Genomic DNA, 144,179 nt, shown 5'->3' with positions numbered 1-144,179 from the left:
ACTTCGTATCGACCTTCTTCATGTACAAGTAGCTGATTACCTTCCTAGCCCAACGCTCCTCCCCCATTTCTCTCAGTCGCTTCTCAAATTTTATCTTTTTGCTAGCTGATTTGGTGTATTCCCGTGAGCTCCTAAGGCAAGCCTACCTATTCCACGTTGCTTGATTTCTAATCTTGCTTGAACTTCTGATCTCATGCACAAGACCACACTGCCGAACGTCAGACAAGGAACCATGACTCCTTTCCATATTCCTCTCACAACAGTATACCTATTGTAATTCCACAGTGCCCTGTTTTTATTACCGCTGCATTCCTCTTACCTTTAGTCGTCACGTATATTTTGTGTTCCCTTAGGTACTCGGCCTTATTGCTTATCCATACAACCAGATATTTGTATTTAACTGTAATCTCTAGTGCGACCTCCTGTATTCTAAGCTCACTACCTTAATTGTAATTAAATATCATGACTGCTGATTTTTCCTTACTGAATCTGAAATCTAACCTACCTCTCTGATTACCGCAGATGTCCACCAATCTCTGCAAATCTTCCTTTTTGTCGGCCATTAGCACTATATCATCTTCGTACATCAATGCTGGTAGTGCCTTTTCAATGAGTTTTCCTTGTTTGACGAAAGAGAGGTTAAAGCCCAGTCTAATTTCCTCTAATTTGGCCTCTAATCCTTGTAGGTACATCATGAATATTAAGGGTGACAGGGCACACCCCTTTCTAAGCCCCGGTTTTATCTCTGCAGGCTTGGATACCCGTTTTTCCAACTTTTTAATTACCTTGTTACCTTTAGAGATATCATTTATGAGATTAGTGACTACATCTTCCACCTCTAGTGTGTCCAGTATTTCCCACAGTTCCTCTTGAAGCACGCTATTGTACGCTCCCTTGATATCCGAAAATGCTAGCCACATGGCCCTGTGTTCCTTTTCTGCTATTTCGATGCACTGCGTCAGTGAAGACATATTGTCTTCCTACCTCCTGTGTTTCCGAAACCCGATCTGCAGTTCCCCCAGCACCCCTCATCCTCTATTCATGCCTGCAGTATTTCCTTTATCATCTGCATCGCCAGCCAGTATACCACTGATGTCACTGCTATAGAACGTTAGTTGTTTATGTCAGCTTTAACCCCCTTTTCTTTATAGATCCTGCTCATCCTGCTAAACTTACATGCATGGCGGACTTCACCATTGATTATTTTTTTGCTCACTGCCTCTTTCAAAGCCTGCTTACACTTCCGACCTAATGTCTTTATCAGCATAATTGGAATGTCATCTGGGCCTGTTGATGTACTACTAGGAACCCTCTTCTCGGCCCTTTCCCATTCTCATTGTGAAAATAGAGCAATTGCGCCACTCGATTTATCGTTGTATATTGTGGTGCCTAAAGCACTTCTTTGGTTGAAAATTTTCTGTCATTCTTGTTCTTATATATTCAATAGCTTCGTCCCCTTCTAGCCTAGCATCTTGAGCTGTAGTTATAAACCTCTGCTCTAGGCTCGTCTCATTTCTTAGGAAGTTAAGATGGTTCCGAAATTTCGCAGTTGCCTTTCAATCTTTTTTATGTACTTCTGCCAGCCACTGAGCTCCCTTTCTTCTTATCTTTTCATTGATCAGAAGGGGTGCATTCATTCTACAGCTTAGAAAGCTTTCCCATTTTCATTGAACAACATCTGTCGGTTCACCCCACTGCTTAGGTTGTCTGTGTTCCCTAGAGGCTTCCTGACGTTTTGCCACGGCTCTCTTAACTTCCTCATCCCACCAACTCATAGGTTTGTGTCTTCTTTTCCGGGGTGACTTGTCACCTACCTCAGCAAGCTCTAGCTCATACAGTCTAATTAAATTCGTGGATGTCCACACTGTTTCATTATCCTCAGTGATTACTCTCTGAATTTGTTTCGTAGTTAAGTCTATTTGCATTACCGAATAAAAATTTTCTTATAGTTGCTCATATTATCTCACTTCCCACTTTTACTGCTCTTCTAAAACTTAGTTTGATACGTTTGTGATTACTACCCAGACTTCTCGAGCCACCTTCATCTATGTGCATTCCCCTGAGCATATCATACATCCTATGTGACATCAGTACGTAATCTATCGTCGACTGCAGCCTTCCTACCTCCCGTGTTATTTGCCCTTCACACTTCTCGGTACTGTTGAAAATGATCAAATCATGCCTTTCACACATAGCCATGAATAATTTGCCTGTTGGGTCAGTATACCCATCTATATCTTCTTTGTGCGCATTTATATTACCTAGTGTAATTATCTCGCACTCTCCTGCTAACTCTTGAATGTCATTTGGTATACGCTCTACCATTGTCTGGTTTTCCTCTCTGAGAAAAGCCGGCTTCTACGCGACAAGGTGCCACCTCGCGTCGCGAAAAGAAAGCTAAAATAAGCAAATGTAAAGATTGTAATTTGTATCTTCATTCGTGTTCGAATTAAAAAAATAAACGTTACTCACATTGAGTATGTGGCGAAGTATCTATTTGTGTGCAGATGACCATTCCTGCGAGATCTGACATATCTGAGCGAATTCTTGAGTCGCCATCTTGTTTAGACAGCAAAGTAGCCTGCATCGTATTTGTCTACGATGCGGTCTTCTCGGAGCTGTGTATTTGCCTTCTACGAGAAAATAGGAATGGGACTCGAGATGGCTGCCATCCATTCAGCTGTATATTTAACTGTCTATGGGGAGTGTTAAAACATACCCAATGTTCTAATATTCAAGTACGAATCCCACGGGAGCCAACGCGCTGTCCGTTATTCTTTATAATATGGCTCAGCAACGACTACCACAGAGTGCCCTCTAATAGAAATAATTAGGAAATTTGTGTTTCTCTTACAATCGAAGCACTGAGAATTGCATTGCATTACGAATCATTTTGGCAGTAGATGTATGAGGAGACTTAGTCACCTATATGTGTTCAACTCTTTCTTTCTCACCTGTAATTCGAACTTTTGTTGGAGGCTGGTGTAAACATGTCATGCATTTTCCATTTCGTGAGTTCATCATCCTCATTTTACTTTCATAATTTTAGATTTACAGAAGCGAATTGTCGTTATGTTTCTTCTTTTTTTCAAGAACATTAAGTCAGATGGTGAAATAGTGCGAGTGAGTGCTCTGTTTTTACGCCATTTTGACCAACTGCTGTAAGCATCACTGACGAGACTAAGTATTCCTAAACAAAAAATATCAAACTGAGGTAATAGCACTCATGACCACATAAAAACATTATTTTATAACTCATTACGAATGAAGGAAAGATTTGATTAAAATATAGTGCGTTGTTTGATGTTCTTCTTGAGAAACTAAAGCATCCGTAAAGTGAATAGTGGAAAGAAACAAGTATTGGTAATGGGCTCTTGCCTCTATCAAGTTGCACGCATTATAGAAAAAGGCAAGGTCTTCATTCTGGGAAGGCCTCTACACTAGCCTTCCTTGGAATTATACACGCCAGGGAATATTTGGACAATTCTCTTATAATTGGCCAATCCCCTCCATTGGGTTCAAACCATGTGTAGAGACAAAAACAACAACAACAACAAGAATAAGAACAACTCCATAAGATTTAATAAGACCCCCCGATTCTTCGCCCATCTCCCACAGTGGGTATTAGCCACAAAAGAACGTGAACATGCAGAAGAAGGCGATCATTGGTTGGTGTAACTGGAAACTCTTGTTACGTGCAAGCGCTTTTTGAGCTGCAAAGCGGACATTCACCGACGTTCTCAGCCTCATGTCTGAACAATCCAAAGGTCGATTAAGTGAAGGCACCAGCTCGCTGAGACCGCCCGTGTCAGTGTGCAGCCTAGAGAAGGAGAAGACGGTCCTGCTTGACGTCAATTCAGCGGTGAGTTCATGTGATATACACAACCTGCTCATATTGCAAGCTTACGTACAAGGAGCTGCTGACGTTCAAAGATAAACATTGGTTAATGAGCGACCCATCATGCTGCTTATTCAGCAGCGCACCTATTTGCAAAGCAGTGTGTGCGTATTAGGAAGTGACAGAGCGTCTGCTTTATTGGCAGAGACGGAATCAATAGCATAGAAATTCTGAAATTTCCTTACAAGTATTTTCACACGCATTACGCATTGATATTGGGTACCTTCTACAATAACGCCCGTAAAATATTTCCTTTGAGAATTACGAAGAATATAAGGCACTGAAGAGTCAGAGTTTGTAGGTTTTAAGATTTATTGCTGGTGTCCGTGTTTTCCTACACTCCTATTCAGAATGAGTCGTAAGTGAGTACCAGAATGATGAATAAGCAGGAATGGCATAGTTTTTGTAATCACGGGAGCATGGGCTTTTTCACAAGCTGGGGTATGAGCACATGGATGGGAAAATGACGCAGAGAGAAGCCTGCGCTGGTATTTTAGCTTAATACTTTAGGAAGAGACAAACTTACAGCGGCTCTAATTATTTTGAAGTGCGCCAAATGACGTGCATTATATTGTGCATTTCTTACGTAAAACTAAGTATTTCTATGGTAATATGAATTTTAAGATCTTTATGACAGACGCCCAAGGTTTTTTGAAAATTAATACGAAAAATTGTTTTAAACACAAAGCGCTTTTAGTGAACTGTGGGCACATTCAGTCTATCTATCTATCTATCTATCTATCTATCTATCTATCTATCTATCTATCTATCTATCTATCATCTGTCTATCTATCTATCTAGCCGCCTTTGACTTTCAGCTCTCCTGGCCGTTTCGATAATGGTATCGATACCAATTTTGGTATGGCATACCATAATTGTATGAAGAACATATTTGACTAATTATAACAAGGGAAGCATGATATATATGTCATGAATATCATGATTCACATTTCAAGGTCCTGTAGCTCTTGCGGTGGTTTCGTTCACATGGCATGCTGGAAAACTAGTATGGTAAAGCATGATTGCATGGCGAACACAAGCGACAGATCCTAACATGAAAACCATGACATGCGTGTCATGTGACAACAAGACTACATGCCACACTCATGATGTGCTCGCGGCCGTTTCGCTAGCGTCAAATATATCAAGTTCTGTATTACAGTGCGTGCATGGATGAAGAAGGTATTTGACTAGTGCGAACTTGATAATCATAAGACGCGTGTCATGTAACAACATCACTACTTGCCACGCTCATGACGTGCTGGCGGCCGTTTCGCTAGCTTCAGCTATACCAAATCTGGTATTACGGCACGTGAATAAATGACGAAGATATGATACTGGTGCAAATCTGATAATCGTGAGATGCGTGTCATGTAAGAGCATGGCTACATTTTACGCTCATGATGTGCTCGTGGCCATTAAGCTAGCTTCACATGTACCAAATGTGGTATTACGTGGCGCGAACGGACGACATTGCTAAATGACACATCCAAACATGATAATCACGAGATGCGTGTCATGTAAGAACATGACTACATGCAACACTGATGATGCGCTCGCGGATGTTTCGCTAGCTTTACGTATGCCAAATTTGGTAATATGTGACCCAAATGATGACGAAGGTGACTGGTGCAAACATGATAGTCATGAGATGTGTGTCATGTGAGAACATGACGGCACGCTACAGTCAAGGCGCCAGTACATTTCGACATGACGTGGTGCGGGTGCTCGCCGGTGTTCATTCGTCGCGTCAAGCCGGCGTTGGTGCACGCCAGGCGCCGGTCCTGCCATATACTCGCAGGCACGCGCCACGTTGAGTTTCTTTGACGCATGCGCATTTCAGTGCATCCGGCGTCCCTCGGTAACAAAAATAGAGAGACGCAGTGTTGTCGTGCTGACGCATTGGCGCGAATTGCAGCATGTCGCATTCGCGCCAGTTGCCGTTGGGCCGCGCCGACGGACGCTGGTCGTGCCTGGCGTCAGACTATAGAGTGCTCGCGTTTTGCTAAGGTAGTGCTTTTGTTCCCAACGTGCGCATGCTTCAACGCTACTTTTGAGTATATTGAGCCCTTCCTGATGTGCTCGCAGTCGTTTTGATAGCTCCACACATACCAAATTGAGTGTTATGTGACGTCAGTGAATAACGAAATACACGACTGGTGCAAACATGGTAGTCCTGACACGCGTGTCATGTAAGAACCGCTGAAATAGGTTAGATTTCGTTGGTTGGTTTAAATTGCTAGCGGACACTTGCTCTGTATTCTAAAAAACGATCAGTTCAGTTTTAAATTACTGCAGCAAACTTTTGGCAGTGGCTACTTCATCTTTCCTTTGCCTCAAGTCTACTGCTATAGACTATAGTGGCAGTGGCACGATGGCTTACGACATCGCCCAACATCACATGTCTGCGAGTGCCGCCCCGAAGGATCTTCTTGAAGAAATAAAGCCACCATTTGCCTCCTGCAATTTCAGATAATTTAGGAGGCATTTCAAGAACCAACTTGTTAGAGGGAGCACGCTAGTCAGTGCAAAGTTGTTCTCGCTGTCGCACTTGCAGGTGCGATACCCGCTGCTGCTTCTCAACATTCTTCTGTGGTTTGTGGGCATATCCCTCATCTGGGCTGCATTGAGGATGTTCATGGATTCCTGGGACAAGGAAGAGGAGCACGTACTGGAACGCCTAGATATCTCGGGAATGCTGCTAACAAATATGGAGCTGCTGCTTTTCCTATTCGGGCTTGCGCTGTTCACCATCAGCTCGTGCGGCTGCGTCGGGGCACTGCGGGAGAACACCTTCCTGCTCAGAGTGTACTCCTTTGCACTTACCATCCTTATTGTCGTCAACTTTGTCCTCGGCGTTCTGGTTTACTTCGTGCCGGGTAAGAAAGGCGACCTTTAGAACTCACTAGAAATAAGCACCAAGACAGTGACGCTCAAAATGGAGCATAATGAAATAGCGTTCCAGAACAAAAAAAACATCAGGAACATTTCGCAATCTATATATATATATATATATATATATATATATATATATATATATATATATATATATATATATATATAATTAAACAATTAAGTGCTAACATAGGACCCGGATGTAAAAGTTCAAAAAAATCAAGCACGTAGGAAAAATTGTTTTGTAAAGGACTGACGTTTCGGCCGCTGGACCGGCCTTCGTCGGAGTGATGTGAACATGCGGCGGTAACGCAATATAAAAAGGCCAGTAACGTATCATAGCGCTGTTAATGGCTGACAAGCGGTTGTTAAAAGCACGTGGGAAACAGTGCGCGTGATAAGACACAAAAAAACGAGATTACAAGCGTGCTATGACGAAACGAATAAAAAATCATTAACAATGAGTAAGAAATTATCAAGCCACATAACGTGTGTATCACTGGCACAACATCAATACACGTCATAGGTACAACTGCGAGCAAATTATCGATAAACATAAACGCGGGTATAACATCTTGTCATGATCCGACAACAAAGCTGAAACAGGGAACTAATCTATCCGCGTGAAAGCATAGCGGCAATAATAGCGGTGGTAGTCAAGGGTGTTTAGGAAGCTAGATGGGTAAAAATGAAAGTTTGCCAGCGCTTTCATTCAAACCACAAGTGACGGCTTTAAACTTATAGATTAAATACGATTCTCGAAGCTCTTTTTCGTGGTGGGAACGGAAACCCGATTAAGGGATTGTAGCTGTGATACTATCAAATGAGTGGCCCGGAATTCGCACGTGTTTTGATAGCGGAAGGTTAGGAATGGTGGCAGCATGACACTTGTGGTTGTTAAATCGATATCTGAAGGGCGTTTCGGTTGGTCCAATGTACTGCAATTTGCAGACGGAACATTCGAGCAAATAGATGCAATTGTAAGTGTCACACGTAAAACTTCCTTTAATTTTATAGAAGAAATCAGAAGCAGTGCTTTTAGCAATGTGTGACGTCGTCATATGCGCGCAAACCTTGCATCGTGCTTTTTGCAAGGTCGACAACCAACATTATCGGGAACCCTTGTTTTAGATGAAGTTAGGATGTCATGCAGATTGCGTGACCGTCTGAAGACTACCCGAGGTGGCAATGGAAAGATTACTTTAAGATGAGCACTCTGCGCTAGTATGTTGAAATGTTTTTTTTTTTTTTGAGAATTGAGGAAACGTTTGGCACCGACGATGAGTGTGTTAGAACTAGATTACTTTGTGCATTAACGGATGGTTGCTTTTTAGCGCTGAACAAATCCTTGCGATTCAGCGCATCGGCTCTTTTGACGGCATCCTCAACAATGCGGGGTGGGTATTCCTGCTGGATCAAAGATTCGCGGAGTTCTACGCAGTTTGCATAAAAGTCTGACTGCTCAGAGCAAATTCTCTTAAAGCGGAGCGCCTGACTGTACGGTATACTGGTTTTCCAATGTTTTACATGTGAACTTTTGAAGTGAAGATAACGGTGCCTGCCTGTAGGTTTCCTGTAAAGCCTAGTGGTTAGTTTGTTATCAGAGATGCAAACTGTGACGTCCAGAAAGTTAACGGTAGAACGAGAGTATTCATGCGAAAACGAAATAGATTGGTGAACAGTGTTGAAATCAGCTATAAAAGATAAAAGTTCATTTTCACTATGGGGCCAAATAAAAAAAATGTCATCTATAAATTGCTTATAATAAAGAGGCTTTAACGCGCGGTTTCTCATAAAATCATTTTCCAGAACAGACATGAAAAGGCTAGCGTAATTAGGTCCAATACGAGTGCCCATTGATGTTCCACTTACTTGAAGGTAGTGGGAGCCATCAAATTCAAAATTATTAAGCTGTAAGATTAATTTCAGTAAGGTAGCTAATGTGTCACTTCCAATGGGCTTTTCATCAGATAATTCTTCGTACGCTTGAATTGCTGCCTGGATGCCATCGCTATGGGGTATATTGGTATACAGTGAAACCACATCAGTTGTCACGAGCACGGAATTATCTGGTATCACGAGTTCATAAATGTCCAACAAAAAATGATTTGTGTCTTTGAGATAGGACGAGAATTTACATGGAAGGCTACTGATTATTACGTCAACGTAGCGGGAAAGTTGCTCCGTAACAGTGCCAATGCCCGAAATAATGGGGCGTCCAGGACAGTTTTCTTTATGTATTTTGGGCAGCAAGCAGAACCTGCCAGGGACGGGACTGAGCGGGACGAGGGAGCGTACTGCCTTGTCGCCTAATTGATTAGCTTTTACGAGATCGTTGACGGTATCTTGGACAACTGCTTTAAACTCTTCAGTGGGATCATATTCTAGGTGCTTATAAAAAACCGGATTGTTAAGCTGTCTATGGGCTTCGCTTATATAATCCTTTTTATTCATTATAACAACGGCACCACCTTTGTCGGCTGGTTTAATCACGATATCACTGCGTTTAGCCAGTGATGAAATAGCTTTCGTTTCCTCAAATGAAATGTTTGATTTAAACGGCTTTTGCTTTTCGTAGGCTTTAAGCACGTCGCGTTGGACGGCTTCAATATACATATCTAGATATTTGTCACGTTGGGCCGGAGGGGTCCAACGGTTGTTGTTAAACCCAACTGGCTGCCTGTTGCTAGTGGACGGATGTTCATGGAAATATTCTCGTAGGCGCATGTTACGTGAAAAATTCTCTAAATCCTTAGCCAATTGAAAATCGTCATATCCACCAGTTGCAGGACAAAAGGTAAGGCCCCGTGACAAGATGCGGAGTTCGTCCCTATTTAGAATTACATGCGAAAGGTTCACTACGTTGGTGGACGGCGGCGTGCTATTATCCAGCTCAGGAAACGAGTTTGTCGAGACCGCCGTTATTACCTGTTTTGGGAACAACGAGCGGTCCACGCCGTCGCGGAGCAACTTTTTACATTTCTTGTCGTAAATCTCACTTAGTTTATACCTTTCCAATTCGGCAATTTCATGCATACTGAGGTCAGCACTCGCGTACAGTTGTCGTTCCGTGTTTAGAGAGTCTTTTACAGCATGCTGGTACTGGTCTTGAACAGTGCGGGTAAGATCCAAAGAGGCTTTTGTAAGGATTTCATGCCATTGAGCGATATTTTTAGCGGACATATGACTTGTGGCTGCTTTTATAGAAATACAAAGTCCCCTAGGTGCAACACGAGCCGCTAAATATGCACTGAGGGTTTAAACATGCAGTTCGTTTCGGATGCGCTTTTCCACGGTTTTTCTCAACTTTAAGAATGCATGGGAGGTATTCGCCTTTCTGGCACAAGGCTCACCTAGTCAGTTTGTCGCTTTGTTTTTCGGTCTCCGAGTCTTTCGGGGACTGGTCCGCGTAGTGTTTTGCGTTGCTGGTTGGGGCGGTCTAGGTCGTAGTCTGGTTCCTAGTGGACGCTGATCGGGTAGAGGGCCTGGTTGATTGGTTGGCGGGCTGGTTGGGGACACGGTAGCGGAAGCCAGCTGTTGCACTGAAGGGTTCAAGTCCGTTGTACCTTGCACGGGAGCAGGGAGGCTTAGGTGGTGGGTCGGTTGGTTCGATGACAGTCGAGTTCCTGGCGCAAGCGGCGCTGGTGGCGAAAGTTGTGATGCGGTTGCAGTTAGGGCAGGGAATTCACTGAGACTAGGAAAGTTTGAGCCATTGAGCGGCTGGCTTGCTGACTGCCGAGAGCGCATTGGCTCTATCGGCAGGCAAAAAGCCGTGTCTTTCTAAAAAGAAGAAAACGCATTTGTACTTCCAAAACACAGTCTCTGGAGATGCGTAGCCATTAACGTGACGCCCTCGAAGCTGGGATGGATGCCATCAGCAGCGAGAACGCGAGCGGAAGGCAACCATTCAAATCCATGGTCGATAAAGTACACGAAACTGGACCGCCGGCAGAAGTTTTGCGGTAGGCTATTGAAAGTGCAGGCCTCGCGATTGCAGTGACGAACAAGTCCATCATTTCGCTGGCCATAATGACAATTCGTAGCTCTCGGCAAGACCAGGCTGGCGTACACACGAGTGATACCTGGTCGTTCCTTGGCTATGATGTGAAGCAGGTCACGGTAGTTTTCGAGGTTACACGTCCGGTAGAAGAGGTTAAGTCGTTGGTACCCACATTGAGGATGAGGGTCGTAGTTGACGATGGGACAAAGTCTAAGAGCACACGCGCGTCAGTTATGCAGGCTCCAGACTGCCACACAAAAGCTGGAGTAGCGGTGCGGTTAGGGTCGAAGTGATGGAAAAGGTACTTGACTTGAAAGTCGCCCAATACCGTCGTATAAATTGGGGTTGACGGATACCTCCAGTTGATATTTTTCCTCGTGCTGTTACCGGGATCCATAGTAAATGAAAACAATGAAGTGCTAACATAGGACCCGGAAGTAAAAGTTCAAAAAAATCAAGCACGTAGGAAAAATTGTTTTGTAAAGGACTGACGTTTCGGCCGCGGGACCGGCCTTCGTCGGAGTGATGTGAACATGCGAAGGTAACGCAATATAAAAAGGCCAGTAACGTATCATAGCGCTGTTAATGGCTGACAAGCGGTTGTTAAAACCACGTGGAAAACAGTGCGCATGATAAGACACAAAAAAACGAGATTACAAGCTTGCGAAGACGAAACGAATAAAAAATCATTAACAATGAGTAAAAAATTATGAAGCCACATAACGTGTGTATCTTGGCACAAACATCAATACACGTCATAGGTACAACTGCGAGCAAGTTATCGATAAACATAAACGCGGGTATAACATCTTGTCATGATCCGACAACAAAGCTGAAACAGGGAACTAATCTATCCGCGTGAAAGCATAGCGGCAATAATAGCGGTGGTAGTCAAGGGTGTTTCAAGTGGACGGAGGGAAGCGGGCTGTGGTAGCTCAGTGGTTAGAGCATCCAACGCATCATTAGAAGGTCGTAGGGTCGATTCCTGCTCACGGCTGATTATTTTTCATCCACTTTTCTTTCTTCTTATTTACATTTCATTGGTTCTAATAACTTCCCCCGTACATTCCTTGGCATTACTGTCTGTTAGATCTCATTATTATTGTGTTAGAACACGAAAAAACGAGCCCTTAGGTATACACCTCTTTCCCTCATTTCAATGAACGAGGGTCTCGTACTGGCAGACTTGGTGTGTTTAGGTTGTATAAGAGGGACAATTAATCAGCTGCCCGCTCATAATAAGTTACCGTGCTACGTGACGCCAAACATGCGCATAAGAGTGTTTTCACACTCGTCGTTTGGCCTATAGATGGCACTGACTGTCACTCCTACTTCTAAATTCACATATAAAGCCAAAAAAGCGGATGGAGGGAAGGCCGCTGTGGAAGCTCAGTGGTTAGAGCATCGAACGCGTTATTCGAAGGTCGTAGGTTCGATTCCTACTCACGGCTGGTTATTTTTTCATCCACTTTTCTTTCTTCCTATTTACATTTCATTGGTTCTAATAACTTCCCCCGTCCATTCCTTGGCATTACTGTCTGTAAAATCTCATTAATATTGTGTTAAAACACGAAAAAACGAGCCCTTAGGTATACACCTCTTTCCCTCATTTCAATGAACGAGGGTCTCGTACTGGCAGACTTGGTGTGTTTAGGTTGTATAAGAGGGACAATTAATCAGCTGCCCGCTCATAATAAGATCCCGTACTACGTGACGCCAAACATGCGCATAAGAGTGTTTTCACACTCGTCGTTTGGCCTATAAATGGCGCTGACTGTCACTCCTACTTCTAAATTCACATATAAACCCAAAAAAGTGGATGGAGGGAAGGCCGCTGTGGTAGCTCAGTGGTTAGAGCATCGAACGCGTTATTCGAAGGTCGTAGGTTCGATTCCTACTCACGGCTGGTTATTTTTTCATCCACTTTTCTTTCTTCTTATTTACATTTCATTGGTTCTAATAACTTCCCCCGTCCATTCCTTGGCATTACTGTCTGTAAAATCTCATTATATTGTGTTAAAACACGGAAAAACTAGCCCTTAGGTATACACTTCTTTCCCTCATTTCAATGAACGAGGGTCTCGCACTGGCAGACTTGGTGTGTTTAGGTTGTATAAGAGGGACAATTATTCAGCTGCCCGCTCATAATAAGTTCCCGTGCTACGTGACACCAAACATGCCCATAAGAGTGTTTTCACACTCGTCGTTTGGCCTATAGATGGCGCTGACTGTCACTCCTACTTCTAAATTCACATATAAACCCAAAAAAGTGGATGGAGGGAAGGCCGCTGTGGTAGCTCAGTGGTTAGAGCATCGAACGCGTTATTCGAAGGTCGTAGGTTCGATTCCTGCTCACGGCTGATTATTTTTCATCCACTTTTCTTTCTTCTTATTTACATTTCAATGGTTCTAATAACTTCCCCCGTACATTCCTTGGCATTACTGTCTGTTAGATATCATTATTATTGTGTTAGAACACGAAAAAACGAGCCCTTAGGTATACACTTCTTTCCCTCATTTCAATGAACGAGGGTCTCGTACTGGCCGACTTGGTGTGTTTAGGTTGTATAAGAGGGACAATTAACCAGCTGCCCGCTCATAATAAGTTCACGTGCTACGTGACGCCAAACATGCGCATAAGAGTGTTTTCACACTCGTCGTTTGGTCTACGCGAAGTCCTGCAACAATCTTTGTGGGGCTTGTTCCTGGTTCGAGGCCGTAGATCACTCCGCGGCACACAATCGGTGTGTCTAATGTGCGGATTTACCTGATATATTACTCCACCAAGCTGTATAGAATTTATACTTTGCAGTTTGAAAGCTCGTTCAGTACTTGCTGTGCTTGCGATGATCACATTCTCTACTTTCTGCACCTGCACTCGCACATGGTCATAAAAGTCCTGCTGGCCAAGCCACTGGATCTTCCGATGGCGTGTGTAACCTCGATGAGTGTTCGTTTTGAAAGATATGGTCCTGGTTGTTGGCGGATACAATTTTGAAGTCATCAGTAGGGAATGGCCGCATCCTAGTGCTGCTTTGACGCAGTTGAGATTCGGCGTCTGGCTTCACAGGTTGCGTAGCTCGTTCTTCGGCTGACTTGTCTTCTTTGGCGGACCTGCCTTTACGGCCAGCTTGAAGCCACTCAATGTGTGCTTTGCCTGTCGTTTCGCCACCATTTTCATCAAACGTCCATTGTGATGCCGTTCTTGAGTTACCCTCCATGTTGTGCACTTGCATCATATTCGGGCTTTCTTGACGTGGGTTAGACGTCTGCGTTTCCATGAGAGCGTTAGCACTTTACCTCAGACGCTGCGTCTCTGTGTTGCGTGAGCAGCGTGATAGTGCACCTACGAGCCGCTGGTGTCCAGCTCGTTTCGCAGACCCGTCCTCGTGCCACAGCGGCGTTCGCGTGCAGCGCGGCCTCTGAATTCCTTGGCGATGTTGTGTCCCAGCAAACAGGCACAATATGTTTAGAGTTCAATATCTACTAAACAAGTACACTCCCTGTGATGAGTCTCGTGTCAAACGATGCCCTGCAACGTGAGGAATTCTAGGTCACGAAACGCAAGCAGTGTCCAGGCAAGGTTGCAAAGAAAATAGTAATAAGAGCAGGAGCCCATGTGAGGTGCGACTACAGACCTCAGCCCCCTGGCCACCGCATCAGTGGGAAAATTAAAAACAAAACTCCAACCTCAACCTTCTTCGCTAATAATGAGCTTATGATAGTCAAACAAATACCACCAGAGTTTTCAGAGTGCAGTTTGTCAATCTAGACCAAATCATTGTTTCACAACAGTGTTCCTTTAATGTCACGGAAGGTCAAAATGCATTGACCCGCACTTTCTTGTGCGTATGTGTTGAAAACAGCACTGTTCTTTTAGCTGTTAAAGATGCAAAAAGCAAAGCTAACACCCCAATATGGCGTATCCAAACCCACCCATAGGATAGTCTATAGTATCGATGATTGAACAGGTCAGCACAATAAGTGGATATTCGATGCATGAAAAAAAAAACTTCCCCTAACACAAGTATCGAATTTCTTAATTCGTCTTATCTTCATCTAACTTGTCTTTGCAGTTACTTCCACTGTGACGCATCGAACCCGAGCCAAGAACGGTGCTCGGTGCCGCCGTCGTGTTGCCGCCCCGAGTCGACCTTCACTGGAATCTTCTGCGGGCGCAGCGTACTGAACTTGTCCGATCACGAGGCTTGGTTCCGCGTTTATACGGGAAGCTGCCCTGACGCCACAAACCGCTACGTGAAGGAGCACGTCATGATCATCGGTGGTGTCTGCCTCGTCACGGTCATTGTGCTCGCCTTCATCGACATGGTCACGAACGCTGTAATTGACGAGATCGACATCATTCGCAAGATATATGACCATGTCAACGGTGCAGAGGCCGGAGTGTCATCCGCATTCACAACCTAAAATGCAATATTCATTAGAACGTTTCCTGTTTTTTGCTATTTACATTTACACATTCAATCCTTCCTGATAATCTTGTTCACTTTAAAAAAATTTTTAAATATCTTAACACCTCAGGCCACAAAAGCGAATAATCGCAACCTAAATAGTTGACCGAAGAATGTAAAAATTGTGGGGCTTAATTTTCTTTGTTATACATTATAATAATTAAACTTAACAGACAATGATGCAAGGAAAGTCTATGAAAAAAAGAAAAGTAGGCAAAAAAGTTACTTGCTGTAAGCGATAATCCATCCGTCCTCTTTAGGCAGGATTCCTGTTTAGGCAGACAAACTCAGAGTCAGGGCCGCTAGTAGCCCTAACTCTGAGTTTAGAACATCTTTCGGCCTGTTGGCGTCATACACCACGTGAATATATTACGAGCTGGCACCTGAATAATAATCACTTGCATACAGCCCAAATATTTAAAGTCTTTTAGAACCAAAGACTCGCTAGGAACAAAAAAAGAAATCGAAAATTTAAGGGTCATTCATCTTTACCTATTCCCCTCTGGGAATATGGATGAGGAATAAAGTGGTACAGTACATGAAGTACAGGTGACGCCGTCTTTGCATGAAAAAGCTGAAATCCACCTAGATAGAGGGATTTCGAAACCCAGAAAAGCATAGAAGCCTGCGTGTGTAAGTGTTCTCTTGCCTGCTTCTCTACACCAGGGTAGGGAAACGGGAAAGCAACCACACGATGGATAACGATGTCGATTTATGGTTGTGAGTATATACCGTTGCTTCAAGTTCACCAAGTGCTATATTCTACATCGAGTCGAATCATTTACAAGAAGGTTATAAGTGCTCTTACGACCACAGTTTTACTGTTGACCTCAAGTCAAGCGCAGAACACAACTTGATCACGTTGCGGCACATTACGATATCGACAAGTAAAATAAATAAAAATTTCTCGTTCGCGAGTTCATGCAGGATAGGTAAAGAACAGTGTTCATGTGTTTCTGGCACCTGATCGTCATTACCACAGGCGCCACTGCAACCGAGAATATGTGTATAACAGGCGCAAAAGTTTCGGGAAAGGAACATAAAAATGCAGAAAGCACAACTGCATTTTCTGCCATTATTATCAAAAATTTCAATTAAAAATCAAGCAATTTTTTCCCTCCGACGACCGCAGTCTTCCTCTTAATATTGTCAAATTTGCCGTGAGTGCTTAACGTTTCGTGTACGGTTTTCAAAAGCCATTTCAATTACATGCGCCTTATTGCTAAATTCCCCCTCGCTCAGCATTTTACTTGATCATAGGTGAGTAGTGAAGCAGAATCCTTCTAACTTTTGAAGTGTACCAGTGCTGAGTAGTGTGGTTTTCTTTATATGCAAGGTACATCAATGACTGGCAGCGCACAACTTTCTCTTTAGACTTTCAAACAAAATTCTGTGACACAGTCCCCCTTTTTTTTTAAGTTGGTAAGGAGCGTTCATTATGGTAACATTTCCCCTTGAGCGGGTAATTTTTTTCTCTGTGGCCAATGCCCTATTTATTTACAGATGTGCCCTAAAGGGTGTAATAGTTCTACAAGGCTTTGCGAATATTGGTGCGCCTTGATATTGTAACCCTTTAAAACATGTTAGAACAGTCTTTTTATATTTTAACCTTTCTTTAATATACAATATCAGCCACACTAATCATGCTGTAGAAAAAGAAGACGACGATCGGTTTCTTTTTTTTCAATTAGATTGTCAAATAAGTGAGGTGGTTTGATGATAATTGTATGAAGTAAATTATGCGATAGGGCGAAAATTTCCTTCAGAATGTTAGGCTTGGGCGTGAAATTGTAGCAATATCTTTGTGTCTCCTCGGATACCACGAGTTTTTCATTGGTTAATTGTCGTTTTCTTTCTGGTGTTTAACGTACTAGTCGCGTTGGCAGTGTTTTGGCAGCCTGTTGAAGAAAAACTGTATTCACAGGAGACTTTAATTCACTGCATTTGTCTTGGGAGCTGAGGACACAATCTTGTGGAAGGCAGCTGTGGGAATAGACCATTGACCACAGCCACTCGTGCCCGAATAAAGGCCACGTAACATTTGTCCCAAGTCAGACTTGCTCAGTATTGGATTGACCGTTTTCCTTCAATGCAATCAATCTTTTGTCATTGGCTGTTGTTGACTCAACAACTAACAGCGATCACCTTCCTATTGTTTTTTAAATTACTCGTTGAATTAAAAATTTAGATTGGCCTACACGCACATATGAAAACCATGGTAAGTTTCAACCCTGCCTGCATTCTGCCATCTCAAAATTTTGAAATGCGAGTGCTAATGAGATTGCATGTATGAATGGCTATAGATTAGAGAGATCTAGAAAAAAATTCTGAATTCACTATTTGATTGAGTAAATGATCTTCATCTTGTTGGTGGAAAGATCACTGTACGCGGAATTATAGAAGCCTAAATTCCGTTAAAAAAACTTCTCAATAATCAGTACTCAACAAACTGGAAATACTATCGCTCGTATTGAAGCGTACTATTGCTCTCGTATTGAAGCGTACTATTAAGCGTGTGAGAGAAAAATACGATAGTTCACATTACAATTACCGTTCCAAATTAAAAAAAAATTAGCGTGATTTGTTCCCATAGCTCGTGAGATGGAAATTTCTGCCAACGCCTTTAATCTTACAATCATGTGTCTTTATGCCAGAAGAAATAAACTACTAAGTTTAGAGCACTGCCTCATTGCTAAATTTTCGGCTATTCGCTTTGTGCTAGTAAATTCACTTGGATTTAAAGAAATTGTTAGCTGAAGTAAGTCACAAATTACTATGCCGAATAAAGACATCTTCACGACCAGATGAAAAAAAAGAATTTTTTGTTTACGGTCCTACTTCAGGAATTGCCTAATCCACTGCTGAAACTTGTGAATTATTTGTTAGGGAACGCATGGATCCCGCCAGAATTGAAACTTGCTAAAATTATATTGTTGCTCTGAATTCAAAATGAAGCATACATGTTGAATAACAGAACACCAATAACATTGCCATTAAACTTTAGTGGAATTGGTCTATAGGATAATCAAAATACAAACAAGGAACCTGTTGAAGAGAAGTCAGTTTATAGCCTCTGTCCGATTGGGTTAAGAACTGGTAGTTTATTTTTCAATATCAATTTGCATTTGAAAAGTCGTATGCAACTTGCTCGGCAACATAACAAATCTGCAGCTTTAATTACATTACACTTCGCTAAAGCATCTCACACTGTAGAGCACTGTATTTTTATAAATCGATTAGAATAGCTTGATTTCCGTCGTACCTAATAACGTAGGCTCGCACTTTTTTTGCAGACAGAAAATTTTACTGTTTTAAAGACGGGTATAGATCATCTACTCACTCACAATTGAGAGGGCTACCGCAAGACTCAGTGGTTTTTTCAGTGCTGTTTAATGCACTAAACAGCACCATTACACATCACCAGAACATAACAAATTATGTTTATGCTGACCATGTCGCGTTTTTCGCAATCGCACATAACATTCAGACTTTATCTAAACGGCTACAATTTTACCTTAACACTCTGGATAGCTGGCTCGATGGTAAGTGATTTATGCTTAATTCTAGTGAATGCGTGGTTCTTATTATCCCGCTGCAGTGCCTCGTGGACATCTCACTGTCTTATTATCATCAGGATATACGACAGGTAGAATCTATTAAGCAACTAGAAGTAATTCATCATACATTGCTTAACTGACGACCTCAAATTGAATATATCGCCGGAAAATGTGCGCGGGCCTGTGGCGTATTACGTAGGCTAAGCAAGTACCTCATAAGTATTAGAAGGGAGCCGCTGTTGAATATATATCCGATATACATTGGTCATATTTTCGAAGCTGGTTGTACAACTTTCTCTAAGGCTTCAGCTTGCAAATTAAGACCTCTTATTTGTTTTCGGAAAAAGAAGCCTTGCGCTTATGTCCTAGCCTGCATAAAATAGTTCCTAACAATATGTGATGTACCTAGAATAGAGAGTTCCTCCTTTTTCCAGCAAAATCTGCCTTTGACTGTACAAACATTCTTGACAATTTATGATTTACTATTACGACAATCAGAAACAGTCTTTTTTTCCAAACCGGTATGAATTTTCGAAGCTTCATGGCCACGATTTCACAGCTAACAAGTCATAAACGCACATATATGCGATATCATCCCGACTCGTCATAAGTCATACCCCGTGGAAATTCAATTTGATAATATTTTTTTCAAATAAAGCCCAATTACTTCCCTGTAATATCTTAGATGCTTTATTACAAGATCACCTGCGCAATAATACAACAAATTGTTATTGGTCTTGCAGACGCATCACCATCGGATGAAAACTGCTATGTTGGTATACTTAGACCAAAATCAGACTGTTCTTATACTTTTCCACTATCTGATTTATATCCGTTTTTGTGGCTGACAATTGTGGTCGCTTTGCGCCAGTTAGATATGGCAATTACACCAGCTGTCATGATAACATATTCTCTATCTTTCAGTGCGGCACTTTCTGTTGGTGCTGAATCTTAAGTAATATAGGCGTTCCATGCACCAGTACCTGCTTACCCGCAGGTCATGGGATCGAATTCTGAAGGCAGTGTCTGCATTTTCGCTGCAGGCGGAAATGCTGTAGACCCGTGTGCTCAGATTTGGGTGCACGTTAAAGAATCCCAAGTGGCGGAAATTTCCGGAGCCCTCCACTACGGCGTCTCTCATATTCAAAGGGTGGTTTTGAGACGTTAAACTTCACGTATCAACCAATCAATCAACCAACATTTATTATATACCTGGCAGTATGCCTTTGCTACACTTGTAAACTAGAAGTACATGTTATGAGGCTGCGCTGCCGATTCTAAGGCCCAAACAACGAAACGTTCCTTTCCTTCGACCGCGTCCTCTCCTTACGTGAGGCTTCCTTACAACCAAGTACCGACGGAGGAAGCAAGCGTACTCTGAAAGCTCCCTTAACCCGTCCTTGCGGGAGGAATGGTTGCCGCGCTCCTGCGTTCGAGATTATCGAATATAAGCTTTGCTCACAAGCGTTTATACTGCAAAAAAGAGTTGGGTCACCACATCACTTCCAAATTGAAGTGTTAATATAGAGACGCGTGTACGCTTTCTTCAAACTACGATTACTGAATGTGAAAAGCCACCGTAGTCGAGCGCAAAACGTGGTGCATTCTAGCAACACTGAAACGCCCCACGGAGGAAGGAAACAGGTTTTCTTTCCTTCCTGCGTGGTGCAGTGCACGCACGCTCGCCGCTCGCGTCTCCCCACAGGGGTGGGGTGAGAGGGTTGCCTCGAAAACGAAAACATCACGTGGGCTAGCTGCGAGGCGAAGCGCTCGTTCAGGGCAAGGAGCGGACCTAAGGGCGCACGAAGGTAGCCCCAAAGCAACCTTAAGCTGAGGAAGCGCCAAGGAAGCCTTCACCGAGGGCTCCTCAGTGAGGAAGCTTTCAGAGTGACATAAGGCGGCCTCACAAAAATGAAGGCTTCCTTACTGAGGAAAGGAACGTTTCGTTGTTTGGCCCTAAATTTCTACGAACACAGGTCTGGTTAGGCACCTTCGCCACTGTGCGCGTTCTGTGGTGAACTGAAAACAATAAATAATTTTTATGCCTGCGCTCGGTTTAGTACAGAGCGAAAATTGTTTTAGAAATACTTTTGCGTCGTATTAGAATGAATTTATTTCTGCTTGTCATGTCGTCATTAGGAGCCTCTATATCTGGGTTCTCCATTAAGAAGGTATGCGTGGCTGTCAAGGACTATAATAATGAAACTCATTCGTTGACTAGTTTATCAGTATTATTATTCTGACATAATTAAGACACTTATACGTTTAAAAATAAGGGTAATACTCTAACCTAAATAGATTTTCCTTTCCTTGTTTTCTTTTTATTTAAATGTAGGCAGGAAGAAGAAGCCGAAGTGTGCGAACGCTTCCACTACGGCTCCTGCTTTTTTCAACGTTTTTGCGACGCCACTTTGTGATTTCAGCGTCATATTAGTGCAACGACTTCCAGAAGACACAGGGACTCTGCCGACACAATTTGCGCGCAGTGAGTGCTTGCTTCTTGCATTTTATTTCGCCTCCGCCATCGTCGCTCGCCCGCCGCCAGCTAGCCCTGACGAGTATCTTCTTTGCTCTAACGTGGCGCGTGCTTGCTCGCGCGCCCCGTAGCCGCACTGTTTCGCTGAGCGATGGAGTACCAAGTGACAGGGGAAGACATTGACCCTGAAGAAATCACGCCAGACCAAGGCTGGCAGACCGCCTCGTGTCGCCGAGCAAAAAATGAAGGCTCCAAACGTGTGCCGTCATATAGCGCTCTGAAACGCAACGAGCACAAGCCCCGCAACAGAGAACATGTGAAGAACAAGATTATTCGAGAAAGCCGAATGCCTCACCTACCAAAGAATGACATCCGCATTATCATTAGACCCAGAGGGGGTCTTAACATCGCTAGGGTTGGCCCAACGACAATCGCTGAAGCCATTTCGACTTCGGCAGGTATCAGCCCATCGGAGCAGCAAGCAGACACGCTCTGCCCCAATATTAAACAGAATATCTTAGTAGCAAGCACGCCGAAGAGAGAAAATGCTAATCGCTACGTGCGCGTTAAAGAAATTCGCATCGCTGACAAGACCTATGAAGTTAGTGCCTACGAAGCGGCACCACATTCTACATGCAAAGGTGTCATTCGAGGGATTCCCGTGCAAGACGGTTCTGCGGACATTGATGCGAAGATTGTCAACGACCGCAATCCACTAGCTTTGGCTGCCAAGCGCATCGGAAGTACCACTGCAGTGATCGTGGCCTTCGATGGACATCGTGTGCCCAATTTTGTGCGATACGGATCGGTGCTACTTCAATGTACACTATACCGTAGACAGATAGATATTTGCTACACCTGTGGTCGGCTCGGCCATCGAGCGGACGTGTGCCCGAACCCTGGAGACGTTATCTGCAGAGGCTGCAGCGTGCCGAACCCCGAAAAGGAACACCGCTGCACACCAACATGCAAGCTTTGCGGAGGAACCCACCTCACTGCCGACAGGGAATGTAAAGAACGCTACCACATTCCATACGTGGTGCGCCGACGACGATGGGAGCGAGCACACTCGATGCGACACAACAGTTACGATGCAATGAACGAGTTCAATGCAACCACTGACGACGACCAGGCCTCGAAGCTTTTTACAGATGGTCGACCCAATGGCAGCCGATCCCGGTCCCGATCCCGGAGTCGTCCCAGGAACCGCACAATGCGTGTATCGAGGTCCCGGAGCCGCCCTCGGACCCACTCCCGCAGCGCGCGAAGTGGGACCCCAACCAGATCTATATCGCGAGGCTACTCCAGGTCTCGTTCTGGTTCACGTCACGGTTCCCGTTCAGGTTCCCGACACGGATCACGCTCCGGCTCCAACTCAGGTTCCGGGCCTCATGCCAGTTCCAGGCCTCACCCCAGTCTCACCGGGGTCTCGCGTCAACGATCGCCTAGCCCATCGGCACCACCATCGCCAGGCAACGTCAGCAAGAATAAGCGGGGACCTCTCACTTGGGCGGACGCCGTCCGGAGAAAAGGAAACACTACATCACAGGTAGGGTCGGGATCACTCCCAGAGCATGATACACACAACACCTCTGAGATAGCGATCTTAAAGCAGGAAAATGCGATGATGAAAGAAACAATACGCAAACTCACAGTCGCAATTGCCGAACTAAAAACTGACAGAAACGCACGCGCTGCTATGCCCCCAACCGACAACGACGACAATGCAGTCACTCCGTTGCAGCCGCAACCCGTAGGCGTTGGTAACGACGACGGCGAGAGCGCACCCAAGAAACGCGCGGTCGCCCACGACCAGCCAGCTTTAAAGGAAGAGTTAGACGACATTAAGAGCACGCTATCGGCGATTAAGGAAAGCCTTCGCTTTCTTGGCGAAAGCATGGCTCTCGTGCAGTCTACTCTCGCGGTACACGGTAATCGTTTGGGCCAAGTGGAGCAATATCTTGATCACGTCGTCGCCCCTGCCGTTGCCGCGGATAAGCCGTTGTCGCAACGTACAGCCGTGCCCAGTCCACCGCATCACGCGGCCCTTATGCACCCGCCGGGTGCTCAGGCCAACTCTTAATGCTTCAAGATGGCCAGGCCAATTGACGAGTTGCGAATCTGGCAATGGAACTGCAGGAGCTTCACCCACAAGAAAGCTTTCCTGCAGCAATACCTCCGTAGCCACGAAGCCAAACCTCACATCATGCTATTACAAGAGACTGTAGTACCAACCGCCACGTTTTCCGGATACCAGTGGTTGCCCGGCCCCTCGGGAGGACGCGGTATCGCCACCTTGGTCGCTAACAAGATTACCTGCACAGCGCACAGTCTCAATGTGCCCGAAATTGAGCACGTTATGGTCGAAATCCTCCCTGGAAACATATCACAACAAAGCGTATACATGCTCAATGTATACAGTAGTCCCAGCCACCATAGACAAAGATTCACACGCTTGTTCCAGAAAGCTGTCCGCCTCGCGGGGCCTAACCCGCTAGTGATTGCAGGCGATTTTAACGCTGCGCATAGCGCCTGGGGCTACACGTACGACACACCCAAAGGTAACGAGCTTTGGAAAAGTGCGAATGACATGGGCCTTATTCTCATTACGGACAAGGCCTTCCCCACTCGCACTGGTACGTCCACGCAAAGAGATACTACGCCGGATCTATGCTTTGTCAAGAATATCTCCGACGCCCACTGGTCCAACCTCGCGGTAGATCTCGGTAGTGACCACTTCATATTGGCTGTACACCTCCCCACAGTAAGCAGGAAGACCAAGTCGTACACGTGGGTCGACTGGGACCTCCTTCGTAAGACCCGCGCAGAACGACCTCCTCCCGATACCCCACCGAGCCTCGAGACGTGGACGGCCCAGCTCAAAGCTGATGTAAACAAGGCAACGAAAACTATCACCACAGACCTTCCAACCGAAAGGATGGACAGTCGTCTCGCCCACCTACTAGAGGCCAAACAGTCTCTATTGGCCCGGTGGAAGGGCCAGCGCCTTAATCGGAGGTTACGCAAACGCATATCTCAGCTGAACAAGACCATGATGGATCACTGCCGCATCCTTTCAAAACAGCAGTGGGACGAAATTTGTAATTCGATTGATGGTCAGGTTCGAAATGGCAAAACGTGGAACTTACTCAAACACCTCCTCAATGAAACCAACACCCGCACAAATCAGCGTCATTCGATCGTGAAGATACTTCATCAGGCTAAACAAACAGTGTCACCGGAAGATGTTGTCAAGAACCTCGTGGAAAAATATCTCCCGCTCCCCACGGGCCCTGCGACCCCTCACCCTGATTACTCTGGCAGCAACAACACTAACTTAGACGCCGAGTTTTCTATTGAAGATGTACGCCGAGCTCTCCATGAGCTCAATGGCCGCTCAGCCCCTGGCCCCGATGGCATCACCAACAAGCTCCTACGCAACCTGGACGATTCTTCCGTCACTTACCTCACTGACACTATCAACGAGATATGGAAAAAGGGTGAGATACCCGATGCTTGGAAACTAGCTCACACGGTTCTGATACCCAAACCGGGAAAGGCGCCGAGCCTAGATAACCTACGCCCCATATCTCTCACGTCGTGCGTGGGCAAAGTGGCTGAGCACGTCGTCCTCAACAGGGTTGGTCGGTACCTCGAAGATAACGACTACATCCCGCACCACATGATTGGCTTCCGACCAGGGTTATCCACTCAAGACGCCATGTTACTCCTAAAGCATCAAATTCTAGATGGCGGAAACACTCGGGACACTCGTGCAATACTCGGTCTCGATTTAGAAAAGGCCTTCGATACCATAACGCACTCGTCAATCTTGAAAGCGATCGCAGCCCTCGGCCTAGGTCATCGATTTTACTACTTTATCCGCTCTTTTCTCACTCGGCGCAGAGCCGTCCTCCGCGTAGGAGACCTAGTGTCGGAAGAAGTGGAGCTCGGACAGCGGGGCACTCCTCAGGGATCCGTCCTCTCACCCACGCTCTTCAACCTCGTGATGATCGGGCTTTCCGAACGACTTTCAAAAATAGACGGGCTAAATCACACTATCTATGCGGATGATGTAACCATATGGTGCTCCACAGGGTCGGATGGCTTCATTGAGTCCGCCCTGCAAGAGGCTATCGACACCACCGAGTCTTACCTCGACCACACCGGTCTCAGGTGCTCACCTGCGAAGTCGGAGCTGTTGATATATTTGCCCAAACGCCGGGGTGCCAAGCCCAAAGGGTGGAAACCTCCGGCGGAACGCAATATCACCCTCCACACCAGAGATGGTCGTACTATACCCAGGGTAGACACCATCAAGGTCCTCGGCATGATCATCGAGTCCCGCGGAACCAACACCCAAACAGTACACAAGCTCAGGACTAAGACCGAGAATGCCATACGACTCGTACGTAGAGTAGCCAACAGGCACCATGGCCTCAAAGAAGACAACCTGCTGCGTCTCGTACACGCGTTTGTTTTGTGCCATTTTACGTACGTTGCCGCTATACACAAGTGGCTACGTGCTGAGCGCGATCAACTCAATGCGCTTATTCGCAAGGTGGTCAAACGAGCCCTTGGCCTCCCTATCACCACTCCAACGTACAAACTCCTCGAGCTTGGCGTACATAACACGCTAGAAGAGATCGCCGAAGCTCAGGAACGTGTGCAATTGACCCGACTCACTACAACCAAGGCGGGCCGCCATATTCTGCGCGAGCTCGGCTTCTTCTCCTCGAGGGCCAGGGACCCCCCAGAGTTGACTCTAATTCCCCGTGAAATCCGCGACCTTATTACGATCGCTCCCATACCACGAAATGTACACCCCGAATACAACAGAGGCAGGCGCCTTGCGCAGGCGACCGCCATTCTCAAGCGCATAGACATGGAAGCGGACAACGTCTCGTTCGTGGACGCCGCTGCCTATCGCAAAAACCAAGCCTTCGCTGCGGTCGCGGTATCATCCGCGCAGCAGACTCTTACCTCAGCCACAATCCTCGCCCGAAACCCCGAAGTAGCGGAGCAAGTAGCTATAGCTATAGCTATGCTCGACAGCAAACGGGAATTCATCTACAGCGACTCCAGGCCGGCCATCAAAGCCTTCGAACGCGGAGTCATCTCCGACCAGGCGTTACGTATCCTGCGCAATGCGGACCCGAGTGCCCTGAAGCACCACACTGTCATCTGGTTCCCCGCCCATCTCGGCCAGGTGCCGGGTGCCCTACCCAACCTCAACGAGATCGCCCATGATGCAGCGCGCGCACTTACCGACCGCACTGCCACAGGGCAACCTCATCTTGCTGGGTTGGATACCAATCGGGATGCACCAATTACGTACAATGAAATTACAAAGCACTTTTACTTGGAACGCCGCATTTTTCCACCCCCACATCCGAAACTTAACCGACCGCAGGCATTAACCCTACGCCTATTACAGACACACACGTACCCAAACCTTGCCACGCTTCACGTTTATTATCCCGATGCATACCCCAGCGACACATGCCCATCATGTGGACACACAGCGACACTCGAACATATGCTCTGGGAGTGTAGAACAACTCCTCCCGACTCTACCTCAAGCAAGTGGGAGAGGTCCCTCAGGAGCTCACTTCTCGCCGACCAGCGATGGGCCGTCCAGCAGGCCCACGAAGCGGCCGCCAGGTACTCCCTGTCGGTCCCTACGTGGGAGACGCCCGCTACGCGCTAAGCGCGTCCTGCAGGACCGAAATAAAGTTTTTCCATTCCATTAAATGTAGGCATTAGGTCAAGCACCATAGTCTTCAAGGTAATCTGTATTCTTTCTATTATATGACCTGTTTTCTTCTGAAGCTTCATACTATTTCGTAAAATCACTCAATTCTTGGCCGATCCCCCACGGTGAGTATGCGCCACCGGCCATAGGTGAAAAGAAGATGCTGTTTTAAGATGGTTGCTTTGAGCATTCGGCGCCTCTACTCTGGGCTACAGTCACAGGGATGTTCACTACGGAATAGAGGAATTTATCAGTCAGACTAAAAGAATATAGAGGTAAATTATTCAGTCTTTTATACTTTCGAATAGTATTATTATTCAGTAATTATTTGTTTTTAAACCTATCCATACCATGTACAAGTAGTATTGCGAAGGAAAAAAAATTCACCTAACACTCGGCTTATTGTTGCTAAATGAAATAGCTGATTCTCTTGCGAAGGCATCGCTTTTGACACCCCTCATTCCTATTTTCCCTCCTACACTACACATTACGGTGGCGCGATTTCGCACGCTTAAAATCAGGCAAAAGTTATCAGACCCTGCACTGACGGTTTCTCCAGAGTACAACCACTTGTTATTTTCCTGGCGCAGTGAACTGTCTAATTCAAAGATGATGGAAGTTGTCATCACAATATTTCTTTGCCGCGTTAGCTCCTTCAAATTTTACTTGCATACACCAGGTTAATTGAAGTCTCCTATGTGCATTAACTGTAACGAAGAGGAAACGATCAGTCATTTTTTATTACCTTGTTGCCGTTCTGATTTATTCAGGCGAAGCATACTAGCACCACCTCTTCAAAAACTCGGCTTGCAATAATCACAACCTTATTTTCTTTCGTTTGAAGCCTCTATGCTGAGTTTCTGCCACAGGGATGTTTTATTCGCCGTTCAGGAATACATCACTGCGAATAAACGATTTTTTTGCTAAGCTATGGTCTCTCTATTTTTCTTTTAGTTCTTTTTCTGCAAATTCGCAATTGTCACTTCAGAATATAATCAAATAACAAAAGTTTTCAAGAATGAAGCAAGGCTGAAAGTATCGGGCAAATTCACCTTATAATCGGCCAATCTCCTCCTTTGGGTACGAGCCATTTGCAGAGGAAAACAACAACAACAATTCTCTGCATTGGGTGAGAGCCATGAGATGAGAAGAAGAAGAAGAAGAACATACACGAACATTGTTAAAATGATTACAGAAAAACTGCACTACGCTTTCTTGGCCAATCCCCCTGAGTGGGTATGAGCCAGCCTCCCAGGGAAACAAAACAAAACAAACGTGTTTATTGTGAACCACGAAGCAGAGTCCTTTCCAACTTCATCAGCTGCATGTCCCGGACATATAAGGATGAAGGTGGTGCAAGTTCACGTTCAAGCGGACCATCGGCTCCGGTCAGCAGCCCGCAGCCTGAGACAACAATCCTTCTTGATGTCAATCCAGTGGTGAGCTTACCACAATATCGATAGTGCATTATTAATATGATAGGTGAACGTGCGGGTCAATATTGTAATTTTTAACGTTCCGGGATTACCATCATAAGTTTCCTGCTTGTTTAAATAAATGAAAAGCCTGCTCCAAAGAATCAATCAAAGTAATAGAGCTCTCCGCAAATCTCTTCATCAGGTATATAAGCAATATTTTTGTTTATCCTATAACTTTCACATAATCCAGTGTACCTTCTTATAATCTACTTATCACGAAACTTCCAAGCCCATCACTCTATTGTTCTGCGCATGACATTATGTGTGTAAAGCGTACCCGTTAGGACACAATATCTAATGAACCAATAGTCGCAATTCAGGTCGTATTTTCTAGGCTATAAGCTCAGAGAGCGTGAACAGATTATCAATTACGGAACATATCCAAGGCGAGAAACTGTGTTTAAAAAAAGTACATAACAAATTACGGTACTCGGTATTGTACTATATATGAGAGAACTAAAAGCCGTCCTATGGATCTCACACTTGATGAGGCCGTATCGACGAAAAATTCAGGGATTACTGAATTCACTTATCACCACACCACTGTGTGTTTAGAAAAAAATTGGCAGCATATACACAGAGTGAATGAAGGAGAGTGAGGCGAAGCATTCGTCCGTCCATTCGTTCTTGCTTCCGTCCATCCATGCGTCCGTCTGTGTGACCGTCCATGCGTCCATACGCCCGTCCATGCGTGCGTCTGTTCGTGCGTCCGTCCCTGCGTTCGTCCATGCATCCGCCCCTGCGTCCGTTCATGCGTCCATCCATACATCTTTCTCTGTGTCCGTTCGTCCATCTTTTCAACACTCCAAGTACCACCATCTTGCATCTTTTCATCATATATTCCCCATATAGAAGCACCGCCATCCAGCGGACATTTCAAGCACTAAACGAGAGGTGGCACGCGCATACTTTCTTACGGCATGCGCTTCGGGTTTACTTACCTTTAACCACCTCGAGTTCATGGTATATACTAGTTCACTGTGTTGTAGCACTGCGGCCCAACGCTCGCTAAACCTTTCTAAAACGAAGGAGGTTACGCACAGCGAGTATAACGTAGCAACCTTCTCCTGTCAGATAGAGCTCAATATACATGCCAATGGCTGCTAATGGGAAATGACAGACAGGAGAATTCGACATTTACTTTCTTACGGCTTGCGCTTCGTATCTACTTCCCACCTATAACAACCTCGAGTTCATGATATATACTAGTTCATTGTATTCATTGCACTGCGGCTCAACGCTCGCTAAAGCTTTCTAAAGCTAAAAATGTTATACGCAGCAAGCATTACGTAGCAACCCTTTCTTGTCAGATATATTGCTCAATGTACATTCCAATGGCTGCTAATGTGGATCGCAGCGTGCGCGTTAACTAAAACCTGAATGCTCCTGGCTCTCATACCCCATTAGCAGCCATTGTCATGCACGATGAGCACTATTTTTTTATTGCTCAACAACGCACAGAAGAAATCTCTCACTGGCACCACCTTGGGGGTCAAAATGTTCTACTTGTTACACACTACAACGGCTACGAGGGACGAATGCTTGCCGCTATAAGGAGCTTCGCCCTAAAAAGAAAAAGAATGGCAGCATATGCACGGAGTGAATGGTGGAGAGTGGGGCGAAGCATTCGGCCGTCCATCAGTCCGTCTGTGTTACCGTCCATGCGTCTGTTCGTGCGCCCGTTCCTGCGTTCGTTCATGCATTCGCCCCTGCGTCCGTTCATGCGTCCATCCATGCACCTGTCTGTGTGTCCGTTCGTCCATCTATTCAACACTCCAAGTCACACCATCTCGCGTCTTTTTATCATATATTCCCCATATAGAAGCACCGCCATTCAGTGGACATTCCAAGGACTAAACGAGAGGTTGCACACGCACACTTTCTTACGGCTTGCGCTTGGGGTCTACTTCCCACCTTCAACCACCTTGAGTTCATGGTATATACTAGTTCAGTGTATTCATGGCACTGCGGCCCAATGCTCGCTAAAGCTTTCTAAAACCAAGGAGGTTACGCCCAGCGAGTATAACGTAGCAACCTTTTCCTGTCAGATAATGCTCAATGTACATGCCAGTGGCTGCTAATGTTAAATGAGAGACAGGAGGTTTCAGCTTTTAATTTCTTACGGCTTGCGCTTCGTATCTGCTTCCCCCCTTTAACCACCTCGAATTCATTCATGGTATATACTAGTTCATTTTATTCATGACCTTGCGGCTCAACGCTCGCTAAACCTTTCTAAAACTAAGGAGGTTACACCCAGCGAGTATAATGTAGCAACCCTTTCTTCTCCGATATTGCTCAATGTACATGCCAATGGCTGCTAATGGGGATTGCAGCGTGCGCGTTGACTAAAAGCCGAATGCTCCTGTCTCTCATTCCCCATTAGCAGCCATTGGCTGGTACATCGAGCACTATTTTTATTGTTAAACAACGCACAGAAGAAATCTCTCACCGGCACCACCTTGGAGGTAGAATGTTACACCTATTTCGGGTATGTGCCACTGGTGGTTACGTACTACGAGGGACGCACAAGCCACGCCATAAGAAGCTTCGCCCCTAAAAACTACTGCTCGTGCTGCACACCCGTTGACTAAACACGTGTTAAGAATTCAGTCAAAGGCGTCTAACCCACGGTGAAAGGTGAGAACTAGACACAAAGACCAGGTGTCTAGTCCGGTGGTGCCACCTCTTGTTCAGTCCTTGGAAGGTCCTCTGGATGACAGTACTTCAGTATGAAGAATATATGACGAAAAGTTACGAAATGGTGGTACTGACAGACAGAGAGATGCACAGACGGACGGAAGGATAGACGGACACAAGGACGAATGCATGGATGGCGCATGGACGAACGCAGGGACGAACTCACGAATGAACGCGTGGATGGACGCATGAATGGACGCATGAATGGACGCACGGATGGACGCATCAATAGACGCACGAATGGACGGACGCATGGACGTACGCACTGAAGGAAGGATGCATGGACGGACGGATTCACGGGCAGACAAACGGACGCGTGGACCGATGGACGGACGCATGAACAGATGCACGGACGGTCGCAAGGACGGTCGCACAGACGGACACACGGGTGGAAGGAAGCAAGCATGAATGGACGAACGCAAGCATGGATGGACTGACGGACTGACGGATGCTTCATCGCCCCACTTGCACTTCATGGATCTTGCCCTTCATGGATTTGCTGTGTATTTTTTTCAACAGCTCTTCACCACTAGTATACCCTATATCCCTTATATTCAAAGAAATAAATGTATTCTGTTGTATCGTATTGTAGTGTATCGTACTGCATCCAGCGGGAGTAGTTCGAAAAGAAAACGTCGCTTCAAGTTCCTCAATTTACGAATTCCTAAGATCGGCTAATATAATAGCTGCCTATAGAATGCTGACGTGAGCCACTCATTGAAATCCGGTTTCTTCTCTTTGAAGGTGCGATGCCCGCTGCTGCTTCTCAATCTTCTCCTGTGGTTCGTGGGGGCGTTCTTCATGTTGGCCGGGGCACTTTTTCTGGTGGAATCGTGGGAGTTTGAGGAGGACGAGCGCATCTTGGAAAACCTGGACTTTCCCGGCACGCTTCTGTCGCACCTGGAGGTGCTGCTCTTTTCATTCGGGCTCTCCCTGTTCACGGTCAGCTCATGTGGATGCGTTGGGGCTCTGCGCGAGAACACCTTCCTGCTCAATATGTACTCCCACGCACTCACTCTCCTGATTCTCATCAACTTCGTGCTGGGTGTTCTGGTATTTTTTGTTCCTGGTAAGGAAATGTAGCTGTCTGAGGCTTATCGGTGACACAGTGACAACGGGAAAATTGGGGAATCATTTCGTGTGTTCTTCTCCACAAATATATCTTGCAATTGAGAACTTGTCACATAGTTACCGCTTTCGGCTTTTTGCATGAAATATATGGGCTAAGTTTCATCTATTCAAAAACGGAAATGCGTTAACTACTCAATAATATACTTCAATTGCATCGATATTGCGTGAAGGACATCATAATATGAGATGACTTTTTTAATTCCAACTAATACCATCCACGTGCTAGCATTATTAAAAAATAAGCTACATGCAAATGCACTTTCCTACAAAACATAAGGCGGACCGTCCCTGTGCAGGGTAACAAAACTGGTACAAGAAGTGCCACACGAACTACGGAATCGGTGTGTCCGGCTTCAAGCTCCAACTTGGCTTGTAAAATTCCGTCGTAAATGGTTGTGTGTCAACGATCGTCTGTTCCTGAGTTAATACTTGAAGACCTTTGTCCAAAGCTACGAGGACCACTCTGAATATTCCTATTCATATTAAGTATTATTTTTTTAATAATTAGCATTTCGTTATAATACACATTCCATCCAAAAAGTGCCCTGTGACAATTGGGGCTCCTGCAGTGATAGGATGCTTCGGAAGTTTTGACCATCTGGTGTTTTTTATGTGCGCGGACATCGCAAAGTGCACAGACCCTTTGAAGTTCACCTGCATGGAAATGCGAACGCTGCGGTCGGAATTGAGTAATTCGGCCTCCATGCCATCAGCGGAGCACCGTAAACGCTACGCGAATGCGTTGGACTCACCCATTTGTTGTAAATGATACGCCTTGAACAAAGAAATACCAAGTCATTGTATTCAAGTTTCTCTTTAGTTATATAACAAGCCTATTTTGATACATCCTGCCAGTATGCTAAGCAATTACTGGTTTTAAGTGCGAAGCATTTTTAAGCCAATTTCGGCGACTTTGAGCGTATCTATCTATCTATCTATCTATCTATCTATCTATCTATCTATCTATCTATCTATCTATCTATCTATCTATCTATCTATCTATCTATGTATCTATCTATCTGTCTATCTATCTATCTATCTATCTATCTATCTATTTATCTATCTATCTATCTATCCATCTAGCCGCCTACGACGTTTAGCTCTCCTGGCCGTTTTGATAATGGTATTATTACCAAATTTGGTATGGCATAACAAGACCGTATAAAAAACACATTTGACTAGCTATAACGTGAAAATCTAAACGTATTTGTTATGAATGTCAAGATTTACCTTTCATGGTTCTGAAGCTCTTGCGGTGGTTTAGTTCACATAGCATGTAGCAAAACTGGCATGGTATGGGATGATCGCATGGCGAACACAAGCAGCAGGCCTTAACAAGAAAATCATGATATGCGTGTCATGTAACAACATGACTACATGCCACGCTCATGATGCGTTCGCGGCCGTTTCGTTAGCGTCACATATACCAAGTTTTGTATTACGGGACGTGATTGGATGATGAAGGTATTCTACTGGTGCAAACATGATAAACATGAAATACCTGTCATATAATAACATGACTACGTGCTACGCTCATGATGCGCTCGCAGCCGTTTCGCTAGCTTCACTTGTACCAAACACCGCATTACGCGACGCAAGTGGACGACATAGGTAAATGACACATCCAAACATGATAATTAGGAGATGCCCGTCTTGTGAATACATGACTACATGCCAAAGTCAAGGCGCCAGTACATTTCAAGCTGAAGTGGTCCGCGTGGTCGTCGGCGTTCATTTCATCGCGCCACGCCGGTGTTGCCACGCCAGGCGCCGGTCCTGCCTTATATTCGCAGGCGCGCGCCGCACTACGTTGCTTTGACGCATGCACGTTTGAGCGCGTCCGGCGTCCCTCTGTCACAAAAACAAGGAGACGCAGTGTCGTCTGGGTAACGCATCGACGCGAAATGCAGCGTGTCACATTTCTCGCCGGTTGCCGTCAAGCCGCGCTGATGGACGCTAGTCGCGCCGGTCGCGCCTAGCGTCGTACTGAAGAGTGCTCGTGTTTTGCTAACGTAGCGTCACTGTGCCCAGCGTGCGCGCTCTTCAACGCTACTTGGATTATAATGGACCCTTCAGGACGCACTCGCGGCTGTTTTACTAACTCCACATATACAAAATTTGGTGTTACGTGTTGTCATTGTATGGCGAAATACATGACTGGTGCAAACATGATAATCCTGACACACGTGTCATCTAAGAACATTGCAACATTCCATGCTCATAGCATTCTCACGGCTTTTAGATGCGGAGCATCTAATACTCGAGGCTTGTAGTGCGGCGCCGTCCGCAAGCTTCCTCCTCCTTCTTCCATCATCTGTACATCCCTTCCTCCTCTACACACCGCGCGCGCTTCACTCCTCCACCATCTGTGCACCCTTCCTCCTCTACACACCGCATGCGCTTCTCCTCTTCACGAACATTCGCTAGCTGTATAATGTAGCGGGCATGCGCCGTCACGCTTCGAGAACATCGGCAGCTGACGCGCGCGCATGCGCCGTCGCGCTTCGAGAACATCGGCAGCTGACGCGCGCGCATGCGCCGTTGCGCTTCTCCCACTTCTCGAACATTTGACAGCTGACAGTGCATGCGCCGTCGCGCTGTATATATACTCAAGGTCGGCGCTCGGTCGCTCAGTTGCCGCTCGTCGGTTGGTTTGTACGGCGCGTCGACGTCCAAGGTCGCGGTGAAATGAATTCCAACGAATCCACAAACACAATGATCGACGTCCCTTCGACCAGCGCCGCACTTTCGCATACGTGTGTACGTGTTCACTCATTTAACACCCCTCCTACAACCACGTTAACCAATTTAGCCATCGGCCCAAGTAAGTCGCAATTTAACACCCCATTTCACAACCACGTTAACCAATTTAGCCATCGACCCAAGTAAGTCGCACTTTAACACCCCGTTAACCAATTATATGCTCCGCATCCTCCTCAGTGTTCCCCCGAGGGAAGCTGCGGGCAATTTTTTCCCTATCTCTACACATAATAATTTTGGTATCACGTGACTTAAATATATGACGAAGGTAAACGACACATCCAAACATTATAATCATAACACGGAAGTCATGTACGGCATCATTCACCTCCACCTCGTAACTTTGTGCTGATTTTAAAATGACATATCAACATTTCTCATTCGTGCTTGAAATATTGTCGATTTCCACTGTACGTGGGGTCTGTCAATTTTTTGGCATAACAATATCCCAAAGAGCACCCTAACCACCCAAATGCCAACATTGATTTGGGGTGTTACAGCTGCGTGCGAATCTTCGCCGCACACGTACCCGACGGAATTTTTCGAAACGGGTTCGTATCAGTGACGTTACACGCGTATTATCTTCAAAAAAGGGACCTTGCTTGTTTCGCTATTTTCTATTGCTATGCTCCTTTCATAGGCTTGTCTGTTCCCGGCCGAGCAGTTCTCGGCAGGCGAGGAGGAAGAGTTGCGAGCTCACGTACCTCGAAACAGATAAAATAAATTCTATTTTAGGGACGAAGCTCCTTTGTGTGTGGGTTAGTATCGCTTCCGTCGTAGTAGCTACCTCTGCTTCTCCCAATCGCGAAGCAGAGCGGTGGGTGCGTCGAAAAAGCTTGCGCTCGGATTCTTTGGCTGCGTCTTGTCGGTGTTACCCGCGTGCCGTGTGCATTCTCGAACGCGATCCCATGCATGGACGCATGCACGGATGGATAGGCACAAGGATGGATGAAAGCACGCGCGGACAGACAGACAGACAGACAGACAGACAGACAGACAGACCGGTGAACAGACAGACATTCATCTATCCGTCCATGTGTCCGTTCGTGCGTGCGTCCGTTCACTCGTGCATCACTCCTTTCATGCGTCCATCCGTCCGTCTGTCCATGCGTCCGTTCACGCGTCTGTCTGTTCATGAGTGCATCCATTCGTCCGTTTTTGTGTCTACCCGTCAGTCCGTGCGTGCCTCCTTCCATCCGTGTGTTCGTCCGCTCATTCGTGAGTCCCACTCATCATCAGTCACCTTGTGGATATGCTGTGATTTTTTTCAATTTTGGGAGTGGCATCACCAGATGGAAACGTCGACCGCAAGCCGAAGTTAATGATTTTCTGAAACATTTCGAGAGGAGAACCTATTCATATATATATATATATATATATATATATATATATATATATATATATATATATATATAATTTTGAGTGCACCGCACCCACGGCTCGTACAGCTTCCGCGGCTGGAATGGTTAATCACGACGACATTTAGAACTCGAAGCGTGCAGATATGTCAAATGTGAAAATTATCGTAGCAGACTTCTCTTTCAGAGTAATAAACAATTAGTGCAAGAATGTATCTTGGGGCCATTGAATCTTAGGGCCAGCCCATATCTTAGGGCCAGGCGGTTGCAATTTATATTGCATCATATGTTTTTTTATTGGTGTACATGCTGTATCACATGTTTTGTTTTCTTAATTATGGCTGCCTCATTATTCATCACACACCCAGTGTTCCTGCAGCTTGTGTTCCTGCTGCTTTTACACGAACCATTTTTTGATGGGCTGAGCACTCGAATGCAAACTTAGTTAGAGTCAGAACCTCATGAGTGCTTCCTCACAAATTTTCCAATTGTCCTGCCAGACTACATGTGGATCTTCACTTGCTTTTATTATACCAATTTTTTCAGGCAGCATCACGGTCGTGATAAGGACCGCACTATCCGAAAGGCTGGTGGTTCAGTATCGCGATGCGCCAGACATTGAGAACTTGGTCGACGCAGTACAGCGCTACCTGAAGTGCTGCGGAATGACACACCGAAACTTTCGCGACTGGGAAAATAACATGTAAGTATCACATTTTCCAAACCCTAATTGATTGCCGTGCCTGCTGTTTCCAAACCGTAAAAAGTGCAAAGCTTATAACACAACGATGTCCTTGTTGCTTTATATTGGCGATAAGGGGTCGTGCACTCCACGAAAATCTCTGAGAAAGGCTGGAAAATGCCAGTACACGAAGAACATGGAGTGGTGGTTATTGTTCCTAAAAACAAAATACGGTGTGCTGGGTGCACCTTTTTTTATTATTGCTGGTGGACAATAGTGCGAACGCATTTGGTAAAACCTCTTTCTTATCGCAAGCCCATGCAATCGAGTTGTTTCTCATTTTACGGGGAACGTGTTAGAGCCAGGAACCTGTATAAGCTCCGAAACTTTACACAGATGAAAATGCGATGGGTAGAGTGACAGTGGGGCTGGTCTATGGGGAGAAGATGTACTAGTTATATATTTCTGTAAAACCTGGCGAATAGCAAGACCAGACATTATTTCCGACGATGTCGTAATTTTTCACACAGTTCCTAAACGGAAGCTCCTAAATCTACGAAAGAAAATTTAGTGTTCTTTCACCCGAATGAACGCGGAAAATGTAGACGGGGAAACAAACTACATCAACTTCGGTTCGTTTGGTGGAGCAACACTGCGCAGCAGCGGAAAATTACCGCCATTTACGTGCCCGGGGCTCAAAATTTCTAGACTATTAGAACGTAAGTAGGTGGGACCATCTTTTGGCCGCAAGAAGGCAATCCTGCCATAAATAAATAAAAAATAAGCAAGAGAAAATTATATCTAAAACATAAGTAAATGAAACGGTTCGGGTTATAAACAGAAAAAACTAATTAGAAAATTAGAAATTAATAATAAATTAGAAAGTATAGCAATAAAAAGTTTAAGGCTTTCCAGGACAATTGTTCTTCGCTTTTTAAAAACACATGGGCTTCATCGTAGATTATTACACACTCTGCGCAGCCACGCAGTTAATGGGATGACACTGTTATTTTACTATGATAGTCCACGGGATCTCTGCACCATATTACAATGAGTATTTTTAGGAAATAGCAGTTTTCGTCCAATATGATTATTTCCGTATATTTTCTGTTCAGTTACGGCAAGGCATTGCTGTTGCCGATGGCGCTTCATTCGCATGTCCTCATAATATGGTCATGAGTAGGCATGGAGCCTGTAAAAATTCTGCAGCTGTATAGCAAAATCATACGAGTTGTAAAACTACCCATATGCTCTGTATATCGAAATCTGAGCACGCCATTGGCTGAGATGGCTGTACTGCACACATTGTCGTATCACTTGTTGATCAGCAAGCCAACTATTAACCGCCATATTTTGTGTTTTACGTTGCCGCTACTAGATGACGCGACAGTCTGCTAGTTTACGTAGAATTGGCCAATTGCGTGTGCAGCTTTTGGAACGCAGTTTCGCAACTGGTGTGATTAACTCTGGCTGAATAGTACAATGTCTAATTTCGCACACAGATGGAGCCACTTGCCAGTTTCATGGACGCAACATTTGCGAAGGCGCAAAATTTCGTACTGTGCTCTCTCATGACTGGCTGAGGGCCCACGTACCTTATATAGCACGGTGAACAGCTTTTGAAACGGGATGTACCCGCCACCTCCGCAACACACGTGCTCATCATTTCCCCCTTCATACACACGTGTTTTGGCGGTAGCTCTGTCGTTAATTTTTTTCTTTTTTTTGTCGCCTGTGGAACTGATGGGGAAAAGTGACATCATTCAAAGGCAGGGTGCTATGACGACATTCAAAGCCCACCTCTGAAGGGCAAAGCAGCTACGACAACGAGAACGCATGGGAGGGGGTGTGTGTTCCCATTGTTTACAGGCACCTTGTTATCCAGTATGTGATTCTGATGATTTTCACATAGTTTTCTTCGTAAAAATGAAGAGTGAACAGTGCTGTATTTATTTTGCATAAATTAGTTCCAAATCTGCGTGTTACACCGCAAATGTAGTCGAAAGACGATAGTCTTTCGTCTGGAGAGAGTGAACAACACGTTTATTTGTTGTTCTGCGCAAAACACAGATGGTGGAGGGTATTCTGGAGGCGCTGCGTTAGAGTGCCTCGAGCGTGTAGCGGAGGCGAACCAGTGCATCGAGGCACGTTAAGGTCCCTAGATGAAACTAGTTTCCAAGGTAGCGACACCTTTCCCTTTCCTCTTCGCCTATGTTCCTGAAGCGCCCCCTTGAAGGTTTAAAACTTTCATTCAAAAGCCAATGTTTGGGTTCCGTTGCTACGGTGAATAGATGTAAATGAAACAAAATGGAACGAAATAAGACGTAGAATAAACAGTTATCTTTATGAACATAAACGGCACAACACAAGAGCAAGCGGGATGTGCGTTACTCAACCGGCAACGTTGTGCAGTTCTATACTTTACACCACTAGCCATGGCGTCTCGCGTAGTACATTTTTAGTTCCACAGCTGCGGTATTTCGTCCAGTTCTAACTAGTCTACTTCTCCTATTGTGTTTTGTTCGTGCTTTGACACAGTGAACGTGCTTCTTGCTGGATCCTGTAAGTGGCCACAGGGCGTGACGTTGTGACGATTGATTACAACCGGCTTGTGCACACGCAAGAAAAAAAACTACGACTAGACTGGTACGAACACTCGTCCAGCAGCACTGCGATGACGTTTTTTTTAAATGTGCCCATTCGGACAATCGTGATGCCAAGTGATTCTGATGCGGTGCTGTGAACTTCCTGAAAAGTGAGAGTTCTACTGGTGAGGTGTCTCGAAGCAGCGCGTTTCGGCTCAAGCGGGAACTGGTCAAGAGTGAAATGTTTCTGAAGGTGCGTTGATTACAACCTGCAGCTGCTCTGTATACGTGCATACCCACAAGTATTTGTACCAACTGGCATGCACTAGACACGTATTAGACGCGCGCCTGGTGTTTCAATCAAAACCGACAAGTGAACTCGCTTCGCAGATCCGCGTCGGCATACGTTGACGGAGTTGCACGAAAGCATTCGCATGAAATGGTTCATAGTTGCACTTCATGGTGCGCTTCATCTCGGAAAGCACGAGGTAAGCTGAAGAGAGCGAAACCATTTTCTGTTGTTTACGGCAACGCAGCACTGCTGAAAAACGCAGATGTTGCATTGAACGAGCATGGCGAAACAATCTTGGTCGACTTAGCGCACACCGAATAGCTCCTCCTCTTCGGTTTATGCTCTGGCTACAATTTTGTCTTTGGTTACGGTGAGAATCCGGCTGGAGCCATATGCGCATGCGTACTCGTTTTGAACCTTTTGCATAATAATAAATAACACCACCAGCCATTTGCAAGATCACGTGCAAGTAATGCACCAATTACAGACGCGGATGGCAGAGAAAAAGAGGAGTAATCGAGAGAGTGAGGAGGACGGCTCGAGAACAATGAGTGACGCTACCTTGTTTCATCTAGGGACCTTAAGGCACGTTAGACACGAGCGCCATCTGGCACAAGCGTCATCTTCAAAAACGAAGGCGTGCAGCCCGCGGAGAAAGGCGCGCGCCAGTCTCGGAGGTGATAAGGTGTTGAACGCAAAGCGACGGGCAGGTGCCACCAGCGTGACGTCGTAGCAAAGCGTTGGAAACACCTTTTTGAGCATCGTGTGGCACTGTTAGTGCAGCGCAAAAAACGCTAACTTTCTTAGTGTTTCTTGTGTGTGCCTCTTGTAGTATAAAGGCAGACATACAAAACTTCGAAGTGTTGTTATGGCGCCTCAGATGTGCACAATAATTGCTATTTAATTGACGATCACACAGCTATGAACGATAAACATTGAGCAATATTGGTGGGCGCTGCGAACGAGGTTAGCCGTTTGGTGCCGTTTGAAGTATCGTTAGGGCAGACAAACAGACAATTGTACAGACAGAAAGACCAAAATTTTTCTGTCGAAGGTCTTCAAGAAAGACTATCGTCTTCAAAAAAAGAAAATGCACCGTTTGTATTTAATGTTATTTATGCTGCCTGGCCCCTAAACCACCCACAGGATAAAACTTATTCATGACGCTGCAGTTGTACACGACACTAAAGCGAACGATTTCATCGACTCATCTATCCAGTTGTACAAATTATTTTGCTCCGCGTTCGAAGTGAAAATGCCACGAGCACGTGCATCTACTAACAGAAATTGACGCTAGCATGATCATTGGTGGTGATTTAGGGGCCCATCATTTAGTTTGTTTGTGTGTTTTTTGTTGTCTCTAAAGACAAAACTATTGTAGGGTTATAAGTACAGAGCTTAGCTGTAAAAATGGTTTGACGTGGTTGTGTTGTACTCAGTTTACTAGTTCTTCAAACACCTTGTTTTAGCAGCTACTTCCAATGTAACCTGTCCAACCCGAGCCACGAGCGCTGCTCGGTGCCACCATCGTGCTGCCGCGCGGACTCCAGTTACACGGGCATCTTCTGCGGACGCGATGTGCTGAACCTGTCCGACCACGAGGCTTGGTTCCGCGTGCACACGGGGAGCTGCCCGGACGCAGCTAATCGATTTCTGAAAGAGCACGTCATGATCATTGGCGGCGTCTGTCTCATCGCCGTCATCGTGTTGGCCTTCATCGATATGGTCACAAACGCTGTGATCGATGAGATCGACATCATCCGAAAGTTATACGACCACGTGAGGTCTGCTTATACTGGGACGCCGTATACCCAGGAATCTGATTTGCAAAATCGAGAATTTGTTTAAGATCCATTTTTCTTCTCGCAGCCTTCTAATACACTGACGTGGCGTTCTTCTGTGACCTCAAGGTTTAATTTGCTTATATATTTTTGATGAGATCACACTCGAACTTATATAAAGAAGGAAACCATACACTGTATAATGGCGCAGAGAACATATATACATCGTGATGTGTGCAGTATTTTTGTGTGTATGCTGTGTCTTAAAAAAAAATCCACAGATACCACGTACCTCGCTAAATGGTGTTATGCGAAGTAAGCCAGCGTAAGGTGAATATGTTTTATTTTTTGATGACCGAGATTTTATCAAGTGGCGGTAAATATATGTACAAATACACGCACACACATACGTTAAACAGCTGCAGAAGTTTCATATTAGCAGTTGAGTGCAGTAGTGTAACGATGCCAACAGTAACATGGATATTAGCAATACCAAAAAATGGTAAGCTGACATCAAGCGCTGGTGTTTGTGCTGGTGCGCGCGAGGATGATAGCTCTCAATACTGCTACACAAATCAAGTTCAGCGGATGGCGCCTAACTACAATTTACGTGAACGTGACATGACGGCTGTATTATAGAAGTACATATGTATAAAAGTGAATAGCCAGTACTGCACCCACAATTGACGGCACACGAACCTTAGGGTCCTATTTGAAAAGTATACTCGAGACCTGATGTGGCTCTGTGCAGGATACTTCGCTGCCACGCAGAATTCTAGAGTCCGATTGCAGCTGGGACACTGACATTTACTGTTCAAATTGATTCGGTGAACGCTGTCTATGGCAGGCTTTCCTAAAGCTCAAGCGTTAATGTTACCCATGTGTGTTCTCAGAGTTCCTGAGTAGATATAAAACGTCTATCATCATTCGCGCAAACCCGCATCCCAGTGCACATACGCGTCCCCCGGTATGTTCCACTGTTTTTCGGAAAGTGACGACGTACGTGACGAGATTGTGACGAGATTCTGTGTTGCCTGTGAAGCGCTAGCCAGTAGCAGCCTTCGTACTCAAGTGCGTGATCTTCGACGCCCACAGTCTGTGCTAGACGTTGTAGTTGTACTGTGAGTGCTGCTTGTAGTAAAGTGCAAGTGTTTGTACAATAAAATGCCACTTTCCTAAATTTACCTTTAGTTATATGTTTTTAGACACTGCAATTCGTATCATATTCTGGGTCTCTATTGATATTCTGCAGGAAAAAGCGCACAAGAAACGAAGACGAAGTTGGAGGGAAGGCACATAGCACTGTTTATATTTTTCTTTTTTTGTCATCTTTTTTTGTCTGATTCAGAAATGAATACGCACCAACTTACCATTTAACACAGTTAGGTGAGTGGCAGCAGTGTAGCCGTGGCACATTGAGCCCCTCAACACCCCCGCATCGCAATCAATTTATATTTGCCATGGCATCCCGAAATCACACGCGGCCACAAGTTCATGCCCCACTTCAAGTGGGGCTTGAACTTGTCCCCCTCCCCCCTTAAAAAAATATTCTGCCAACGCCCCCGGTAAGCGGTGCCATCGTTTCGGTAGGCTGGACAAGTGACAAGTTGTAAGCCTATAAAAATCAATGGAACGATGTACAGTTAAAAATGAGTGCGTGTGATATTACCGATACCATTTTGGTGTTGAAGCGAAGACAGCTTCTCTGCTATTTCGGCCACTACACGCACAAAATAATGTTCATCAGCAAAGTCCCTGTAGACGTGAACATGTATGGCGCAAGATAAGTTTAGTGATAAGCAACTTTAAGCGGCGCGATTACTGCGAAATGGGATTAAAGCTTCTGTGTGGTGCCTGAATGCTGTCGATCCATCAAGCACTACTCTAGAATATCGCAAGGGCGAAAATCGCCGCGTAGCGTATAGAGAGATAGAGGGAAAAATGACCCCACCTTTCTGAAGGGAATCTTCTATATGGCCTATACGGCCTTTTCTATACGACGCTTTGACACGTTGCTGCCCTTTCTCACTCAATATGCCGGTGAAGCCATCGCGCGAGCCGTCGACGCACGCCAGTTCACCTGCAACCGTCTAAAGGCCTCACAGCAGCACCAAAGGCAGCTCTACGATTCTCACCGTCAAAACGTGCACTTTTCGCCGTGTTCCCTTGTCCTTCTGTAATCACCCACTCGGCGCGTTGGCCTTTCTCAAAAACTGCTCGGTAAACTGGACCATACCGCGTCATTCGCCACGTGACTGACATCACATAAGACATCGTTCCAGCCGATCGAACGTTGTTATCGTCCGCTTCGAGCAACACCATGCACATAGCGCGACTCAAGCCTTATCAACATCTTTCGACCGCATGCATGTAGACCAAGCACTGAAACGGAGCTTATACCGTGGGGGGGAGGGGGAGGGTTGATACAGAACAGCTGTCGCAGCTTTGGTGCATGAAAGTGAAGGACAACGACAGTTGCTGGTTATTGTTAGGCTGGTGGCATCTCGTTCACCCATAACTCCGAATAATTAAATGATCTACCGGTAACATTATTATACAAATTCTCTAAACTTCATGTGGCTTTGAACAAAACCACATACTTTGTACGCTATAAAAATATGGCTTTTATATCATCCACTGTCCTCTCAGAGCTTTGTTAGCAAAATGCAATAATCCATGTAGTAGTTCCTGTTATAAGTTCCTTCTAAGGTTCCTTTCTAAGCGTCCGTCCCATTTATCGTGTTTTCAGTAGCAGAACAGCAACTTTGTTGACGTCTTAACACTTCACCTGTAGGCGGCCTTACCACGAGCATTGACATCGTTCATAGCATCCATTCATACCAAACAAAGCTGTGCAACCTCTGGAACGCTCTTCTTCCGCCAGGATATGGCTACACGTTACCCACTTTCGTTAGTCCTACGAATAATCGCGGCGGGCTAAAGGGAACACACGACGCATCTTGTGTTTACTTCTGGTCAGGCAGTAGGGTTTAATAACTGTAATATGCCACAACAGGGCGACCTTATGCCAAGTTCGGCTTCCAATGAGTCACGCTCTTCTGGCTGCCGCATCGCTTTCTCTGGTAACACACTCACTATGAGTATGCGCCTTACAGTCCTGCGGATGTCCGCTGGATACCGATCGGTGATTTGCGGACGAACAGTGGACGACCGAGACATCCGGAAGCAGTTGTCCAGTGGACGTCCATCGGTGTTTAAATGCCCATTGGGTAACTACTACAGCTGCCACACGCATCTGTGACCACAGAGGTTTTATTATTTCTTAATTATTGACGTTAGTCTGCGAGAGGTAGAAGAAAAACTAGGTGTTATTATGATTGCATCCACGTTAAGAAAAAAATCTAGCTGCCTAACAATATTGAACATTGCGCAAGCTCTTCTATATCATTTTACACTGAAATACTTTTGTAAAGACATGCTTTACTTTTGTGTTTTCTCGATTCCTTTAAGGGAGGCATAAATCATGTTTTTTTTCAGGTTCATACCATATATCACCTAACCCCTTTGTGGCGCCACTGATGAATAGCGGATGCATATTGTCTCGCTGACGAAGTGCGGCATCCATGGTCAGTTAAGTTCTCCAGCACGGTTATATCGATGAACGCGTCTTTTAAAGTAAACCTGAAAGTTCATTGTGTCAACGAAGAACGTACAATATCATCATCATAAGTGTCAGCACTGTTCACTTTTAAAAACGGGAGGAGAGGGGTGAATGCCAAGTGCAAATACCCCTTAATGCTGATGTATTAGGCCAACTTTGCGCCCCCTGCCCTCTCAAGTGACTTTGATAGACGCCCGTTCCTCTCCTGCTTCTCCACCCCATGCAGACACCTATGCGAATGCTCGTAAACTACATCGACTGCATGGCACCATTGTAAAGCACTTGCTTCATACGCCCACCACAACAATCGAAAAATATGCTGGAATGCAGCACGTTCGATGTGGTGCATCAGCCGCAGAGCCAAGCAAAGTTTGAATGTCGACTCATTCGAAAGATTTCTACGCTTTCGCTCGTAGTATACTTGCTTACTATAAAAATAATTTGCTTTCTTCTGAAGGTTAAAAGCGCCGCACAAGCTGTTTCGCCGAGAGCAGTCAATTGAGCTCATGACCTGCTGCTAGAGGAACCGCCTCAATATCGAAGATAAGTTTCAAAAGTATTGCTTCAGCCACAGCAAGTTAAAATGAACCCCTCTTCTCAGCTCCCATTACAATGTCTTTCACATATGCCAAATCAGGAGCTCACGCGACAACCGTAAATTTTTATCGGTGCAGCTCCTTAGGCCATGGATAGTTGCCTCGTCCATATGTAGTATGCATCCACCTGTAGATTATGCCGTCCTAAATTGTCGGCGTTGCGTGTATATGTCCCCTGCATTATAACTAGATGTCATTATAGTTTTCAGAGCATATTCACAGAGTGAATGATGATGAGTGGGGCGAAGCGTTCGTCCGTCAATCCGTCTTTCCGACCGTCCGTTCGCCCGTCCATCCGTGTTTTCTGTCAGCCCGTCCATGCGTACGTTCATCCGTCTGTCCGTGCATGATTACGTGCAAACGTCAGTCCATGTGTCCATGCTTCTGGCCCTCTGTCTGTCGGTTCGTTCTTGCTTCCGTCCGTCCGTGCGTCCGTGCATTCGGATGCACGGACAAACGAATGGATGGATGAACGCATGAATAGCAGTGACTGCACCATGAGCAGTCTTTTTTTAACGAGCATACGCTGCATGCATTGGCCTTGCGAGAAGAGAGAGAGAGAAGGGAGCGGCAGCTTTGCGGGTGTCTTCCTAGGCCGGCGCAAGACTAGAGCATGCGCAGTTTGGGTGTGGATGGCGCCCTGGCGTCGCCGCCCACGCCAAAGCGCGGCATCGTGCGAATAAGGCCCGTATTCACAAACGCTCCTCCACTCAACCCTTCACTCGAAACGCTCCTTAAGTGGCGTTTTCCCATTCACAAACCGCCCTTCACTTGAAACGCTTCCTTCACTTGAAAAAATCTTGAGCGTTTCTTCGAGATTGTCAAGGAAGCGATCGAGCTACCTTAAATCGTCCCTCGAGTGAAACATTTGCGCCAGCATCGCATCCATGGCGGAGCCCATCTCATTTTGACGGCGTTTCTCAATCAAGTAGGCTGCCACCGCCGCGTTCTTTCGACAATGACGGTGCGCGTTTACTAAGGAGCTGTCTTCGAACGGTTTAGCAACGGTTACTGTGGCGCCGGGACAAGCGGGCGTGGTGTCAAAAGGAGCACTCACCAGTGCCGTGATGTGTTGGGTTCCGTGCATGAGCCAGTGGATTACCTGCCTTCGGGTGTGCGTATACTCTTCGTGCGAGTGCTCCATGACTTACTGCGGATTCCAGTGCTTTGAAGTGTTTTGATGAAGCTCGCACACCGCATCAGTTCAAGCGTGGTGCGAAAGCTTGACAAGCAAGCGGCATAGCAAACATTTGATGCATTGGGTTCACCGTACTTTAGAGTGGCTTCCTCTCCGGCGAACCTTTGCTGCCCTAGCCGAAATTTACGACGAAGCACACCTCCGTTAGACGACCATCTGTACCAATGAGAAGGTAAGTTCTGTGTTTTTTTTATTTTTTCCTCCTTCGGTCAAATTACTAGTAAATACAGTTTAAGAAAAACACAACACAATACATTGGGCGAAATGAGTGTGCTGCTGTAGCTATTACGCGTGAAACATAGCTCCTTTATACAGTGTCTATGCAGCTCACAATACCAATGAACAACCAAGTACACATTTAGGGGATGAAGCAGATAATCATGCTCTGTGAAACCTGCATGCACGCAAAAGTGCGTCGAGTGTCGTATGAAAACGCAAACATATGAAATATAAATACAGCAGATACATAATGAGATTGTTTTTTTTTCATTTAACCCCATTTCTACCCCACGAAGAAGAATTCACAGACGCATCCACAAATGCAGGGCAAATAGAAGAAAAATTCAAAAACAATAACTTATTCCTTGGAAGTTTAAAATAATAAAGTTGACACACACACATATACCAGTCCCTGTTAACCGACTATATATGTTACTAAATGAAGAAAACAACTTTAAAATGTATTTTTCGCCAATAGTGAAAGAAAGGCCCACGATCGCTTTTCTTAACTTGCGTAGCAGTCTAATTCCAAAGCTCAGCCACGAGTATAACGTGCCTAGTTTTTAACGCTACCCTGGCATAACCTTGAATATCAGTTGCGAGCAATGTCTTTCAAATTTCCAATTATACGCAGAGGAACAATTACGAAAGCGCCACGGTGAAATTCGCAGTAAATGAGAAAAATAAACAATGCACAGGCCCCTGAATTTAGGAACTGTGCACGTACTCCTGTAGCGAGGACGAATATACGTACGAGTAATCCTTATACATAATGCGGTGATGAATGCTAAAAGCATGCCAACATACTGTGATATATAGTAAAAAATACTCATTCCACCGCGTTTTATATACATTCGGTGGCTACATTAGTGATTAGAAGGCTCTCAGTACAGCGAAAGTAAACAAAGCAACAAACCATCTATTGCGCTTCCTGTCATCACTCACGTAGTTCGTTAGTCACCACGGCGAAAGTAGGCTCTCAAACGACACACACGAAAACACTACCGTAAATATATACTGCAAATAATAGACACATACAAGACAAAATAAACTAAGCAGGTAGACACGTTCAGCAGCAGATGAAATGCCATCAGCTGTTCGTTCAGCTGCCTGGGTTCGACTGTTGCCAGACTTAAAGAAGGGTTTCGCGAACTCTATCAGCTCAAGGCTTAGGGAAACAACACTACCTCTCTAAATGCACGTATTTTGCTGTAATGTCAATTTAGAAAAAAGAATAACTAGAAAAAGGCATTCTCTTAATGTACATAGATAGGCAATTCTTAACCACAATTGCCAATACTCTCGTTATCAGGCGCTTTTCTCGGCGCATGCAGTTCACTCAAGTGAAGGGAGAATTTCCAAGGCCTCCCTTGGCGAAGGAAGTGTGGAGGAGAGTTATTGAAACGCAGCTGCCCCTTGAGTGGAGGAGCATGCTCCGCCTTGACTTCGTCAAGTCGAGGGGAGCCCTTGAGTGAAGGAGCGTTTGTGAATACGGTCCTAAGAAATGCTCCGCATTGAAAACACTTTGAACAGAGCTCAACCCATCGCAAGCAACGAGTCGCATCGCAAGCAACGCAAGCAACACAATTTTGTTGGAAGTAAGTCAAGAAGCTTCAGTCCTTGCAGCAAGCTCTCCCTCATGTTGAGCCAGTAAGACGTCAGAAGCTTGCCGTAGTGCCCTTATCTGCATAGAATCTCCCACAACTTGAAAAAGGTAGGGGAGCGGGCCAATGTAAAAGTGGTGTTTTCTGACCCGAAAAAGCTTTCGTACTTGTGTATGAAAGTTGTTTCACTTGCAAAACGGGGATGCGCTAAAAAGCACTTAACACTGTTTGTCACAAGCGCGCAATTTGTAATCTATCAGATACCTCTTTCATGCGGTAAATACTACATAGGACAAACTGGCATGTGCATTAACGACCGCCTCCGCGAACACGCTTGCAACGTAAGAAATGTTCGAGATGGTTTTTTGGCACTACATTGCAGCACGTGTGGCTGCAAACCACTTTTTCATGTAACGGTAATCATAGGAAAAACAGAAATGAAGTGTCAAGGGAGAATATTGAAGCAGAAAAAATTAGTAGATTAGTGCTGAACTGCGTCAGCACTCCTTCTCTCGGTCTTTGTGAAAAAGAATTGTCGTTTTTGAGATCATAAGTTTTTAGCGCATGGCAATAGAAGGTTTTGCATCTGTTTATCTGTTGTACTCGAGTTTCGTGAGCATATATATGTACGCTCCTCGAAATAAAATTTTGTTGGAAGTAAGCGCTCCCTTCTGTCCCTTCCCTTGTCCTATGTCTCTAAACGCGCTACGTCGATCAACTATGTCTTACCAACATGCCCTACTTTATACTCTAGACACCAATAAGTTAAGTCCACTACATGTCACGATTTGTCGTACGCGTAGCGCAGTGTGATTATTTTGGTCTTAGCGAGCGTGGTAAACCATAATATTTTCCTTCTACCTATGTGATAGTAATGACAGGAAAAGTGTCCCGAGGGCATCTGACAAATTGTTGAGGGACCAAGATATGCTGTTATCACTAAGTGTGTTTGCGACGCCGTCGTGGCGTAGTGGTTTTGTCTAAGCCTGACGACAACAGGCTTCGACACAACCTGGTGGCATCACCGGGCTGTTTTTTTAGAGTGGTAGAGCATGGCGGGAATCTCTAAGTTCTATATCGTTGTCCGCAATCAGCGTGGTTAAACGTATATAAATTTAGGTAATGTAGGGGGGCTTGACCGTGCCATGATCAATTCGACATGGTTACTGGAAATTGTTGTACGGAAATCAACGGCCAAACTTAACTCTCAACAACAATTTTACTGCATAAACTTGCCACAGTGTTGTAGTGGTTACAGCACTCGACGGCTGCTTCGCAGATTGTGGGATTTAATCCCGGACATGCGGGGCCCATTTAGATTAAGGCGAAATACTAGAGGCTTGTGCACTCCCATTCAGCTGCACTTCGGCATTTGGGTGCAGGCGGTCCATATTTACGGAGCCATCTATACGGCGTCTCTCATAATATTGGTACGAGAAAGAGACTGACTCAGAGGGATAGTCGTTGTTATTGTTGTTGTTGTTCTCCTATTGTAAGTGGCGCATACCCACTGTGGGGAATGGGCCAAGAATCGAGTGGTTTCAAAATTTACTGTTCAGATTTTGAATGATGGACGTTTAACAGAAAGATTACCGATAGCCTAGGAAAGTGTGTTGCTTAATGTAATGCATGCAAATATTTACATAAACAAATTTATTCTTAGAATAGAGCAATAATATGATTTTATACGTATATAATTATGTGGACTTGTTAGGATAATGAAACTGGTTAATTTCATAGTTTCACCGAGTTAAGCCTGCGCAGTTGATGTTTTATTTTTCGTTTGTAGGGTTTTTCGGAGGGCTGTTAAGTTTTTCTAAGTTTTCTTGGTTCCAGTTACTCATGCGCGTTTACCTGTTTATTTCCTGATAATACATTTCTTGTTTTTGTATGACAATGTATAAAAAAGAAGGCGTGAGATTTCTGAGATTTGAGTTCGTATATATTCATGTGTGTTTCCTAATAAACTTGGTTTGAAGTTAGCGCTCGTGTTGTCTACGTTTCTTTCTTTTGTCTCCGTTTTTTTGGCGCTAAGATTTCGTAGTCATGCTGGTTAATTAGTCAACCTATTAGTTTCATCAATATAGTCCCGGACGGCCGCGCATACTGTCGCATTAGAGAAACCAGAAATGGAAGCTCCAAAAGACAAAATGACAGGCAGAGATAAGTCCATACCAATACCACGTAAAGGTATTTCTAATAGGGTTTTTCGTAATGTGTTAAACCGCCTGCAAATCAAAAAGAAATGGTCTATTGTTTCCAGTTCATCACAGAATGCACACAGTGGCGAAGGTGCCTCAGCAGACTTGTGTTTATAAAAATTTAGATTTGGTACCCGGCAACGCAGCCTTGGGATAGCTACTTCTTGTTTTCGAGTGCAGCAAAGGTCTCTTCGCCAGGGATATAACAAATGGCGATATTCTGTAGAGTTTGTTAGTGCTGAACCTTTAAAGACTTGCATAAGCGTACGTCTGCGGAATCGAGCAGCAGTAACATAAGCGGATGATGGACAGAGTGGTAGAATCAGTTCGCTGATTGACGACTTAGCTAAGAAATCGGCTATTTCATTTAGAAACAAACCTTTATGTCCAGGCACCCAAACTAATCGTACTTTTCTCAAATGTGCAGATACTAGAGCACGGAACGCCTTTGTTACTTGATTATCAGCACCAACAGAAAGTGCCGCACAGAGAGATAGGGAATCTGTTATTATGACAGCTGATGTAATTGCTGTATCTAACTTGCGTAAGGCGAGCACCACTGCCAGAAACTCAGCCACAAAAACGGGATGAAATCGGGCAGTCGAAGGGAATAAATCCAATTTAAAATCGGGCTGAAAATACCAACCCCTGGCTTTTCTTCGTATTGCCGTGCGTCTGTAGCAATAATAACGTTCGTTGTAATATGGCGCAGGTGATCTTGTAGTAAACCATCCAAAATATTATGCGGAAGTAATTTGGCATTATTAGGAAAAATGTCGTCGAATTGAATTTCCACCGGGGCTAAATTATCACGACTCGGCATGATGTCATTTATACGTACGTTTAGAGGCTCCAGTAAATTTTGCACAAATATAATTTGTGGCGTCTGAAATCGGGGCCATCTAGCAGAAAAAAATGATTCCGGGGTGGAAATAAAGGCTGTTTCTGAATGCCGTAGTGGTGATTCATAAATTCTTAAGAATGTCTGAAGTCAGAAGGCGAATTCTACAAGAAAGCGGAGGGATCCTCGATTCGAGATACAACACATTGTTGGCAACTGTTTTGGGAAGGCCAAGGCATAAACGCAAAGCTTCTTTTTCCAGAAGAATCAGAGGCCGCAACTTGTAAGCTGGAACTCCAGAGAAAAGTACACATCCAAATTCCTAAATGGGACGAACGTACATGCGATATGTCATTACCAATGTGTCTCTTCTCATACCTATGCGGTAGTTGCTTAGCCTACGTAATATGCCAATGGCCTGCACTCCTTTTCCGGCGATATATTCGATATGAGGTCGCCAGCTAAGCGACGTGTGATAAATTACTCCAAGGTATTTAACAGATTCCAGCTGTTGTATGTCCTCATGGTGGTAAGACAGAGAGATGTTCACAGGGTATTGCAGCGGGAAAACAAGGAGGGCACATTTACTCGGATTAAGTAAAAAGCTGTTGCCACCGAGCCAGCTCTCCGATATATCAAGGTAAGTCTGCAGCCGTTCATATAAGGTCTGAATGTTATCTGCCATTGCAAAAAATGCGATATCGTCTGCATAAACATAAGTTGTTATATCCTGTTTACGTGGAATGGTGCTCATTAGTAAATTATATAGCACCGGGGGAAGCACCGAGCCTTGCGGTACTCCTCTCGTTTGGGTATGAGTACATGATAAAAATCCATCTTTAAAACAATAAAATTTTCTGTCTGCAAGAAAATTGGGAACCCACGCTACCATGTATGATGGAAAATCAAGGTATTCTAATCGATCTATCAAAATACAGTGCTCCACGGTATCATATGCTTTAGCGATGTCTAAAGTAACTAAAGCTGCATATTTTTTATGTAGCCGAGCTAATTGAAGTCGACTCTCTAAATCAACGTGGGCATCCCAAATTGAACAACCAGCCCTGAACCCAATTTGACAAGGACTAAGAATTCACCTCATAGAAATAAGTTCATTTATTCGTATATTGATGATTCTCTCAACCAATTTCACCAAGTTTGATGTCAGTGCGATCGGCCTTATGTTATCTAACGTGTATGCATCATTTTCTTTTTTTTTGCAACAATACAATTTTAGAAAGTTTCCATTCTGGAGGTATCCATGCATTCCCTAACGAATAATTCACTAGTTCTAGCAAAATATTAGGCGATTCCTGGAGTAAACATTTCAACATAGAGTTCGTAATCCCATCTGGTCCGGGAGCCGTCCTCGGTAAGCATAATACTGTCTGACTCAATTCAGCTAAAGAAACTTCTGGAAATTCATGCAAGTTTACCAGAACGGACTGAATATCCAAAAAATTAGCATTGAAGCGGCGTTCTAAACCTTGCGCTATGTCTTCTAGAGAGGTGTTCATTTCTTCCGGCGTCAAGACACATGGCTGCAACGTTAAAGGTGCTGGCAGTACTTTTCTTGTCCGAAGATAAGCGAACAAAGCACGCTTATTTTTAGATTTAATAGGATAATCAAAATGTCTACTGTCGTATTCTTCTTTCGCGCGGTTCACTGTACGCTTAAATACGCGAGCAAGGAATTGATAGCCCTTCAAGTTTGTTGGGCTCTGATTAAGAAGTTTTTCCCAAGCGGCTTTTCATCTTCTATAATCGCGCGTACACTCATCATTCCACCAACGAGAGGAGGATCGTTTATTGGATGGAATAGAAAATTCAGAATTTTTTCTAGATTCCTCCAGCATTGAACCAATCGTAGATGCAATCTCCTTAGTACTGGCATTTCCAAGCTTGGAAATGGCAGAACGAAGGCAGGTTTGAAATTTCCTATGGTGGATGTATGTGCGTTTTGGCTGATCTAAAGTTTTTGTTGGACAAGTAATGTCAAAAACTACAGGAAGATGGTCGCTCTTAGTTGCCGAATCCAGAACAGTCCATGAGAAAACCTTGATTGCATTGGAGCAAAACGTTAAATCTAATACTGAGTTAGTTTGACCTCGGACAAATGTTACGTGACCTTTATTCAGACAGGAGAGGTTGTGATCCATAGTCCATTCCCACAGTCGCCTACCACAAGAATCTGACCTTATACCCCAAGACAAATGATGTGAATTAAAGACTCCTGTGAGTACAACTTCCTTTCTACATGCTACCAAAACGCTATCAAGATAACGCGTACTTTGCACACCGGAGGGGAAGTAACAATTTACAATTGAAAAAGGATGGTATCCGGAGAGACAAAAGTCTAATGCTAATATTTCACAATCCAAGTCTAACATTCTGAAAGAAATTTTCGCCCTATGGCATAATTTACTTGATACAAGGATCATTAATACACCACCACGGGATGGACGATCTATTCGAAAAGAACGAAAACTTGCAAGATGGAAATATTTATCTGGTGTGAGGCAAGTTTCTTGGAGAATTATAATATCAATATTAAAATTATTGCTAAAGTAATGTAAGTCGGTAGAGGCGGAGAATATAGAACGGCAGTTCCACTGTAGTACCCTCAGCTGACCTATGGTGTTGAGCGCACCACGGAGGCGCATGTCGCACCCTTATTAGCATCTTCACGCGAAATAGCTGATTCAATCTGTTTAGATTTGGACTGGAGATTGGTGAAGATAGGGGATCTGGTACGTTTATTAGTTCGTATATCGAGTTCCATATCTGTAGCAGTACTTGTGCTTGGCTGAGGCGAATGTCGGTCCAAGTGCACCTGTGTTCCTGACTGCTTAGCCTTGCCTGCAGATGTAGAAAGTTCGTCCAACACTACATTGCGTAGCTGTGTGGCATCGCTGGTAATGTCTAATACTGCTGGTTTTTTACTAGTCTTCACTGTTTGTCCAATCTGACTTGAAAGAATTTGCACCAAACAGTCGGAAAGGTTAGGTATGAGTTTATCCATTGCCTTACTCACTGCTTTTTTCACAACAGTTTCAATAGCCTGCGATAGGTTGGAGTCCATACTGGAAGTGCAGTGCCCTGTAATACCAGAGTATCCAAAAGCCCTGTCTCTAACTATGTCAATGGCTTCCCTTCGAGAACAGCGGCGGCGGTCAATAACTTCAAGGATTTGAACCTCCCGGGAACGAGTGGAACAGTCAGAGTTGTCAGCGCAGTGACTGCCCCTACAGAGACAACACTTTTCTGCTGTTGCAGTACACTTGCTTGAAGGATGGCTCTCTCCGCAGGTGCTACAACGAACGTTAGATTTACATGCTCCCGCACTGTGGCCGAATCTCCAGCAGTTCTTGCATTGATTCGGACGAGAAGCGAGGGGTTCTACTCGAAAGATCGGTGGCCATAATTTTATTTCTCCACATTTTTGGGCATTTTGTGCCCACAAATGTCGCGATGACAAATTCGGTTGGTAGCCTCTCGTTGTCGACTAGGCGATTACACCGGTAAATTGAAATTACGCCTGTTCCAGAGAGCCTGTCTAGGGTCTCAGCTGGACTCAGCTTGCAGTCGACTCCCCGTACAAGGCCTTTGGTACATGCAAGGTGAGGTGGAATAAAAGCACTCACCGGGGTAGCAGCAAAGGAGGTGCATTTAAGAAGATCCTGCACGCAGGTCTGATCCGGCGACCTACACACGATACCTCCTCGCCCAAATGGGCGCACATCTGTGATGGTCTGGAAATTATTTAAAGTTGTCTTAAGTTCCTTTTGAACCGCCTGAGGGTTTCTTAGTCTGATGAAGCCTCCATTCGTAGGTACCAGTGCCACGGGAATACTGTCAATACCACTGCGGAAAAAGGAGTGTAGCGGTAATTCATTAGACGGCAGGGACGCTTACCAGGCGGATCGCGCCTGGCCAGGAGAAGTAGTCGACATGAGCGCTAGAGATACGGTTAGACTCACAAACAGATAAACTATAAAATCGCACTCTAAGAGAGAAAGTTAAAACCACTCAATCCTCAGCCAAGAACACCCCAGTAGGTTGAGCACGGGACACCATGTGCGCTACCTCGCTGCTCGGTGCTGCTTTCATAGATGTATTTTCTGCCGGTTAAGTGGGCTGCACCAGCCACAGAGATTAGCGCGCGACAGTCTGTATGCTTTGTCTTCTTCATCTTTATGCACTAGCACGTAGCAGGACCCCCGGTGGCGAAGGCACCGCCGTCCCGGTGCTTTAAATGTCATTAACTGACGCATTCTTGTTGGGCTTGATCCGCGAGACATGTACAATATCACTGGACCACACAGCAGATGATGATGGATAGATGGGGCCGATCTCGTAGGTGACAGGTCTTACTTGACGCAATATACGGTAGGGTACCGTGTAATGAGACAAAAGTTTTTCCGATAGGGCCAGCCGACAATGAGGAGACTGGAGTAAAACGAGAGTACCGGAAGCGAAATGTACGTCTCCATGTTCCGCGTCGTACTGATGGCATTGGTTGGTTTGTGACGCCATCAGCCGTGCACGAATGAGCTGACTGGCATGATCGGCTAGCGAAATCGCGTCACGGGCATACTCACTGGTGGACGAGGTGTGAGCTGAGGTGACTAAGTAATAAGTACAGCGACGAAAAGCCCGCTGTGTCGTGATGGGATGAATTATACGCAAAAGTTGCGTAGCGTAAGGCAAGGTCCCAGTCTCGGTGGTCGGGCAACACGCACATAGCGAGCATATATTTTTTAGAGTACGGGTAAATTGTTCCGTGAGGCCGTTTGTTTGAGGGTGGTAAGCGGTTGTCAGTGTGCGTTGCGTGAAACAAGAACGCAGAATGTCGGCGATATCTTGAGATAGATATGTGCTGCCACGGTCTGTGAGGAGTTGTCTCGGAGGACCATGAATCAATAAAACTTCCCGTAACAAGAAGTCAGTGACGTCGGTTGCACAGCTGTTCGGTAGAGCTCGCGTAATAGCATAGCGTGTAGGGTAGTCTGTAATCACGACTATCGATTTGTTTCCCATTGTTGATGTGAGAAAAGGACCATGCAGGTCTGACCCAACACGGCAAAATGGTTCCGCGGGTATGTCGATTGGTTGAAGATGGCCAGCGGGTAGCAGCCATGGTGTTTTATGACGTTGGTGTAGGACACATGTGGCGACGTATTGGCGTACTGAGCGAGCAAGGCCTGGCCAGAAGAAACGGTGCCGGACACGCTCGTACGTGCGGGATACTCAAAGGTGTCCTACCGTGGGAGCATCGTGAAGTTCGATGAGAATACAGCGGCGCAAATGCTTAGGCACTACCATCAGACAGTCAGACCCGTCTGGTCGGAAAGTGCGGCGGTACAGCACACCCTTTTAAATCACAAAATAGTGGACGGAAGCATCATTTCGGGAGTATTCCGTACGGCTGATGATGTCAAGCAGCACTGGATCGCGCTTCTGTTCTTCCCCAATGTCAAGGAAGTCGGACACTGACAAGATGGGGTTCTCGGTGGGCTTGTCAGTGTCCTCAGGATCGTCGACAGCGTACCGGGAGAGGCAATCGGCATCATGGTGTACGCGGCCAGATTTGTAGACCGCCCAATAGGAAAACTCTTGAAGGTGCAAAGTCCAGCGACCAAGGCGGCCCTATGGATCTTTCAGAGAGTTGAGCCAGCAGAGCGCGTGGTGGTTTGTAACTACCAAAAATAGGCGTCCATATAGATAAGGTCATCATTTCGCCACAGCCCATACAAGGGCCAAGCACTCACACTCTGTCATCGAATTGTTACGTTCTTCGGCGGATAGGAGGCGGCTGGCATATGCAGTAACACAATTATGGTCATGTTGTTTCTGAGCCAGCACTGCACCAATGCCATGTCCCCTTGCATCTGTACGAATTTCCGTAAAGGCAACAGGGTTGAAGTGTGCCAGAATTGGAGGAATAGTGAGAAGAGCGATAAGAGTCGAGAACGCAGTAGCCTCTTTGGAGCCCCATGAAAACGAGACATTATTCTTGAAGAGCTGCATAAGCGGCCTCGCTAAGTGTGCAAAATGTTTCACGAAGCGTCGGAAGTAGGAACAAAGTCCGATAAAACTGCGTACATTCTTCGCAGGTAGTGGTACAGGAAAGTTTTTGCTAGAACTGCTTTTTGCCGGGTTTGGTTGTACACCCTTGGCGTCTAATAAATGGCCAAGTACTGTGATTATGGCATCCAAAGTGACATTTGGACGAGTTGAGCTGCAGGCCAGTGAGACGGAAGATGCCTAAGATGGCTGAGAGGCGCTCTTTATAAGTTTCAAACGTTGGTGAAAAGACGATAACGTCGTCCGAGCAGCACAAACAGGTGGACCATCTTAATCCTTTGAGCAGGGAGTCCATCATTCGTTTGAAGGTAGCTGGAGCGTTACAAACGCCAAAGGGCATGACCTTGAACTGATATAGGCCATTCGAAGTGATGAATGCCGTCTTTTCGTGGTCCATTTTATCTACCTCTATCTGCCAGGAGCCGGAACGAAGGTCTATGGAGGAAAAATAGTAGTAACCATAGAGGCAATTAAGTGCATCATCTATTCATGGCAGAGGGTACACTTCTTTTTTGGTATTTTTTAGGTGTCAATAATTAACGCAGAAATGACATGCACCGTCTTTCTTGCGACCTAGCACTACAGGAGAAGGCCAAGGACTGAAGGATGGCTCAAATGATGTCCTTGGCGAGCATTTTGTCGACCTCACTTTGGATAATGTGACGCTCGGCTGCCCACACCCTATATGGACGCCTATGAATAAGATACTCATTAGCAGTGTTTATGCGATGGGTCATACCAGTAGCTTTCCCCAACAGACGGCCGCTGAGGTTAAAAACGTCGATGTAGGACAGCAGAACACAGAGAAGCTTGTCAGTATGCTGCGGCGTCAAGTAGGAAGCGACCATCGACGTAATAGCGCTGTCAGAGCAAGTGTCAGATTGATGTTGAGCGTAAGAGACAGAAGTAGCAGCCATCGTGAAAACATCTACCGCATTGCTTCTAAGGTGCAGAGCAACGCCAGAGAGATCCATTATGGCAGCACTTGAAATGTCAAGCTAAAGTTTTCAACTGGGAGCCAAGTAGAATTTCCTGCGACGCACAGAATGGTGTGCGGTAATGTAATGCCGTGGTTGATGGGAGCATCGGTGATAGGGGTCAGAACATAGTCACCGTCGGGAACTGGTGGAATTGAGACGAGCTCTACGTAGGTCAGTTTCTGTGGAGAGAGGTGAGCATATCCCGTTGTGCCGAGGTGACTCGGCCGTTATGCAAGAGGTTCTGTTGCAGAAAAGTGAAGACTGAGCGTACTGGTCGAACAGTCTATGAGGGCAGAATGCGTGGACAGGCACTTGATGCCTTAGATTACGTCGTGAGGCATTTATCTAGGACGCCGAAGAGGACAACTCTGTGTCGATCTGCAATGCTTACACGAGCGGAGCACATTCCAACGATAGATGCTATTCCGCCATCCGCAACACAGATGAACTGAGTGGTCGCAGGTGTGAGAACCTTCTTGAGCTTGCGGCGAAAATCACTCATTATCACGGAAAGTTGAGCGCCGGTATCGACAAGAGCAGCGACATGTACGCCTCGTGCTTGTAGGTATATAAGGTACCGTTTTGTCTGTATTGTCAAAGAAGATTTTGTGTCTGTGCTAGCTATACAGCGCCACCACTGGGAGCTGCAACACTTAGTTTTTTGTCGGGGAACCTCGCCGAAAGGTGGGAGAAGACAGTCGGTGGTGCTGTAGAGAACGAGACTGGCGACGTTGGGGGGATGGAGAGCAGGAGTAGCGGTATTCAGTAGGACGTTCCTGGGCAAAAGGGTGCGGCTGGTCTCATGGCGATAGGCAGGACGAGCATGGAAGGGACGAGAGGAGGCTTGTGCAGGAGAACCCCAGTGACTTCTGCAATGGCGAGAAATGTACCCGATTCAATAACACGAGAAGCAGATCAGCTTGTCATTGTGTGTTCGCCATGCGGAAAGATACGGAACGTTGAGGGAGAGCTGGTCGGGAAGTGACGTGCAGGCGTGTGTTGTGGCTGGAAGTTGGTGCGAGGAAGCGGTGAAATAAAATAAATTCCCAAGCTTGCGATTTCCTGCCGTAAGACTGCTTGAATGAGGGGCAACGTAATTGGAGGAGAGTGGCCAGGAGACGTTGGTCCTACCTTTGCAGAAGCAGCCACTTCAAGTTTCCACCTGACAAGACACGCCAAGTTGTCTCAGGTGTCTGGTGGATGATATCTGTCGAGACATGAGGACGTCGCAGTGGTGATCGGAAGGCGCTGGAACTGATGGCAGATGCGCCTAGTTTAGCTTGTTGGAACCAGCGGCATTCTTGAACAATCGCATCAACAGATGACACATTTTTGAATACCAACAGGTTGAACGCATTGTCGGAGATACCCTTTAGAATATGCGCAATTTCGTCAGGCTCGGACAAGTTTTCGTCAGCTTGGCACCATAGTGAGAGGACAGCCAGAATGTAACTGGTGTAGGACTCCGTGGAAGATTGTGCATGAATCGATAACTCATTCTTCGCAGCTTCACGACGACCAATGAGGTTGCCAAAAAGCTCGCGTATATATTCCTTAAAGCTGTCCCAGCTTTTCATTTCACGCTCGTGGTTGTCAAACCAAACACGTGGAGTTCCGTCGAGATAAAAGATGACGTTTGCGAACATAAATGTGGGATCCCAGGTGTAAGTGGCACTGACGCGTTCGTAGAGGCGTAGTCACTGGTCGACATTGGAACTCTCGGGCTGGAGAACACGCCAGGGTCTTTGAGGGCGGGAAGCGTCATGAAAGTTGTTGCGGGCGCTGGTTTGACATGCCGGGCAGAAGGGTGGGTGACCAGGGAGGATGTAGCCGAGTCTTGAGTGGTCATGTTGAAAGCCGCGAGGAAGCGTCCTGTTCAGAGTTCCGTGGCAAGGACGGGGATCACACAACCCCACCAAATATGTTACCAAAAGGGGACCGACTCAACGGGGTAGTCATAGGTGTATTTTCAGCCAGTTAAGCGAGCGGCGCCAGCCATAGAGATTATGATGATGGTGGTGAAACTTCAGCTCTGCTGGCACTCGCCCACAAAGGGGGATCGGCCAAGAACCGGGCGGCAGGATCATCAAGTGTGCTAAGTCAGGCATTCAGGTAGTCTCATAGCCGTAAATAATAACAATAGACTCACAAGCTCATCTTATTGTTGCCATTATGTACTCGCACACAGCAGAGAAAACCTCCCTGTGGCTATATCTTAATGTAATCCCAACGAAGGATTAAATTAGTTTCACGTTTATTTTTAAACCTAGCTTCTCAATTGCTTTGACCAGGAATCTTTTCCTTTGATAAGCATATCGTTGACAGGATAAAAAGAATTGATCTATTGATTCCGATTCCTTGCAAAAGAGACACAACGGAGATGCTGTTAGTGCAGCTTTATGTAGGTAGTAATTCAGATGCGGAATTCTGCATCGTAATCTGGTGATTGTAATTTCTAACTGCCGAGATACACACCAATGTTTGTTCCAGCAAAATCTTAGATGTACGAAGTCTCCGACTTTTTCCAATGATAATTTTTCCATTTCTTTGCGCAAACAAGCTATTCTACATCTGAGTGCTGTTACGTAGGCGAAATCAGGTAAAATAGGTTAGAGTGGTCCGCTTAACGATGCTTTGGCTAACGAGCGTGCCATCTCAATGGGATAAATCCCGCAAAGGCCAGGTGTCCATAGCAAGTGAAATTGTTTCAGGTTTGCTGGTAATAAGCTGCTAATCATACTCAATAATGGCAAATGTTTTGCTGTAGATAGTGCAGTGCATACTAAGAGAGAATCGGTAAGTATGACCGCTTCTGATTCGCTTGCAGGAAGTTTACAAAGTGCTAGAAATATAGAAAATAATTCTGCGATGAATATAGGCGTGTAATCTAGTAATTAAACTGAGAAATACCAGTCGAGAGAAGTACAGAAGATGCCTGCTCCTGCCTTTTCGTTCAATACGGATGCATCCGTCGCAATAATGTTGCTTATGGACACATGAGTCAAGTAATCTTTTGACCGAAAATTTAAATATTGAAGGGGCAGTTGTATCGCATTAAAGGGGAAAATATTATCAAATTTAATTTCAAGTTTTGAATTGGGTGTCTTCGTTATCCCACTCTGATAAATATTTACATTGAGAGGCTCTAGCAGCGCTTGGACGAACCTAATCTGAGTGGAGTGTAGTCTTGACCATTGTGTTCCAAAGAATGCGGTTGGTTCTTGAATAAAAACGTGAGAAGCTTGTCGCAGAGGTGAATTGTATATTTTTAGGAAAGTTTGAACTGTAAGTATTCTAAACCAAGTTAACAAAGGTGGAAGGAGCACTTCCACATACAAAACATTATTTGCCACAAATTTGGGGAGTCCAAAACACAAGCGCAAAGCTTCTCTTTTTAATAATAAAAATTGTCTCATCTAGTAAGCCACGCTGCCTGATAATATTACACACCCGAATTTCAAAATAGGCCGCACATACATCTTGTAAATCAATATCAATGAACTCCTACACAATCCTATTTTTTATTTCCCAATTCCCGTAACCACCCCAAGGCACGGGACGCTTTACAGCCAACCTCGTCTATATGGCTTTTGCAATTTAGCGTCCTATTATAAACGATGCCTAGGTATTTCAGGAAATCGACCTGGAAAATGAGCTCGGTACGATACATCAAGGAAATGTTGACACGATCCTTAAAATAGAATGGCAGAAGCGCACTTTTTTTGATGTTCAATGACATATGCATATTGTCAAGCCATCCTTCTAGTATGTTCATTTAATTCTGTAATGCCTGTTACAATGAGTGCAGATCACTGCTTGTTGCGAAGAAAGCAATATCATCTGCATATACGCAAATTTGGATATTCTGATGAGTTGAAATGGAACTTAGTAATATGTTTAATAACACTGGGGATAATACTGAGCCCTGAGGTACTTCTCGTGTTTGCTTATATCTTTTAGAAAAGCATCCATTCAAGAAGCAATAAAATTATCTGTCTTTCACAAACTCTGTAATCCACGCTGTTATATATTTTGGAAAGCGATAGTCTTGCATCTGCTGGATTAGGATAGGATACTCCACTTTGTCGTACGCTTTAGCTAAGTCTAGAGTGACTAGGGCACAGTATTCGCGGTGATGCCAAGCCAGCTGTATGCGACTTTCCAAATCCACATGTGCACACCAAATGAAGTATCCCGATCTAAAGCCAATTTGTCTGGGGTTTAATATTGTATGGTAATTGATGTAGTTTATTATACGGGCATTTAAGACTCTCTCTACAAGATTGACCAGGTTTGATGTCAATGAAATAGGCCTTATGGTATTCAGAGTAAACTCCATTCTCTGTTTCTTAAGTATCGAAAATATTTTTGAAAGCTTCCAATCTGCCAGAATTCAAGAATTTTTCAGATAATAATTAACTATATTAGGGATTTCCTGTGGGGATATCTAGTATAGCACTTTAATTATTGTAAAGGTCACCCCATCAGGTCCAGGAGCAGCGGGCGGTAAGCTCTTTATCTCATCTGCCAGTTCAGCTAAAGATACCTCCTGGAAATCACAATCCACCCTTAATTCCACCATGGACTTTGGCACAATTGTCGTAAGCCTGGTTTGCAAGCCTTTAGCAATATTTTCAAAGACATCAGAGAGTTCGAGAGGAGACATAACAATGGAATGACTGCTTTCAGCCTGTGGAATCATTTTTCTCGCACGAAAAAACCTGAAAAGAATTTTCCTATTTTTAGACTTAGCCAGATAATTTAATTTATTCCTGTCATAGTCTTCTTTGCTTTGCGCACTAGACGCCTAAAATCAGTAGCCATGAATTTAAAATCACTCTAATTTTTGGGGCATTGGTTAATTAACAGCTTTTTCCAAGCCGCTTTTTGCTTTCTATACCCCCTGACACATTCTAGATTCCACAACGGGCTAAAAGATCCCGCTCTGTTCGTGTTCACAGTAAACGTCGAATTTTTAATGATCGTTTCAACACCGCACATAGACTCATTGCCCTAAGGTCTTCCTGCGTTTGCTCGCGAAAAGTTAACGTATATTTCAAGTCTTTTTTGGAATTTAGCATAATTTACGATTGAGCCAACTTTCCCTGCCAAACTAAACCTCGCGAACTTAGTTTCAAAAGTAATGGGAAGGTGGTCGCTGTTCATAGCGCAATCTAATATATTCCACGAGGATATGCTTAAAGTGGAGCTGAAAAAGGTTAAATCAATAGTCGATTTAGAGTTACCTTTTATAAATGTAGCAACGTGTGAGTTCAAGCAGGAAAAGTTATTATCAAGCATCCATTCCCACAAACATCTTCCGCATACATCAGATTTGAAGCCCCAAGAAATCACCACACAGTACTATTTCTTTTCTCCATGAATCTACCATAATATCGAGGCATCTCGTGTTTTGAACTCCTGCAGGAAAGTATACCATTGCAAAAGAGTCTGGTAGTACTATGTCTAACACCAGAATTTCGTAATTCGTATCTATACACTGATACAATATCTTGGCTCTGTGACTAAATTTAGTTGATAATAAGAGAGTGAGACCGCCACCTCTACTCGGCCGATCCAGCCGATTTAATTATTGATTTTTCATGTAAAATCTTTTACCGTTAGCGAGCCAGGTTTCCTGAATGGCAAATATGTCGGGAGAAATTTGCGAAAAAATATATTGTAAATCTGTAGTTGCTGACCAAACAGACCGGCAGTTCCACTGCAGAATATTTAGGGAACCTATTTTGATGCTATACCGGCCGAAGAAACTGCCTGATCCAGAATATCTTTTTTCAAGAGATAATTTTTTGAAATGTTCTCAAAGAAGTCTTTCTTTGACAAGTATTTATTGGATTTTGGGTTCTGAGAAGACTTTTTAGAAGGGGAAGATCTGTTACGTTGCGAAGTTCTTAGAGATTCTGTGTCCATATCTGTAAAGTCTCCTGAATCATCTGTCACAGGTTCTGACTCAGCCTGAGCTGTATTTTTTTAAGGTGCTGCTTTAGGAGAGATAGATCTATGATTGACTGTCGGATTTTTCTCCTCTGTACCCCTTGAACTCAACAAAGCGTGCGAATCCCGATTCTGCACAGAAACTGTACCAATTATTTGTGTCAGCTGTTGTGTTAACATATCAGCCAAGGCTTCAAAAAGAGTAGCTGCCAGACGCTGCAGTGCCTTTTCAGTAGACTTTTCAATAGCCTCAGTTATAGACTTGGCGAGCGATGCATTCATTGCCGCTGTGTACCGGGACGTTATGCCTGCGTAACCTTTCGATCGTTCATGCATTTCTGCTACCGCCTCCCTCCTAGAGCAACGCCTGCGTTTTATGACTTCTAGAACACCCATTTCTTTTTTTGCACGCTATTCAGCAGAGTCTGCAAGGTGCGCTTCATTACACAAGCAGCACTTCTGGTCATCAGATTTGCAATCGCAGCTCTCATGACTCTCTCCGCAAAGACATCTAGCCTGTGATCTGCATCCTTTCATGCTGTAGCCGAATCGCCAACATTTTGAGCACAGCAGAGGTTTCGGGGAAAGTGGTTTCGGGAAAGATTATTAGACATGCCTTAATTTCTGTTGGTCTGACTCTTCCTCCAAAAGTTGCTATAACTGATTCAGTAGGCGATTTTGTTTTATCAGTCGTTCGGGTGCATCGATAGACTGAAACTGCCCCAGCTACAGCAAATAGGTCTAGAATTTCTTGAGCTGTCAGACTCGTATCCACCCCACGGACTATGCCCTTCGTACATGCAAGATGAGCTGGAATAAACGGGCTCACCGGCTGTGCAGCAAATTCAAAGCGATGCAGAAGCTCTCGCACGCAATTCTGATCTGCAGAGCAGCACAGGATACCCCCTAGGCCGAACATGCGGACCTCAGTGATCTTCTAGAAAGGCGACAAGGCTTTCTGAAGCTCCACTTGTATCACCTTCGGATTTTTCATTGGAATGGAACCCCCATTTGTAGGAACGAGAGCCACAGGGACGTAGCTATCTCCACTGCGTAGCAAGGTATCGAGAGGCCAATCCTTGACCGGTAGTGAGGCGAGCCATGGGGAGTGCCCTTGGCCAGGTGATGAAAAAGACATCAGAATAGTATGACTTGCCGACCTCCAAAGGGCTGCAACAACGTTTCAGTTGAGAGAAACTGACAAGAAATGTGAGGAATGAAAAGCCAACCAAATCTTAGCTAAAAGGCTCCTGCCGCTCGACGTTGAGTCGATCTCCTATGAGCCACATAGTGATCCTGCCCGTGCTGCGATGCTACGGAGGATTAGCGACACAGAGATTAGCTCGCGTCAGTCTAATGCTTCATCTTCTTCAACTCCATGCACTGGCACGTAGCGATATCTATAGTTACCACAACTAAAGTAATCAGAGAGCCTGATTTTAAATGTAAAATCTTTTATTTATATATTTAGTGAAGAAAACAGTATATCATGATTTGTGGTACTTGAAAAATTGCCACGCACACATGCAGATCTTCCAGCTCTTTCAGAGTTACCCAAGACGCCATACAGTGAATAACGTTCAACTCAACATGTCGGATTTTATGGCACCACCTTTTCTTGCATGCGCACGAATTATACATCTATCACTGCATTTGTACGTAGTTTTGGTAAGTATACCATCGCATCGTTGTTATCGGTTAAGAAAGAGTACAGTTATGCATCAACGGCAGCACTCAGTACGTCATTGCTAAACGAACTCTCAAGAGGAGAATATACGCTGCCTTCCCAGTTATTTGATTCTACACTCACATGTTCTAATTCAAGGAAGAAAGGCTTAGCCTTTAGCTTCTAATGACCTGACGCAACAACTCAAGCAGGCAGATTTTTTTCTACTGCTACCTCTTCGAAGCGGTTTAACGCTATTAGCCTTTGAGTTTCGGCAACTTCGGGAAATCTCCCCCTCCTTTTTGCACAAACAAACATACCGTTTTCTTCTGATATAAACTGTCTCGACGCGGCTAATAAACACCACACGCAGGGAGTCTCTTTGCAACTGCCTTTAATTAAAAGCGGAGTCTGATAGCGCCACAGTGGACGCCGCCCTGCCGAAAACAAGTTCCGGCAACCTGCTCTGGCCAAGTCATTGGCGGCACTTACTGTAGCAGGAGAGAATGCGACACCGGCACCGAAAGAGCCCTCGTTAATCGCTGTGGTCACTCAGTAGCAAAAAAGACGCGCCAGTCTGTGGCTCAATGCGACGGTGCGTACGCTGTCAAAAGTACTTGTCTCCCCCATGGAAGACAAGCACAGAATTCTCACAGCGAGCTCATTTGACGACGAAACTGCATGAAATGCACAAGAACTTCAACTCGCATGACGACTTGAGGCCTGCTTTCACGCTGAAACGATCCCCTACTCAGGGCTCATTGTTTACACGAAATCGCACCCGGATGGTAGAGTCGTTTTTCAAAGCAGAGCATATATCAAGTATTGAAACCGTGTTACAGACAATGAGGTGCGTTCGTAGAATGCCACGAAACCATGGTTGTAGCATGCGAAGCAAGCAGGAACCCCATTACACATTCGTACTTGAAATGTGGCGCAAAATTAAAAATGAGGCCAGAAAAACGTCATCGTTGTGGTAGGAAGACGGTGAGTTGAAGCAGTTGATTTGTGTTCATTGTCGAAAATTTTTGTTAAGTGCACCAGTTTGCGGACGAAAATCATCGGAAATAAGGCTCAATATGGTTTCAACAATGTATAGCTATGGCGGTGTGCACATGAATTACTTACCGTAAATTGGTCCATGGAATCAGATGATACCAGAACTTGTGCGGCGAATGACCTTCGCAGCGTGGACTGGAAGGTAAGATTTTTGTGCTGTAAAACAATACAGGCAATTTTTCTTGTTCTACTGTAGAGACATAAATTTCATACTTCATAGGGTGGAATTAAAAAGGCATGCTTCTCACTACGGAGAAAATGCAACTCTTAGTTGATGTAGAAATAGTAAGCAAAGTGCGAAACAATGCAACGCCATGTTACTAGACTGATTGTTGGCCTCGTTCGCACTTGCTTCATGACATAATTAGGCCGCAAATATCACAAACAAAGAGTAAAAGAACACACAACTTTTGTAAGTGATTCTTAAAACAGAGAAAAGAAGATAAAAGTGAGCCCCGTAACTGTCTGCATCATCTGCGAAACTTCAACAGTTGCTCACAAGGAAAGGGGGTAAGGAGAAATTAAAAAGATGAGATTAAGAGGTATAGAGATTGAGATAGGAGAAAGGAGTGAGCGTCGTGCAGGGAGAGCGACACCCAGAATCAAAAAGAAAATAAGAAAGATGGACGCTGTCGCAGAAGTCTGAGGACGGGGCACCACTCAGCGAGAGCCCTTGTCCGCGTCAGGAGATGACGTAGGGGAAGCCAGTCTGCCATAGCTGCGCTCTGGCCTACTGGCTCGCCCTACGCCACCGGTCGCACAACCACTCGGCGCGAAATTCAGTGAGCGAGTCCCCAAAACTTTTGCTTGCTTGTCATAATGTGTTCTGCGTTTGTGATACTTGCGGACAAAGTATGTCATTAACCCCGTTAATACTTCAAACACGACCATCATTAAGACAGCATGTATTGAATTTTATGGGCTAAGCTCCTCAGGCCATGGCTAAAAAACAGTGGGCCACCAATATTGCTTTTCCGATAGTTTTGATCGTCCCATACAAGAACGACTCACCCCCACCTCTCGCGATAAGGGCCGTAGATGCAGCCGTTGGCTTCTAGGAATCCTACGCTTTCTTCGATGAGGCAGGCAACATAGTTCTGAAATAAAACAACAAAGCTGTGGGGCCAACAATTTTCGAAGAGGTGGTCCTAAGCTATCTTAACAACCGCTTTCGACCTCAAGCGATATAATCTAAACTCGCAACCGTGAAGACCGAGGCTCACTGTAGGCTTCTCACACAATGCATTAACCTTGAAGTGCAACAGCTGCATTTAATTTTCCATTCAGAAATCCAGCCGCTATCAACAGCGTGGTCATACGCGCGGTGCTGCAGACGACAGAAGACGGTGGCGTGCCCAACTGATTCAACAGCCCCCCTGGAAACACACGTGACGGCCGCCCCACATTGAGCTGGGCAGCTCGCATTGCGAAGCTCTCCTTCGTTTTTCCTTTGTCTATGCGGCGCGGCACTAACTTGCACTACCCGGCTCCACACACTCCACTGCACACTCGGCGATTCATCACCCCAGAGGCAAATGAGCGTCACGGGTTTGCAAGCCAGCAGCAACGCCTGCTCGCCGCCAAGGCTCTGCGGAGAGGTCCCGGAAGGCTGAAGCGAAGAGAATTCATCAGCAAGTGAACCTGGCTCTGAGAGCCAGTAAAGCAGAAGCGCCATGTAAGTGGCAGGAAGCGGACCGGAGCTGAGAGCCCGCGAGGCCCATGACAGAGGAAAGCGGCGACAAGCAAACATGGAAGCGGAACAGGCGCGGGATGTAGCAGCCAAGCGCTTGAAGGGGTCATTACCACTCTGGAGGCGCCCAAGCGTGCTTAAAGGGCTACTTCCTAGACCACTTACTCTGCCTCATTTGCAAGGTATGCGAACGCTTGTGGTTTGATAATAACCACACCACAATCTCCTTCTATAGACTCGTCTTCTGTATATAAAGACATCGATGTTTAAACTTTTAAAGATTGTATACATATCGTCACCGTATTACAACGTGTCACGTCTTTAAATGATGTGTGGGGCGAATGTTGCACGATTTTATCGATAAGCGCTGGAGCTTCGCCTTACACACAAGCATTCACTTCGTGGAAATGACATGAATTTTTTTTCGTGAATATATTTCATGCAAAGTAAAGGATGGACATGTCTCAGATGACAGCGATGTTTTCGGTATATGCCGGTGATTGTGGCACATTCAGAAAGATAACTATGTATTTCGCCACCAACATTCTGTGTAGAAAGCAGGCTATGATCTCTCCGGAATAGTGCGTCGACAGAGAAAGCCGGAAAATGGAGCACGCCTTCGAGTGACTGACGAAAGCATTGCAGAGAGTACGAATTCTTTCTGTCCCACGTGAGAGGCCACACGTTACCACGCTTTTTCGGCGACGCCACTCGGTGCGCCAGCCCTCATATATCATGTTCCCTGTCATTTCTTTCTTCTATGCGTACCGCTGTTTTTTACTTCGTGCGAGTGAGCACGTACATCTTCATTATGATTTTCGAAATCCATTTGAACGTTCCACGCGGCGTAATTCTGAGAACCTTCTGAATATCTCTGAAACTGAGTTATTTACTTATTGAAATAAGAGAGCGTCGTTCAGCACAGTGCAACCGCATTATTACTTTTCATTTGTTCATGCAGACATTATTCGTTTTTAAGTGAGCTGAATAGATAACATGAATACAACTTTCATGAAAACCACTAAAGTTCCCGCCAAAAAATGTTTCACTTTTCAGCAAAAGATAATTGGCTATTTAAGATTGCGCACGTTTGAGCGCGGAATTCAGCACGCAGTTCGTTTAAAGGATATAGGCCCGAATTCACGAAACTCACTTACGAAAACATTTTTGCGCAAGAGAAATTTTGTTGCGTAAGTCGATTCACGAAACGAAAAAACGTCGTTATAGGCCATCGTTCTCACATCGGCCGCTGCAAATAAAGCGCGCTGTGACTGCCCGGGAACATGTCAGTGATGGTGATGCAGTTGCTATATTTGCTTACGTCACCGAAAAGTGCTCGTAAGTGGATTCACGAAGCGAAATTGTGCGTAAAAACAGCATGGCTGAGAGAAAATCCTAAGAGTGGTCCGGACCACTCTTAGGAACAATGGGGCTACTTAGAACCTGCTGCCGCGGCGGTATACTTTGGTGCCCTGGCTGGTTTTGAGTTAATTCACGCCCATTAAGGGCTGCCTGATGACTGCTGGTGCGTTTTTATTTCTTTCGGGGCTTTGAGCTTTGCGTGTTGTTTCCCTTGTACGCAGTGGATGGTGTGGACAACCACCATCGTCCAATAAGTTTGAAGTCGCAGTAATTGAAGAATTCTATTGGGCGTCAATTGCATAAAACTACGCGTGCAACGATTTTTGGTTGGATGAAAACCAATGTGATACGTGAATGGTCGGTGCATTCGAACGCGGAATGACATAGGATCAACCTTATTTGTTATTTTGGGCTGTTGCGCACCATCTCATCCAAATAAAAGTGCGACTCGAGATTCTTGCCTCATTGGCGGAAATTACCACCAAAGAGGTTAATGGGAGCACATTCTTTGCACGCTATTGGAAATGAAAATGAGAGGAAGTTTTCAGTGAGTGGTTCATAAAGTTTGTGCTCTAGTGTACTTTCATTGGCTCTAACTGTCCAATGGTTGCGATCTCTGAAATACAGCTGTCAATACACTTTGGGACGATCTGGAACAAAGCGTACTTTGTAAACCGAAGCGTATTAGGGGTGCGCGTGATTACGCGTGGAACTACAAACAAATCATGCATCTTCACCTTCACTGTTCAGACACCGATATGGACCGTGATATTATGGCAAGCAATCGGAATGAAATGACCCTAGTAACTTTGTATGACACCGAAAATATGCAAACTCTAACGATTCTGGAGCAAACCTTGGCTGAATTCATCCCTGCGTCAATTACCACCCATTTAACTTGGCGCAAGAAGATCATTCAAAGGTAGAGCGAGCCACTGACATGTATTTTGTGCGACGCAGCGACCACTTGACCTGAGAATAATAGCGTTGCGAAGGCGAATCCCCTGTCGCATGCTCTGATCGAAGCAGACGACAAACGAGAGCAGACGACGGCTTGGCCGACAGGCACAGCTTGTGATTGGTTGTGAAACAATACCCTCAACATCAGCTCACTCCGTGACGTTGCCAAAACACTTCTTTCATCTGGCACGCCTGTCCTGTTCGTCATATCACCCCCCTCGCACATAAGAGAAAATTTTGTCACGCCATGAAAATAGTGCAAGTACTTTCTAAGAGCTCTCTTATGTGCTGCGCAGTTGTCGAAAACAACATGGCGTCGTAAACAGCATATCGGTCGGTGCGTCTTTCAGCAAACGCTTCTTGCACGAGTTACTTCAGCGTTTGACCGGATGTGTTGTAATTACAGCAGCTCTTTCAATGCGTGTAAGCAGTGTGGAAAGCTGTGGCAGTGCAATGGTGTACAGTGAAGCGCAGCGAAGCCTGTGCGTCGGTGTGGTTATCAAGCGGAGATCGGCGTCGATGTATCGACGGCAACTAGCACTCGAGAAGCCTGCAATGTGTGTTTGTGTGCCGGTAACAGTTCATTCGCTTGACTTTACAGTCTCTCAGTTGTGTGCTGTGCGACATTTCGGATTGACAGCGTTTTGACACGTTACTTAATTGAGTGACCTCAAGTACGTAAGAAAACGTATGAACTACGCGCTCGGTTCTTGCTCCGCCACTAGTTAGCCCGTACGCTTCTACTTACTTGAGAGCAATGTACTGTTCGGGAGTGAAACGATGTTCGATGTGAACAGTGGTGCTGTGTTGACGTTCCAAGACTTGTGAACAAGCTGTGCTCGTGTGACCGAAAATTGAAAGACAGCGTTGATAACTGTTTTGCCCTGCGAAGTTGTGGTGGGGCAGCTTGGCGCTTTTGTTTGTTAAGTCGTCACTTCTCCTTTTTGTGATAACCATAGTCCTAGCGCTGTGACGTGATCAACCAAAACTGCGAGATGCTACATTCTGTTGTGGATCGTGTTACTTTGGAAGCGCGCTTAGACTGTTCTTCGGTAACAACTTGAGAGTTCTATGTGGCAGCGAGAGCCCGTGAACGTCAAGCTTCCCTCCGGCCCCCAGGAAAAGCAAAGATTTCACCGGTGCCTTGCTTTGGATGAAGTTGTAGGCCAATATCGCCTAACTACAGGTTTCCGAGTTTGTCTCGCCATCGTTTTGCACGACACTAGAGCCTTGACAACAGCCGGTTATGGCCAGTTTTTACACTTTATCAATGGACGTGCACGCCTGGCCAGCCCTTCATTGCTGTCATTGGCAGCTTCCAGTCTGCAGATGCCCTTTGCCTGTTGGCAGTACTTGGTTCCTCATGACACCTACGGCTACTAAATGCTGCGATCGGTGAGTTCACTTTGCAGAACTAAATTTCACCGGTACTATAATTCACGCAGTTCTATAACGTGTGCAAGTTTTTAAGCCCATGAGATGTAATGTTTCTCTATTGTAAGTTGAAGCATGAAAAGTTTTCTACTACTGTTATATACATACATATATTATGGAGCAACTACCAAAGAAGTTTTTTGTGATTTGATACAAGTGAGCTTTTGTTTGATTATGAGGTTAGGCCTGTCAATTTACCACGTTTGATAGTTGGAAAGTTCATGTGAATTTATTTTTCAGGAGCCAGGTCGCACTTAAAAAAATTTATGTTATTTTGGAAAATCAGTTCTATATACGATTACCACTGTGGTAGTACTATACTTCAGTAGGACATATATAATGCGGTACGTAAATTTTACATGAGGCTTCAGTTTATTTCAAAGTTATTATAGCAGATTTTGGTCACTTTAACGAAGTGATGCTTCCTCAAATAAGTATTAGAAGTGAGTGCTTTTAATGATTGTTTTTAAATATCTCGTTTTTGGCTCTTCACAGATTGCAGAGATTGGTTTGTTAAGGTCCTGTGATGCATCGGTTGCACATTCTGGCACATCAATCCTCATCATTACTTGGAGCACCTGTACAAAATAGGAAGGACACGTTTTCCCTAACTGTGCAAGCCTATGTCACTGCTGGGACTGTTATCATTCAGCGGATGTGGCGTGGAAACATGCATGGCAGCCTCATCTGGAAGGACTGCGATCTGCTTGGGGCACAAAACTGCCTAACGGCTGGCTGCAAGATAAGTTTTCCTTTAATACATACGATTACGTGAACACCACTTACTGTGCACAAATTGAAAACCCAAGCATATGGTTGCTTGCAGTGAATACCTGTAATATTCTTACACATTATTCTTATTCAACATTTATAGAACTAAATAGCAAGATAATTGAGAATGTTGAAAGTTGAAAGCCTGCAGCTTATGAATGAAACTCCAATAATCTGAGACTCAAAAGCTTGTGCTTTGAAACGAGCACAAATACTTTGATTCCTTATTGAGCTCCCGAGCTTGTGACTCCCTCTGTGGATCAACGGCTCTGGAAGGAAATAGCAAGTGGGTGATAATTGCCTGGCTGTTCACAACTTGCAAGGAGAAAGACCTATTGAAGAAGCCTCAGATGACATAGGGCAGGTACCGGAATCTTTTACCTAATGTAGCTTTTTCTCTCTCAGTGCTGTTGCTTGTGTTTCAGCCGAACGTGTTCACCACGATTGCATAGTGATATATATTTTTCTACAAATTGTACCTGACCTAAGTATGCATTGTTGATCTCTAATGGTGACGTTCAGTGTGTTTCAAAGCCATGGCATCTCATTTCTCTGTCTGTGGCTAGCCTATTTCAGCAGCAGAGCGATGCAGCTAGCACACATGCAATCCAAATCATGGAGCGCTCCTTTGGTGTTCTGTGCAGGACGCAGCATACCCATCCGGCAAGACACTGGTATCAACAATAATGGTGAGTGTTGGTGGCACCTGTAGGAGCCTGTTGTGTTTGTTGCGTATGATTATTTCCCCTGATGAAGTGCATTTTTGAAAGGTTTTCTTCATTTAGAATAATAGATGTCAGCAACAAGCACACTCATAATCCACAAGTTCTTTGTGTCTTTTAGACTGCCCATTTGGTCCTATATGCGGTATGCTGAGCTGGCTATGTTAGACAGCCTTAAAGTTATGAACATTGGCTGTTGTGTTGTAATGCAGTCTAACTTGTGTTTCTTGGTGAACTTATTTGTGGTCTACTTCTCGCACCTAGTGTAAAGTCGAAATAGAAGAAAGTCTATTATCTTTTTATGCCTGTCAGAAGTTTCATGCCTTCATCTATAACATTGTAGTTTTACTTTTGTATCATATTAAATATATTTTCAGTCTTCACTGTTTGTGTGTGTGTGTGTTGAGGCTTGTCATTGGCTTCTGAAAATACAATATCTGTAAATATGAGCACATAATTGACAACTATACAATCTTGCATGTAGCATGGTTGTAACAATGATCTGTATTTTTCTAAGTTCCAACAGTAACAAGGGGTTCGGGGCTCCACGGTCATGTACAGTGTATCAAGAACAGAGCACAGAAGACCAACAAGTATAAAGGGACTGCCAGTGACTGTTCTCCTGCTCAAAGTTTACAACAGCAGAAGGAGCACATTGTGATGTCAGGAGCAGCTGCTTCTTAACTTCTTAGCAGTGCATTAGTCAGCAGTTCCTTTGCTTGCATTCGAAATTATTTAAAATTTGCATGGAAGATACCAAACTATGACACTGATTTAAAGGCTGCTGTAGTGTTAGAGGGCAAATATTTTTGAGCTGAAGTTTTTAACATGTGTGTTAAGTGCCTGCGTGCCTCTACAGTTACATGTCAGAAATCACAGCATCCATGGTCGCCAATGGTAACTGTGTTTGCATTCTTTGTAGTACAAGAAGTAAAGCCATGGATGCAGTAATCTTGTACTTAGTCGATGTAATTCTTCAGTGTACACTCATTTGTATAGCACCAATAATGCCATGAGTGTATAAGCTTTGGGAAGTGAATATATGTGGATTATTTTATTTGGAAGGAAGAGGATCATCACTACTCCTAGTATATTTTAACAGTAGATTTTAGTGCTTGGGTATTATCCCACTGCCTGTCCGTCCTTCAACAGTCTACTTATCTACTGTGTAATTGTAACTTTTTGAATGTATACTTTGCTCGGATAGGTTTGTTCATAATGTAATGCAAGTGACTTATCATCTATACAGCTCTACTCAGACTAGAAATAAAAGTATTTATTTTTATTTATATGTAGCTATAGCATGCATTCACTTGTGTTTATCTAGGTGCCTGTACAATTGTTTAGCCCTTCAAAAGTACTGGTATACTCTAATATTGAATCTGGCATCTTAAAATAGTTTGTCAGTGGAAGTAAGAATGTGTTTACAACCAATATTACTATCCTCAGATGAACTGTGAAAACTCTGTGGAAATTTATTTACATTTTTCGAACTTTGTGAAGGCAAATGTTGTTATGTTCTTTTATTGTGGTTCCTGTTTCATGCAAATGACACATAATTACTTTGCAGTGGCATAGTATTAGTTGTTATTTTACACATATGTGCTGAGCAACATTGCAGTTGAGGCCAGCAGCAAGACATACATGCAGTGCACTGGAGCATCACCTCACATAGTGTACAGTCTTTGCCGACCAGTAAACTGAATATTTTTCAAGCAGACTAGTAGACAGCTGTGTGGGAACTGTGTTGATGTGCAAACTTTGAAGTCTTCTTGAGGAGTGTTTTTCATCATTTTCGTCCAAGTGAAGTAGCTACCCAAGGCCACAACTGGTGGGAATGTGGTGGTTTCCTCTCTCCAAAACTACTCCTACCAGCTGCCTCAATGTTAGCATGGGGTGAATTCTCGAACTGGAAAAATAATTGGTCTTTGTTTTCTTGGCCGACAGAGTCACTTTCACTGTTGAGCAACCACGATGCACCAGAATAGAAATTTTTAGCTAAATAAAGTTGATTCTACTTTTTAGAAGTCTTTTGGAGAAACGAAATGGCACCTATAGCTGTCAATATAAACACTGTTTGTACCAAGGAGCTTAGTAGCTTGTATTTGTATTATTCATGTATTGTCTAGAATTTACTCGCGCTGTCCCGATTTTCAGCCCAAGTGTCCTAACATGCTTTGTTAGTGGGTTGTGAATGAGCCATGCTATGTAAATAAACAGAGTGATATTGCAGACATATACAAAATATTGATGCACAGCCCTTTTCTTTAGCATGACATTGTCAAGGGCTTTATTCTTGTGTTTTTTATAAAAACTGCTTGTCACTGGGCAGCAGCGGAAACTATGCATCAAGCTTTTGCGAGATGGTTCGAAAAACACCGTGTTCAGACATAACAGTGCCGGTGGATTTCTCTCGTAAGTTGTTTTCTGTAGTATATTCAAAATGAGTGTATTAGAATTGTTGATTTATAGCCATTCATTTTAATATTTACACCTGAGTGTATGTATGTATGTATGGGTGTACATATGTATATGTGTGTGTGCGTATATGTATGTATGTATTTATTTATGTATGTATGTATGTATGTATATGTACGTATGTATGTATGTATGTATCTTTTAAATGAGAATCCGTTTATCATTAGTGAGTAAGTTTGGTAATGATTTGGCTGAATTTGTTTCTAGTTATTTCTCTTTTGAGCCATTATACATTTCAATTTGTTTTGTACTGCATAAAAATAAATGTAACCTTACACAGAATATGTGTGTTCGAAGAAGTTGTTTCATTTACCAACCTACAGTCATGGGCAAGAAATTGGGTAAAATGGAATGAACCTGCGAAGATTAGTTTAGAGCATAGCTACTCTACATGGCATATCTCGTACACATTGCGTTGGTTGAAATGTCGATTTCAACCTTTCAATTTTAATCAGAATAAGCAAGCTATCACCCGTGGTTGTATATGTGTGTGATATTACTGCATACTGTGATACCGGTTCGCAATTACAATTAAGGTCACAAACCTAGTCAAACTGAATACACGAATTTTGTACATGCACCTTTCATCTGCACTGGAACTGTTGTTAATAAAAAATAATTTTCAGTTTAGAAACTTCAGTTTAGTATCTCTTTATCACACAAATCAAATTGCCATTGTTCTGTTCCATTCTGGACAATAGGGGACCCTCTCAGCAGAACTCGATTAACTGCTATAGTTCATTTTAACCATTGACAGCGACATTACACTGAAGCGTGCAGCATGACAAATAGCGGGAGAGAAGACAAACTAATCACTCTGTTTGCGTCGGCTCTAACTGTCCGTGCTCTTTGGTCTTGCTGCATGTGATGATGCCCACCAAATTAGCACGAAAGCGTGTCCCTACAAAGGCAGTCAACTTGGCTGCAAGCAGTTAGCTCACTGCATGTGTAGATTTTCTTCAAAACACCGTGAAGACTGATTGCTGGTCCCCCGCAGGGGCGCCTGCGCAAGTAGGCATTTGGTGTGTAGCGACACCACGGACCCGAGCTAACGGGGGAGTTTTGACTCCCTCCCACGCCTAGCCGTGCGTGGCTTTGCCGTGTCCGGGGAAAAGGGGATCCTGGGGGTTGAGCCGACGCTGGGTGATTGGACCGTTAAGGCCCCCCGGCAGAGGCAACACAACCCTTTGGCCCCGGCTTCACGTAGACGGCACCCCTGGGCTGACCCACCCAGGGGAAATCGGCAGTCGCCTTTTCCTATCTCTCTCTCCTTACATCTTCGTCTTTATCTCTCACTATCTATCTGTCCTGTCTTCTACTATCTTCTCTTTACTTCCAATTTTCCTGGCGGCAAGGGTTAACCCTGTGCAAATAGCCTACCTTGGTCTAGGCGCATTGGGTTATAGTGGCGTTGTACGGCTGGCGTCTGCAGGTTTCAGCATCCGCAAACTTGTAGCGTCCCCTCGTTGGGCTCCGTGGTGGGTGGCCGCCAACGCTGCCGAACAAAAATAGGACAGGCATGCACAGAGCATTCCCCTTACTATCTGATCGTACCGGCTTAAAGCGGGTACGCACCGATGATATAAACTTTTTTAACCAGCCCAAAGAAATATATCCTCACTATGATGTTATCCACTGTGAAAAAATTGAAAAGCAAGCCAGAACCGTCTCTCCTTTCCTGGTTTCTAGATGTCTTACCGAAACCCTTGGCACAGGATACAAGGTAACCAAAATGGCTCGTGGAGACCTTCTCCTCGAAATCCGTGACAAAGAACAATTTGAAAAGCTAGGCCTTCTTTCAGATTTAGGTGGCATACCGATAACCATAACACCACATAGATCAATGAACACAACTCGCGGAGTGGTATCTGACATGGACTTACTTGACTTGGCTGAGACTGAGCTTTTGGAGGGGTGGAAGAGCCAAAATGTCACTAATGTACAGAGAATCATCATTAGAAGAGATAATAAGGAAACCCCGACGAAACACTTAATACTCACATTTGCATCCAGTAAACTACCGGAATCTATTCAAACAGGGTACACAAAGACATCTATCAGGCCGTACATACCAAACCCTCGTCGTTGCTTCCAATGCCAGAGGTATGGCCATGGCTCTAAAACCTGTCGCGGTCGCCAGACTTGTGCACAATGTGGAGTTCTAGGCCACGTGTCTGAGAACTGCAAACAACCACCACAGTGTGTAAACTGCGAAGGAAACCATGCCGCATATTCACGCTCCTGCATGTACTGGAAAAAAGAAAACGAAATAATTACGTTGAAGGTGAGAGAGAACATTACATTTAAGGAAGCATGGCGAAGAGTCGCTCCATTCTATGGAGCTACATACGCTGATGCGGCGCGTCAGGGGGCACCACCGCACCAGCCCTCGCCACTCCCTCGGCCCGCGCATACCGAGCCGGTGGTTGTGGCACCTGCCCCCAAGGCGGCTGTAGCCCAGGCTACACCGCCTACTCCCAAACAGAGACCGGAGACTCCAGAGTCCTCCGGTCTCAAGGCCTCACCTCACCAGGCGAGGCCCGAAATTCGAATTAACAGCCCGCACGTGCGGGCATCCAGTGCCTCCGAGAAGGCAATGGATACGTCGGCACCCTTGGTGCCGAAAGAGCAGCGTGGCTCCCTGGAGCGCGTTAAGAAAACCAAAAAGCAAATAACAGGGCCTGCTGACGGCCCTGTTAAATGAACTCAAATTCCCCGTCTAAACAGCCACTCGCTTTTCGTACACACAGCATTATTTTACATTCACCATGAACACTCAAATTATACAATGGAACGTCAGGGGCCTTCTCAGAAAACTTGACGACATCCAAGAACTCCTACACGAACACTCACCAAAAGTGCTGTGTGTACAAGAAACACACCTTAATTCAAAACACACAAATTTTCTTCGCAAATACGTTATTTTTCGAAAGGACCGTGATGATGTCATGACATCATCCGGAGGTGTTGTCATCATAGTGAATCAAGGAATTGCATGCACACACTTACAACTCCAAACATCCCTTGAAGCAGTGGCTGTTCGAGCGGTTCTTTTTGATAAACTAATCACAATCTGCACTACTTACATCCTTCGTAGCTATCGGCTGCAAAAACGTGATTTACACTCTTTAATTGATGAACTTCCGGAGCCTTATGTTCTCCTTGGAGACTTCAATGCGCATAGCAGGCTATGGGGAGACTCTCGTTGCGACGCGCGAGGTCGACTGATTGAACAATTCCTTCTCTCGTCGAACGCATGTCTCCTAAATAGAAAAGAACCAACCTATTATAATCTCGCACATAACACCTACTCCTCCATATACCTAAGCATAGTGTCTCCATCTCTTGTGCCTCTACTCCAGTGGAAAGTCGTCAGTAATCTGTACGGAAGTGACCACTTTCCCGTAGTTTTGAGCACAACTACAGCAACTGAGTGTACACCCCGTGTTCCCAAATGGCTCATAAACAGAGCCGACTGGGAACGGTTTCATACCATCGCTCGTATAGATTGGAGTGACATATGTACTTTAGGCATTGATGTTGCTGTCGACTACTTCACAGCTTTTTTGATTGATGCAGCAACAAAATGCATCCCACAAACAAATGGGCACCCTGGAAAACGGCGTGTCCCATGGTGGAACTCTGAATGCCGAAACGCGCGCAAACAGCAAAACAGAGCTTGGAGGCTGCTTCGGAACTCACCGACAGCCGAAAATCTTGACACCTTCAAGAAAATAAAGTCTCAAGGCAGGAGAACGCGTCGGCAGGCCAGAAGAGAAAGCTGGCAGAAGTTTTTGTCAGGGATCAATTCATACACACAGGAGGCTTAAGTCTGGAACATGGTCGGTAGGATAGCAGGAAAACAAGTACACACACTTCCACTCGTGGACACTCGGGGTGATACCTTGGAAGATCAGGCAAACTTCCTCGGTGCACACTTCAAACAGGTGTCCAGCTCATCCCACTATACTGACACTTTCCAAAAATACAGAACAAGAATAGAAAAGCAGAAACTTGAACACAAATGCACTAGATCCGAGGCATATAACCAAGCTTTCAGTCTAGCTGAGCTGCGAATGTCTCTAAGCTCCTGCAGTACTTCTGCCCCAGGTTCTGACCGTGTGGTGTATGAAATGTTAAAAAACCTACCAATCGAATCACGAAAAACCTTACTTTGTTTGTGCTATTCTATCTGGTTTTCTGGAGCTATCGCTACCTCCTGGAAAGAGGCTATTATTATTCCCATTTTGAAAGAGGGCAAAGACCCTTCTTTACCCTCTAGTTATAGGCCTATAGCACTAACAAGCTGCTTGTGCAAAGTCTTCGAAAAAATGATAAACTGCCGACTTGTACATTTCCTTGAAACAAATAACTTGCTCGACCCATTTCAGTGCGGGTTTCGAGAAGGAAGATCCACCACAGACCACCTTGTTCGTATCGAGGCACAGATCAGAGACGCCTTCGTCCATAAACAATATTTTCTCTCTGTGTTCCTCGATATCGAAAAGGCTTATGATACAACATGGCGTTTCGGAATTCTAACAGACCTTTCCCACCTTGGCGTGCGTGGAAGAATGTGTCACATAATCAAAAGTTACCTGTCAAACCGGACATTCCGTGTCCGAGTGGGCACGGTTTTTTCCCAAACATTTGTTCGGGAAACAGGCGTGCCACAAGGTGGTGTACTTAGCTGCACACTTTTTCTCATAAAAATGAATTCCTTGCGTTTTACCATCAATCGATATATGTTTTATTGTACATATGTCGATGACGTCCAGCTTGGCTTTAGGTCTTGCAATCTGGCATTGTGTGAGCGGCAGGTTCAGTTAGGTTTAAACAAGCTCTTCAAATGGGCAGAGGAAAACGGATTCCGACTGGACCCACAAAAAAGCATGTGTGTATTGTTCTCTCAAAAGAGAGGCATGCACTCGGAACCTGACATTCGACTGAACGGGCAACGTCTGTCCGTCAAAGCCGAGCATAAATTCTTAGGCTTAATCTTGGACAACTAGTTGACCTTCGTACCGTACATCAAGTATTTAAAAACAAAATGTTTAAAAGGCATGAATGTTATAAAAGTGTTGTCACGTACTACGTGGGGTAGTGATAGGCAATGCCTCATGAACCTCTATAAAAGCCTCATTCGCACCCGCTTAGATTATGGGGCCGTTGTCTATCAGTCTGCTACTCAAAGTGCCTTGAAGATGCTAGACCCCGTGCACCATTTGGGCATCCGCCTTTCTACGGGTGCTTTTCGCACCAGCCCCGTAGAAAGTCTTTATGTTGAGTCAAATGAGTGGTCACTTCATCTGCAGAGAACTTACATGTCCTTTGTTTATTTCCTTAAGGTGAAAGCAGACAAGGAGCACCCCTCATACTCTACAATTAATGATTTGTCGAGCTCAACTCTGTTTCAAAACAGGCCTTCGATGAGGCAGCCCTTCTCAGTTCGCCTGAAGTGTCTAGCTGAAGAAACTGCAGTGTCACTTGAACACAGTTTAATGGCTCCTGTAGCATACCCGCCACCGTGGCAGTGGCAGACTATAGACTGCGATGTGTCTTTCCTAGAAGTTACAAAACATGCACCTATTGCCCATATTTGAACATACTTTTTGGAACTTCAACACTAATACACACGTCCTGAGTTCTTCACAGATGCCTCCAAGACTAACTTCTCTGTGTCCTACGCTGCTGTCGGCCCATCCTTTTCGGATGCTGGCCTTCTACATCCACGCACAAGTATCTTCACAGCGGAAGCTTACGCGATACTTGTGGCAGCTAAACACATCAAACAATTACAAATACAAAAAGCAGTAATTTATACAGACTCTCTCAGTGTGGTAACGGCTCTGCACAGTCTTAAAAAACAAAAAAACCCGGTCCTTGTCTCACTTTACTCCATTTTGTGCACGCTCTACACACTCAAACAACATGTTGTAGTGTGCTGGGTGCCAGGGCACCGTGAGATCCAAGGCAACGTGAGGGCGGATCAGCTCGCTGCATCCGTCCATGAGAGCACCGCCATTACATCCATATCAATCCCGGCCCTTGATCTTAAGCCGTCTCTCAAACAAAACCTCCGGGACTACTGGCAGAGCAAGTGGGATGCACACACACAAAACAAACTACACATTAATAAGCCACACCTTGGTCATGCGCTGCCCGTATCGAAATGGCGTCATACAGAGGTAACACTAACGAGACTCAGGATAGGACACACATACACGACACACACATATCTCTTGTCTGGTGGCGATCCACCATTATGTGACAGATGTGGTGAATCCTTAACCGTCCTTCACATGTTAATTCAGTGTAAACACTTAGAAACTCTAAGAAAACAACATTTTCCAATACTCTACCGACAACATATACCTTTACACCCTGCAATGTTTGTCGGTAGGGAATCACTTTTTAGTCCTAATTCATTGTTAGCGTTTTTAAAAGAAATTCACAGCTTTCATGTCATATACCCGGGCATACCGTAGCAAGACCTCTCCAGAGAGGTTTTTTGCTGCGGTGGCTACACAATGAAGCACATGCCTCACGGCCCTTGGACGCAAGGGTTTGAACGAGTGAGGCACTTGTGCTAATGCCATACATATCCACCATCGTCTTTTATTATCACCAACTTTTTTGTCATCTGTTCACATCACACACACCTTTCACGGCATGGTCATGATTTTATTACTTGTATGTTTTTACCCGCCTTACTGCGAAGAATTTTATGGCCCTTATACAGCCGCTTATCACAATCATTGTCCATATTTTTAGTAAGATGAACTGGCGCTCTTTGGCCGTGAATCGGCCCTTGCGCCATAAAACATCAAACATCATCACTGATTGCTGGTCAAATATCCAAACACGTGGAAAGTAATATACCAGGTATGATATTGGTATTTCAGCACTGGACACTTTTGCGATAAGAGAGGATGGAGGAGAAAATTATGAACCCTGCATTGTTTAATTTTTGAAGGAGCAGAGTGCAGCGCTTTTGGGTCAAAAGGGGAGTGAAAGAAGCAAGTGCGAAAGCCTACTTCTCAAAAAATTAGTACCCGCCACAACGCATAATGTCAGGCCGGGCAACCTCTAGAAAAAAAAAAGTGCTCAGTGATTCTGCGAATCGAACCAAGTACCTCCTAGATTGTAGTTGAGCGCTGTAACCGCTCGTCCACTGCAGCAGTGCTTGCATTCGCCCTACTGCTTATATATCGTCATTCCTTCGAATGAAGCCAAATGCAAAAAAGTCCGGTGAAACTTTGTCAAAAATAGAAAAAATAGTTAGAATGCGTTTGCCCAAGGTTACTAGAAGATAGAAACCGCCACGTGTGACTGTATAACCGTGCGCTATTTATTCTTGTACATTACTGTCATGACGTTGGGATAGCCGGCTCTAACGTAGGCTACCTTCTCATAGTTTGCCAAATATAAATAAGAAAATAAAAATATATATCGGCCTGTGACAACGCTAATCAGCTATTATGAGTTCACTGACACTAGTGTCACTTTAACTAGATGAATGCTCAGTTTGCTTCCATTATTGTTATTTAGGAAAGTTTTGGCTCATTAACTCAACTCTCCTAATTAGCATTGATTCTCACATCTAAGGACAGTCACACTTCATCTCGCTTTCTGAGTGGTTGTCACTCCCATATAACGCGTACTCCACTTTTTATGCTCTCTGAGCATCTGACGCTGCTTTGCGGAGACTTTCCCTGACGTCTGCTGGGCCAGAAAATTGTCTTTATTATCTATCAATTTCACGCTTTCGCGAAGCCGAAACGAGAGTCTCTCTCTCTCTCTTTTCATCCTTTTCGCACGTGTGATAACGTCTTTCGACCTCAAGACTCGTATACACGTCCCTTGCTTTGTTTGCGCACTCAAACAACGCTGGACGAAATATTTGCACCGTGTTTTGTGAAAAGTATTAGCACTGAGACACCTCTCGACGAGTCTCCCTCATTTTACGTAGACATATAGCGTAAGCGTATGCACGTTCTCGCATTCCGGCTTTATAAAAATGCTGCGGTGCATGGAACCAGCGAAATCGCGCTCACAATTTGATTTGATTACTGATGTTATCTATTTTCGCACAATTCATCTGCAGGCACCAAAGTCGCTCATGTGTCTTGTAATAAAAATATTGTAACAAAGGCTACTTTTGACTATAGGTACAAAACACCCTTACGTTCACCACTATACCGTGCTAGATTGCACCGAATTAGTTAAGTAGCAGCGCAGCTTCAATGAAATGTAAGGTAACTGGTCGCGTTAAATAGGGGAAGACATTCGAGGCACATTTTCAAACATTGCATGCATCGATTTATGTGTGGTTTCATTTATGTGGTGCACCTGGAGTGTTGTTTACTTGTACTTGGCGAGATAGTGCATGGATCGCTCGGTGGCTTAAGGCCATCAAGCAATTATTTTTTTAGCTACAGTCGTTGATTAAATGCGAGTGCTTGGCTTTGCACAGCCCACCAAAACGTCTATTACAACGTACGCGGCATCCCGTAAGCGCTGTAGCAGACGCTCGCGGAACTGAAACTTAGATGCAGCAAATCATTGGCTATCATCGTATACTCTCGATGCTAGACGCTTTGCGTGCTACCTTGATATTATCGGCACACACTTCTTTCTTTCCTTGTCGTTTTATCGGCTATCGTCTGTCCTCCTTGCCCTCTTAAGTGCCCAATAAGTTAAATTCATACCCGCGCTATAGTAATCCCTCCAGATAAGAAAATTTTCGGCTAATAAAATGCGTAGCCGAAGAGAAAGCTTTGTGAATTCGGGCCGAAATATAAAAGTTCATAGACAGGTATGCCGAGGCAAGCGTGATCATTGCGCGGCGTAGTTTTCGAGCGCTGCTTTCTTCTCGTTACGAACAAAACAAAACAAAAACAGTTTACTAGCAAACATGCCTGCCTCGACTCGTTTGCAAGTTTTTTTTGCTCATAAATAAGTTTCAGGGCAATCCCCCTGCCAGAATTCTGCAAAGTACTGGCATAGTAACACACCTTAAAAGGAACTTTAGAGAAAACACTCGACGTAGTGTTTACGTTTTGGGCCCTTTCGAAGTAATGCCTAACAAACTTCGAAAGAAGAATGGATGAGAGAACAGCGAGTAATATCAGCCCCTGTTTTGTGCTTTTGCGCTAAAAAGTAGGAGATGGCATTTAATTAGACGTAGAACTTTCCACGCTTCAACACTTCTTGTTCTTCACCAAGTGTGCGTGGGCCAAAATAGAAGGTTTCTAAAGGTGTCAGGCGTTTGAACACGCAGCGCGCCGGTCCGACCGGAATTTCGCGTCCGGTGTGGTGCTTGATGCTTTCACGCGTTACCTGATTGATTCCTGGCTCGACGTTTTACATGATGAAATGACTGGGTAATCACAAAGATAATTTTCGTAACTTCTGCGCTAAACAGGAATGGCAGTAAGTTGCTAAAAAGCCAAATGTATTGTGAAGCTACTACCGCAGGCAGAGATTGGAAACATTTCTGCTGCTGTGTAAGCACAACGTGGATCAGGCGCGAGAGAACGCAGGCGTTGAACGTAGAAGACATAGAGAGCTGCAAATATTTATTGTAGAAAAAGAGAGAGCTTGGGGGCCAAAGCATGACGCCGCTACATGGTTGGCGTCCTTTGTCCCGGACACCACATAATGAGAATCTAATACTCTCACTCATGCACAAAACTATACCTATGACTCTCACAGCCCAACTTTGAAGGTGCTCACTTTTTATAACTTCAAGAAACAAGGTAGATGGCGGAAATACGTACGGTTTACAAGGCACTCATTTGTTAAACGTAGAGTCTTGCCTAAAGAAAAAGAATCAGCCGAATATTTCCGCATCTTGGTTTTCTGCCTTGGGACAACGCCGCTGTGTCGTGAAAGGATGTGTGTTGAAAAGTAATGTAAGTTAAAAAAAATCACAAGGTTCAGAGTGCCATCATTGCACACCCCTGGTGGCGTCAAGATTATTACGTAAATAGAACAAACTGACTATTATCATCTTCCGTAATGCCACTGCAAATTTTGCGGTTACTAGCTACGTTCAGTTCAGAATACCACAACGATGGTGTAAGTTACCACAATGAAATGCCAAATACAGGAAAAAAATCTCAGTTATTAAGATATTGGCCGTCATTTCTAGTGTGTCCTAAGTGAGGAGGATGGTTTTATGTGTGTAACCATTCGCACAATGTAATCGTAGCACTTGCAGTTGTTGCTACTTGGAGCCGCAGAGACGGGCCATTTCCTGAAGGAGAAGCTAAACAGAAAAATCGGCATTCTACCATCATCATGCCGTTCATTTACAGTAATGATAATGTAAATCCCCTTTAACGAATACGGCAGCCCTTGACCTGCAGATAACGTCACCAATGGGCTTGAGTCCACTAAAACTGCTATAAACTTATGGCGATTCTTTCAGAAGTATGCTCCGGAAACGCCAGGGGTACTGAAATCAGTCGTACGTCCGATAAACATTTAATGCTTGCACCTAAATAAACAACTGTATGCAGTGCACCTAGCGTTATTTTGCATGCATAGTTATCGTATCAGAACAATGACGGCGACATGTTAAGTGTGAAGTAGGCATCCTGGTGACCTTAATAGATGTCAGAGGACCATAAAAAAACTTGAGCTAGTCAGTTTGAACCATCTCTCACTTGCAGTGATGTAAGTCAAAAGTATTGATTTAGGTTGGGTCATGTAATTACAAGATGTACGCGCACAGTCAAATAATGGCATCTGAGCTACACCTAAAGAATCTTAGATGAATGGCCAGGAACAAGAGCAGGTGGCACCCAGGACAACAGAGAATAGTCAGCGAATTAGGTAGGAGGTGTTTTGTACTGATTACATTTTTGTTGACGTTGTTGAGCAGGCGTCAAAAAACTGGCCAGTTCTTGGCATGGATCAGTGTGTTCAGTGATCACCGACACAGGTTATAATAAGGCAGCGCTGGTGGTGCGGAAAACGCCAGAAATTACACTGGAAGACTCGCAGGTGGTATCAAAAAAGGTTGAAAGTCCTGAAGTGTCTTGCGAGATTGTGTTATACTACAAACAAAACTACAAGATGCCGATTGCAGTGGTCTGACGCAACCTGCATCGACATGTCACCAAGAGTTCGGTTAAACCATCCAGTTAAGCCACTGTTTTGTGGATAACAAACGGTAAAAATCCCGTGAAAAAAACTCGCACTCACATAGTAGTCACTAGGGCACTCAGGGGGTGCACTTCCTCAATAGTAGTTACTATTCAGTACTGCCCGAGTAGGTTCTGAGCAGCTGCCGAGCTTAGAAGCTCAATAGTTCCTGAAGCGCACTATGCTAGAGAACCATGTTTTATCAATTCAGTGAGATAACAAAATAAATGGTATCTAATAGAGTGCTTACTCCTCTGGAGAAACAGGATAGGTTACAGAAGAGCTCTTTCTAACCATGACATCTTTGGTGGTTTATTGAAAAATACCAATCCAAGGTGAATGCAGAGGATACTTGGTTGAAATCAAGAATTATATGTTGTTTCATGTGCGAAAGCATGAGGTGATTCAGGTACGCCTTAGTGGTGGCTCAAGAAATTGAGACAATCTGCTGTTTCCTAACGTGTTCGGAAATCAGAAAGTGAACGGTGGGCTTGTAGCAATTTTCATGACAGGACCGGATGAAACCAACACTTTCCGGGTCCGCAGCCAACCACCACAGTGACTATACCATTGATGTCCATGAAAAATTATTAATCAGAAAATAATGAACAAAGAATGAAAACATACGTGACATTTCAACAGTATTCCATTATTTATAACTTCTATGGACCCAGAAGAAAGGAGGCTGAGTTTTCTAGTGCCCGTGGTGCGTAAGCCTTGCTTTCAGAATGAAAAGAAACATTGATGTACATAGTAATATGCCAGGCTCATTGATCCAACGTGGTTGTGTCATGCGCTTTTGTGTTTTTTTTGTTTGGAATTAAGTTTTGCCGTCACCAGTTCAATGTTTTTATTTAATTATCCACACTGTATGATGTTTTTGTATCAGCAAAGACTACCATCTTCTATACCGAAGGCACTCTGTCAGAGTAAATGGTTCCCATGGGGTTACCCAGAAGGAAGACTTTGAGCAGTTAATTGAAGAGGCCATCCACCCGTATAACTGTGAGTGCATCGCGATAGTCGAGGGCGATTGGTTTGCCGTCATCCAAATGATGTGTCTTCTTTCTAGTTTGTGCTTTTTCTTGATGTTAACTTTCAAAACAAGAGTAAGTCGGGCTGATATGGTGGTTTTACGTAGTATTTTTTCGAACTGTGTGCCTGTGGTGATTTCTCCCCAACATTTAGTGCAGGCTTTTAAGCCACACTCGGAAAGGCAAGGAGATAATCAAGCATTTCTTTCGTGATTTTCTCGTTACGTTTTTCAATACAGGTATTTCTTTTCATTTTATTTATTTAGAAAATAATGCAGGCTAAGAATAGCCCACGCAGCAGTGGGGTGGCACAGTATGAGAACATGACAAAAAAGCAACAATACAGGAGGCACAAAATAACAGGTAAATATACAACACATTATGGTACAAGATCTAAGTTACTTCAAAAAAATATTTCAATACACCTTAACACGTTTCCAAATTTAAAAATTTGATGTAGTAGTTCCTTCCATTCTATAATATGCCAGGAAAGAAAGAGTATTTGAAATTGTTAGTTCGAGCAAATATAGGAGTGAAGTTTTGTGAATGATATCGTTTAGTTGGACGCGAAGTTAACGAATAAAGAATATTTGATTGCTCAAGTGCACTTTTTCTGCTGGACAGATAGAAAAGAAGCTTTAGTCTTGCAATTTTCCTGCGACATTGTAGAGTTTGAATTTTGTTATTAAGCATTAGTTCTGTTGGGGAATCAGATCGGCGAAATCGGTTGAAAAAAAAGCGGATGGCTAACCTTTATATTTTCTCTAGATTGTTAATATCTGTTTTAGTATGCAGATAGGAGGGGTTGCCGTTCTCTGCAGGTAAGGGAATTGAGATTCTTTACGCGGATAAGAAATGTTTAGAATGGTCTACATTTTGCATCTCCTTGAGAGTGTGCTTTTACTACGTTTGATAAGGATATATCGAAAACTTATAGTAAAAGAAAAATATCGTAAACGTTTTTTGCTGTTTGATAAAGTTTTCAGTACAGAAATATTTGTATGATTTTGAAGTACACCGTGCGAAGGGAACCAGAATTTTTTGGAGTTCGCGGTTTCCCAACGTGCAGTCTAGAGGGGCCTTCACAGTTAACCTCCTAAAAATGTGAGCACCGTTTTTGTGATCGAACCCACGACTTTCGCATCGGAAGTTATGCACCGCAAAAGATGTCCCACCAAGGTGGCAGTTTTTCACTAATTCGGAGCTTTACTTTAGGCAACACTCCAATAGCATGCGCGTCAGTAATTAACGTTGCCGAATAGTTGGCCAGCACTCTCAGCGGGTAAAATGAACAGCAATGCGACATTCACGGAAAAGAAGGCCACATGCACAGCGCAAAATTTTAACTAAATGTGTTATTTAGGAGGACACATATTTTCGTACAATGCTCATACACCAATGATATACCCACGAGAACAAGGACAATCGCGAAGTTGTGTGCTAGGCATTGCGAGTTCTTACCACAAATAACTCAATGAGAGGAAATACTTCAATTACCTGCTCTACAGAAGGATGTCCAGTTTTTTAATATATGCTGAAAGAATACATCTGAAAAGTAGGCTCAACTTTGCCCAGAGGACATGTGTTGTAATCATCTCGTGATACACAAACCGGTCACTCTCTTCGCTGAAAGCCAGGCTTAAGCGATGTAAACATAAAGAACCGAATGAACAGAAAGGCTCTCGTGATTTTTATCACTCCGATGTTCAAACGAGGACATATATTCTTGTTAGTTAGCTCATAAAGGCGAAGCGTGGCGATTTTTTTTCAACAAGGATTCACAACAAAGTAAACCGTTGAACTTTGAAGGAGGTTCAACCTCCTGATTGAGAAGCGTTACGTAAGTGCATACTCATGTCGAATTTCCACAGTGCTGTGCGGAAATCTGCGGACCAGGCTTATGGTTTGCTGCCCTATGCAAGATGAAGAAAATACGTTGAGTAACGATTATTTGAAGTCGTAAGTTCACCAAAGAAGTTTCGCAATAAACACTGTCGCACTTTTCAGATTGTTGTAGGCAGATCATTGTCAATGGTGCACCGATTCGTCGCCGGTAAAACGTGTAAGACCGAGAAACATTTTTTTCTCGAAATAATTTAAATTCCACCAGAATTTCAATGCGGGTGACACTTCATTGAATTTGAAAATATATTACTTGGCTTAAGTGTGTCAAGCGATTGTCCGAGATTAGTAAATCGTAATTGCATATTCATATTTCTGAAAAACATACTTTGTTGAAAATTAGGGAAAAAAATATGTCAACACGTATACAGAAGGTCAACGGAAGACCAAAAAATAAAAATAAGTGAGACATAATTTAGCTCGTAATTGTAAAACGAGAATGGCTGACCGTATGAACGGAAATTACGCCTTTGTTGACAACAACATGCGACTTGATGAGGTCGTTTTCACATGCTGTTGCAAACTGTTAAAGCTTCCGCGGGAGTTCCCATATGGCTTCCTATGGCTTGCCCACAAACATTTTTTTTTGCATTATCCTACACGTGCTCAAAGAACAATAACTGTTGTGACAGTCAAGCGCAGCTCGGGCACATTTGCTGGTCCGGCCTTTGTCGCCAGCTGGCTCAACGTTGCTGCTCCAAATAAGCGCTAACGGCATTTCAAAGTAACGCTAAACGTGGCCATTGAGACCATGACCCGTAATATTCCTGTGATTTCGCAACACCTGCGTGTTAGTGTGTTTGACCTTGTAATGGTAAGAATTGCAGTTATCAACACATTTGCTTCATCTGCACGTTAGTGAAAAACATGCAAGAAATTATTCGTATTCGTAACAAGCCTCCCATCAACTAGTAAACGATGTCAAAGCATGCTTTGTTTACGTGTGTCATGACTGAGATTAGAAGTAGAGTATTATATAACGTCAAACATTATCAATGTAATGGTCGCATTGACAGAATAGGGTACCATAATCTTGGTATTCCCTTATTTGATTTACAAAAGGAAGCACCGTACGAAATGAGAAAATAAATGATTTGTTGCTTTTTATTAGTGAATTGCTATCATAGAAAACACAAGAGATATTTTAGAGTCACGTTAGGTAGCTAAGCACTCACTTTTCTGCCAATGCGGCTGCTTTTAGATGAAGGTCAGATCTCTGAAACACTGGTGGACTCTAAATTTGTGATCATGCAATAACCGCATGCGATTAAAATAATCTGTATTAACATTCTGCAGCATGCTTTGTAATATAAGTACGGTTTATCGCGTTCGTAAAACCTCAAAAAACATAACATATTTTTGTTTTTGTACAGAGTCCCCTGAGTTACACGATGCCTGAATTTTCAACTTCCAAAGTCTTGAGTGTGCGAGATTGAAACAAAGCAATGTGCGACTACTCGAATATACTCCGCAAGTGAACTCTTTCGGTAGGTAAAGCAGCTTTTCTTTAAAAAATTAAGTGCAGTGATAATAAACTCGAGTATTTACTTGTTTTACGCATAGTTTTCAATGCTCGCAACATCGCTGTACTAGCCAGCATCTGTGAATTTTGCCGTTCCCAACCAGCTTTCTGAGTGCTCGTAACTATAATCGGTTACAGCCTCAAAATAAATAACTGCTCCGCCCCAAGTACGGCAGCACACCTGTCATTCATCTATGCAAAGAAGCAACGATTGGCGATTCCCGTTCTAAGCTTAAGCACTTTTTCACTGATAATGCCAATACTATGCATTTTAATAATTGATAGGTCCTCGTTTGTTGTTAAAATTTTACCTTTCGGTGATCAGTAAAGTCCGAAGTTTAGATGAAATTTGCGAAGTAAAAGTTTTTACCGAAAGCTTTCGAATTGAACATGTGCCTGAACGGCCAAGTCTTATACCTCAAATACGCAAAAGTTCCTGACATCACGTAAATAATCCATTACACTTAGTGGGGTGTATATAAAAACCTTGCCTGTGTTGGTCGATAACTACTGTGGGCGGAGCTTTCATTCATTCTGAGGCTGTAACCGAATATAGGTCACTACTAAGGCACTTCTCTTGCCAGATGCTTCGTAGCTACATCATTGTATTATGCATTAATTGTTAGAAACTCACGCGAAGTTTAGAGACACTTCAATTTTTGTATTACGCAGGAATATAACTTTTAGGTTACGTGATGGCGCAAATACAGCCGGCCATCAGCACCTCTTGCACACTCTAAGGCAAAATTACCCGAAAAGGAGTAACGGAGCCCAATGGGCGCGCGCGATGAACAGATAGACCATTGAGGAGCAACCACAGAGGGAAGCGTGCGGCTTTAAACCACTTACTCTCCGCTACAGATGAACCGCCCGGGCATTGCAGGCAGTGCAAAAAGCGTTGCCAAGGAGACCAACCCTCCTTCTCCACAAAACAAATGTCCTTCTCCTCCTCTACTGGCTCAGACTTTCCCCGTATTTTGCCGGCGGTGGTTGCGTAGCGTCGTGCTCGGCGTGCTCGATCACGGCTGCCTGCAATCGACGATCTAAGAATTACGAAATGGTGCTTGTGTGTACGCCTGGATGAGCGTGGCCTGCTGCTTTAGCGTTTCGCTGCACCCATGAAATATGGAGCAAGCCTCGGCAGGTCACCACGCCGCGCTGTATATCTCTGGTTTCAAGATAGAAACGACGAACACATGACAGCAACAGTTTGGAAGGCCAATATGGCGGCCGAGAAAAACATGGCTATCGGATATATACTTCAGTCCGACTCAGGGCTGGATTCTGGAGGCGCTGGATTCAGCGCTGGATTCTGGAGGCAAGTAGGTTATCATTCTTTATTCTACTCTACTTGTCGCGTGTGCGATACGGACCGCGCTTGCCGGCAATGGGCTCGGTCGTGTTGTATATCGCACGCACGAAATTCATCGCGAAGGTAAGCTTCGGCGTCCGCAGTTCTCCTGTGCTTTGCGACCACCTGGAAATTGGCCGCCATCGCCGTCGGCATCCCGTACGCTCGCTCATCGAGTGCTCGCCTATCTTCACCACCGCGATGAGCTCCGGGCTGACAATAATGGGCTGAGACCTCGTCGCTGTGTTGGGAGCCATCGAAAACACGTTGCGGGTTCTCGTAAAGAGCTTGGTTGTAGTATGTCGCACGCTGTAAGTGCACCAGCACGGGCTAGCGGGGCTTTCGCTAGCGTCGTAACTCACTGAAAATTGGTCGCCATTACAGTTGCCTTCCCTGTCAGTCGGTCGCAAGCAGCTCAGCGCAATCCGTTCGCTGCGGCGGCGGACTCGCGTTCGCGCGCTGCACTCGCTCGAGTTTGTGGAGAAGGGCCGCATTACCGTCGATTTCTTCGGCGCTAGCTCCAAACCAGCTCGGATCTGTTCGTGGCAGTGGCCAAGCGTACGCTCGCTCTCCATGCAATGCCGTGTTTGGTCTCGCGTTCGCTTGCTCGAGCTGAACGACGTCACTCGCTTAGGACTCGCCGACTTGTTAGCGGCACGGTGGTTTGCCGAGTTGTGACTGCGGCCGCCGCTTCTAAATTTTGTGCTACGGGGATCGAAACGAGTCCTTGACGATGTGTGACATCACGGTGAAATCATTTGCATGTCATATCTCACATATGTTTTCATTTAACCTTGCACGTATTTCTCATATTTGTCTTGATCCTCTGTCACGTGTGACTCACTATTTTACATACTTATTGTGCAGCCGTGGGCACACACCGTGCTGAAGACTGTGCGTTGGCGTCTGCGATGCCCGTCATCCATTTCTTTCGTCAGAGCAGCTTTAGAAGGAGTGTGCGAGATGTGAAGGTAAAGCTATTTGTGTGTCATATTTTAACGCTTGTTTTTATATTAACGTGCACGTACTTGTCATATGCGTGCATCTTCATCTTCTGTCCGTGTCTTTTAATATTTTTACTATATTATTGTACGTGCAGCCGTGAAACACAACAGGCAGAAAGCTGCATGCGCTGCCCCGCCTCGGTGGTCTAGTGGCTAAGGTACTCGGCTGCTGACCCGCAGGTCACGGGTTCAAATCCCGGCTGCGGCGGCTGCATTTCCGATGGAGGCGGAAATGTCGTAGGCCCGTGTGGTCAGATTTGGGTGCACATTAAAGAACCCCAGGTGGTCAAAATTTCCGGAGTCCTTCACTACGGCGTCTCTCATAATCATATGGTGGTTTTGGGACGTTAAACCCCACAAATCAATCAATCAATCAAGGCTGCGTGCGCTGGCGTCTGCAATGCCTGTCATGTATCGGTTCCGTCGTAGGAGATCCACAAGAAGTGAACAAGATGTGCCAACGGGACAGGACTTGTACACTTCCCCATAAATTCACTTAAAATAATGGAGGAACTTCATGTGAATGTAGAAAAATAAAAGGTCTAGATGTCTCACTTCTGCCTTTCGTTGTTGCCGTGACTGCGAAAGCAGTTACACATTGGAGGCTAGCTACTTTTTCGCGAGTTCTTTTCTGCGGAATTTGTTACTCACTGCACAGAAAAACAGGCGAAAAAAGGATTAGGCCTGGCGGAAAATGAACAAAAAACCGTTTAAACTGGGGACAAAAAGTTCATCCGATTGGAGTATTCGAGTGGATCAACTGTTCGTTCGGCAAGGCGCAACTGTGAAGACTAACGGTTGCCCGGTAAGGTGTAATTGTGGGGATTAACAGTTACTCTATAAGGTGCAAATGTGAGGACTCCATGTTAGTCCTTTGAGGTAAACTAAGGGACTAACTGTTACTCACTAAGGTGTAAATGTGAAGACTAAATCTTAGTCCCTTGACGGGACTAACTGTTAGACCCGGCGCCGTTAGTCCTTAAAGGAATTAATGGTTGTGGCAGCCTCATCAGTACCCAAAAGGGTGAACCACACACCCTTTTAACACCCTTTTGCCTTAGCGTGTATATTGTCGCGCGTGAACAAGAGGGACTTCAGGTAAAGAATACCGCGTAGTCACAGAGGCGCAGGTCAGGGACACCACAATCCAAGAAAAACAAAAGCCTCGGCGAGAGCGCGCTAGCCCAACAACTTCTTCCTCCTTTTTCTCCTCGATGCGGGCTCGTGCTCGCCGCAGTTCATGGCCAGGTGGCATTATTCCCCCACTGAAAAAAAAGCATCGCCCCGATGCTCGCGCGAATGGTAGTGGATAAGCGGAAGTAAAGCAGACATGCACACTGTGGGCACACTCAAGAAAAAACAACAACAAAAGAACAAGGCTGAGGCACGGTCCCACTAACGTACGAAGTACGGCTTGAGCCGTACAACGTGAACAATCTCTGGGTAGTGCTTTCGACGCTGGGGTGACATGGTTCCATATGGAACCACCTCATAATTCACGTCACTGATGCGACGCACTACTTTGTAGGGTCCAAAGTAGCGACTCAGGAGCTTTTCGGACAACCCTTGGCGGCGAACCGGAGTCCATACCCAAACTAGATCTCCTGGGTGGTATTCGACCTGTCGATGGCGAAGATTGTAGCGGCGTGCATCTGCAGTTTGTTGTTGCGTGATATGCAGGCGTGCCAACTGTCGAGCTTCTTCGGCAAACTGAGCAAGCTGCTCAGCGTCAGGTGTGAGCGACCCGTCGTAATCGTGTGGCAACATAGCGTCCAACATGGTCTGGACCTCACGCCCATAGACGAGACGGAACGGTGTGAATCGTGTCGTTTCTTGGATGGCAGTGTTGTAGGCGAATGTTACGTATGGAAGGACCTGATCCCACGTCTTGTGTTGAACGTCTACATACATGGACAACATATCGGCGATGGTCTTGTTAAGTCGTTCCGTCAGGCCGTTAGTCTGCGGATGATACGCCGTCGTCTTGCGATGGCTCGTGAAGCTTAGCTTGAATACATCGTCAATGAGCTGAGCCGTGAAAGCTGTTCCGCGATCAGTGATGACGCAAGACGGGGCGCCATGGCGAAGAACGATCTGTTCGACGAAAAACTGGGCAACATCGGAAGCTGTAGCTCGTTGCAGGGCTCTTGTCTCGGCGTATCTCGTTAGATAATCTGTCGCTACAACTATCCATTTGTTACCGGCAGATGACAGAGGAAACGGCCCCAGTAAATCCATGCCTATTTGATCGAACGGCGACCTTGGTGGTGTGATTGGTTGCAGCAGGCCTGCAGGCTTCAGTGGCGGAGATTTGCGGCGTTGACATTCACGGCAGCTTTTCACATATCTCTTGACGTACATAGCAAGTCTCGGCCAGTAGTACGCCTGTTGAACTCTGGCGAGAGTTCGTGAAGAACCTAGATGCCCGGATGTGGGTTCGTCGTGGCAGGCCAGAAGAATGTCGTCTCGCATGTCAGATGGGACCACTAGCAAGTAGGCTTTCCCATTGCCGTTCGAGTTTGATTTATACAAGACACCGTTCCGCAGGCAGAACGAAGAGAGATTGCGAGAGATGTGCCGAGGTACGGGTGTGTTGCGTCCTTCTAGTTGGTCAATGATTGCGCGAATCTCGACGTCATCGTGTTGTCGTGCGATCAAGTCTGTTGCAGTGAGGACTCCGAGGAAGCCGCAGTCATCGTCATTGTCGGGATCACAAACTCCAGTAGGTGCACGTGACAAGGAATCAGCATCTTCGTGCTTGCGGCCTGATTTATAGACAATGGTAAGGTCAAACTCTTGCAAACGAAGGCTCCATCGTGCCAGACGCCCAGACGGGTCTCGTAAATTGGCTAACCAGCACAATGAGTGATGATCAGTAACTACTTTAAAGTGACGACCGTAGAGGTAAGGCTTGAATTTCATAGTGGCCCACACTACTGCTAGGCACTCTTTCTCCGAGGTGGAATAGTTCATCTCGGCGCGAGACAGGGCACGGCTGGCGTAAGCTATCACGCGCTCGGTGCCTTCTTGATGTTGGACAAGCACGGCGCCGAGACCTACATTGCTCGCGTCGGTATGAACTTCCGTGGCAGCATCCTCGTCGAAGTGAGCAAGAACTGGTGGTGCCTGCATACGCTCACGTAGATCGATAAAAGCCGCGTTCTGTTCTTCATTCCAAACGAATGGTACGTCGTCACGTGTGAGACGAGTCAGAGGCTCGGCAATTCTAGAAAAATTGGCGATGAAGCGACGATAGTAGGCGCACAGACCGAGGAAGCGGCGTACTGCTTTCTTGTCACGGGGAACGGGAAAGGAGGCTACGGCGGTTGTCTTGTCGGGGTCAGGTCGAACACCGTCTGCGCTCACAACATGCCCCAGAAATTTAAGTTCTTTATAGCCAAAGTGGCATTTTTCTGGCTTCAGCGTGAGGTTCGCAGAGTGGAGTGCTTCCAGAACAGCCTGCAGACGTTTCAAGTGTTCCTCGAAAGTGACCGAAAATACGACGACATCATCGAGATAAACTAAGCAGGTGTTCCACTTCAGACCGGTAAGAACAGTGTCCATCATTCTTTGGAATGTCGCTGGTGCAGAACACAGGCCGAAGGGAAGCACCTTGAATTCATACAGGCCGTCCGGTGTAACAAAAGCAGTTTTTTCTCGGTCTCTTTCATCAACCTCAATCTGCCAGTATCCGCTTTTCAAGTCTATGGATGAAAAATACCTTGCTCGCCGTAGTCTGTCTAGTGAATCATCGATGCGTGGCAGAGGATACACGTCTTTTTTTGTCACGTCGTTCAGCTTTCTGTAGTCCACGCAGAAACGCAACGTTCCGTCCTTTTTCTTTACAAGAACGACTGGCGATGACCATGGACTATTGGACGGCTGTATAACATCATCCTGAAGCATCTCTTCGACTTGAGCATTGATCGCGTCACGTTCTTTGGCAGAAACTCGGTAGGGTTGGTGCTTTATGGGCGAGACATCGGTGTGTATAATAATCCGGTGTTTCATAAGGGGCGTTTGACGCACCTTTGAGGACGAAGCGAAACACTCTTGAAATTCAAGCAACAGCTCCTGCAGCGCTGCGCGTTCTTTCTGCGTGAGGCTCGAATTGATGTCCACCTTTTCAAGAGCCTTAGAAACGCCGGTCGATGTCGATTGTAGCCCACTATTTATTGATGCGGCAGAAAAACATTCAGCAACGTCTTCGATGGGGTAGGCGAAAGCGATAGCGGTGCGTCGAAACAGGTGCCGCTGCTCATTACTAAAATTTGTCACAAGCAGCGTGGCACGTCTGTCGTGAAGCGTAATGAGGCTGCGGGCTGCGCAGACACCTATGCTAAACAAAAGTGTCAAGTTGCCTTCGGCGACTGCCTCACCGTCACGTATCTCGTCACACACGACTTCAACCAGGATGCTTGAACGTGGAGGCAACGTGATTATGTCGGCCGAAACACGAAGCGAACTGAGATGGCTGTCATCAGGCTTTTCTGCTTTGTCTGTAGAGAACGTCACTGTGCGCTGTCGGAGGTCAATGATAGCACCGTATTCACGTAAAAAGTCGACGCCTAGGATGAGGTCTCGGGAGCATTCAGGAAGTATAAGGCAGCTGCAGAGAAATATGCGTTTGCGAATGCCGACTCTAATCGTGCAGATACCGAGAGGGGTGACGACGTGCCCGCCGGCTGTACGGATTTGTGTCCCGTACCACGGCGTACCCACTTTCTTGAGATGCGTCGCCAGTTTTCTGCTCATGATGGAGTAGTCGGCCCCTGTGTCTAATAAAGCTGTAATATCGTGGCGGCCGTCGAGCACTACAGGTATATCTAGGGAAAGTCGGCTTTCTGATTCGGGAGCTGTCGTCGTTGAACCACTGCTGGTACGTACTCGCATGGATTGGGGCCCTTGTTCGTGTCGTTTATCAGCGGCCCCGCCCCCGAAGGTCGCTGTCGTTAGTTTTCCCGCCTAGGGCTGAGCGGCCGTGCTGGCGCCGCCCCTGGGTAGTTCGGGACACTTGACGAAGACCTTCTTGGAGATGGTGATCGTGACTGGCGCCGCGGGAGCAGTGGCATGCGCTGCTCGGACAGGTACTCCTCAATCGCTCTGGGTCTTTCGCCAAATCTTGGCCTGGGTGAGTCGACGGCGAAACCCTGAAGTCCGAGGCGACGGTACTGGCATTCGCGGTACACGTGTCCGGCTTCGCCACAGTGGTAGCACAGCGGCCGCCTGTCCGGTGTGCGCCATACGTCCGATTTCCGCGGGAGGAGCTGCCGATTCTCGAAATGCTGGACTGGTTGAACTGCTGGGAGTGGATCGCGATGTGCAGGGTGTACGAAACGGCGTGGAGGAGCGTAACGACTCGCAGCTTCGGCGTACGATGCAGGAGCGACGTAACAGCTCACAGCCTCGGCATAAGATGCACGGTGAGGCTCGATCGGTACAGGTGGGGAAGCATCGTTGGACAGCGGGACTTGCAAAGCCTGCTGTACTTCACTCCTGATGAGGCTGGAGATGGATCCCGCAGCAGGTGGAGGCGGCCCGTGAATCTTCTGCAGCTCGTCGCGTACCACCGATCTGATGAGGTCGCAGAGAGCTTCGAGATTGACGTTACTCCCCGCAACTCCAATCTGGTCCACCGGCGAGGCAACATTCACGTGGCGGTCGTACACAGCTGATCGCTGCTGCAGCATGTTTTCCATTGTCGTTGCTTCAGTTAAAAACTCTGCCACAGTATTCGGGGGACTTCGCACGAGACCAGCGAAGAGTTGCTCCTTAACTCCTCGCATTAGGTGGCGCAACTTCTTGTCTTCTCCCATACCTGGGTCAGCGCGACGGAAAAGGCTCGTCATGTCCTCCACGTACGCCATCACGCTCTCGTTCGGCATTTGGATGCGTGATTGGATGGCCCGTTCCGCTCGTTCACGGCGATGGGGGTCAGCGTAACTTGCTAGCAGCTGACGGCAAAACATCGTCCACGACGAGAAGGGTTCGCGGTTCTCGTACCAAGTACGAGCTCCGTCCTCAAGGCTGAAATATACATTCCGCAGCTTGTTGGCGTCGGTCCACTCGTTGAAAGCCGCAACGCGTTCAAAGTGAGCCAACCAGTCCACAACATCCTCCAACATGGAGCCGCGGAACACCTTCGGCACTCGTGGCTTCTGCAGCGTGTAATTAGCCATCGGAATATTTTCCGTACCGCTCTGGGGTGGTGCAGTTGATGCCATCTCCGGTAGAGGTTCACGCTCGGGGGACAATCCTCGGATTCTCCGGCTGGCCCGGTGGACAGGTGTTGCGACTGCGGGTATAGGGCTCCCAGGAGGCGTTTGGATCATTGACTGGGAATACCCAGCGACTCCACCAGTTGTCGCGCGTGAACAAGAGGGACTTCAGGTAAAGAATACCGCGTAGTCACAGAGGCGCAGGTCAGGGACACCACAATCCAAGAAAAACAAAAGCCTCGGCGAGAGCGCGCTAGCCCAACAACTTCTTCCTCCTTTTTCTCCTCGATGCGGGCTCGTGCTCGCCGCAGTTCATGGCCAGGTGGCAATATTAACCTGGAAAATGAACCATAGCAAGTGATAACTTCCGCACCTCTCGAATTTGAATTCGCAGCTGCTGCTCGAAGAAAATAACATGTATCAAAAGCAAAGCAAACGCACGTTCATGGTGTTTGTAAAAAATATACCCCAAATGAATCTGAAATGTGGTGGCGTTGTGCATGGCCTCATTCAATATTTTTAGACAGCGTGAGTTGAACTGTTCTCGAAATTCGGGGTATGCCTTTCTGTTTGGTTCATGTTGTACGGAAGATGTGGTCTTAGTTTTTTTGCATTGTATCCACGCACCTTTTTCGCTTGCAACACGCACAAATGAAATGTTAGGTCTGTGTACTTACATTTAGGTGTACAGTAATGAACCACAGTCAAATTTCTGCAGCCCTAAACTACAGCACCCCTCATAAAAAATTGTGCTTCTGGGGCGTTAACCACAGATACTATAACGCGAACAAGTTTGCACTCTGAGACCCCATCATCGGTGCAGCGTAAACCGAGCAGGAAGCGTGAACCGAACAGCGAATTGCGAGAACAGTTCAACTCACGCTGTTTGAAAAAAAAATAGATCAGTACTTGAACAACGCCAGCACATTTCAATTTTATTTATTCTGCAAATTTCACGAACAGCACAAACATGTCCTTGCTGTAATTTTATGCATGTGATTTGTTTTTAGCAGCAGCTGAAAATTCAATCAGAAAAGGTGCATAAACTATCGCATGCAATGGTTCATTGTCAAATTGAGTATACGACAACAACTGCCGTTGGTGTGCGCGATAACGTATACAGCAACGAACAAAACGGGGTGAAAATGAGACGCTAAGTTAGTGCATTCGACCACCGTCGGGTAGACTGGATGCAGAAATTTCCCAGTGAAACCAACGTGTGCTCCCTTTATCGTTAACTACAGCTAAAATGTCCGTTTCAACGCTTGGTGGCACCGACCTCAGTCCAAGTGAGCCGAGGCCAGGCGTCAGAGAATTCGAGCTTAAGGTGCTGACGGCTGTAGGTGCAGTAAGAAGGTAGCAAGTAAATGTACGCAAATCATGAACTATACTTCCAAAATAGATAACCAGTACACGGCGTGCTATTGAAAGTACGTTCATAAACTTCAAGCTTCTGCTAGTGCAGACAGAGGGTACATAGAAGCCAATATCTGTGCGCGCCTTTCTGTGTGTTCTTGTTTGACGTGCGTCTGTGAAGTTATCTACATTGTTGCGATGTATATTCACCCTGCTAATTTCTCAAGTTATTAGCACACCTTGATTAGTGAACGAGGACGATGCGATTTCTTTTTTTTGAAGCTCTTTCTCCCATGCGCTTTTACAAGAGATAGAACTTAATAAGACATTGAACACCGGCATGTGCCTAAAAGATTAAACGTGTAGTTGGTTAATTGTAGTTAGTATGGTTACTAAGGTGCAAACGTGGTGTCTAACTACTTGGTGATAGACTAAACATTTGATTTAGAACTATTTTTCTTTAGACATGGTAACAAATTTTACTGACTTGCAATTTACTACCTTCCTTTACTAAGACGTTATCCCCTTTTGATTCAAGCTAACGGGTAGTATCCATTTATGACATATACCGAATTGTTCGGAAAAAGTGCATGCTTTTACTCGTGTACCACTTGGTCATGGCTAGGCTATTTTGCTTTTTTTCGTTCACCACCCTAACAGATGAACAGATCTTGTGGCTACGCTAACTTTACAACCACATTGCCATCGCCAATACGTCATAGTTTCTATTTACTTATGCGTCTTGAAAAGTCTTGGGTGGTTATAACACAGCATTCTTGATTATAATTCTGGTGAAGTCACGCGTTGTAAGTCCAAAAACACCTGCTTCTGCTCATTGTAGCAGGCAAATAGAGCAACTGACGACGACAGGACCCAGAGCAGCTGCCCTGTTAAGCTTGCTTGTACCATAATCCAGCCAAATAACGGAAATACAAGACAAGTAGTGACACAGAAATAGAAGGAAAGTAGTTGTAAAAAGACTACGAAAAAATAAGAAATTAACATAGGCAGACACGTGATGAATGGTAAAGCCATGACAAAAATCTGCCTACCTCAGCAAACATGTCTGCCTTTATGAATGTTTGAATATTCATCACCAAGTACTTGTTTGGTCTGAGTATCCCCTTGGGATAACGCCCACGGCCTTTAACAGCGTCATTCGGCTCTGCCATATTCTCAGATTTGTTTGTCGTAAGAAGCATAGTCTCCGGTTTTCTTCAATGATGGTAGCTGAGTCAGAAACTGTACATCTGGATCGCATATCAAAGGAGATACAAGTAGCTTATGCTCCACGCCCTTCAATATAGGGTATAAGGCTGTGATGTTTGCTAGCAATTTCTTGTACTTCCACGTCTTTGAAGGCCCGTCAAGGCGCACGGAAAAGACTATATGCGCTCTCAGTGGCGTAGCCATCGATTCTGCAGCTTCTCTCACGCCTATTTATGTGTCGTTTGTTTTCACCCTTTGAATATTGGCAGTTTGCAAACCTAAGGTGTCTTGCCCTGGTCTTATCGGACAATTTGTTTCTGGACTGCGAATGAAATATTCTCGTTTTTACAGAATACCGACCGTGCTGTAATAAATATAAACTGGCGGTATAATTTCCCAGCTTTGCTTATTGATTTTATTGTTGCGGCATTAGCTCTTCACTTTACGTTGTTGTAGGCCTTTGCCTGCTCATCAGTGAAACTTTGTCAATACCAGAAAAGCAGGATTAACTAAAATATTTTGAAGTAATATGAAAATACTATTATCACTTAGAAAAAGTTATGACTTTTTCTTTGATAAACTGTAGAAAAAAAAGCAATAAGTAAACTCTAGGCTTCTTCAACAAGGCGCCAAAGTGATTCGGAAGGATGCAAATACTGTGTAGTATACTATACATAACATAGCGACAGCATACAAGCTTGAGTACTGATGACTTTTGATGTATTTTTATACTTCTATTTTCAAAGTATGTCCCAAAGCACCATACTATGAATGCTGGATATTTTCGGTTTAACAAGTGGGCACCCTCCGCACCAAAAAATAAATAATTGTTTCGAACATAAATTCAGTAAAATAATTCTTCACTGGGCATGCAATTATAGTGCCAACTATTTCTGCTACTGTTAAAAATGCTAGTCCCTACACGTGAATATTCAGTATGACAGATTGTTCTACAATCTGAGCTAGTCGTTCAGCAGTATTGCCGTCGGATATTGACCTCAAAAAGAGTCAGCCATTAGGCTAAAAGTAATCAAAGTAGCCAAGCCCTAGAACCTTATCGCTAGTGTATTACTTGAAGTATTGGACATATTTATTATAGCAATATCTTTTATATTTCAACAATGAATATTATTATTTTGCATCAGCAGTGAAATAGAAATCTAAGCATAGTTCTCTTGCATATTCTTCAAGCAATAGACAAGCTGCAAATACATGAAAAAATTTCAGTTGGGTGTGCCTTTTGTGTTGACTATGTAGACGAGATGAAGTTATTCCCAGAGATCAATTAAGATTTGAACATTTCAGCGAATGAGTGAATAGGAAAAACTTTATTGTCTATAGAAGCAAGTCGTGGTATGCGATGTTTAGTAGTAACCGTATTGCCAGTCAACTTTCGTTTTGTCACGGATATTTTTTGGCAAGTTTACACGCGAATACTTGTGATGCCAATAGCATTAGGAACTTCTCGTATCGTCAGTGTCGGTGGTAGGCAGCGTGATAAAACCTGCTAGCCGAAAGGCGAAGTTTATCACTTTATCACTTTATCAAACTTTATCGATAAAGGCAAACTTTATCACTTTATCTTTATTTTGCCAGTATTACCTCTTGGTATTTACGTTTATACACAATCATCGAACCGTCCGATTCCTAGGCAATCTCCCACTCCAAGTTTGAAGTTTAAGTAAAAAAGAAGAAGAGCTCAGAGGCTCTGTCTTTGGAGGCGCACCTGGCTTGGGTTGAGGTGTCTTGATGGGTGTATACCAGGCTGTTGACGGGGAGCAAGACAGGTGAATGCATCGGCCAACACTTCGGAAAAAGTTCAAAACGAATGATTGTTGATAGGCTTGCTTAGTATTTCTCTGCAAAACACAAAAAAACACAACTAAATGCGCCGAAATAGAAGTTTAGGGCTGCCAGAGTAGCCATTACATTATTAAAAATTTTTGTCCTTATCGGAATCGTAACGTCATGAATTTGGTGCGACTTCGTCACCCGGCAACCCTGTAATCCTGCAAAGAGTCACGACTTAAAATTTCTGAACTATTGACCAAAAAATATAAAATAAGTAGGCACAGTGTCTTCACTTTGGCAGTGAATAATAAACATCCCGTGATTGAGTGATTCTTGTCTGGAGTGAGAACCTATGCACAAAAAAGAGCATTCTAAACATAACAAGCGTTGCAATATTCAATGTCACTATGTGTATGCTTCGTGAAACAAATAAACGAACCTGTAAAGTTACCCCTGGCCCCAAGCAAGCATAAATGATCAAATAAGTTCATCTGTGTTACGCATTGTGCGTGTTTTGTTATGTGAACACATTGATTCTGAAACACGCGAAATATATGCGGCGACACACCAGCACGTACGACGAGCTTTACTTATACAGCTCGAAAAACCCCAAATTAAGTGTGACAAGCGTGCAGCGCAAACACCGCTATGCCTATATTAATAAGCAACAAGTTAATGCCATTTTCTAGTTTCACGCAGTGCCGGCGTGTAATCTTGTAAATTTGTGTTTACAACATAGAGGGTGAGATTCGTGCAGGAGAAAATCCTGAAAACAGCAGAGTAAGGAAGCGTCACAACGCCTTATTAAAAGGCTGAAGAAGTAAAAATAATATCCCAACCTACATCGCCCGGCGTAAACAGAAATTACGCTGACCTTTCTGAAGCGTCGCAGGAGAAATTCTCAGTCACAGCACTCGCTCTTGCCAGCTGCCTATATGAGCAACGTAAAAAAATGTACCAGAGACCAAATATTGACAAGATTAGAGCCGGCGTCCACGCCTTTGACTCCGGTGAGGGAAAAAAATCAATCCTGCTAAGCGTCCCCTAGACAACACCCAAGAGTCACGTACGAAGAGGTTGACGCATTACACAGTGCCGCTCTGCAATTCCTTCCATTGAAAAGAGCCTCGTTGTAACGGTGGCCTTGAAGTATGCGACAAAAAGCATAACGATCGCGTTTAAAGTAAAGAAATAATGAAACGTGACACCGTCATTTCTCAGTAAGTTGTGAGTTTGATTGTTGCGATGATGACGACAACAATGAATATGGCACATTTGAAATTTTTGCCAGTGCAGTTCTTCATTATTCACACTTATACAAGAGAGGCTCCTGTCAAAGTGAAATAAAACGTCATGATTACTCTAAAAGCACAGAAAATAATACATTTTTCTGCGCCAATTTGTTACCAGCAATATTTTGCAGAAAGGTTACATTTCATTTCATGCTTCTAATTACCTTCTCTATAAAGAAAAAATGCCAGACGAAAATCAGCCTTTGGCAAGAATCCGGCCGTGGCGAAGGTGGCATTTCAATTTCTTGCGTCCCCGCCTCTCAGAAGTTGGGGAAAACTTCAGTTCTGCGAAGGTTGCTTCGTGGTCGGAGAGAACGAGATGAACAGCAGGAATTCATGATTTAACATGGAAGCTGTACGCCGATAAGCACCTGACTTCTGGATAACGCAAACGACTGTAATTGGACTGGCTTAAGCCCTACGCAAAAAAAAGGTGTGCGATCAAACTCATAATTAGACATGAATGTGAATCAGTCAGCTCGAAAAACTTTCGTTGAACTTTGAATGCACCCTCTGAGCAACTCTATCAGCGCACCTCTCAGTCAAGCAGAAAGACATCAGTCCATTTTGATCAAATTTTTTCGTTCAATCATGAAATAGTTATTTCATGATAATTTTCTCTGTCTCTTCCTGTCTTTCTAATTCATCTCGCTCTTCCCCCATCCCCCCACCCCAAATGGCTCTTCAGCAAATTGTGAACGCAGGATAAATTATCTCCCTTTAAATATTAAGTTGTTTTTCTTTCCCTGTGCCAATGAATTGAGTGTCATGTAAAAATGAATACTCAGTGAAGCCGAATTGTTGGCTATAAGTTGCCCTTCACAACAGCGTGGACAGATGGCTTCATTCGTGAATGAGAGCCTAGCACAGTCACACACGTGTATATTAGAATGAACCCGTGCCAGAATAAGGCTGTCAATGCTTCACAGAAGCCAAACAAAAAGAACAAGGAGTGGTTATGCAACTGCATACTGCGAAACTACTTGTATGAATCCTACCTCAAGCCTTATTCGGCCACAAACAGAGACGCTGTCGTAAATGTTTGGTAATTAGAATATTTTTTTCATGATATAGGCTCACTTTGCTATTTATGTCCTTATAGGTGCATTAGAGACCATTTTCACCACGTGTTATCAAGGCGACTGTACCGTTTATTCTGCTTCGCTTCAAAAGTCCTTGTGGGTGCCCCTTCTCAGTCCGATAAAACAAATGGCCCTCTTACAATTCCCGACATGAACCAAGTGACCATCGGTGCGCTAGGCACACCATAATGTTCCGAGTTGAGGCCACTTCTAACATATTGCACGACGCACCACTGAGTCTAGATGATGGTGCGTAAATCGGCTCTCTCAGTACACTATATTATCAGCTCGAGAGCTGTGCTCAAGAGATGTGTATATTAGGATTGTGTCAATTTTTCACTGAACTCAAAATAAAAAAAATGATGATCTCAGCTTCGCGGATAAGCTCGTATTGGTCTTTTGTGTTTTTACAGCGTATTTGACAAGACCTTAAGCATACTGTACACCATAAATATTTGTTTCATACATGAAAGCTGCTTAAACGTGGAATGTGCAAAAGAGAAAGAAGACTGACAGAGTTTCAAACAGAGAACATGTTCTAGATAATGAACAGCGGGAGTACATCTGGGGCTCATTTCTTTCGAAAACACATCGAACACTAGCAGACAGTGACGTATTTTCGGATATATAAGTTCTGCCCCCTAAAACTAGTGCTGTTAAAGTTAGCGCATTGTGGTGACTTACGTACTTTTCTGCGAACGCTGGTATGTTTTCGAGTTCAGAAACACGTCTATGGTAGTGCTAGCTTTATTGGTAGACAACCGATAAAAACCAACATACACTCAAGCCAAAAAAGTATAATAATAATAATAGTAATAATAATAATAATAATAATAATCAGCCTGACTACGCCCACTGCAGGAAAAAGCATCTCCCTTGATCGGTCAATCGAATCGGTCTTCGGCTTTCCGTTTCCACATTACACCCGCAAACTTTTTGATCTCTTCGGCCCACCTAACTCTCTGTCTTCCTTTCGTACCTTTGCCTTCTCCTGGATTCCAGTCGGTTACCCTTAACGACCGCTGGTTGTCCTGCATATGTGCTACGTGTCCGGCTGATGTTCATTTCTTTTTCTTGATTTCAACTATGATATCTATAACCCCGGTTTCTTCCCTGGCCCAGTGAAGACTCAGCCAGCAAGCTTCACATACCTGTTTTACAAGTCGAGCCATAGGAGATCGCTTTCGCTTTCTTTATTTACGTATTTCTGTAAATGCAATCCTAACTGTGTTAACAGTTATGGCGAGCAATATAGCATGAAATGTTTTTATTACTCCTGCACCATAAAACTACACGGATCAAACTTGGACCCACTGAGAAAGCAGATCACTTTGTAGGAGTATGGAAATTGCGTGTTTGCTTGGCAGGCTGGAGAGTTACGGTGAGTGCATTATAAGAAGCTTTAGGCCATTTCGTGGTCTCAAAGTTTAACTCTTCATTTTATTAACCGGTGCGGCGGAATGCCAAGTCTTTCGTTTATTTTAATGTATTTCATATGTAGTAATTTTAATTTACCACGGACAGTCGTTTCACGGCGCTATGAACTCATTTTTAAGGGGAAAGAGGTGGGATAGGATAGGCGTAACGCTGCTCTTTTGCGGTTGTGGCACATAAACCCGGTGGAATTGTTGGAGCGAAAGTGATCGAAGCAGTACGAATTCTTATACTGGGAGAGCACGTTATGCATCCACCCACATCATCATCATCATCATTATCATCATCAGATTAACATCGTGATCATCAGCCTGACTGCGTCCACAGCAGGGCAAAAGCCTCTCCCATGATCTGCCAGTTCACTCAGCCCTGTGATTTCTGCTGCCAATTTATACTCCCGAACTTCCTAATCTCATCTGCCCACCTAACCTTCTGTCACCCCCTAACCCGCTTGCCTTCTCTGGTGATTCAGTTAGTTACCCTTAATCACCAGCGGATATCCTATCTAAGCGCTACATGCCTAACCCATGTCCATTTTCTCTTCTTGATTTCAACTAGGATATCCTTAACAACCATTTGTTCCCTAATCCACTTTGCTCTCTTCTTGTCTCTTAAGGTTACACCTACCATTTTTCTTTCTATTGCTCGCTGCGTCGTCCTAATTTAAGCTGAACCCTCTTTGTAAGCCTCCAGGTTTCCGCTCCGTAGCTAAGTACCGGCAAGGTACAGCTGTTATATACCTTCCTCTTCAGGGATAGTGGCATTATACCTGTCCCAATTTGAGAAGGCTTACACAATGTGCTCCACCCCATTTTTATTCTTCTAGTTAGTTCTATCATGTGGTTCGGCTCCATGGTTATTACTTGCCCTAAGTAGACATAGTATTTTACAACTTGACGTGCACTACTACCTATCTCAAAGCGCTGCTCTGTTCCGAGGTTGTTGTACATTACTTTCATTTTCTGCAGATTAATTTTAAGACCCACCTTCTGCTCTCCTTGTTTAACTCCGGGACTTGAGTTGTGATTCGTCCCCTAAGTTACTCAGCTATGCAATGTCATCGGTGAAGCACAGGTTACTAAGGTACTCTCCATTAACTCTTATCCCTAACTGTTCCCATTCTAAGTTTCTGAAAATCTCCGTTAAGTACATGGTAAATAGCATTGGGGGATCGTGTCCCCCTGATTGAAAGCCTTCTTTATTAGTATACTTTTTTTATGAAGCACTATGGTAGCAGTTGATCTCCTGTAGATTTCTTTCAGGATGCTTATATGTGCTTCATCGACGCCCCAGTTGCACTATGTCTGCATTAATGCTGATATTTCTACTGAATCAAACGCCTTCTCCTAGTCAATGAAGGCAATGTATAGTGGTTGGCTATATTCTGTGCATTTATTTATAACCTGACTGATAGTATGAATGCGGTCGATTGTTGAGTAGCCTGTTCGAAATCCTGCTTGTTCCTTCGGTTGATAAAATTCTAATGTTTTCCTTACTCTGTTAGCAATCACCTTTGTAAATAGGTTGTATACTGCAGAGAGCAAGCTGACCGGTCTGTAATTCTTCAAGTCGTTGTCATCTCCTTTTTATGTATTAAGATGATGTTAGCGTTCTTCCAAGACTCTGGTACTCTTCCCGTCAGGAGACACCTCGTAAACAGGGTGGCTATTATTTCTATCACAATCTGTTCTCCATCTTTCGGCAGATCTGATGTTACCTTATCCTCACCAGCAGCTTTTTTCGTGCTCTCCAAAGCTTTTCTTACTTCTATCATTACTGGTGACGTGTCATCTGGGTTACTGCTAGTTCTCATAATATTAAGGTCGTGGTTGTCCGGGCTACTGTACAGATCTCTGTAAAATTCCTACACTACTTTAACTACCCTATCCATATTGGTAGTTATTTTGCCTCATTGGTCCCTTAGTGCATACACCCAATTTTTGCCTATCCAAAGTTTCCTCTTCACTGCTTTGAGGCTTACTCCATTTTTCAGAGCGTGTTCACTTCTCTCCATGTTATACATTTCTACTTCACATACCATACACCTATTAATCAACTTCGAAAGCTCTGCCAGTTCTATTTTGTCTGTTGTAGTTGAGGCTTTCACAATTTGACGCTTCTTAATGAGCTTCATCGTTTCTTCGGAAAACTTGCCAGTGTCCTGTCTAACTACCCTGCCTCCAACTTCCACTGCACACTCCGTAATGATACTCGTGAGATTATCATTCATTTTATCTACGCTAACTTTGGTTTCCTTACTAAGAGACGAGTACCTGTTCTGAAGAGAGACTCTGAATTCCTGTACTTTCCCTCTCAGTGCTAGCTCATTGGTTAACTTCTTTCGTATCAGTTTCTGTCGTTCCTTCTTCAAGTCTTGGCGAATTAGAGATCGTACTATTTTGTGGTCACTGCATCGGACCTTACCAACCACTTCCGAATCCTGCACGATGCCTGGGTGTGCACTCATTTTAAAGTCTATTTTATCTTATTTTCGCCTTTAGAGCTGCTCCTTGTCCAGTTACGGTTTCCTCATTTTTGTAGAAAGTATTCAAAATTCGTAAATTATTGCGTTCTGCAAATTCTACTAGTAGGTTTTCTCTGGCGTTTCTAGTACCAATGCCATAATCTCCTACTGCCTGGTCTCCAGCCTGTTTCTTCCCTACCTTTGCATTAAAGCCTCCCATCAGTATAGTATACTGTGTTTTTACCTTACTCATTGCCAATTCCACGTCTTCATAGAAGCTTTTAACTGAAGCGTCATCATGGCTGGATGTACGCGCAAAAGCCTGTAGCACCTTCATCTTGTATCTCTTATACCGTTTAATTACGATACCTACCACCCTTTCATCAATGCTATAGCATTCCTCTATGTTGCCAACTATGCTTCTGTGAATTAGGTACTCCACTCTCAGTTCTCGTTTGTAAGCCAATCCCCGATAGCAAAGGACGTGCCCATTTTGTAGCATCGTATAGGCCTCATCTGACCTCCTAACCTCACTGAGCCCTATTATATCCCATTTAACACCCTCTAGCTTCTCGAATAGTACAGCTAGACTTTCCTCACTAGATTAGGTGCCAGCGTTAAACGTTGCCAAGTTCAGGTTTCAATGGCGGCTGTTCCAGATCCAGAGATTTTGAGCACCCTCTGCTGCGTTGCAGTTGCTTCGCAGCTGACCATGGCAGCGGTCATGTTGACCTCCACCCACATGGTCCACTCTAACTTGTAAACCCACATAGACATCGTAGCTATAAAGTAGAGCACACGTAGATAATATAAAACTAGCGGAGTGAAGACTCAATTGAACGCGAAAATAGAAGGCAGACAATTAAACGAAAAACGACATTAAATATGCTTATGGTCCCATTAAACTCGACATTCGTAATATTAGCACTCTATCAATGGAGTTCTGCACCAGCTGGCAGATACCAATAAGTGTCATCAGTACAGGTCAGTTATTGTACATAGGCTCTGCTACAGTACTTTATTGATTAGTTTCTTGCTTAGATATGTCTCACTTCGCCTCTGCAAACAGTGATAGCTATAGTCTCCTTCATCTTCTGGATCACCACCTATCATTTTTCTATTAGCCTCACCTTTTATTCTTCTGTTGTGGTTAGATACACTGCTTAATGTTGAGGCCATCACATTTTTCTATGGACTGTAGGAACGCCACATAAAAATATGTCACTCTTTTCTTTCCTCTGTGACAACACTTAAAACGCTTCTTGCGGAACTCAATAGTGGTTTACACTTGCATCAGCTCCAATTGGCAGCTGTTTTTTATTGATATTTCTCGCCTATAGAGAGCATTTCTGCATTTTAGAATGTTGTGTTCTGTCTTACAATTTGTTGCAGTCGACATAAGCCACACTCGCCATCAGTTTTATGTCTTCAGGTCGCCAGTCCATGCTTCTGAAAACATCACACTGTGCTCAATGCATAAGATTTCTTTTTAGATAAAACCAGCAAATGTGAGGGATGGTTGTTGATAGTTGTGTAAGGACATCACCACTAACGTTCAATATACCAGCGCAGCAGCGGTACGCTCAAATGTTCTTTTTAAGTGTGTAGTGCTGGTTACACGAAACGTATTGTTAAATCGTACGCCTAATTTCATTATGATTTTTTTCCGTTTTGAGGAGAGTGTTTAGAGGGGTATCAACATAAAGTGAAGTAGCTGTGTGTACATCGTGGTTCCACCAGGAACGTTGGGTACTCTTGCGTCTACTGGTGACTACACTGCATAACTTATAATCTTAGATGACGTAAGCACTCAGGTTTGAGCGAAACTGTCAGTGTTATTGAAACAACGTGTGCTTTACAGTATCGTGTTATGAATATCACACGTAGCCCCACCGTGGTGGTCTAATGGCTAAGGTACTTGGCTGCTGACCCGCAGGTCGTGGGATTGAATCCCGGCTGCGGCGGCTGCATTTCCCATGAAGGTGAAAATGCTGTAGGCCCACGCGCTCAGATTTGAGTACACGTCAAAGAACCCTAGTTGGTCGAAATTTCTAGAGCACTTTACTACGGCGCCTTTCATAATCATAAGGTGGTTTTGGGACGCTAAAGCCAACATACCAATCAATAAATTATTCAAACAATCAAACAATCAATTATTCAATTATTATAACAAAAACAAAAGAAATATAGTACGAGAGTGTATTTATTCATGTATTATTTACCTGCTGGACAGATCTCGGTGATATATGTTTATCTCTGAATCTTAAATGTGTAGCTTATGAAGCTCTTTACGCTCGAGATGCTTCGGTGAATTGTAGACAAGCCGTTGTATTCAACGGAAATCAGTTGCCTGCAAGGGCTGATCAAAATATAGGTCAGTTTCTCTTGATGTATCGTCCTGACCCTAAAAGTAGTAAAATAAGCATGTCTGAATCATTTTATGGCATAGAAACCTCCAGAAAGTACTCCTGCTATCTATTTTTATTTTCACAAATTTTAGCTTTATGATAACTCATGTTGCGTTTAAAATCCGTGCACTACTTTATCCGTCAAAGCTACAATTTCGTAATATATGCGTATTTCTTCCACTTCTATAGAAGTATTGATTTAAGGACGCTTTTCAGTTATGTAACGTACTAGTATTGTTACTCAGCAGTCCCCGTTAGCGCTGCTTTAGCACTGTTATGCCTGCGAGTCCACACCGAACGTCCACGCCTCTGAAAAAGGCAATCTGTGTCAAGGCCAGCACGCGAGCCCGCCTGACGCGAACAACTCAACGGCGTCATCACGTGGCGGCACCTTTCTGTCGCACAACGCACAGCGAGCCCCTTCAGCCCACGAGCCCGTTGCAGCAGTAGGCGCCTTCCAGTCTGGCGAGTCTTACGCAATGCTCGGCGGCGTCACTCGTCCTTGGGTGCAGCCACATGCGGCGGCTCCGGATTTGATGTGAATGACGCGGCCCAGCGGCGACCCCATTAGAGGATTCTGACCTCACGACCAGCGGCGCTTCTGGTTGGACATTTGGTTACTGAAAGAATCCACCCGATGCATATAAAAGAAGCCCTGCGGCGCGTCGCGAGCAGAGACCTGTGTGTCTGAGAAAAGAGCTCGGCTCTTCTAGTCTCTAAGCTGTCGGCCCCAGTGCCAAGTTTATAACGCCTCTGTATATATGCTGTACATAAAATTTGTTTACCTCACCGTCGTCTCGTCCGCTCGTTTATCAGCTCTGCGCAGAAGCAGTCGCGAGCTGAGAAACCTACGCTACCAAACGGCTGGTGACCTTCCCGGCGGAGTTCGAAGCAGTGGCGCCTTCAGGACCGTGTTGGCGTCGCCGTCTTTCGTAACCGTGGTGGCAGCGGTGAGATTTCATGGCGCCCTCCGTAACGTCGTCCGAGGCACGCTTCGTAACAGCACTCATGACACTATTTGGCTATGCCTATAGGCGTTGCGCCACAAAATCTTCCTCATCAACGTCTTGGTCATAAGTTACATCAAAGTATTAGAATGCGCAGTTTTGTACAAGCAAGAAAGAGTCAAGAAAGTCATGTTCATGCTGAAACTTAATCATCATCATAATCATGATCAACATCATTCTGAATATGCCCACTGCAGTGCAAAGGCTTCCTCCGTGTTCCACATATATACCCGTTCTTGTGTTCGCTGCTACCACATTATACGCACAATCTTTTCAATGTCATTTGCACACCCGAACGCACGTTTGCGTTTCACTGGAATAAAGTGAGTTGTCCCTATTCACCTGTAGTTACACTGCCTTCACACAACACCCTCTACTCATGCCCATTTTGTCTTCGTCGTTTCTTCTTATTGATAAGCTGAAGCTTGGCCTCTCACAAAAACTCCATGCCATTTTTATATTTTTCTCTTTCTCTAGTTTATGTCAAAGACGAAATGTCGCGCCCCGCTTCGATGGTGAAGTGGCTAAGGTAATCGGCTGATGACCCGCAGCGGACGGGATCGAATCCCGGCTGCGGCGGCTGCATATCCGATGGAAGCGGAAATGCTATAGGCACGTGTACTCAGATTTGGGTGCATGTTAAAGAACCCTAGGTCGTCGAAATTTCCAGAGCACTCCAATACGGCGCCTCTCCTAATCATATTGTTGTTTTGTTGCGTTAAACAATACATATCAATCAATGAACAAAATGTCGCGTTCAAACTGTACCTCTTCTGGACTTTGTCGAGTGCAGGAGTGACGAATGGACCCACCTTCTGTGAGCGTCACGAACGGGTTCTGTTTATGGCTCCTTGATTTCTACCAAAGCGCAAGCCTTCAATTCATTGCCAGCCTTGAATCTCACTGGTTCTGTTCTCCCGCGTTTGTGTTTGTATGCCTTGTTTTTGTTCCAGGCTTTAACTTATTGAATCACATAGGAAAGCAATTATGTTACCATCTTTTTCTTGATATACGGTACGTCCTGGTACTGGTTCTATCCAGGCTGAATCCTCTGGTAGACCAACACCACACTGTGATGTATATCCTACTTTCGCAAAGCCATCCAGTGGTCTATTTTGCAAAAAAAACGTCAGGTATTTTTTTGCTTCTACAGGACAACCATTTAGACTTCGTATAAAACTGCCTGGAAAGACAGCTGAGTTATCATTCTTGCATCATGGCATCTGGTGTCCAATAAATAGAGGATGTAGCCCGCGGCGGCTTTTAGAATGACTCCATTGTTGCTTTGTTGAGCTTAGTATTTCACGGTACGTGTAGGGACACTTACCATGCGGTGCACACACGCACTCTTTTGTTAGATTTTCAACAAGAATACTTCAATAGCAGGTATGTGATAAAAAAAGAAAACGAAAGCGGACAAAAGTTTTTTTCTACAGTTCTCTTTTAGTTTACTAAGCACTCCAAAATGTGTCGGAGTACGCTGCTTTATGTTCGTGAGTCAAGCTTTGTTCAGAGTATTCCGAAATGAAACGCTGGATAGCTTTTTCTCAGAGTGCGTGAGGAACTGTTGAAGGTATATTATTAACACACAAAAACACGCCACTCTGGCTAGAATACCCGTGTTTTTGATTGTATTGAGTCTATGGGAGATGAGGGGAAGGGAAAAATAAGAGGGTTTAATGACAGCGTGCGGGCGGACCGTGACCTTAAGGGGTTCAGACTCTATCCATAAAGCGGCAAGAGAGGTACCTCTCATCTCGCTTATTTGAGCCAAAGAAAGCGGAGACGTTCACAGCCGCCACCGCTAATGAAGACGAAAGAACTCAAGCGCCACGGAAGGCGAACGGGTGGTCGTGATGTTCAGACTGCGATGTTTGCGGCCCTTAGCGAGGCCTCGGAGAATATGACACTTGATCAGCTACCGTGTGTTCGGACAATTTAGTGCTCTGTCAGACCTGCTAGGAACGTATGGTAGACTTCAACGCTAAGATGTGCGAAAGGTGGGTGGCAGGTGCTTAAATTGTGTCAGAGCGCTTTTCTTTATTTGTTTGTTTGTCTTAATCTTAAACATTTCACTGTACTTTTTGGTTTAGCACTATGTCTGAAGAGGAATCAATTTCAGCTAGCGAGACGTTTTGTTTGCTTGTTTGTTGCCTCTCTATGATCGGACACACCCACTCAGGTGAGTTGGCCAAGAAGGCAGAGCGGAAGCTTTTAACCAGAACAGAACTACTGCTTATTGGTGTACGTTAAAAATAGTCAAATACAAACAATGTACAAAAATTTTAAACAGACAAAGAGAGAGAGAGAGAAAAAATAAAAAAGAAGAAAATCAAATTATGAAATTATGAGCAAACGAGGCTGCTGTGTTTACTTCACCCAACAATTTACAGTAAATGAAAGATAATACGTATTATTGTGCCTTCAACAGTTTATTCAACTGAAAATTTTAAGCAGAAATCAATAAGGGACTTAAATAAAAACGAAAACCGCCCTAAATACGTCAGTGTGCCAATCCTATGCCAATGTCCGAACACGGAACCACCAAAGTTTAGCAATGTTTTCGCCTTTGAACCTATATCTGCGTTTAAGTAAGGAATAAATACATGTTTGTATCTAGATCAAGAGTACCGCAGCGACATGATAGCTCACTGTGATGCTTCGTTCTTTTTATTTTTTCCTTTCACGAGAGACACTGGCTGACAGAAAGAACCCTCTTTCTCACGTTTTGTTTAATCTTCTTTTCAGGTTTTATGAATCTTGTCAATGTGAAGAGAAATTTTTTCTGTGTATTTTTTTCAAGCTCTAACCATTACCAACTGATCAGTTGGCCTTTTTGTTTGCCGGCCTCTCTAATCATAGGCAATAAAAGTGACACACCAGGGTTTAAGAGTGAAATTCACAGTGTAATTACGGGGCGAGCCGCTGTGGTAGACTTCAGAGCGACTTCGGTCAACTGGGGCTCTTTAACGTGCACCTTTATATAAGCTAAAATATTTCGACAGAGTTGCCTGTTTGGCAATTTGGTCAATTATTATATGACTTTCATAAGACTCTAAAAAAGAAATCATATATTAGCCATTGGCATTATCCTAAAGAAAGAAGGTGAAGCAGTCGTGCACAAGCCGGCCACAAAATAAATCTCTGTCTGCCGATAGCTAAGAAACATGCACCAGAAAAAAAACACAAGGTGTCGTAGAAAAGGTCCAAGGTTTCGATTGCCAGGCTGCATAAATTGACTAAACAAACAAACAAAAACCTAACTAGAAAAATTAAGAAGCACAATACAAGTGAACCAGTTTCCAAGCCAGGGAAACACCCTTACAGAACACTCAGACGACGCAGACTATAGCATGCACTGCATTAAAAATGAAACCCTCACAACAGAATCTAACCAACAAAAACGACTACTGCGGTAACCATGGCAGAGCCAAAAGACTAAAAACAACTATAAACAATGCAAAAGAACCTTGCCGAATATTTTTAACGGCCTAACCACTGCAAGAAAAACATCATACGAAGACCTCAATGATCCGCTGTTAGCTCTAGCCCATCAATCTCACGCAACCACAGCAAACACAAGCCCCTTAAGAGTCGCACTATATAGACGCGCCTTTTCTCTTTTTTCTCAGATGGTCCGTCAATGACACTAAAAGTTGCACCTCAGCACCTCCGCTGTTATTCTTCCTGAAAAGAGGATCACTTGATTCCAAAACGTCGAAAAAGAGACTCATTTTATGGTTGGCGCCTTGTTAAAGTCAAAAGTTTCATATGAGTTTATTGTTAGCATATCGCCTTAATTTTAATTCGATCACCATGACCGACAGCTGAACTGGCCTCGTTCGGTCTGTTATAGCGCAGCGCCTTCTTTAAAACGCAACTGCGGCGAGTTATTCAGACAAAAACCAAGACATGATATGAAATCGAGAATACGTGTATAGGTAACAAATTCCCAGCGATGATATACTCGATGCGGTCGCAATACAGATAGCACAATAATTAGCAGTTATATATGCCAGTAATCGTGAAAAATGAATGTGCGTGCAAGCTATACGAACCGCAACGCGTGACAACGTTACTAGGTGATCCAGCATTGTATGACGCATACAGAGCTCTACACCTAATGCCCAAGGAAATAGGTCGCATAGTCATCCATACCTTGGCTCAGACCACGCCAAGGTGAAAGCGATCTTCTTTTAGATGCGGAGCATCTAATACTCGAGGCTTGTAGTGCGGCGCCGTCCGCAAGCTTCCTCCTCCTTTTTCCACCATCTGTGCATCCCTTCCTCCGCTACACACCGCGCGCGCTTCACTCCTCCACCATCTGTGCACCCTTCCTCCTCTACACACCGCGTTCGACATCTACAATTCTCCTGATTCTCCAGTGGACGCGCATGCGCCGTCGCGCTTCGAGAACATTCAACAGCTGACAGTGCATGCGCAGTCGCGCTGTATATATACTCAAGGTTGGCGCTTGCTCGCTCAGTTGCCGCTCGTCGGTTGGTTTGTACGGCGCGTCGACGTCCAAGGTCGCGGTGAAATGAATTCCAACGAATCCACAAACACAACGATCGACGTCCCTTCGACCAGCGCCGCCCTTTCGCATACGTGTGTACTGTTCACTCATTTAACACCCCCTCCTACAACCACGTTAACCAATTTAGCCATCGACCCAAGTAAGTCGCAATTTAACACCCCATTTCGCAACCAAGTTAACCAATTTAGCCATCGACCCAAGTAAGTCGAATTTAACACCCCATTAACCAATTATATGCTCCGCATCCTCCTCAGTGTTCCCCCGAGGGAAGCTGCGGGCAATTTTTTAGATGCGGAGCATCTTATACTCGCGCCTTGTAGTGCGCCGTCCGCGTCGTCCGCGCCGTCCACACCGCTTTTCGAACATTCGACAGCTGACGCGCGCGCATGCGCCGTCGCGCCGTCGCCCACTCTTCCACCATCTGTGCATCCCTTCCTCCTCTACACACCGCGCGCGCTTCACTCCTCCACCATCTGTGCACCCTTCCTCCTCTACACACCGCGTTCGACATCTACAATTCTCCTGATTCTCCAGTGGACGCGCATGTGGCGTCGCGCTTCGAGAACATTCAACAGCTGACAGTGCATGCGCCGTCGTGCTGTATATATACTCAAGGTCGGCGCTCGCTCGCTCAGTTGCCGCTCGTCGGTTGGTTTGTACGGCGCGTCGACGTCCAAGGTCGCGGTGAAATGAATTCCAACGAATCCACAAACACAATGATCGACGTCCCTTCGACCAGCGCCGCCCTTTCGCATACGTGTGTACGTGTTCACTCATTTAACACCCCCTCCTACAACCACGTTAACCAATTTAGCCATCGACCCAAGTAAGTCGCAATTTAACACCCCATTTCACAACCACGTTAACCAATTTAGCCATCGACCCAAGTAAGTCGCACTTTAACACCCCGTTAACCAATTATATGGTCCGCATCCTCCTCAGTGTTCCCCCGAAGGAAGCTGCGGGCAATTTTTTTCTTCTCAGTAGATTGTATCGGCAACCTACTCCCCAACTTTTAGCCACTTAGAAGATGAATTTGTTCCAATGAGGCAGGTGGCAGTTTTCCCCGCTATCATAGGCTTTTCTGAAATTAACTGGAGAAGACTCTGGTACTCTGATTGTTCACCGACCATGGGAATGATTGACATAGTACACAAATTTACCTAGTCACCGGGTTTGCGGGTTTCAAACGCACTTGTGGCAATATATTGCTGTGTTTTGGTCTTCTTTCGAATAAAAGAACAAACTGTTGTAAGCTATGTGACTCGATTTGAATTGGTGAGCCTAAAATGTTTGGGTACTGAGGTGTAACTGCTTAACATTTGCTGATTTTTTTTGATGACAAATCAACGTCAACTGACGCGACGCCAAAGAGAGCCACGAGAACGAAGGTAAGATAAATTTGTGTACTAGCCATAATTTTCCTACTCGCTGAAACGCCGTGGGTTGCAGCTCCCATAGATGCAATAGCGCCAGTTTCCTCTAGTGTGTTTATAAGAAACTCATGCCCTACATAGCCTTCTGAGTCCAACGTGTTTTTACACGGCCTTCTGAATATATAGGAGGCACGAGAAACACACAAAAGAATGGGCCTACTTTGAAGAAAGCTGTGGGTCAGCAGCAGATCTTCGCGTCAACAGCCGAGTATCTTAGCTACTAGACGAGAATCTGGTAAACAAACGTATTCTCCTTCATCTCAGCTTTTAAATAATCTATGCCAACTGTGTTTTCAACCTCCTTATGAATTTCTCTGATATTATCTATCTATCTATCTATCTATTTATCTATCTATCTATCTCTCTCTCTCTCTCTCTCTATCTATCTATCTATCTATCCACCTATGTCTGCGTCGGCATGTTCTCGTGATTGCCCCCTTAATTTGGGGCAAGCCACCAATAATATATGGGAGGCTGAGATATTTCGATCAATATAACTCGCAGGTCATGACATTAATAATGTGAAAATCTCGTTGTGTACGTCATCAAACTCTTTCCACATGACACTTGCAGCAAATACTAGTATATCAAGGCTGAGTATGTACTACAGGTATGTGGTATGTGCCACAACTGATTAACAGTGTACAGTTACCCAGTAACGGTGCGAGCAGTGGCTATTTCTAGCTTTCGTTGTATATACACAAAAAAGTTAGGCAAAGAAATCAACGAACTGTGTTGCGAGAACGTTTCAGATGATTCCCAACAATATTACTGTGTACTTTTCGAGTTCGATAGAGAACAGCTTTAAAAGAGCACACACACAATGGTGAGATTGAAGCCACTGCAGTTCTTGTGTTCGGATTGAGCGCTGTCTAATTGAAGCACTAGTACTGGGATATTGTCTCCATTTCGTGTTTGCAGCTGAAAGACCATTGAATGTTTACTGCACAAAGTCGAGTGGTCATAGTGAGAATTCTCTTGAAGGAGATTGGAGTACACAGGTCAAGTGTGTGTTGACATAACGTCCTTAGAAGAAACAGATGCCCAGATGCACGCAAGTATTTTTTTTTGTGTCAGTCTGGAATCGTTTTCAAGTAAACAATAGACGCGAGTATACAGTGCTCTTGCTGAAAAGCAGGGCAAGGATCAGTTCTAGGAGATGCGCCAATAGTTTCCTTAGTGGATTACGCGAATCGTGAAGCTAAGCAGAGTAAGCGACAAATGGCAACGAAAATGGTACCAATAACGAACGCCAAAGAATGCAGATGCCTTATTTAAAGGTGTAACAATGCGTCATTTTTTGTCATGGAAATGTTTTCAATGAGCAAGGAAAGCTACAAAGACTCCAAAAGGGGATAAAAGTGCTCAAAACACAGTAGCGTATTAAATCATGTGAACATAACACACACTTATATACATAATTACATACATGTAGAAGCTGTGTGCAATTACCTCTGTGCGCTGAATTCATGGAGCAACATATTTCTGAATGCAATAATTATTGTAATAGCTTCGCAAGTACAGAGATTTTTGAAGTATTTACCTGACCTCAAACACCAACTGTAACAGCTTAGAAACTTTGTTCAGACGTATTCAGATGTGAGAAAGAAAAAAGAAAGTGACAACGAAAACATCTGTTTAGCGATGCATGAAGCTAGTAATGTTTTGGCTGGCAAATTCCTTCCGCCGTTCGTGCCCATGAAATCACCATTTTTCACTCACTGCAATGCATGAAAAAGGGGCTTTGTGTAGTGATAGCCAGGAAGTAGTAAAAGAGGATTTCCGGGTAACTTCTGTATGTAGCGACGTAAGTATCAAGCGGACCATGCGCAACACCCGCAGTGTATGTGCAGAGGGGTCCACTGTTAAAGGTAGCACCTGAGAACGTGTAAACTGCAATGGTGTTTTTTTTACAAACTGCCACATGTAGTGTCCATGTGATCAAGTAGAGGAGGTGACATTTAACATCCCCTGAAACAGGTTTCAAACCTCGCCAGCTATTGCTCGTGTCTTTCAACTCACTACATTCCCCTTGTAGGGTTCCTAAAACGAATATGAATAGCACCGGCAGTGAATATTGCTACCAGCTGGAGAGTAAAGCCCCGAAAAAGGGGCCATCTTAGCAGTTCTGTTGAAGGAAGAGTGCACGATGTAAAGCAGAAGTGGGGAAAGGGAAGTAGCAGGACAGGACATCTGACATCATGCTGCAGGGACGTCTGACATCATGCACATCAAGGTGCTACCTCACAAAGACTGGTGTGCAGCTGCGGCCTGCTAGCAATGTTTCAAAAATACAGGCAGAGCTTGAGAAACACTGAAAGTAAATGGTTTATCGGAACAGAAACTGCTCTGAAGTGAAATTTTGATGCTTCCGTCTTTTTTTTCTCATGTTTTTGTTCAGGGTGCTTTAAGCTGCGACAGAGGCATTATAGAGTGATTAATATTAGAGTAATACGAGTGTCATAAAGGCGGCATGTTGTAAACAAAATATCGTAAAATGCAGGTATTCGGTTGCTTTGCACGAGGCAAAATGTTGACAACACAAGTTACACCAGTATAATGAAGGCTAGGCATTTTACGTGAGTTAGCCGTGTTTTTCTTGTGAATTTGCAGCTTAACATGATATTCAAGGGAATGATTCTGCGAGGCCACTGATACAGTATCTTGATGACGAGGAAGTTCATAAAGTTTAATCCTATACGACAAAGTGTAGAGCAAAGAAACTAAGCTCGTCTTATTCCAAAAAAATGAAAATTTCACTTAAGGCAAATGCACGAAATTGGATCAAGTTTGTCTTTATGCTTTAAATTTAGGAGCAGTCCGATAGAGTGAGCAGCACTCATTGAGCTACCTACTAACGAAAAATTTGGTAGTCTAGTCAACTGTTGCACTTCTTCAATTAACACAGGTGGTGTAGCCAAATAGAAGAGATGCATAGATAACAATTTCCAAGGAAACGGTTCACTGGCAATAGCATAATTATGGTATGGTAGATTATCGGTAGTCAACACATGGCATGAATGCTGAGTAGCATTGTGTATTTTGCCTCAGGAGAGAATTATGTGCGCAAATATATAAAGAAAGCCTATAAATATTTGTTTTTGTTTGAATGAACACTTTTTTCTCTGGATATATTTGAACATATGCCAATATAACATGGAAACAAAACTCTGCTCTTTAGTGGTTATAATATGTATTCCGACTTTACACAACAAAATATAACAAATATACTCAAACATTTCGCCTTCTATGTGAGTGGAATCCTTAGTGTGCACAGGCACCAAACGTGTGGAGGTGACCGAATTCACTGATTGTCTCGTATGTGTCTACTCATCCGGATGGAGGCCGTGATTGTTGTTGCACGTTGGCTGGCCACGACGGTCTAACGACTCGAAAAGCTTTCTCTTCCCTCTCTTTTGTTCCTGAACCAACGTCGTCGAATTACGAAAGTTGAAGGCATGTCCCATTTTTCAACAGTGTTTGATGAGTTTTGTCTTGGAATGCGTGGTTTTTTGTGATGTCCCCTTTGTGTTCTTTAAAACTCGTTGACTACTTCCTGCCAGTTTCGCCAATATAAGTGGTGTCGCAGCCACCGCACAGGAGCTTGTAAACAACCCTGTGTCGATCTTTCGCAGGGGCGCTGTCTTTGGGCTTAGAGAGCACGTTTACCAAGGTGCAATGAGGCTCGAAATTTGGTTATTCCACCCAGTGGACGAAGCGCTACTTGAACAGAGTCTGAAAAACTTTCAACGTAAGCTACAGAAACAATAGGTTTTGTGTTTTCTCGCGGCATACTCATTGTTCCCTTTTGCATGTGTTTCTGAATGTCGTTGATAAACCTACTTGGATAATGGCTTCGTTGCAATTCACCAACCACATTTTCCATCTATATGACTTCAAGTGCTGATCAGTGATATATGCGACACCACATGCATGAGTGAAATAGGCTGGAAGCGACCAACAGGGCTCAGAGAGCACAAAGGAGACATTAAAAGCCACCCATGCCACGCATTATAAGACAAAACTCGTCGAACACGGCTTGACGACAGGACATGCCTTCGACTTCAGTAATGAGACAACACTAGCTCGGGAACGAAAGGGGGGCAAGAGAAATCTTTTCGAGTCGTGATTCGTTGGTGGGACAAGTTGGCGTGGGACAACAACCGCGGCCGCATACTAAGCGACATACAAGACAAGCAGCAAACTTTGTAACCTCCGCTCATTTGGTGTCAGGACATACTGAAGATGCCAGCTGCATATTTGGCGAAACATCTATGTAGTTTTTGCTATATTTCGTTGTGTTAAGTATAAGGCTATATTTTTAATCATGAACTGGCCCGTCTATTGGAACATGTTTACATCTGCTCCTTAGTTACAACTACGCTGCATACTGTGGCGTGTCAAAAACATGCTGATAATTTTATTTTCATGTTTTGGATGATTTTTTTATTTTGTTTAATGTACATATGCACGTGCCAAAAGAAGAAAATGAGCAGCAGAATTTCATCTTACTTTGCCACCACTGCAGCTGATGAGGAGAGACAGAAAAGAATATTACGCTGTGTGTGCCATCTGTTTGGTAAGCACCATATTTTATGGCAATTTTAAAATACTAGAAATTTTTTGTGCATATTTTATAATAATTAACTCAACGAACATTGCCACCCTGAAAATAACTAGGTAGATTGAATACGTTGGAGCAGAAGAACTGAAATAAGACCGTAAATAAGCTCGAAATGTTGGCTCTTTGCCATCATTAATGAGTAAGGAGCCAACCATTCAGCTCAATAATGCTTCACAAATTTCATCTCTGCACTATTTAGGTTTCCTCACTGCTGTGTTTTTTCACTTCTGGGAATTGTTACATAGCTTTCTGTCAGTCCTAAGAAAGCTTCCATAGGATGTTACAGACAGATTTTGTCAGCCGATTTCATAGGATGTTGCAGACAGATTTTGTCAGCCGATTCTCTGCATTTTTAAAGAAGTGCTCCCAATAATTTATTTTGTTTACTTGATAAGCTACTAGTAAAAGCCTATGTACTTCCTCTTCATAATTCAGGCCCTCATTGCCAATCGATTGCTTCGCATCATGGCTTGTTCCACGGTCGTCACAGCCATCACCCTGCAATTGCTGTTTGCCGACATCGTCGACAGTGTACCCCTCTTGGACGTACCCTGACCTGACGAGCTTGTTCACTCAAGTGGAACCACACTGGCAAAGTTTTGGGCAAAGACTGGCAACTTCAATATGCTGCTCAGTTTGCATATGTGAACTTCACTGGGCATGTGAACTGTTGTGGCGGTATAGATGTTAGTCGCTTCTCTGATGGTGATGCAGGTTGGTGTCCATTTGTCATTCTACTCTAAGATATTGCATTTCCTGTGCCTGCTGCTGTTTCTACCCGTAGTTGATATTTACGGTGGTACATTTTTGTGCGAAATAGGGTACTCGGTCATAATACTCGTTCTGAATACCTTCGAGAAACAGTTAAAACAATTCTGCTCGGTATAACGATGTTGATGATGATAATGTTTGCTGTTTTGTGGCGCAAAGGCTGTTTCATGGCCGAAGCGCGCCAGTTCATGGTACTAAAGATGTGGACAATGTCTGTGATAAGCGGCTGTATAGGGCCTTAATATTCCTTACGCTAAAGCAGGTAAAAAACATACAAGTATTAAAATCATGACCGTGTATTGAAATATGTGTAGTGTCGATGGTTGATTGATTGATTTGATTTGTGGGGTTTAACGTCCCAAAACCACCATATGATTATGAGAGACGCCGTAGTGGAGGGCTCCGGAAATTTCGACCACCTGGGGTTCTTTAACGTGCACCCAAATCTGAGTACACGGGCCTACAACATTTCCGCCTCCATCGGAAATGCAGCCGCCGCAGCCGGGAATCGAACCCGCGACCTGCGGGTCAGCAGCCGAGTGCCTTAGCCACTAGACCACCGCGGCGGGGCGTAGTGTCGATGGGTGATGAAAGTTTGTGATAGTAGAAACCGTGGTGGACATGTATGGCATCAGCAGAAGTGCCTAGATTATGACCAGCCTTGCGTCCAAGGGCTGTGAAGCAAGTGCTTTGTTCAGTGTAGCCACCGCAGCAGAACCTCTCTGGAGAGGTCGTGCTACAGATTGCCCGGATATATGACGTGAATGTTACGGACGTCTCTCAAGAATGCTAAGAACAATATATGCATGAAAAGTGATTCTATACCGGCGAACATTGCAGGATAAAGTGGTATATGTTGTCGGTAGGGTAATGGAAAGTGTTGTCTTCTCAGCGTGCCTTATTGTTTACACAGGAATAAATTGAGAAGTACAGTGAGTGCTTCTTCACATCAGTTAAACAAAGCTGCATCGCCACCAGAAAAAAAAAAAGAAATGTGTCGTGTGTGTGCATATTCTGTTCTTAACCTTGTAAGTATCACTTCTGTGTGGCGTAATTATGATACTGGTGGCCAATGACCAAGTTGCGGCTTCATAACATACAGTTTATTACCTGTGAGTGTGTTTCTTGTGCTCTGCCTATAACTCCTGAGCTTTCGCTTAGAAAAGGCCTCAAATCAAGTGGAGGAATCAGTATCAATGTATTGGTGGTAGTGGCTTCGTGGGCAGATCCAGCTAGCTGGTCCACCAATACGCTGCCTTGTACCTCGCTGTGTCCTGGCACCCACCAAAACTACAACATGCTGTTTGGATAAGTAGACTCTACATAAAAGTGAGTAAAGTGAGACAAGGACAGCGTTTTTGTGCTTTTAAAAGTTTTTAGAGCTTTTACAACGTTTAGCGAGTGTGTGTATATTATGACCTTTCGTAATTTTCTTTGTATAAATTGTTTAACGGTCGCAAGTATCGCATGTGCTTTGCCAGTGAAAATGCTTGTATCAGAGTGTAGTACACAGGCTTCCAAAAAATGGGCCGATGACTGCGTACGACACGGAAGTGTTGGACTTTGAGGCATCTGTAAAGATCTCAGGACACATGTATATATGTTGTAGTTCCAGGAAGTATGTCTGAATATGTGCAATGGGAGCGTGCTTTGTAACCTCATGGAAAGACACGTCACAATCTATCGCTTCTCACTGCCATGGAGCATGCATGCTGTTGGTGCCATCAGACGGAGTTCAAGTGGCGCACCGGTTTCATCCGCTGGGCCCCTCACATTGAAGAAGTAAGGCTGTCTCATAGTAGGCTGGTTTTTTAAACGCAGCAGAACTTGGCATGCCATTTATTGTAGAATTTGAAGGTGTTCCTTGTCTGCACTCATGTTAAGATAATATTTAAAAGACGTGTAACATGTCTGTAGATGGAGGGACCATTTTTTGATTTCACGTAAAGGCTCTCCACGGGGCTAGTGCGAAAAGCACCCATAGAGACGGATGCCTAGATGATGAACCAGGTCAAGCATTTTAAGGGCAGTAGGTGCCGCAGAGTGATATGCTTTTGCCCCATAGTCTAGGTGGGTACGTATGAGGTTATTATACAAATTCATTAGGCATTTCTTGTCACTTCCCCATGCAGTGCGTGACAACACGTTTAGTTAAAACACATATGGCTTTTATGCGCTTCTTTTTTGAATACTTGATGTGCGGTATGAAGCTTAGCTTGGTGTCGAATATTAGGCGTAAGAATCTATGTTCAGTATTGGCCGCAAGACTTTTCCGATGCAGTTGAATATCAAGTTTGGAATGAATACCTCTCTTCCTGGAGAACAAGACACACGTGCTTTTCTGTGCATTCAGCCGGAGCCCGTTTTATTCTGCCCAATCGGAGACCCTGTTGAAAGCAAGCTAAACCTGCCACTCACACATGGCCAGATTACGAGACTGGAAACGATGCTGGACATCATCGCCAAATGTGCAGTAAAACACATTACGAGGAATGAACAAGGGCAAAAAATTCATTTTCTTAAGAAAAATTGTGCATCTGAGTACAATGACTTGCGGCACACCTGTTTTTTGGACAAGTGTTTGGGAAAAAAACGCTGCCCACTAGTACACAGAATGTCTAATTAGACAAGTAACTTGCGAAATCTGCAAAAGAAGTAAATCTGCAAAACAAAGCCCTTTGCAGTAGTTGTCGCCAAGTCCTAGCCATGTATCCAAACGCTTTTTGCGAGCGTGTGTAACTGCTTTACTGGTAGTTTGTAAACATGTGAGTTATTTAACATTAGTTTTCTAATCACTATCATTGACACTTACGCCTGCTTCAGCCACTGTACCGTCCTTTTAAATTATAGTCAATTATCTGCGCAATGAAAGTGCATATTATTGAATTCTGAGATATCAAAGCATGTTTTGACTGCATTGTTTGGCACCATTTACTCGAAAACCAACATAGCAACGTCCCCAGATGATCATAACTTCGAAAAACGGAACGGGGGATCAAAATGAAGTAGCCATAGAGGAGTCAAGAAGCCAAAACTATTTTATTGTGATAGCAATAATAAGGACACTCTGGATTTGATTTTGTTGCCGTTGTCAGCGTAAACGTCACGTACCATATATGTATGCGCATCGATATTTATGAAAAAGCAAGGAAGAAAAAAAAATCATGAAAAAATACGGCCCCGTATCGGCATGTAATCTCCAAATCTCGAAAGACGATAGCCTTGCGTGCTTGCGTGTGGAGAGAGTGAACAAAAGCTTTATTTGGTGTTCTGCACAATAAAATCGGTGAATGATATTCCGGAGGCGCTGCGTTAGAGTGCCTTGAGTGGGCAGCGGAGACTCTCCATCGCATTAAGTCACGTGACACGGGAGCCATGAGCGCCATCTGGCAGTTTCTTTTGGAGAACAAATCGCGTGGCCGTGCGCGCCTGTCTTGGAGGTCATAAGGTGTAGAACGCGAGGCGATGGGTAGGTGCCGCCACCATCTCGTCTTAGCAAATCGTCGGAAACACTTCCCGTTCCGTGTTAGCGTTGCATGTCAAGCGCAGCGTGATAAGCGCTACAGTCCTTAAAATTACTTATGTATGCGTTTTATAGTAAGAGATGCATATGCTGAATATATGCGAGTTGTTATGGTGCCCCAGACACACACAATAATTGCTTTTTATTGACAATTGCACAAGCATGAATGCTCAACCTTAAGCAACATAAGTAGTCGCTGCGGACGGTGTCTGCCGTTTCAAGTACCCGATGCCGGTAAGAGTGAACAAACAGACAAATGTACAGACAGACAGACCAAAATTTATGTGTCGAAGGTCCCCAAGAAAGACTATCGACAGAATTGAACGTGGGACCTCTGCATCGTGAAAGCAAGGCGTTAACCACTGAGCCACCCCAGAGCGCATCCTTCATCGCTCAAACGGCAAGCTACTTATATTTACCCCTCACCGCTGCTCATGAGCATCTCGAGGGAGGGGGCGGGTTGTGTCTTCGGCATTACCAGCAAGATGGCGCAATGAGCGTGCGTCACCACATCGCATGGCGGCCCCCACTGTAATCTCCAACGCGCGCTTTGGCCGGCTTAGAAAAGCGGAGCTGCGCTCCCTCACACGCTCTTATCTCGCGGTAGCGAGTAGAGGAAGGTCGTACGCCTTGGCAGGCCTCTGGCTTTACCTGCAACGATTCTGCTGTGGTTACCGGGTGCACAAATCTCACTGCAATCAATGCAGTTTCCGTTTCCAAAAATCGCGCGCTTTTGAGACACAACAAAGTAACAAATGAGATGCTTATTTGCGTGAATTCATACCTGAAAGTACGTTTTGTGCGTCATTTGGGCGTGAGTAACGCGGGGCCTGTTTCGATCTACTTTCCATTCTGCGAGTGACCTTTCAATTTGTTGCTACCGCGTTCATTGCTTAACTTTTCCGACAAAGCTGTGACTTTTTATGCTGCCCCCCGCAGGGGCACCTGCAAAAGTAGGCGTTTGGTGTGTAGCGACACCATGGACCCGAGCTAACGGGGGAGTTTTGACTCCCTCCCACGCCTAGCCGTGCGTGGCTTTGCCGTGTCCGGGGGAAAGGGGATCCTGGAGGTTGAGCTGACGCTGGGTGATTGGACCTTTAAGGCCCCCCGGCAGAGGCAACACACCCTTTCGGCCCCGGCTTCACGTAGACGGCATCCCTGGGCTGACCCACCCAGGGGAAATTGGCAGTCGCCTTTTCCTGTCTCTCTCCTCCCACATCTTCGTCTTTTTCTCACAATTTTCATCTTTTCTCTCCTCTTCTCACTTCTGTTTACTTCTAATTTTCATAGCTAGCTGGGTTAACCTTGTGTAGGTATCCCACCTTGGATAATTACGTTGGGTTAAAGGGACAGCGTACAGCTGGCGTCGCGAGGACGTGTTTAACAAGTCCAGCCACGTCCCCTTGTTGGGCTCTGTGGTGGGTGTTTGCTGCTGTTGCCGAACACATTCATACTTATATGGCTTTGCAAGCATCCGCCGCCCTTGATCGGTCTCGTAAGAGAGGCCACACCGAAGCAAGTTTTCACTTCTCGACAGAAACTAAAGTTACTTTCGCAAAGTACCACATTATCCATAGTGAAAGCACACCTCTAAGAAATCTCTCCCCATTTTTGGTGGCCAAGTGCCTCAAAGGAAAAATAGGACCCCCATAAAAAGCATCCAAATGTCAAGCGGTGACCTCGTTTTGGAGCTAACCGAAAAAGACCAAGTGCCTAAGCTTTCCCAACTAATCAACATTGAAGAAACAGCTGTCACCGTTTCGGTCCATCGCTCTCTAAACACCAGTAGGGGAGTGATCCCTGAGGAAGACTTCTTAGGCCTTAGTGACGAAGAGCTCCTCGAAGGATTCCAAGACTAATATGTCATAAAAGTCCAAAGATTAGTAATCTGTCGCAATAATCCAGACGTGCCCACCAAACACGCAATACTAACCTTCGGAACAAGTGAAATGCTCACCTCTCTTAAGGCAGGGTACATAAACATCAATGTCAGACCCCACATTCCCAACCCCAGACGCTGTTTCAAACGCGAAAGATTCGGACACGCCTCGCACTCCTGCAGAGGCAAATAAACATGCCCAAAATGCAGCGCAAACGACCACAAATTGGAAAACTGCTGATTCTCACCCAACTGTGCTAACTGTGACGGGAAACACCCAGCGCATTCCCGATCATGCTCATGTTAGAAAAAAGAAAAAGAAGTGATTGCTCTGACCGTCAAAGAAAAAATATCATTCAGCGAAGCGCGATAACGACTGTCATACCTTTTCCACAGAAGTTACGCCGATGTGACGCAGTCGGGGACAGCGTCACAATGGCCTCAGGAGTCCACCGCTACCACACCCAGTGGTCCTGTGGTGACTCCAACTGCCTTCCTAAAGGAAGCAGCGCCAGCTGCTCCATCCACATCAAAGAGCCCGCAGACCCCGGTCTACCTGGGCACTAAACTCAATCGAGTGCCAAGGCCTGAGATCAGTTTCTCAGCGCCTCCCTCTCGATCTGCCAGCGCCTCAATTTGTTGCTACGGCGTTCATTACTTCGCCTTTCCGGCAAAGTGGCTTTTGATGCTGCCATTGACCTAAGGAAGTAGCCATAATAAAGCAAGTTAGATAAACCTCGCAACCCCGCTCATATTTGCTCTAACTGCGTCGTATATAAATTGTTCTGCTTTGTTTAGAACTTGACTGGTCTCTTCAATTGAATTACTTTTATTTTTGTTTGAAAACTGGCTTAAAGTTTTTAGTTCTTTGTTTTGAAAATTCTGTTGACTTCTTGATGCCGACGACTGGCGCATGCAATTCCTGTGCCACCACTTTGGATAAGTTTGTACTTCTGGCCCAAATGGTTATTAATGACAAAGAGACTATATAACAAGATAGGACAGTTTTCGCGTGCAGTATTTAGCGGCAATTTAAAGGTGGCTAAATGACCCACCGCCTTTACCCAACGGCGAATATTAAAGGCCTTTCGCCAACAAACACTGTACGTGCCACCGAACCCTAGGGGTAAAAGGATATCGAGATTCTGCCGATATCACAGATGAAAGAGATAGAACTGCGCTTGAATTTATTGAAAACAAAACAAAAGCATTAAGTCGTAGCCCAGGCCATGCCCGAATAGTGACCTTCGGCAGACAGGCCGTTGAAAGGACCTCCTATTGAGACCGATATGGGAAAGGCACCACTTTAGTACCGGCTTAAATGGCAACGCCACCGGTGGAGGCACGCCGCAATTATCGGCTCCAATTCTAATTCTTCCCTAATTCTTGTTCGATAAAAAATGAGGACAAAACGGGCGTAGGATTTCTGATAAACTTGTAGCCTTTGTTTGAGGGCAGCAAGTTGAAATATCTCTATTGAGAAAACCAGTCGATGCGACGATGTTTGAAAGGGAATCAATATCACTTCATACAATCCGTTAATAGATAAAGCGCCGAATGGAGCCGGGATTGTCATTTTTATAAATGGAGTCCAAATGCTCTGCAGAAAAAGCGAAAAGCGTTTAACTAATTGCCAGCGTCGTAGCCTTTGTGAGCATTACACGCGTTTTACGGCTTTACACTTACGGTACTCACGAAATACTTATGCAAGTGATAGTGACTCTAAGGAAAATGTGGGCAGTAAATAACAGCCCCAATATTTGAATGGTGGTTGGCTAAGAGAGCCTAAGCTTCGTGTAGGCTTCAAGAAATAGCAGCGTGTAAAGTCTGTGGTTGGTTACAGCTTTAGATGTCTGCGGCATTTCCTCCTCAAAAGCGCATGGAGCATCACCAGTGGGCATACACTCTGGAATGACTTTATGGCCCGAACAGCTAGTGACCATGCCTTCGGAGAACATTGTCGAGTGCATAGGAAGCATAAGGTCTCTGGCTTTTGTGTTTTGTTTTTCGTTGTCATGACTCGTTAGTGCCTATCTAGAGTTTGAACGTTCCAACCTTTTACCGATCGTTGTTTTTGTATTTTTTTCTTTTGCATTTGCCCAGCTGAAAAAATTCTGATGTGTCGATGGGACACTTCTTTTTGTTTTTGTCTTTTTTGTTTTTAATAAACCTGCCAGTTGCCAAGATTCCGCAGTGCCCACTTGTAGTCCTGTCGTTTGAGCAGTTTTCATTATTATAGAGCATTATCATTTAGTCCAGCTATCGACTACGCTTCGTAAAACAGACTAATTGCATTGGCATGGGCAGTGTTGCCCTTGAACTAAGAGCAAAGGCTCATCGCAGCGTTCGCCCCCTCCCCCCTCTGACTTGGTTTGAAATAGAAAAGTGAACAATATTATATACAGTGAGCCTTCACTTGTGTGAACAACGCTTTAAGTAATATTTCATAATACCGAGCTCATGAAAAATCCTAGGCTGGTTTCTTAGGCACATGTAACAATTTTTGAGTCAAGCAAACTTCGGAACAGTGAATATTTTAGTAGAACAAACATTCTCTGCGTACCGCGGCTCACTTTGAGAACAATTAATAAAGTTCTGCGCTCTGCAGCACTGGCGTAATCAACGCATCGAGGCCCCAAATCAGCCATTCATCACTGACGGGTCAACTTCGCTTGTATACATGCCCCACCACTGAGACAAAGCGGCCGTGAGGGATACTAAAACAGCCACGCTCGCTTCAGTGCCTGCGCACAGTTGTCGGAACTTTAAATTGCTTCCAGAGTTCGTCCGAAGCCAAAAACAGTTGTGATAATTACAGGCAGGTGAAAATCCTGTATCCGTAGCTGAAACTGTCGGAAAGTCATGAGACTTAGGGTCAAGGTAACATGTTGTGCCAGAGGCAGCGCACGAAAACGTTGACTCCATGGACAGCATTGTCCATCTTGCAATAGAAGGGCGCTAATCACAGTAAAAAAAGAATATATAATAAAGGCTACATGCTTAAAACCCAATAAGTATGGTAGTGGAAACATTATTAAGCTCACACAAAGATATTTACCATTTACCTCACGTGCTGTAACTAGTGTTGTGTGTATCGTACACGTGGCGCAAGATATGCGCATGAACTGTGTATAGATGTATCTCATACGCACGCATTCAGCGCATATAACCAGCTGACGTTCAATAAACCGGGTTCTTTTCCCCACCGGCTACCAGGCGTATCATGTCATCGATACACGGTGTCAGAAGTGCCGCGCAACCATCGCCGCACACGTAGGCGCCCACGGTGCGCTGAACAGTCGGGATGGAATTTGTTCGACCGCCGGATGCAGTACGCTTCACAGGAGACATAGGCAAGAACTGGTCACTGTGAAAGCAGAAATTTGAGCTCTTCTTGACGGCTACAGAACCTTCCGGACAACCACGACAAGAGCAGACGAAGAATGCGTTGCTGCTGGCAACTGCGGGCGAAGAAGCCATAGAGGTATTTAATACCTTCGTTTTTTCGGAAGGCGAAAGCAACACCGATTACGCTACGGTAGTCAAAACGTTTGACGAGTACTGTGAGAGCCAGAGCAATGAGACATATGAACGCGACTTCTTCAGAAAACGAATGCAAGAGCCAGGGAAACCTTTAGACCACTTCGTGCGAGACGGAAAGACACAAGCTCGTCTGTGTAACTTTGAAAACTTGCGTGACTTGCGTGATTTTTTTTTTGAATACGAAACGAGAAACTACGAGAGAAGCTGCTAAGGAGCACAAATCTCACGCTAAAAAAGCGAAACAGACTTTCAAGGAAGCAGAAGCAACAGCAGCCCAGCAAGAAACGTGACGACGGGACAATCAAGTGGATCCAATTCGGAACTTCCCAGCACCAGGAAGGCAGCACCAAGAAGCGAGACAAGGAAACAGCAACGCGAGGAAGCCACCAAACTACCAATGAACTACCAAGCCACCAAGAAAGTGTCTTGCGTTTGGGCGTGCTTGTTACAGCTGCAAGCGGAAGAACCACTTCGCAATTTGTTGCAAAGTAGGGAGTCAAGTCAACGAGCTAACTGGTGATGAAGAATGCTTTGATGTGCTGGATGTATCCTTGAGAAGCAAGGTCAGCGGCCGCGACTGGCTTGTTCGCGCGAATGTTGCTCACGTATCGGTTAGCTTTAAAATCAAAACTGGCTCGCAAGCAAACATCATTCCCTTGAATTTCGTCACCAAGATGCCGCCGAAACCACTGTTTAAGTCCAAGTGCTCAGTTCTACGCTCGTACGGCGGCAATCAAATCAAACACTGCGGCAACATAACAGCTGATGTGACACTGAACGGCCACACCGTAGTCCTTCAATTTTTCGTCGTACGTAAAGGTCAAGCAATCTTGGGACTGCCAGCATTTGAATGCCTTCTGCTGGTTTCACGCCCAGTGCAAATCGTGGAAAAAAGCACAGCGGAAGGCGTAGTGGAGGCTTTTTGGCACCTTTTCAGTGGCACGGGATGCGTCAAGTGCCATTACCACATGTTACTCCGCCACGACGCAACTAGAGAGGTTCAACCAGCACAGTGGATTCCACTAGCCTTGCGAGAACCACTGCGTGAAGAACTGGAGCGTATGGGACGTGGCGGCATCATTGCAAGGGTGACAGAGCCTACGGATTAAGTGAGTCCTCTCGTGATGGTACGTAAAAAGGATGGAAAGCTTCGAGTGTGCATGGATCCGAGGAAGATTAACCAATGCATAAAAAGGGAGCACTATCAAATGCCGAGGCGAGTGGACATAGAAGTGGAACTAGCCGGCGCAAAAGTGTTCACCCGGCTCGATGCTAATGCTGCTTTCTACCAGATACCATTGGATGAAGAAACTTCGAAAATTTGCACGTTTGCAACGCCTTTTGGTCGATACCACTTCTTGAGGCTACCGTTAGGCGTTTCTTCAGCTCCAGAGGTGTTCCAAAAAGCTTTGAATGAAGCGTTTGAGAATCTGCCAGGTGTAAAAGTACACGTTGACGACGTGATAATCTGGAGCTCTTCAATGAAGGAGCATGATCAACGACTCAAGTCTGCCTTGCAAGCAGCCGAAGTAACTTTTAATGCGAATAAGTGTGCGGTGCGTGTAAAAGAAATAGAATGCCTAGGTGACGTAATTAGTCATGAGGGCATCAGACCCAATCCTAATCAGGTGAAGTGCATGACTCAAATGCCAGAACCAAAGGAAAGCATGCGGTTCAAAGGATGCTGGGTGTCACAAACTACTTCAGCAAGTTGTTGCCATCCTTGGCTCAAAAAACGGTTTAAATGGACTAAAGACCAAGCTAAATAATGAAAGATTCTATGTGATGGCATGTGTCGCCAGCCCTTGCTATCAGTTTTCGTTCCAAAAAAGAAAAGTTTCATGTGACGCGTTCCAAAACGGAGTAGGTGCTGCCTTGTTACAGTGTGAAAATGGCACGTGGAAGCCTGTGGTATACGCGTCTAAATCGCTCACCGAATCTCAACAAAGGTATTCCCAAATCGAAAAGGAAGCCATGGCAATAGTGTATGGGTGCGAAAGATTCAACCATTCCACATATGGTCGTAAGATTATTGTGGAAACAGACCACCGCCCACTAATAGCGATTTCTCAAAAAGCAATCGGTGACATGCCACCAAGGCTGCAACGCTTTTTTTTGCGCCTGCTTTGATACGACTTGGAAATTACGTTTATTCCAGGGAAACACCTCCTGCTGGCCGATATGCTTTCCCGGGCGACTGTCACCTGCAACGACAATTTCACCGACGACGATGCAGAGGTACACGCCGTGAGTGTGCTTTCATCCCGTATCAGCAACAGGACCCAGCAATAACTGGCCAATAAGACAAGTAAGGACAAATACCTGGCAAACGTTCTAGAGAGCCTGAGTAAAAACACACCTATTGATGGCCAGCTAAATGTGTTTAATGGAGAGCTCTCAGACGTGCAAGGTGTGTTGTTAAAAGGGTGCAAGATGGTGATTCCTGCTAGCATGAAGCATGAAATACTAGAAAAAAATCCACCAAGGGCATTTAGGCATCACGAAGGGCAAGTCCAGGGTGCGTGATAGCGTTTTCTGGCCTGGAATGAGTCGAGACTTTGAAGACTTTGTACAAATGTGTTCAGTTTGCAGGAAATTGGCCTTCAGCCAGCCCCGTGAACCATTTCAGATGCGACCGATACCTGAGCAAACATGGAGCCGAGTAGGTATAGAGCTTTTCCACTACGGCGACAAAGCGTACCTATGCGTCTACGATGCGTTTTCAAACATTTCCGAAGTATAAATGCTCAAAGATGCATCGGCTGTCACGGTTATCTAAGCGAGAAGTGCAATTTTCGCCAGATATGGTATACCAATGGAAGTGTGTTCCAACAATGGGCCACCTTTTTCGAGCAAGTCTTTTGCCGCGTTCGCGCGATAGTATGATTTTCAACATGTCACTTGTAGCCCTGGCTACCCACAATCGAACGGTCTAGCATAAAAGGGGGTACAAGTAGTGAAACTGTTTTTGAAGAAAGCTGATGAAGCAAACCACAACATTTGGCTTGGTTTGCTTGCCTACAGGACAGCACCCCTGGAAGGCAGCGTGGCACCGGCGGAGCTTCTCTAGGGCAGGAAACTTAGAACAAGCATACCGGACTTTGGAGGTGATCCATGTCTCTGCATCATCAAGCATCGTCAGAAAGACAGCCAGATGCGTCCCCTGACAGCTCTGAAGCGCAGTGATGTGGTGCGTCTAAAGAAGCAATTGTGGGACACAAAAGCGCGGTTGGTGGAGCACTGTACATCACCCAGATCTTGCAATGTGGTCACAGAAGAGGGGAGGATCCTACGACGTAACAGGAAAGATTTGTTGCGAACCAGAGAACATTTTGTGCGTGATTTTTCAGGTTACAGCGAGGACGACAACGAGGACGAGCCACTCGACAGCAGTGGGTGTGCATCAGCACAAGAACTGTTGCTATCAACTGGGGAATTAGTGACGAACGCTTCAACACTCCGAAGATCACAGAGACAACGTAGACCACCAAATCGTTTAAGGTATGACAGAAACTTTGAAAAAGTTCCAGAAGCGTGCTTTTTGGTGCATGCCACTAGCAGTGTACTAACACTTCACTAACGATGTACTAACCTTTTGGAGGCGTTGCGATGTTTCCTTGTTCTGTTTTTGTTTTATGAAAGATGTATCGTACACGTGGCACAAGATATGCGCATGAACTGTGTATAGATGATCCTGCTACGCACGCATTCAGCGCATATAACCAGCCGAGGTTCACTAAACCGGGTTCTTTTCCCTACCGGCTACCAGGTGTATCATGTCATCGATCAAGTATCGGGTGTATCAGCTCGCGGCTGTATGCGCACAGGGCTAATAGCCGCCGCGGACAAGGCGACGGTGAATTAAAAAAACGTTTAGGTACAGTATAAACGGACGCGTTACATATACGGCATTGCGGCCGACAGCTCATTTGGCTCACACCGAGGTCCGATGATGACTCAGGACTTCTTGAGTCGCTCTCTCGCCTTCACGCAGCTTGGTTCTTTTATAAACCTTGGAGACGCCTTGCATCAACCAGTAGCTCGAAGCCTCCAATGAGGAACCGCCAGGGGTTGCTGGCTGGAATTGAACCCGTTGGGGGGGGGGGGGATGGAGAGCTCGCTACACGTTGTGTGAGATTTTGCCGTCGGTTTCGTCAGGCGCACCACAAAAGATGCCATGGATTTGATATGGCTGCTGCCTTGGTTGAGTGCCCTTGCTTCAGACGATACAACTTGAATACTTCACTGAAGCAACGCTGTTTGGGTGGGACTTCTGGGCATAACACCAGGGGTCCTAATTTTATTGAAGTTGTTCCTCCAGTTGGCCAATAGGATAGTGAAGTGATTTAGATTGCGGACTCACTGTGACCTACATGAGCATTTTTTGCTAGCTTTCGCAGCATGGTGTTATGGTCGGAAAATTATATCTTGACTTTTATGACCTCAAGCTTTATTTCACAAGCATAAAATATATATTCTTATCCTTAAGTTACGTAAAATTAGTTAGTACTGTGACATTTTTTCTTTCATAAGCAAGTGGGTAGAAATGCTGCAGTGAAAAGACGGAGTATGTCATTTCTGAACGAGTTGGTAATTGCACTATTTATACTGTCTACGACGTTATTTCAACGTTGACACATAAAAAGTGTAACATAACCCTAAAGCTTTTAGCTTCCATTGCAGCACCCTAAGATTGCTTTCTGTTTTACACTGTTACCTTTTGAAGACAAGTAAACGAACTTGCTGACCATAATAAAAACAAACAAAAACAAGACGTTTCAGTTTGCTGTAGTGGGAACTTCTTTATTTGATTTCATTTTAACGTGGTCTAACTCTCGTCGACACTGTTATCACTTCTAGGTAATTTTTAATCTTGTCCTTTAAGTTTCGGCTGCATCGAGGAAATACAGTTTCTAAACTTTCTTCGCTTATTACAGCCTAATTCCTTGCTCCCCCCTCCCTTTTTTTCTACGCACAAAAACAGTTTTATTTTTTTTCTAATACAAATTGCTTTCCTGCCACCAATGACCACCACACGAAGGCAGAAACTTTCGCTGCCGTCTTTAATTAAAAAGGAAGATGTGTGATACCACAGTAACGCATGCCACAACGCCGGAAACCGGCATCCTGCTTTGGCCAAGCCATTTGAATAGAACGCAACACGTGCATCGAAAGGGCCCTCGTTAATCACTTTTGTCGTTGAGAGGAAGAAAGACGCCCAAGGCCACGGCTCACTGCAACATGTTCACTGTCGAAAGTCCCTGTAGCCCGATTGAAAGCCAGGCGCAGCTTCTCACAGAACGCTTAATCGAGGAAGAAACGTTTCCAGATCCACGTAAACACGAACTAGCTTGTCGAGTTGCGGCCTGTCTCGACAGATAAACAATCCCAATATCAAGGGGCACAAACAGTTTACAATAAATTCCAAGCCGATGATAGAGGTATTTGCGGAAACAAAACAAATCGCAGTGGCCACAACCAAATGATAGATGACGAACTATGTTTGAAGTGGTGGTTTGTAGAGGATGCATGAAGTGACGTCGTGACTTATTTGTACTTCGAACAACATGCCTAGCAAGATACATGAAAGCTATCATCCCGCGGAATGTACGGCCAGAAAAAAAATCGCAGCATAACCAAGGTGAATGACGATGAGCGGGGGGCGTAGCGTCGAAGGTTTTATCGGCAAACCCGCGTCCGTCTGCCTGCCTGCCTGCCACACATGTACACATTTCCATCTGTCTGTATGTCTGTCTGTTTGTTCGTCCATCTAATAAACACCAAAAGTATCACCATCGCGCATCTTTTTATCATATATTCAATCATCATATACAAGTGCCACCATACAGTGGACATCCTAAGGACTAAAACTAGAGGTGGCTATTACAAACAGGAGACGCACGACCCCCGACTTAAAAAGCATCGCCCCTAATACAATATTATTTTCTTTTCAACTAAATAAAGCTATGACAGGGCCGACAGAAATGCCGCAAGGCTGTGAACCAAATAATAAATAACTTGCTTTATTCCACAATTATAAACATTAGTCTGCTACGTAGAGAGATATCACAGCTTCCGCGACCGACAAGCTTTGATGCGTGAACTGGAACGCAATATTTTTTATTGATACGTGGGGTTTAACATCCCTAAACCACCTTATGATTATGAGAGACGCAGTAGTGGAGGGCCCCGGAAATTTCTACCACGTGGGTTTTTTTTCACCTCAATCGAAAATGAAGCCGCCACAGCCGGGATTCAATCCTGTGATCTGCGGGTCAGCAGCCGAGTACCTTAGCCACTAGACCACCACGGCGGGGCAAGTGCAATATTTTCCTGCTGTAGCAGATGAAAGATTGTTCTTTTTGATGCGAAGCAGTAACGTGTGTTTTGCCACACGTATGAGCTTCCGTGCGAACGCGCCACAACGCGTTTTCCTCGCCGCAGGTTTTGGAGCTGTGCCAAGTAAATCACGCCGCAGCTGTCCGCTGATGTCACGCTCCCCTCGGACACCTCCATCGCAGGTGCGCGCTGACGTCCCTCTCTTCCTCATCCACAGCATGCTCGCCACAGCACCCCCAACTGCCGCCTCCCCCACCCACTCGCAACAAACTGCTCACTTCACTCTCTCCACGGCCCGCAACACTACCCCACACATCGAGTGGAAACACTCTTTCAACTCGCTTATCTGCGATAAACCGTACACTAAATGCTACCCACCTCCCCTGTCAATGCGTGTCAAACAAAAGTTAGTCGAGTAATCGCTACACCAAGTTTCGGTTCAAACCGTCCTTCCAGCACTCGCGCCATCGCCCGTTTCACCGGTTCATTGCCGTGCGCACTGCTGCTGCATCGAGGTGCCCGTAGAAAGATGGTCCATAATTTCTTTTTTTTTTCAATCTCTAAGAGGTGGGTTTGATTCTTCATATGCTGTGGTTGCGCAGTAACGCTTGGTGTACGGTGCAATACACAGAACGCAATAAGCAGGTATACTGAGCGAAGCAACCAGCAGTGGACCATCCCACAGTAACTTGCTAACCTCACGATCATCAAGCCAGCATGATACTGTGGTTCTGACACTGTTACACATTTATTCGACAGGGATGTTTTCCGTGTACGCCGCTGATTCTCGCACTGTCAGTAAGAGAACACTGCTTATCATCGCCCGTATGCTGCATAAAAAGCAGAGCATGTCTAGCCATAACGTCGCAGTGACAAATAATGCAGGGAAATCGAACACGCCTTCAAGTGACTGACAAAGACGTTGTACAAAGTACAAAATCTCTCTGCGCCAAGTGAGCGTTCGCTTGTCGCTATGACTCTGGCGATGCCACTCGGTGCATCCACCTTCATATATCACACTTCCTGTCGTTGCGTACTCTTTTCGTGCTTAGCGCTTTTCACGTTGTTGTCAACTTTAAACTTTCAGACAACGGACAACTGGAAACACACAGGAAAATGCTGAGCCCGCATTGCAAAAAAAACAAAACAAAATTGCTATTCCTAATTTTTGCTCATTTAAAATTTACAACGTCGCGGAGTCGCGTTAGTGAGCATGTATATCTTTGTTTATGCTTTTGCAACTTCGTTGTACATTCGACGTGACCGTATTCAAAAAAACCTGCTATTTACTTTTGAATCATTTATGTGCTGAAATGAAAGGAAGTAGTGCTCAAAAATCTGAACAAAAGGCTCCGTGATACTATTTTATATCTTTGTGTGGATATCATTTTTTTAAATAGAGCTACTTAGACAGTCACATGTATACAGCTCTCATAAAACTTGACAATAATCTCACTAACAATGAGATATTTGAAGTGGAAAAGAACAAAATTTGATCATCAATCATTCCGTGGACGTTCCCGTTCATTCCAGCATGCGGTCCAACTTTTCACAGTATTTCAGTTACAGTCCCGAGCCACCCTAGGAATAGATAGAACCACTACGGCTTCAAACAAGTCATTGTGGTGTTTCTAGCATATGCAATACGCAGAATATACAGTGTGTGTGTGTGTGTGTGTGTGTGTGTGTGTGTGGTGTGTGGCCAGGTTTAGAAGTTGTTTCTTCTTATAGACTTAGAGACTAAGGATGTTGATTGTTGAGAGTATGTTGATATAATCTCGAGCCCTTGCTAAGAACATGTAAGTCATAAAACTATACGCATACAAAAACTAGCCACTACTTTCACGAACTCATTTTATTCTAAACAATGTAGCATGTCTGAGTTGTTAGTGAACGCAAACGTATGTTCAAAAGTTAAAATTCGTTTATCTTCTGAACCATGATCATTTCAAAATTCGAAATTTCCGCAAGTGAGGTCATTTTTTTTACAATTTTAAAAAACTAACCACAGAAACTATCAGGCAACTTTGATCCTTG

At 44.7% G+C, this 144,179-nt stretch overlaps 2 protein-coding genes across 2 annotated transcripts; both read left to right on the top strand.

Moving 5' to 3' along the window:
- The first annotated feature begins 3,748 nt into the window (after window positions 1–3,748).
- On the top strand, window positions 3,749–15,221 carry LOC142784736 (tetraspanin-5-like). Its single transcript, XM_075883237.1, has 3 exons — window positions 3,749–3,862; window positions 6,456–6,706; window positions 14,870–15,221. The coding sequence occupies exons 1-3, from the start codon at window positions 3,749–3,751 to the stop codon at window positions 15,219–15,221; spliced, it is 717 nt and encodes a 238-aa protein (XP_075739352.1).
- Window positions 15,222–28,378: 13,157 nt separating this feature from the next.
- Window positions 28,379–126,642, top strand: LOC142784735 (tetraspanin-33-like). The gene is made up of 5 exons (XM_075883236.1): window positions 28,379–28,492; window positions 31,973–32,297; window positions 37,024–37,180; window positions 41,506–41,815; window positions 126,523–126,642. The coding sequence occupies exons 1-5, from the start codon at window positions 28,379–28,381 to the stop codon at window positions 126,640–126,642; spliced, it is 1,026 nt and encodes a 341-aa protein (XP_075739351.1).
- Window positions 126,643–144,179: the final 17,537 nt, after the last annotated feature.

Source organism: Rhipicephalus microplus, unplaced genomic scaffold (genome assembly GCF_043290135.1).
Source record: "Rhipicephalus microplus isolate Deutch F79 unplaced genomic scaffold, USDA_Rmic scaffold_15, whole genome shotgun sequence".
NCBI lineage: Eukaryota > Metazoa > Arthropoda > Arachnida > Ixodida > Ixodidae > Rhipicephalus > Rhipicephalus microplus.
Note: the sequence above shows the minus strand (reverse complement) of the source record. Positions and strands in the feature narration are given on the sequence as shown.

Excerpts from the sequence above, each read along its gene's own strand:
- LOC142784736 (XM_075883237.1), top strand. The coding sequence starts at position 3,749 with ATGTCTGAACAATCCAAAGGTCGATTAAGTGAAGGCACCAGCTCGCTG. Across the intron at positions 3,863-6,455 it reads TGCTTGACGTCAATTCAGCG|GTGCGATACCCGCTGCTGCT; the intron begins GTGAGTTCATGT and ends TCGCACTTGCAG. Across the intron at positions 6,707-14,869 it reads AACACCTTCCTGCTCAGAGT|TTACTTCCACTGTGACGCAT; the intron begins GTACTCCTTTGC and ends TTGTCTTTGCAG.
- LOC142784735 (XM_075883236.1), top strand. The coding sequence starts at position 28,379 with ATGTCCCGGACATATAAGGATGAAGGTGGTGCAAGTTCACGTTCAAGC. Across the intron at positions 28,493-31,972 it reads TTCTTGATGTCAATCCAGTG|GTGCGATGCCCGCTGCTGCT; the intron begins GTGAGCTTACCA and ends TTCTCTTTGAAG. Across the intron at positions 41,816-126,522 it reads TCCGAAAGTTATACGACCAC|GCCCTCATTGCCAATCGATT; the intron begins GTGAGGTCTGCT and ends TTCATAATTCAG.